The sequence below is a fragment of the Patella vulgata genome, chromosome 8 (genome assembly GCF_932274485.2).
Source record: "Patella vulgata chromosome 8, xgPatVulg1.2, whole genome shotgun sequence".
Taxonomy (NCBI): domain Eukaryota; kingdom Metazoa; phylum Mollusca; class Gastropoda; family Patellidae; genus Patella; species Patella vulgata.
This window is the reverse complement of record NC_065886.2, coordinates 54045613-54189791: the sequence shown is the minus strand read 5'-3', so window position 1 is coordinate 54189791 and position 144179 is coordinate 54045613. Positions and strand designations below refer to the sequence as shown.

Genomic DNA, 144179 nt, shown 5'->3' with positions numbered 1-144179 from the left:
ACTGGGCATACGCCATACAGTTTGCTATGAGGGAAATTTGGCCAGGACAGCGGCACACCAATGTGTACACGGTTTTTCGTCTCATCCGAATGACTAGAAAAATCTGCGTGAACTTTCTCGGCCAATGCAGGGATCGAACACCCGACCTCCAGGCTAGCGAGCCAGCGTCTTACCCACCTAGCCACCGTGACCTCAAATTATATGATAGATATTTTATATTTTATATCAGTGCAAAAAATACACGTGTATTTTAAGCGTGGATTAAACAACGGTGTTTTTTCCTTTCGGGAATTCTTTTAAACTGCCCTATCAGGAAATATGTATATCATTATTTCTGTGGATAATAAGACGGACCATAATAGAAACTTCCTTATATAGAGTTTTACATTTCACATTTAGTTTTTTCATATGAATACTTTTCTTCCTGGTTCTTGTCATGTCTTCTTTGTGAAATAACTAAAATATGTTGCCTTTAGGCTGAATTCGAAAATACATTTTTTTACACCAAAACAGCGATACGTAATGATGACAATATACAAGGATTTGTCATTCCTGATAGAAAGACACGTCATATCTCATACTATATTACTATGGAGTGGAATTAATGACATAATTCAAACAACTGTTAAAGATGCATATTGCAAGGTTTTCTTCTAACTTCAAAGGTCAACGGAAAGGCTTCATGAATTCTTTAAATAATGCAAGTAATTACGTCAACATATCCTTTCCATAAGTATCACACGAACTCGAATGTCAATTTTACTTGCAACAGGTAAATTTCAACGTTAGTAATTTCTGTCATTTTCCGTGAGTAGTCGTAACATTCCGTCAATAAATAATACGTGACGTCATACGTACTCTATGACTATTACTACGTTTGCTTTACTGTCATATTTTCTATCTAAAGCCGGTTGCAGTCTGTATTCGTAAATATTTTAACATTCCACAAAAGAAAACGACACAATTCTGACCCCTGCAGGAGGGGAGAGGGGGTTGGGTTGTGATCCAATTTAAGAATAATAAATAAATAATTAAATAAATAAATAAATAAATAAATAAATAAATATTATTTTAGGCTGTTGTTTACTCTCAACATAATGAAATATTTCAGGTACAAAAGTAAATTATTCTTGATATTATTAAAGCCATCTAGAAATACATCTGCAGAACATGTTTATCAGAAGTGGTATATAAAACATACCCTGATTCATGTACGACACGTCACTACTGGGGCGATAGCTTGGTCGGTGTTTGGTTTAAGACCGTAATTCACTGGTTATGAATAATCATTTAGTTGGAAGATTGGTATCACCCTGAAACAGGGTTGCCTCCCCTTGTTCACGAACTTTAACTTTTTACTTGTCCAGATCAACCGGTTTAATGAAGAGGTTAGTGCTAAATGATAAGGCCAGCTCAATTTTTCGTCATAGGTCACGAGATGTAAACAGGGCTAGCGCTAATCCCAACCCTAACCCTGGACCTTGACCTAGTCTCAATGCTTTACCTAACGCTAACCTACAATCTCGCCAACAATCACGTGTCCTAACCTTATTTACATCTCAGCGACCTTGACAAAAATGAAGGTGGCCTTAACAAATAGATTTCGACACGAGGAGGGGTGTACAGCATGCAGTGTTTTATGAGGGCAACATGGGTTTATTGCGACGTTTCCAACCACTTTTGGGAGCCACGGTGGCTAGGTGGTTAAGACGCTGGATCGCTAGCCTGGAGGTCGGGTGTTCGATCCCTGCATTGGCCGAGAAAGTTCATCTGGATTTTCCGACGTGGTTTCCCCTTGTCAGTGGTGCAGAACGGTGGGCCTGACAAGGACAGCTGTCTAGTCCTTCGGATGATACGAGATCCCTTGGCAGTTGGAATTCGATATAAGAGTAGACGATAGTTCCGCTGCCCGGGCAAAATTTCCCTCATAGCACACTGTATGGCGTATGCCTGTCTTCATTAGCAGAACAGTAGGACCTTAAGCCCCATTTCATTTCATTTCATTTCCAACCACTTTTCTTGATAGAGAACTGATGTACCCCTATTTAAAACATTAGCTTCTATCGCATTATCAGAACTCTCAGGCAAAGTAGAGATAGCTCTCGAACGGAATGTCGCGGAACACTTTAATTTTAAAAAAATACTTTAAAACCTGTAGCATCTATCCGGTTAACAAATAATTATCGCAATATCATAATGGTCATTGGATGAAAAGGGTTTACAATCATAGTTTGTTGACGCTGTACGACGGATTGACCGAGACGACGGATTGACCGGAGCGATGATTATATTCGCCCTGGCAGTATTAAAAGGGTTAGTACTTTGATTCTTGACCTAGATTTAGTGAATATATTAAAGATACATTATGGGAGATAAGATAAAGAGATGGCAGTTCTCGCTGTAATAGTTAAAAACTAGATAGTGTAAAGGTAATTTGCTGAAAATTTCAGTCCAATTGATCAGCTATGAGCCGAGAAAGAAGCGGGTGAAATTTTTGCATAGTCTCGGTCATCATTACTAAAATCATTAATATAAACAGCATAGTCTCGATTATCCACTTTTTCTGATTCAATTATCAATGGCCGTTAGCGGCATATAGGAATCTAATCCAGCCAACATCGAAGGCTAGCCCTGACATCGAGAGTTTATTATAGTCTGGATAAGTTATTATAATGTCTAATTGATAATTTAGATAACATTTTTGGCCTAAAGAAAGATTTGTAATAAGCAGATTTTGCTCTTGCATAATGCATGTTTAATCATTACATTTCCACCTTTTTCACCTGAGGTAAGGTAAGTAGATAAATAACATTTCCACCTTTTTTACCTGATATAAAATCTAGAGTCCATTAAATGTTCAGGGATCGAGATATGACATGGTATTGATATAGAAGTCAATCATTGAAACTTTTCTCCATGGAGAATAATATATGCTGTATATTTTAATTTAGATCTATGTTGCTTTGATTTGTCAAGGGTTTGTATATTAAAATTTAGATCTATGTTGCTTTGATTTGTTAAGGGTTTGTATATTATAATTAAGATCTATGTTGCTTTGATTTGTGAAGAAGTTGTATATTATAATTTAGATCTATGTTGCTTTGATTTGTTAAGAAGTTGTATATTATAATTTAGATCTATGATGCTTTGTGAAGAGGTTGCGCCGTTTTTCCTCTCTAATCTCACGGGATTCCTCTTTTAACAAGTTTTCACAAGTCAGCCCCAGCTTCGTGCGGGTAAACGAATTATTGCTTAACAAATTACTGTGTGACTATCACCCACCCACCCACTCTTATTTCTAAATGTACACATTTTCTTTATTAACCAGACAAATATCTGTGATTTGCACACACCCTCAGTTATTCCCTAAGTGACCTGATAAACGAAACTATTCGATATCGCGTGCAATCTTATCAACAAATTGTTTTGGTTTTTTTAAAGCGCAGCAATAACCTGCAAAATCCTAGTCGATAAATTATTAACGAATATTAAAATATCTATCGAGAAGATGGGTTGGGGCATAGGATCTAAACTGTGGGCCTAAGATCATGGCCTCTGTCATTGGCTTCGATTCCCAGCTTGTGCTTTGCAAATAGTTGGAGAGAAGAGAGAGAGAAATGGGGTTTAACGTCCACTCGACACAAACTAGGTCATTTCGGGACTAACATATATCTCAATTTTATTTCAATAATTCTTTGGCGCGTAGGGGTCTTTAGCAGTGGGAGAAAACCCACGAGGATGGACAGGCGGCCCTACGCGTTATCGCGTACGACCGGGGAATCAAACCACGCCAGTTGACTCAATGACAGGCCTTATGATACAGCACGCACGTGCTAACCATTCGGCCATCCACCCCCCCCCCCCCACCCCACGACAAATAGTTGGGTCGCCTGTCCAACCTCGTGGATTTTCTTCGGTTTCCCGCCAATCGAATAACTGATACAGAATTGAATTATATGTAAGTCCCGTATTGTGTCGAGAGGACGTTACCTACCCGCCCCCTCCTCCCAACCCTCTCCCTCTCTCTCTCTCTCTCTCTCTCTCTCCAATGTGCCAGCGTCTGTGTTTAAAGACAGGATTATCCAGGGAAGGGGGAAGGATTCAGTAAGATGTATGTCTTTGTTCTATTCAAAGATTGAACCGGGTTTGTTTTGTGAATCAATATTAAAAGGATTTTGCCATTAGGCATATTCTTACTTTAATTTGTTTTCTTGAATAAGGGGAATTATCCAATCAGTCAAGTCATTAGTCGATATATAAAAGAAAATTGAATTCTAGAGTTATCAATACATATAGTAATCCAGTCTTAAAGCCTGGCTTTGGTTAGCTCATTTTCAATAATATTCCAATTATGTTTACACTAATCTACGCCAATCCTTAAATTAAAGGGGACGTTTATTTATTTTCCGATCACAAGTTATGTACATCGTCTCTCGGTGACACAGGAGTCTTCATATAGTAGTCTTGCTACTAGATTCTGTACATGAGCTTTAACGTCCACTCAACTCAAACCAGGTCGTTTCGAGAAAAACATTTTTTTTCAGTTTTATTTTAATAATTCGCTAGCGCTTGGGGGACTTTAGCAGTGGGATGAAGCCGGTGAACAAGGGGAAAACCCATGAGGCTGGACAGGCGACTGTACACCTTAACCCACAAGGCTATACAGCTGTCCAAAGGCATTGATCACATTTCCCGCCAATTATAGACACTACCCCCCCCCCCCCCTCACACACACCACCCCAAGAAGCAAACCAGTTGACCAAGGCCACCCTATCGAACATGTTATAGATCCGTATTGCTAGAAATTAATGTTTTACTAATCTACATAAGTCGATTATCAAGACAAATTTCGAACCATGTGGCTTTTGTCCCAAAAAGTTTATTTCCGACCCCACTCTCGCGACTAAAAGACTTCACGCCAATTTTCGGCATTGTACCCTTCCAACAATGAAATGAAATGAAAAGGGGTTTAACGTCCTACTGTTCTGCTCCGGACCAGACGAATGAAGACGGGGATACGCCATACAGTGTGCTATGAGGGAAATTTTGCCTGGACAGTGGCACTATGGCCTACTCTTATATCGAATTCCAACTGCCAAGGGATCTTTTACGTGCACGCCAATGAGTACACGGGACCTCGGTTTTTCGTCACATCCACTGTACGTTGTCCCTTGCCAGGCCCTCTGACAAGGGGGGGGGGGGGACGAAGTTGGGAAATCTGGATGAACTTTCTCGGTCCAATGCAGGGACCTCCTGGATAGCGAGCCAACGTCTTATCCGCCTAGCCACCGTGGCTCCCCCTACCCACAAAGCAAAAAAGATTCCCATTGATCATCACAGCTCCCCCCCCCCTTCCGAGTCCATACACAACACAAAACAGTTATCAAACAGGGTCATAATCAACATTTCCACCCAATTTAAGACATTGAAGATTCCCGCCATGCTATATTTGGAGGAAGTGGTGCCTATCAAACCTGAACGATCACTTCCGGAACGTTTACATCTATCTCAGATCTTCTCCTGGACCGCCTGACTAATTAACCACTGGTCCAGTTCTAACGTCAAAGTAGGGAGATTGGTGTGGGGATGGGCGGGTTAGCTAAGTACAACATTTACAAAGGCAAACGGTCCTTTTCCGTGGATGTTTTGACAGTTCTAAGTTCCCGTCCATTATGCAGATGACCATGTCCTAATTTCAGTTGTGTCCTGTGTCAATTGGAAAACTATACACAAAATTATACACAACAAAAAGTTTGGAAATTTTTATTGAAGATATGAATCAGATTATTTTCCTCTATACTGAAAGATAAAATAAAATATATATTATAGAATGAGAACTCTGTAATTTTTATATTGTTATGGTATCAGGTATACACAGGTATTCATCTACCTTTTATGATATTCTAGAAAATTAAAATTATCTGGTCCAAACTCCCTCACTGTGATACTTTCCACAACAATTTAAACACTAGTATAATGGTTGGGATACATCAAATAGTTATTTTTTTTATGTCTTCAAAAAGGTTTTTTAACCCTTAAGTGTCATTCCACGAGACAACCATGCAAGGGGTGATAACGTGGGGGTCAGCCGATCGGATTCATATTCACAGGGATTAATCAGTCCGACTAGACTACTCGTTGACCAAAAGGGCCGATCTCAAAAATTAACCATTCGGGAGATATGGCCCTATAACGATTTTCAGCCTATTTTCACCGATTTTGAGTCAAAATTTAAGCATATTTAGAGTCATTTTTCCAGGCCAAAATAGGGACAGCGTGATATACTGATGGTAGGTGATGATAGTATATGTTTTCGACTATTCAAGCATCATGACCAATTTATGTTGCTCCATGTCTCTGAGACATAGTATGGAAACCACTGATAGGTGTCGCCCATCACCTTGGATGACCGCACTTTTGCTGGGCAGCCAATCTCGAGAAATAACTGTTCACTTGTTTAGTAGTGAGCCAGTCCTCCTTTGAAAACTGAGATTTCATTAATTTCACAACATTGGAAGGCAAAAAGTCCTTTACTTTGTCGGAGAACCGTTTACGACTGGCCGTAGTTTTCAGAGCCCACCCAGGTTTCATAGCCAGTGCAGGTTCACCGCCTTCTTCAATAGAATGAACAGTTCTTTGAACACCAACAGAAGCGATTTCAGTAAATTTTGTGGCCCACTTTCTTTTGATTTTATCCAATTTAGTCTCACGTACTGGTTTTAGAACATGTTTTCCTCCAGCTATATGGCGAGTAAGTTCTTCTTGAGTGGTAAAAACTTTTACACAATTTACGTCTGTACAGTTTATATTCGCTGAAGAAGATCCTGCCCTACGAAGTGACCCAGTCTCCACAGCAGGAACACTGTAGGGGCCAGTGACAGAATTGTCAGTTTTTTTTCAGATATCACTCATTCACCGTTTCTGAAATTTTCGCATATTGACTATAAATCTTCATGATACGATTTCATAGGTTTGGTGACCAAAAGTACTTACTCGCCATATAGTTGGAGGAAAACATGTTCTAAAACCAGTACGTGAGACTAAATTGGATAAAATCAAAAGAAAGTGGGCCACAAAATTTACTGAAATCGCTTCTGTTGGTGTTCAAAGAACTGTTCATTCTATTGAAGAAGGCGGTGAACCTGTACTGGCTATGAAACCTGGGTGGGCTCTGAAAACTACAGCCAGTCGTAAACGGTTCTCCGACAAAGTAAAGGACTTTTTGCTACAAAGGTTCATGATAGGGGTCGAGACTGGCAAAAAGGAGGTGCCTTCCAATGTTGTGAAATTAATGAAATCTCAGTTTTCAAAGGAGGACTGGCTCGCTACTAAACAAGTGAACAGTTATTTCTCGAGATTGGCGGCTGCCCAGCAAAAGTGCGGTCATCCACTCGGGCAGGTTGACACAATTGATGAAGAACCTGCCTTAGATCTAGTTTCGAGAAGGAAACTTCGATCTCGAATTATTGAACAGTGTGAACTATAAGAATCACAGCTCTTCGAGGATCGTATCGGATCAACTCTTCGAGGATAATATCTTGCAACAAAACTTCATATGAAGGCTAAACATTAAATTTGCCTATCTGATATAAATCGTATGTTTCAGAAATTTATTGATGTCTTGTCCAGAGTCTACGCAGAATAGATATCGCAAAAATATTTATATTGTACAAGAAACCCATTTTTATGTTATTTTAAAGTCATTCATTATACATTATAAGAAATGCCGGACGCTTTGAAAAGATGGGCACTGTATTGTAAATAGCCGAGTCAATCCATCTATAAACAATACTGTAAATTGTTACGTTCGTGTATAATTACTGATTCCCTTACTTAATTGTTACGTTCGTGTATAATTACTGATTCACTTACTTAATTTTTTTGATAAAATTTCGTCTATTGGTCTGATCATTATAAAGCTTCCGCCGCTTTAGGCCTAGGTAGAGACAGGGGGTATCCGTCAAAATAATTTTCGATAATGCATAAAGGTACTTTTGGTCACCAAACCTATGAAATCGTATCATGAAGATTTATAGTCAATATGCGAAAATTTCAGAAACGGTGAATGAGTGATATCTGAAAAAAAATTGACAGTTCCCCCTGATACAGGAGTCATTCTATCAAACATTTCTAGTTCACTCGAGCAGATTCAAGCAAATTTATGGTCGATATGGCGATTAAACTATGCGCATATATAGTGAACAACCGATTCACTATCGGTCAAAATTTCGAAAAAGGGGTAACTTTAAAAATTATTTCTGATAATGGGACAAGAGTGGGCAAAATTTTTATTGTTGATTTTGGTAGCACTAGTACCCCTCTACATAATTACCGTTTACCCATCTTGCCCATACCCGTACCATCGGCTATATTTAATTTCAAAGATAGGGTACTTTCAAGGTGATGGGCGACACCTATCAGTGGTTTCCATACTATGTCTCAGAGTCATGGAGCAACATAAATTGGTCATGATGCTTGAATAGTCGAAGACATATACTATCATCACCTACCATCAGTATATCACGCAGTCCCTATTTTGGCCTGGAAAAATGACTCTAAATATGCCTAAATTTTGACTCAAAATCGGTGAAAATAGGCTGAAAATCGTTATAGGGTCTAGTCGGACTGATTAATCCCTGTGAATATGAATCGGATCGGCTGACCCCCACCTTATCACCCCCTGCATGGTTTTCTCGTGAAATGACACTTAAAATCAATTCGATATTTAACAGGTAACCAGTGTAAATTATATTAAACCGTGTTACCACGTTCGCGTTGTGTTCGCCATGAAATGAGTGTACCACTTCTGTCGGAACTGAACACGTCACTTCCAATCAAGGGACAATCTGTTTTATTTTCCTTCGAATTCCGGTTGCAGTTACTTCCGGTGCGGGTGTTCAATTTTGACGTCCTCTTGATTCCGCTACGGTCACTTCTTATAAACCGTTTCGATATCCTCGTCTGTGAGTTTGGATTTCGTCTTTTCATTCCTGACAACACAAAGAACAATTGTCAAGAAAGCATTCAGTTGCAGTCAGATTAAAAAAAATACAGGTTTAAATTCAGGTTTGTTGCTTTATACAGTAGATGGCCTATAAATCTGTTCAACCCTCTACAATAATCAAATCATTGGCCCAAATTGACAATAAACCAAACATAAATTATGTTACTTTGTCAACTACTAATCTCATGTTTTAAACTTAGGTATCCATTATTCATACGTTTATCATCTAGTTAAAATTCATGACTTTAGACTTAAACATTATTAAAATATTTCTCTTAAGCTACAGACATCAGTGTTCTTGGATAAGAACTAGGTCATTTCAGGACTAACATATGGTTCAATTTCAATTCGCTTGCGCGTAGGGGTCTTTAGCTGTGGGAGGAAACCACGAGGTCGGACAGGCGACTCTACTCCTTGTCACGTACAAGTGGGGATTCGAAACCACGCTACTTGACTCAATGACAGACCTTATGGCGCAACACACACGCGTTAACCATTCGCCCCGCCCACCTCCACTCCCACCATTGAGAAACGAAATAGGGTCAATATACCAGTCATTAAAATAAGATATTACTTTCGTTCGTTTTAATCCTAGGGCCTGTTTCACGAAATTTTAACTAAGATAAAATCCAAATTTTAGTAATTTGATTGGATAATATTAGATTGATTTTAGTGCTTAGCCAATCAAAATTGAAGTATCTACTAAAATTTGGATTTTATCTTTAGTTAAAATTTCGTGAAACAGGCCCAGGTCAGGATTCAACCAATACTAACACGCCTTTTAAAGAAATGTGAACAGAAAGCGGAGAAGACTAATAATAACGGAATGAAATGTTGGTATAATTTTAATATACACGAGTTATTACTTACTAGTTTCCCAAACTTTCAGACATTTAAAAATCAAGAATATTAGCACAATGCTGATCAAAACAAGGATAATAACAAAAGTGACAGATGTCGGGATTGAAAACACCGTAGCAACAGCTTTATCTGAAAAAAAAAAAAGTTTTTTTGAAAAAAAAGTACTGTTCCGCATTTTTATAATCTGATTAAAACACTGATCCTATTTCGTTTCGTTTTTTATAGTACAAAATTTCGTTTTACTTGTCTTTACTACACTAGGATCTGGAAGAGTTGTTATATAACCCGTGTTCTAGTTGATGTGAGGAATTAGCCAATGAAACGGTATGTTACGGCGACGTCTTGGCGTATCTAGTGTAGGCCATCGAAAGTATAAAAAACCGAAAAGATATATAGATCTGTATTTTAATCCGATTTTCAGTATAACGCCAACTATTTTCAGTATTTGAGATAACGCCAACTATTTTGACCCGCTAGTGTGTATAGATCCCTTGCAGAATACTAAAAATAGAAATACTATTTAAGATCTATTAGTTTCACAGGGATCGAATGCTGTGCTGCCGAGCCGTTCAATCCATGTCACCATGTATTGTTAAGTCGTCTTGCAAATGTAACCTTATCATATAGAAAAACAATTCAAGCTAGGCACACCATATCAGGGGTGGATCCAGAGGGAGGGGGGTTCCCCCCCCCCCCTGCTCAGCTACATATTTTTTTTTTGTAAATCAACACTTTTTATGAGAAACGTTTTTCGGCCGTGTGCTTTATCCTTTATCGTCAGATGTGGGACAGGATGGGATAATGATATAGATAATGATATAGACATTATGTGATATCACAATTAATGCTTTGCATCCATGAAATTGAATCACAATGTCATTGTATTAATTCATAATAAAAATTGACGTCAAACGAGATGTTGAATTTCTCTGTTTAAAAAGCTCAATGTGTATTATATACACCAAAATGACGATAGAGACCGTGCGGGAAGGGGGGGGGGATACATTGCCTCAGGAACCTGGCAAACACCCTCCTGCAAAAATTCCTGGATCCGCCCCTGCATATCTAGATACAGCTTATTCTTAACAGTATTTCTAGTGATGATTTACTGTTAGTACAACTTCGAGCCAGACTAGCATCCTATGGCGAGAGTGTCTTTACATTTTATGCACCGTTACTTGGGAACAAATTACTTTATCTTATTCGGAAATCGTTCTTGAAAACTCATTTATTCAAACACGCTGTTTACTGATTTTACAGATTTGACTGTTTTATCTGTAGTTAAATTTTTTTATATCATTTCTACACTGTCTTTCTCTTTTTACTGTTTTTAGGAGCTGGTTTTTTTGTTATTTTTTATAAATTGTCTTTTTTATCATACATTGTATTTTTTTCTGGAAAAATGTGCTATCTAAATGTATTAAATAATAATAATAATTAGAAGTGCGATGCAGTAATGACGGGTTTCACCGGTGCCACGTTACTCTTGAACTTAAGTCACTTCCGGTGCCACTTTACCCTTGAACCGGTGTCACTTCCGGTACCTATGAAACCGCTAAACAGATTTCCACATAAGCATTGCACACGTGTTATAAAATTGGCACAGAATCAAACAAATCCAGCTACATCAATTCCATTTATACATTTGTTACCATGTGTTACATATGTCAAAAAAGTGAACCTGACAAAATTTGTTACTAACTTACTGACAAAATTGGCAATTTCTCGACAAGGGAAGATGCTAGAAGTAATTGTCGTCGCCCCTGTCCGTCCACAATTTGTTTGTGGACACTCTACAAGTCACAATTCTTATCCGATTTTGACGAAATTTGAAATATAGGTTTATCTCCAAACGATCTCGGTTCCTTTCGATATTGCCATGGATCGGATCGAAACTTCATGGATTATGGCCCCTGATTGTACGAAAAATCACGTTTTTAGCTTGTGGACACTCTAGAGGTCACAATTTTTATCTGATTTTGTTGAAATTTAAAATGTAACTTTATAACCCAAAGATCTTGGTTCCTTTCGATATTCGCGCATATCGGACCGTAACTTCCTGAATTATGGCCCCTGATTGTACGAAAAAATCGCGTTTTTTAGCTTGTGCATGGGCCCTATAGAGGTCACAATTTTATTCAGATTTTAAAAAAAAAACGTTTGAATATATCACCGTTACACCTTAATGATGGTTGAGTTCGAATATCGTGAAAATCGGACCAAAACTGCCGGACAAAATGGCCGCCCCTCGAACACAATACCAAGGTTGTGAACCCTCTAGAACTCCTAATTTTGATCCGATTTTGATGAAACTTGAAATACATGTTTATAACCGAAAGATCTTGGTTCTTTTCGATATTTGCGCATATCGGATCGTAACTTCCTGAATTATGACCCTTGACTGTACGAAAAATTTCGTTTTTAGCCTGTGGTCCCTCTAGAGGTCACAAGTATTATCTGATTTTTAAAAAAAAACGTGTGAATATATCACCATTACACCGTAATGGTGGTTGAGTTCAAATTTCGTGACAATCGGACCAAAACTGACGTACAAAATGGCCGCCCTCGTATAACGCATATGGTGTAAATATGTGGTATATCAAGGTTGTAGACCCTCTAGAGGCCACAATATTTTTCCGATTTTGATGCAACATTAAATTTTATGCTTATATCACGAAGGTCTTGGTTCCTTTCGATATTCGCGTTTAACTTCCCGAATTATGGCCCTTAGTCGTATGAAAAATTGCGTTTTAAGCTTGTGGTCCCTCTAGAGTTAACAATTTTTATCCAATTTAAGTTGAGTTTGAATTTCGTGAAAATCGGACCAAAACTGCCGGACAAAATGGCCGCACCTCGTACGCTTATGGTGTAAAAATAATTATGGTATATCAAGGTTGTGCATGACTCTCTAGAGGTCACAATTTTCACCCGATTTTGATGAAACTTGAAATGCGTGTTTATAACCCGATGATTTTGGTGCATTCCGATATTCGCGCATATCGGATTATAACTTCCTGATTGTACGAAAAATAACGTTTTTAGCTTGTGGTCCCACAAGAGGTCATAATTATTATCTGATTTTAAAAAAAAAAAAAAACATTTGAATATGTCACTGTAACACCGTATTGTTGGTTGAGTTCGAATTTCATGAATATCGAACCAAAACTGCCAGACAAAATGCCCCCCCTCCCCCCGTACGCAAATAGTGTAAACATCTGGTATATCAAGGTTGTGGACCTGTAGAGGTCACAGTTTTAATCCGATTTTGATGACACTTGAAATGCATTATTATAACCCAAAGATCTTGGTTGCTGTCGATATTCGCGCATATCAGATCGTAACTTCCTGAATTATGTCCCCTGAGTGTACGAAAAATCGTGTTTTTAGCTTGTGGTCCCTCAAGAGGTCACAATTATTATCTGGTTTATATAAACGTTCAAATACATCACCGTTACACTGTAATGTTGGTTGAGTTCGAATTACGAGAAAATGGGACGAAAAATGCCAGACAAAATGGCCGCCCCTCAACGCAAATAGTGTAAACATCTGGTATATTAAGGTGGTGGGCCCTCCGGAGGTCATAATTGTGATCCGATTTTAATGAAACTTGAAATGCATGTTTATATCTCAAAGATCTTGGTTCCTGTCGAAATTCGCACATATCTGATCGTACCTTCCTGAATTGGGGCCCTTGATGTTACGAAAAATCGCTTTTTGTTTAGCTTGTTCTCTATCCATCTCTTGAAAAATTTGGTTGGACATCTATATGATCGTATTGATCAAATATATATGTCCATGTGAATCAAATATCATAATGTTAAACGAATAATCAATTTAACTCACTTCAAAACATGTTTTTAAGACTAAAAATGTTCTTGCCAAAATGAAATATTGGCTTTTATTTTATACAAATCAGACAATAAATAATTAACCTAGAATTCATAAACTATAATTAAAATGCGAAATGAACTGAAATAGGGTTTAACGTCCTCCTGTTCTGCTCCGAACTGGAAATTAAAAAGCGAGAAAATCTTAAAAAAGTGATCCTGACAAAATTGGTTATTTCTCAGCAATGATTCATTCTATTTGTCCACTGGCATAAAAAAAAAAATCATAACTTTATACGAATAATGAATATCACTTACTTATATACAGCCTAAAAATACAGTTTTTGCCAAAAGGCCATTACTTCCGGTGATAATGAAAATGTTAAATTATCACATGATGAAAATTTTATAATAATTGACACTTTTATGGACCAAAAACCTTGAAAAGTGACCTGTTGAAACCATCTATATGATCGTATTGTATTAGTTGATTGGAAACAAATATCAAAATTTTAAACAAATAACAAATACGATTTATTATTTGTTTCGAAGGCTATAAATACAGTTTTTGTCCAAATTAGGTCATTTCCGGTGACATTAGAAAACGTTAAATTGGTTTGACCTAGTTAAAATTGACATTACGCATTAAAGGGCGCCACTTTTATGAAAATTCAATAATAATTGACTCTTTTAACTAGCGTAAAAAGTGACTCATGCAAAATTGGCCATTTCTCGGCAACTGCTCATATTACAAACTAAATTTCACATACATTCTCCTCGTATGGATTATTGCTACAAGTTTATGAAAGTTTCACCTTTAAATCGAAATGACACGAAAACGAAATCGAAATTAAGTCTGATGTTTTCTGCGCCTTAAACAGGGCAAACTCATTCAGCCATACCAGATTTGAAAAAAATAATATTTGCTTTCAAAAAGTGGTACCGAACTGTAAAAATTGTAGTTTTTGCCAAATTTACGTCACTTCCGTTGCCGAAAGGCAACTTTACCGGTAACAAAAAAAATGACATTTTGGACAACGGAGCATATAAACTTTTTTTTCAAATTGAACAATAAATAATTACTCCAGGACTGACAAACTGAATTAGCCAATGGCGGCCAAGCTAAAATACAGCGACGCGCGAAAGACAGCGTTGCTTTTTGAAGGGCGACGTCATGTTAAAAAGTCGATGTCGCTTTTTTTTTCTCTACAGCTTAACATTGAAAAAAGCGACGCACGCTGCGTAGCGCGTCGCCCATCAAAGAGTGGCCGAAATAAAACACCATACTACATAGTGACTAAATAGTTAAACGTCGTCTCACAGTAATATTTAATGTTTACATCCGAAATGACATTGCGGTCTGTTATGACGAATTATAGAAACAATGCATAAAGAGCAAGATTTTTCCTCAACAGATTCGTTCCGTGTTTTAGCAACACCCGTTTGTATACAAATACAAATTATTTATAATCGCCTACTTATGAAAGATACTCTTAATGAATATCCACCTCTCCAATCTTCATTAGTCTCGGAGCAAAACAGTGGGACGTTAAACCCGATAGAATAGAATATAATTTTTTATTGTATGGAAACGCCCTTTGATGAAAACATACAAATACAAATTTATGGACAGGTACACAAATATGGACGGGCATAAATTCAGCGCATTCAAGTAAATAGAGAGTATAAAACCTGCTGCATACCGGGTACATAGTCAATAACAAACATGTTAATACATAATACTTGTATTATATTTGTGTTAATTCATGACATTATACAATCTATAATATAAAGTTACCCAGTAGAGCAGGTTTATCTAAGAATACAAATAGTGATATCCTTAGCTGTTCTCGGTGACAGTGTGCATTGTAATGGGTCGTTTTCAAACATAATGGCGTAGAGAGGTCATATTATCGTCGCTGTGATTTTACTAAGTTTTTTTTTTCAATTGGAAATAGACATAAATAAGACACCAGTGTCTAGTTTATTGAAGTGAATTTATCAGTTAATGTAAAACTCCAGAAAGCGGTAATCGGTTTACATTTGATGTTGTTTGAATGTATGATAGCTGTACTTCCACCAGCTTAAACAATGGCGACACAGACCAAAACAACACCAGAACTATGTGAACAAGATATTCTAAAAGGTGATGGTAGTCAATCGTGGCAGGAATTCTTAAACGGTACACCGCAACCCTGTCCTCAACACAAAGATGATGTGAAGAATTATTATTGCAAAGAATGTTCGGTAGCGATTTGCTCGCATTGTTTCATTGCTGACCATAATGGGCATTCAAACGTGAACAGAGCGGATATTCTACAGATAGTGAAAGATAATCTAAATCTGTTAAATCAGAATTTAGAAGAAGAAATAATGAAATTAGAGACTTATTGTGGTTTATTAGAAGATAAATTATCCCATGTGGATAGTGTGATTAAACAAATCAGTGATAATATTAATCAACAGGTACAAAATATATGTCGAGAAGTTCAGATTGAGGGTGATGAAATGAAGGCGAGAATGTTGGACATTTTGGCTAAATGTAAACTAAACAAACGGTTAGAAGATACAACCGCAATAATTGTGGATTTGAAATCTACTGTTAATGGTAATAGTGATGCTATAGCAGATAAATATGTTGTACCAGTTTTAGATCAAACAACGATATCCCGAGAACAGAAAGAAAAATGTCGATCTAGAAAGTTGGATTTGTTATGTTTAAATAAAGTTATGTTTAAGGAAGGGCAGATAGATTCAAGAATAATATCAGAACAGATAGGTAGATTAGATATTACAGATAGTGAGGAGAGTGCTATTATAAATAATATCAGAACAGATAGGTAGATTAGATATTACAGATAGTGAGGTGTGTAGTGCTATTGTAAATAATATCAGAACAGATAGGTAGATTAAATATTACAGATAGTGAGGTGTGTAGTGCTATTATAAATAATATCAGAACAGATAGGTAGATTAGATATTACAGATAGTGATGTGTAGTGCTATTATAAATAATATCAGAACAGATAGGTAGATTAGATATTACAGATAGTGATGTGTAGTGCTATTGTAAATAATATCAGAACAGATAGGTAGATTAGATATAACAGATAGTGACGAGAGTGCTATTATAAATAATATCAGAACAGATAGGTAGATTAAATATTACAGATAGTGAGGTGTAGTGCTATTGTAAATAATATCAGAACAGATAGGTAGATTAGATATAACAGATAGTGACGAGAGTGCTATTATAAATAATATCAGAACAGATAGGTAGATTAGATATAACAGATAGTGACGAGAGTGCTATTATAAATAATATCAGAACAGATAGGTAGATTAGATGTGTAGGATAAAGCATGAGACCGAGGTTATGCTGGGGAAAGAAAGACTGAAGAAAATAACGCGAGAAAAAGAAAAACCGAGGCCGGTTTATAGGCACCGTATGTTAAAGGACAATATTGGTGTCAGTCATTATCACATATTTGATAGAACCGGTTAAACACATTCCAAATATATAATTTTAACACGGAGATCATTGCTACGACAGGCGCGTAACTAAGATTTGAAGACACGGAAGTGACGCAAAAATGGAAAACAAGAGATAGAAAGGACCCTCACATTCCCTTGTTTTTATTCATTCTATACTTAATAAAAAAAAAGGTGGCAATGCACGGGCTTTTCTACTTATAATTTCGTGACAGTCAATTTTATCTGATTTTTTAAAAAAAAAGTGTGAATATATCACCATTACACCGTAATGGTGGTTGAGTTCAAATTTCGTACAAAACGGCCGCCCTCGTATAACGCAAATGGTGTAAATATGTGGTATATCAAGGTTGTAGACCCTCTAGAGGCCACAATATTTTTCCGATTTTGATGCAACATTAAATTTTATGCTTATATCACGAAGGTCTTGGTTCCTTTCGATATTCGCGTTTAACTTCCCGAATTATGGCCCTTAGTCGTATGAAAAATTGCGTTTTAAGCTTGTGGTCCCTCTAGAGTTAACAATTTTTATCCAACGCTTATGGTGTAAAAATAATTATAGTATATCAAGGTTGTGCATGACTCTCTAGAGGTCACAATTTTCACCCGATAAAAAAAATAAAGGTGGCAATGCACGGGCTTTTCTACTTATAATTTCGTGACAGTCAATTTTAGTGACAGTCAATTCATTTTATGAATTGTCAGATATCCTCTCACAGCCTCCCGTCTTCATTAGCCCAGTTTAGGAGCAGAACAGTAGAACGTTAAACCCCATTTCATTTCATTTCCTCTCATAGGCTCGCATAACAAATTTTGGTCTTCGAAGGAATTGTTAGTGAGAAGTAATTCGATCGTATATCTGTTATCACCGGTTACTCACCGGTTACTTCAGTCAGTTATATAGAAGGATAACTCTTGTGTTCCATTGTTTATATCACTTCCGTTTCTTCAAATCTTCGTTACGCACCATCGTAACAGATCGCTGTGTTCAAATTATATTTGGAACGTGTTTAACGAGTTCTATCACATATGTGATAATGGCCGACATTAGTATTGTCCTTTAAGTCTTGTTTAGATAATTTAGCATTTTACAAGGAGTAACATAAGTAACTATCTTTCCGCAAACTTGATGTAAAAATTTATAAAGAAGTTTGTCTTTATAAGAATTAAAAGTTTAGTTTATCCAGGGAATCATATACATGAAATATAAATGAAAAACTCGTGGAAACATATTTGTCGGGGCTTAGATGTTGTTGTCACAAACTAGTATTGAAACAGGCATGTGTCGGAATCTTGACAGACACGAAGGACTATGTTTATATTGTAGTATGTGCTGTTATAGTAGGTCCACTTTATTCTAGACTTAGAGATATGAAACAGAAGCCCCATGATTATATTAAAAGATATATGGACCTAATAAATATCACAACTATTCATTTAGCTCAGTGGTTCTCAACCTTTTTTTTGCCAACGGCACTCCTTGGAACATATGAAAAAATAGCGGCACACCTGGCTAAATATATATATGAGAAATATTTGAATTTTGCACACAAAAAAAATAGTCATAGACACATAGAATGACTCAAACTAAAAAAAGAAAAACACAGCTATAACGTACCAGTAGATACCAGTGAATACTCAGTTGGGATCACGTGGGTTATCACATTTTCTTAGTGTGCGTTTCAAAATTTCGCGGCACACTTAGGAAGATCTCGCAGCACACCTGTGTGCCGCGGCACACTGGTTGAGAATCGCTGATTTAGCTCAATATGTTGACGAATGTATGAGATCGAAGAAAAATTAAATTTAACTATTTATGTAGGGGTATAGCATAGTTTATATATTTAAATGATTCACTAATTATTTTTAATATGTTACAGTATATATATACATATATAAGATTTACTAATTATTTTAAATATGTTCCAGTCTATATTTATAAGATTTACTAATTATTTTAAATATGTTACAGTCTATATTTATAAGATTTACTAATTATTTTAAATATGTTACAGTCTATATTTATAAGATTTACTAATTATTTTAAATATGTTACAGTCTATATTTATAAGATTTACTAATTATTTTAAATATGTTACAGTCTATAATATACATATATAAGATTTACTAATTACTGTATACATGTATATGCTATAGTTTATAATTTTATATCAATTGAAATGAAATGAAATGAAATGGGGTTTAACGTCCTACTGTTCTGCTCCAACTGGGCTAATGAACACGGACATACGCCATACAGTGTGCTATGAGGGAAATGTTACAGTATATATATACATATATAGGATTTACTAATTATTTTAAATATGTTACAGTATATATTTATAAGATTTACTAATTATTTTAAATATGTTACAGTATATATTTATAAGATTTACTAATTATTTTAAATATGTTACAGTATATATTTATAAGATTTACTAATTATTTTAATTTAATTAAAATCCCGATAAACTTTCTCGGCTAATGCAGGGATCGATATCATTTATTAATTACTGTAATGTTATAGTTTACGTTTATATGCCTACTAATGTTAGATTTTTAGACTTTTAAATGTTTACCGCAAAATTTATAATTGTAGCATGTTGAAACAAAATTTCAGTTTTAACAATAACATAAGAATAAAATATTAAGCTAGACATTTTAGTCATCTGTTCACTTTTCACAATAGAAGCTGTCCTCACTTCCACCTGTTACGTGTCATGGCATATCTGAGATTTTACAAGCGAGGACACGTAAGTTTGCCCACGGTCCATGCCCCTTGTGGGAATCTTAATCCTTAAAAAATGTGTATTGATAATGTGCTGATATCCCAGCCAAGACGAGGCGTGTGAAAACGTCCGAGTATTACTGGACTCGTCACCAGGACACACTGAAAGCCTAGGGTAGATCATCTCCAATAGAAGGCTTGATCTCGCTTTAACTCCGTACATCTTATCAAGCCCTGTACGTAATACCCTGCATATTCCGACACTGTTTTCGATTGGCTACTGACCTACCAGATTCCTTGATCATCCGGAATAATCGAGTGATAATCGAGTTGCAAAGTTCAAGGTTCGTTCAATGTCAAGGTTTAAGTGGTGGTCGCCATGTTTGACTTGAGTGTATTTGTATCACAACGTCTGGGCGCTATCGTTTACGTGTCTACGTTAAAGGGCGATAATGTAGCTATAACTTAGGGAATTGCAGACCACCTAGCAACGTCTAAATCATATAAAACTCGCGGTCGTTGCTTCAGTAATATATATGTTACTCTGAATAGATGCATTGCATAAAACTTGCCAGATGTTTTCATTGTATATTTTTTGTGACCAGATCTCCAACATTACCTGAGCAATAAGGTTCCTTCGAAAACACAGAATTGAACCCAAGAAATGATCTCGAAAATGCAACCTGACTTCTGAGATGGTAATGTGTTCTCCGTGATTTTCATGTAACTCATGCTGCACGTGCTGTTCACCGGTACCAGCCCTATAAAATGCACCCCCATACCTGGTTGAATCATTCACACTACAACGTCAGCAGCATGCCACGAATTACGACATCTCAGAGGAACCAAGCGGCGCTTGGAAGACTCGACGCTGGCCACACTGCCAATGCCGTTGTCAATCACTTCCAGGTCAATGTTCATACCAAGGGTTACCACAAGGCGACAAAATCGCCATGTTGTGCAACAGCACCTGCAGAATCCCTTCACACAGGCACGGGAGGCAGCACGTCAGACAGTGGGAACACACGGATGACCCATCAGTACGTCTCACCAGAGAGAACCTCAATTGCCATCGACGTGAACGTCTACAGTTTGCCCAACAACACCAGAACTGTCGACACAGGCAACGGAGAACTGTTCTGTTCACAGATTACAGTCGGTATTGCGTATAAACTGCAGGACCAGAATATGGCTTTGACATGGCCAGCGTTACTATGACCAATGTGTCATGGAACGAGACTCATAGGGAGGTCTAAGCATAATGGTTTGGGGTAGAATCGGCCTGAACCAGAGAGTGGGTCCTGTGGTGTTCCAAAATCTTGGTCCAGTGAGATGAGGTACTCGGGACTTTCTACAGTAGAACGGTGTCAACGTTATACACTGGTCAGCCTTTAGTCCGGACTTAAACGTGATTGAACATCTTTGGAATGAAATTCAGAGAAAAGGGTCCAATTGTAGAGGGCTAATTTAGGAGAACGTTTTGACAATCACTTAAAACGAAAGAAAATTTTGAACATTAGCCAAATTGGACAAGTTCCTCGTCTCATACAGGTTAGTAATCTTTAACTTTCTTTTTACAATTTTATTCAGATAGAGACAATTAAAAGCCATATCCGATGGAAGAAAATGACGATTAATTAAAATTCCACAATTTTTTTATTCAATTTTGGCAGCCATTTTGAATTTCTGCCATCATAGATTGCAGTAATGGCGGGTTTGACCGGTGCCACGTAACCTTTGAACTTATGTCACTTCCGGTGCCACGTTACCTTTGAACTTATGTCACTTCCGGTACCAATGAAACCGTTAAACAGATTTCCAAATAAGGATTGCACACGTGTTATAAAATGGACGCAGAATCAACCAAAACCAGCAATTCTATTTATACATTTGTTCCCATGTGTTTAGTGTTACATATGTCAAAAAAGTGATCCTGACAAAATTTGTTACTAACTTACCGCTAAGTGAGCTGATTTTCTAATGGGAAATTTTTTGGACATTTATATGATCGTATTGATCCAATTGGAATCAAATATCATAATGTTAATCAAATAATAATATAACTCACCCCAAAAAATTAATTATGCACAAATATTTTATTTTAGATATTTAATTTTTATGTATTTTAAAGAATGTATAGTTTATAGATTATATAGTTTATTGTTAATGTATATATGTTTGTTAAAGACGTTGAATGAATAATACCCTAATAAGCATAAATCAACCTTGCCGCTGATTGGGTGTCAATAGATCTTAAACAATATTATATAATTGTATACCTGTATCAAAGAGCTTTAATAGAGGGTCCTTTATTGATTGTTTAGCTAAAGGTAATTAAGGAAGATTGATGGTGACAGCTTAAACTTTTAAAACAATACGCTAGGATTAAACTAACGCTATTACTCAGAATGTCGTTACCTGACATATTAAACCAAGCGATTGTAGATTCTAGCTAACCAGACTTCGTATCGAGAAATGGTCTTCCGCCAATCAAAAATGAGTTTAATCCTACACGTGGCATGTTCATTAGTTGCCGGGACTTTTGGAAGACATAAATAATCTTGCTCAAATTCACCATTATCTTCACTTAATAAATTACTAAGAAACAACAATATGGACTTCTCTTATATTCAAGATAACAAACCAACCAAAGAAACCACTTTTGCCATATTTGGAACGTGTTAAACCAGTTCTGTCACATATGTTATAAAATTTGACACCAATACCGCCCTTAAAAGGGATCAGAAATAAAAGTCCGAAATATAGAGGAATGGTTTGTATTTACCTTGTCTCAAAATTTCAGCTCAAAATACTGAGTCGGTTGGACGTGAATGTCAAAACCGCTTATCTGGACACCTAACTCTTTTAAGATTTCGGGTCAGTTTTTTCGTTGGATGACCTGATAATCTATTGCCGTTCCCCTAGAGGTATATACAGTGCATGACCCACGTTTTGTACTTGATAACGAAAGGTACATTTCACCTAAACGTTATTTTTTAAAAATATAAGTCTGGTTTTATCCAGACATCGTATAATACACCTTGGAACACAGGTCTCCACACTGAAAAAAAACTTGTGTTGAAAAAACACAAACTTGTGTTGTTTTCAACACAAGTAAGGTGTCTCTATTTAACAACACAAACTTGTGTTGAAACAACACAAAACTTGTGTTAAATGTTGAAACAACACAAAACTTGTGTTAAAATTTATCAAACAACACAAACTTGTGTTGAAACTTGTGTGAAAATCTACACAATACTTGTGTTGAAATTTTTGAAACTTGTGTTGAAATTTTTGAAACTTGTGTTGAAATTTCTGAAACTTGTGTTGAAATTTCTGAAACTTGTGTTGAAATTTCTGAAACTTGTGTTAAAATTTCTGAAACTTGTGTTGAAATTTCTGAAACTTGTGTGGTTTCATACAAACTTGTGTATAACCATCCACAAAAACTTGTGTTGTGTTTTTCCCCAATTTATATACAGTATAGCAACCTTTTTATGCAGGACCCATCTCTTTGCTCTGTTAGACCTGTAAAGTTTGATAAAAGAAGGAAACAAAATTTGTTTTTGTTTTTGTAAGATTATTATTTATTCATAAAATCATAGGAAAAGGTAAATTAATACATCAAAACTAAATAGATACTTGAAATGTTAACAGAAAAACAGAGAATTCTAATAGTAATTATATTGTGTTATATATAATGACCCCCCCCCCCCCCCCACACACACACACACACACACACACCCCACTTTACCCATCACAAAATATAACATAGCTATTTAAATTGTTCTTAACCCCACACACTTTACCTATCACAAAATATAAAATAGCTATATAAATTGTTCTTTACCCCAAAACAAGAACTGAGAATATAAAGATATGTACACAGTATCCCTACCCCATACTCCAAAATATATAATTCAAATAATATCTAAATTTAATAACATCCAAACCAAGCACTAAGATTAATTATGCACTAAATTGAAACAATTTCAAAAACTGAAAAGTGCTACAAAATCACACTACAAGTGATTTGTGAGACATATAGAAATAACTAATATACACAGAGAACTAACAAAAGAAAAATGCACTATTTTGCAGGAGTAATAAAATGATGTAAAACCTTTTCCTCATTAAAAAAACCCAAACAAAATGAATATTTTGTAAATAAAAGAAGCAAAGCATCAAGATTACAGGATTGAAATAAAAAAATATCATATGTACAAAAAATTTATATACAATCACAAGTCATAAGCCACAGTGGTTCAGTGAGTATAAGGTGTTGGCCGAGAAATTTCAACTGGATTTTCCGGCATAGTTCCCACTTGTCAGTAGTCTTGGATATGGCAAGGGATAATTGGGTACAAGCCCGGAATCGAAAGAGAGAGAGAGAGAAATGGGGTTTAACGTCCACTTGACACAAACTAGGTCATTTCGGGATTAACATATGGTTTAATTTTATTTCAATAATTCGTTGCGCATAGGGGTCTTTAGCAGTGGGATGAAACCGTAGGTCCCGTAGAAAACCCACAAGATTGGACAGGCGACCCTACTCCTTGTCACGTACAACCGGGGATTCGAAACCACGCCAGTTGACTCAATGACAGGCCGTATGATACCGCACGCACATGCTTACCATTCGGCCATCCACCACCCCCTCCCCTATTCCCGGAATCGAAACCATCCCCACTGCGTTCACTTAGAAGAAGCCTTGACAATTGAATTATTTGACTCAATGACAGACTTCCTGATCAAATGTGTGCGTGTTAATCATTGCCCCCCCCCCCCGGGTTCCCGTTAAAGAACCCTGACAGTTGAAATATTTGATATAAGAGTAGGGTGTAGGGCAGAATCACTCTAAGAACACAGAAAAGTAGGATACTAAACCGTATTTCATTTCATTAGCAAGGGAAAGTCACCTTTATGTAGGTCAAGGTTTTTTGTAATTCTGGGTGTATTTGATCTACATTTGGTTTCTAGTAATGCCTATTAAATACTTTATGATTTCTGACCAAATTCTAAGTGATTTATATGCCACTTTACTTGCTATATAATACATACATTTCTGAAGAGAATTAAAATCTAATTGTGTTTTGGAAGAAAATTTAACATTAATAACAAAAAATAAATATTTAAAAATTGGGTCAAATGCATTCTTTCCCAGAAGTATAAAATAAATTGATGCTTGGGTTTTCTTGTTGTTAACATACAGCAAATACTCTTTCAATGGTGTTCCAGCCTAAAAAATAAAAAGTAGGAGATAAGAATACTTTCTATGGTTCACAACGTTTAAATAAACAATTTATTTTGCCACATCGAGACCGAGTCTCTATTTGGTTTCAACTTTGCGTAATGTCTAATTATTTTTGGACCCATTCTTATTTTATTTCCATTGACAACAAATTGGATATTACCCTTTAAAATCTACTGAAATCTATTTGAAAGTAAAATACTGTCCATCATTATTTTACTGCTATTTACTGTAAAAATACACATACATGTAGGGCCTATCGCAACTTGAAGGAAATCAATGGATGTGATTGGCAAAAATCAAGCATGCCAAGTACTTGAAACAGCAGAGTCCTAGGCATTGCCCCAAGAAGAATAACTAGATTACCAAGCAAGTGTATAGAAGTACTTTCTGATTAAAAATACAAATATATATGTTACTTACATTTTGCGTGTTTTCCCCTTGTCAGTGATACAGGACGGAGGACCTGACAAGGACAGCTGTCTAGTCGTTCGGATGGGACGAAAAACCGAGGTCCCGTGTACACATTGGCGTGCACATAAAAGATTCCTTGACAATTGGAATTCGATATAAGAGTAGGCTGTAGCGCCGCTGCCCGGGCAAAATTCCCTTCATAGCACACTGTATGGCGTATGCCCGTCTTCATTAGCTCAATTTATGAGCAAAACAGTAGGATGTTAAACCCCATTTCATTTCATTTTCAAAATTATAAAATAATTTGATGGCTTAATATTCAAAAGGTACAGTCCTTCATGTTTATAAAATTGTACGGGAGCCATAAAAAGCTCCTGATACCTTGAATATATGCAGTTTAAAAGTAAACAAAAATCTCAATATTTAGGAGAGAGAGAGAGAAATGGGGTTTAACGTCCATCCAACCCCCCCACCAAGTGTATAGAACCAGTTCCTGATTTAAAAAGCAAATATGCATGGTACTTACATAGTCTTTGTCTGATAAGCAAGATCTGTGAGAAAACGTTTCACAATATCAATAGCCCTTTCCAACTTGATCTTCCGAGGTGGGTAACTGAAAAAAAAATGGCAATGTATTAGTTGGCTTAAATTGACTAGACAGTTTTGATTAATTAAAAAAATGTTACTTTAATTACATTTGTTTTGTTTCATGTGTTGGTTTGCTTTACCACAGATGAGACAGTGATATCTACATATAACTAAGATTCTGTCTCTGCTCATACATGATGTGTACAGTTTTACTATACTAAACTGAATTTTAGATTTCAAAATAGCATAACAATCTTTTCTATTAGAATTGAATAGTTACCCACCAAGAAAAAGCTGCTCTATCATCATTTTTTCCAGCCATTACTTCTTCCTTTTTTTCTTTTATAATTTCTTTTGTTATTACATGATCTTTTTCTGGGTGATTTGCATATACATCCAATATTGAAACTGAAAAAATAAATACATGACATGTAATTTACGATTAAAGCTACCTTACCATATATACAAACTGTGTGATATGAAATTGAAACTAATGTATCTATATGTATCAAAAGTGTTAATCCCAAGGAACTACCAAGCCGTAAAAGTCTATCTTAATAATCCTTGTTTGTCACATGGTTTCACTGTCGCAGTAATTAGAAGACGGCCATGGTGACTGAGTAAATTAGGTGCTGGCACACTAGCATGGAGGCCAAAGGTTATCTCTTGGGGTTGACCGAGAAAGCTCATCTTGATTTTGCAGAGTGGTTTCCCCTGAGATCCAATGTACACATTGGCGTACACATAAAAGTTCTCTTGGCAGTTTGAATTCGGTATGAGAGTAGGCCATAGTGTCGCTGCCCAGACAAACATTTTCACTTAGCACAATGCATTAGACCAGTCGGAGCTGACCAGTAGGACGTTGTCTTTAAACCCCATTTCATTTCAGGTAATCTAGTATTTTTCTAGTAAGATTGAAGTCTCTCTACTTTCTTTATATGTAAATATCATATTTGAAATAAGTCATACTTTTATTCGATATGGGGTGGGGCTGGGGGGAATGGTCTAGTAGGTAATGCATGCGCATGAAATCACAGGGTCTGTCATTGTGTTAAGTGGCATGGTTTCAATTTCAAGGAGTAGAGTCGCATGTCCAATCTCTTGAGTTTTTTCGCTGGGTCATTCGGTTTCCTCCGTTTTCTAAATACAATTCAATATAAATCAAACACGAAAATACTTTAAAACAGTACTCATGATGCAATATTAGACTTTTTAACACTTTCATCGAAAACCACACAGTTTTTCTCTGTTAACGTAGTTTCAAGTGCCAAATTGTGGTCAAATCTAAAATGTTGAAACATGCAGTGCCTATCAATTTTAAAATATCTCCTATATAGCTGTATTTCCATAGGATAAGTAAGTTGAAATAATCTGATTATGTAACACTACAACAGCTTTTTCATCCCTACCCCCCAGTTTGGAATCTGATAATTTAAAAGCACATGAATTTTGAATTCCACAGAACATTTTTATTTTTGAACATAAATGCATTCTTCAAAAAGATGAGATGAATTCAATATAAATCAAACACGAAAATACTTTAAAACAGTAATCATGATGCAATATTAGACTTTTAACACTTTCATCGAAAACCACACAGTTTTTCTCTTTTAACATAGTTTCAAGTGCCAGATTGTGGTCAAATCTAAAATGTTGAAACATGCAGTGCCTATGAATTTCAAAATATCTCCTATATAGCTGTATTTCCACAGGATAAGTAAGTTGAAATAATCTGATTATGTAACACTACAACAGTTTTTTCATCCCCACCCCCCGGTATGGAATCTGATACATTACTGACCAATCATAGGTCGCCCCGTTCACTCGGGCCTGTCAAATGATTTACAATGGCGATGGTGCCTACAACTTTCCTGACCAAGAGATATGCACATCCGTCGATCAACACACAAGCCATTAATGTTATCTTCCAATATGAGAGGCCATGATAAACACACAAGCGTCCTTTTCAAGCTCGGAAATTAAGTCATCACCAAAAAGCAAAGTTTACAGAGGTCCTCAGGTGTCATAGAGATCAGGGATGAAATTGATATGCATCATCGTTCTCCTAAAGCCAGTCCAGGAAGAGATCAGGTTTTGAGATGTAGACCTGAAATGTTAAATTTGGATGAGAATGAGAATTCTGGGGCGAATGCTATCCAGGGAAATGGTCATTGACATCCAGAAAATGGTCAAAATGTGGAATTCTGTCATTCAGTTAAATGTCAAGGGGAGAAGACAGGCCTGTGCAGTACCAAATTTCCAGCCCATTACTATTCGTCAGCAGAAGTGGGGATGAGGTTGGATGTACTTCTTAAAGTGTATGAAATGCACATTTATCTCACCTGTTTTGCTTCTTTTTTTTTAATACTTGTGTTGAGGTCAATCATTCCACTCTATGAAACATTGCTCTGGCACCTGAAATGATAGGAGGCTGGGGATAAATATGCAATAAAAAACAGTGAGAAAATAAGAAAAAAATATGGTTTCAACTGGAAATAGAAATAAACCTCTTTATTTCTCGCGAACAGCCCGTCACTGGCCCTCCAAAAAGAAACCAGTTAACAATCAGTAAAAAAGTAAACCTTGAGTGTCACATAAGTCTAAGCCAATCTCAAAGGTAGATGCCATGTTTTGAGGTTCGGTCTAAATATTAAGGCCAACTGCATGTTTGGTCAAAAGTCACACAGGTGTGAATTTTGGAGTGTACATGTTAACATTTCATTGTATGATGTCAAAAACATGTTAGGTCTAAATGTTAAGGCCAACTGCAGACTTGGTTCAAGGTCACAACATGTAAATAGGGTTAGGGCACATGATTTTTTGACACAATTGTGGGTTTGGGCTAGGGTCAGAACTAGGTCTTGGCTTAGGCCTAGGCTACATGCTTTTTGACAAGATTGTGGGTTAGGGTTAGGGTAAAAACTGGGTCTTGGGTTAGGGTCAGTCTTGTTTACATCTCGTGACTTTAGACCAAATCTGGAGTTGAGTTGGCCTTAATATTTAGACCTAACCATGTTTTGATATCATTGTGAACAAAATGTTACACATTTACAACCCAAAATTCACACTCAACCAACGGATACCCCCAATCATGGCTATTTTGATACAAAATAGTCAAAAAAATTACTGCTGGGCAATAAAAAAGCAGTATTCTTACCATTTCTGACACTTTCCATTCAAAACTTCAGGAAATAAGCCGTTGAAAAAATATCAACATCCCGAGTCGGCCATGCTTCTTTTTTTCATCAGGAGTCAGACTAGCAATTATTTGCCCATTGACTTCAATGTTAAATGACTGTAACATCACAGGCTGTAGCTTTTTGCTCAACATTCCGTTGGTTCCAATCTTTATAGGCACAATGGGGACAACATTTGGCAATCTCCTCATCATAATTTTGTAGGGGGTTGACCGTTTAGATTTTTTGCTACACGGATTTGAAGTTGACAGGGGTGAAAATCTCACTTCCGACACAATGATTGCTCTGCAGAAAGACACTTTACACCCCCTATCCCTCCGCTGTAATATCATCAGTATTAGCCAAAACTGCTATGAAATTGCAAATTTGATCCCTTTTCTCCAATTCTAGACCAAAAAGTCAACCCAAAAATGCAGGAAGAGGGGAGAAAAAAATTAAGGGAAAAATTGTCTATTTATAACTCGCACTACATTCGACAATCATGAAATAAGGGGAAATAATTACTAGTCTTAGTCCTGACTCCTTTATTAGGGTTGTCTTTCTTGCTTTTATCTTCCATTTATTTACGTTTTTGTTGTCTCAGAGATGGACTATTATTTAAAAAAAAAGTTAAAAATCGTAAAGTTTAGGAAATGTTAATCATATAATGATGAAAAAAAAATAAGAGCATATGATAATAAAAATGTGTTTGAAATTGAAGGCTCTATAATTAGCCTATAATTAAGGTATCAAGACACAGATCACCAAATATTCCTACGCCGTCACCCACAAAACAAGGGCCAAAGCTATTTTTAGTCTTCCTCTCCCTTTTTCCCCCTTTTGCATGGCGATTTTTGTTGACTTTTTGGTGTAGAATTGAGGAAAAGGGTTTGAAAATACATTTTCTGCCAGGTTTTGGTGAATATTCATAATTTTGATGCGGAAGGATACAAGAGTTAAGAGGTTGGTTATGTTGAAAAGTAGGGCCTGAAATTGCATGTTTACTTGTCTCTACTTCCAGCTTGTGTATCTCAAGTTTTTCATGAAGAACCTCATACGTGCTTTTGGGCAAGTGGTTGCCACATGTTGCTCCATCTGTGGTAGAAAGCGTTCTACCCAACGAAAATTTGGGAAAAAGTTAGAGCCGGTCTAAGATACGAGAATTAACATTGGAGTCAATGGGGAAATCTTTAGTGATCTGTGTCCTGTCTGTGTGTGATAAGGCTGTCACTGATATGCCTTAGTTTTGAAAATATGAAGATTAAATTCTCAGAAAATATGAATAAAATAGTTTGGCTACAGAAAAACTAAAAAAAGTTAATTAAAAAAAAAAAAATCAAAGTTTTGAAGAAAAATTGTGATTTTACTGCAAATTTCTCAATTTTCAATTTTTATTGAATTTTTAACAGTAAGTAAAATATTCTAATGCCCAATGTTGGCTTATTCAGTCTCAGAAAGCACAGATAAAATGAACAGTATTGAAATTTCACCAAATTTTGTCTAAAAATCAGGAATATTCACAAAAAATCTTGAGATTCCCCCCATTTGGATGTAGAAATTAATATTTTCATGACTACTAAAATGAGTCAAAATGTCTAAAAATGCCCATATTTTCTTTGCTAATATAACTTAGATGGGATCTACATGTTTGTCAGGTTTAGAAATAGTTCCAGCTTTTCTACAGAAAATTGAAAATTGGTAACACTGAGTTAATAATGTACAGCAGATGGGTTTGTACAAAATGTTCAAAACAGGGGTTGGCTCAATTTTGCCACTATTTTACCCAGAATAAGCATTTTTTTCTTCTTTGAAACATTAAATTCTTGCATTTCCTTCATGTAGGAAGCAATATCCCAGCCTTTCTAGACATTTTTTACTCCATCATTCTGTTTAGAGAGGCAATAAATGCCCCACCCCACCCTTTTCTATTAATGTGTTTTGAGGGATTTAAATGCACCTGTGTTGACATGTAAATGATCTTAATTGGAATTTGTGGTTGAATTACAGCTAAGAATGTTATTTTTCACCCAAAAATATTTTTTTTGTGCATTTCAAGGATTTCTAACCCGTATTTGTTCAGAGTCAAAAGTAGAACCCTGAGGCATTTCAGGCCAATGAGACCAGACCCAGATATAAAACTGGTGTAGATGTGTAAATGTCAGTTTAATGTTCAATATTTTCTTATCAAAATCCAGCATTTGTGGTGTTTGCTGCATTTATTTTGCCTATAAAACAATAAAATGTTAATTTTTCTCCTTTTCAGGCCTCTTTTTATGTTGTCAAGTCTGTCATGACTACTTTTTTGACTTCATTTTTTCAGGAAATTAATGTAAAGTTCCAGACATCTTGTTAGAGAGGGGTGATCATAGACCAAATATGGCATTTTTTTCATTCATCAAGGCCTATTTTTAACCATAATTCATATTTATTGCACCTATTTTAGTTTATATGTGCATATGTTAGCCAGGGATGGTAAAACATAACTGTTAGACAGATTCCTTTGGTAATGTAAGTTCTGCAACCATAGATTAGATTAATTCAATCAGTGGCATGTTCAGGGGGTAGGCATACATGTTTCAGTATAGATCTCTAATATTACAATCATTGCAACTGGTTTGCATTTTTTCTGTTTGCATATTGTCCACAGATTCTAAAAATATATTTCTTGTCCGTCCGGATATTTAAAAAAGTGGAAAATTATTGGTATTTTGAGAGATGCTACATGTAAATTTTGTACATTTTTCATCACATGGCAGTAAAAAATTATATTTTTGAAAAAAATTCCAAATTATGAGTGTTTTCTATGTAGTTTCATTGTTACTTGTCTAATTTTTTCACAGAACTCAGATACTGCCTTTAATAAGAAAGATTTTTAAATTTTAGCACAAAAGGCCTATGGACCTGAGATGTACCAGTGTACATAAAGCAGCATGTGTACTTAAAGGGCCATCATTTTTACAGTTATTCTTTGATTTTGATTTTCTTTCACCGGTATGTTGCCAGAACACATGGGAAGGAAATAAAAAAGGCCTTTTGGTGATTCCTGAAGTTTCACCCCTATATAGGACACAGCTAGATCACCAAATATTCCTACGCCGTCACCCACGAAACAAGGGCCAAAGCTATTTTTAGTCTTCCTCTCCCTTTTCCTTTTTCCCCCTTTTGCATGGCGATTTTTGTTGACTTTTTGGTGTAGAATTGAGGAAAAGGGTTTGAAAATACATTTTCTGCCAGGTTTTGGTGAATATTCATAATTTTGATGCGGAAGGATACAAGAGTTGAGAGGTTGGTTACGTTGAAATGTAGGGCCTGAAATTGCATGTTTACTTGTCTCTACTTCCAGCTTGTGTATCTCAAGTTTTTCATGAAGAACCTCATACGTGCTTTTGTGCAAGTGGTTGCCACATGTTGCTCCATCTGTGGTAGAAAGCGTTCTACCCAACGAAAATTTGGGAAAAAGTTAGAGCCGGTCTAAGATACGAGAATTAACATTGGAGTCAATGGGGAAATCTTTAGTGATCTGTGTCCATCAGTATGGAACGGATCGTAATCGTACGGTATTCACTACGGTCAGACTGATATTTAGGAACGTAAAGTTATCAGTCTGGAACGGATCGTAATCGTGCGGTATTCACTAAGGTCATACTGATATTTAGGAACGTAAAGAAGACCATTTTACTAACCGTCTCTATTTTAAGAAAGAGCAGATATAAATATATGATTATATCGACAGAATCTCCACACGAATCTTTAATTTAGTAGAAGAAGAGCAAGTTGAGCATTGTCGCCATATTTGACCTATTTCTCTATTGGTTGTATATGCATTAAGGCGTGGATCTAACCAACCCGAGTAGCTCATTATTGAGCCGAGAGATTTATGAAATGAAATTGGGGTTTAATGACCCGCATTCCTTCACTATTCAGGCTAATGAACACGAGGCGTTCAAGCCAGCTCTTTATTCACAGAGCCGCCTGGCTCCCCTGAGAGACTTTCACTGACAACTAGTCATTGTCGAGACTAATGATTTTTATCGCCGCTGTTGATCAATATATATATTAAATAATAGCCCGAATTTAAGTATACCAAAAGTTAAAGAAATATAAACCAGTTTTTGAGCCATTCAGATATGACTGCCAAAATTGTAATCAGCGCGCATGTTTTTTGGGCTAAAGTCTAACCATAAAACTTAGTGTCCATACATAATAAATATTTTATTCCATTAATCAATTCCATTCCGCCATTGGTTTGTCTTAAACTCGTCATTTGTGTTCATGGGCATCAGGGTCGAGATGGCAACGTTATATGTTTTATTCGTCTAATTTACTATAAAACATCATTCGGTTTGCCTCACGGGTTAACGGCATATTAATAGCTTTATTCACTGAGATGGTTCCTTTACTTATAGTTTATTTTTCGAATTGCTTTTTGTATTTATTTAAATGGAAATATTTAGCACCTTCTTGTTAAACCGTTGAAAGATTTAAAATTTGGATTAATGTTAAGAGAGTGTGGGTCAAAGATGCCGCTGGCAGAGTGTGTATAGGGTGTTAAAGTTTAAAAGTTATTCCCTACAAGGTGGTTCTACGGTTCTTACCATAGAATTCAGCTGTGAAATAACACAGTTTCTTTCATTATGTGTACAACAATAAAACTAGTTCAATTGCAAGTTGTCTAAACCACGGTGCTGTGATGTATGCATCTAAATGTTTCGACGACCCACCAATCAGTAGTTGCATGATGATTAAATTTATCGGACATGGAATGTGAAAATGCTTTGGAACTTTTAACTGTAACACGTTGCAATAATTACTCAATATAAGCCAAAAGGATCCGCCTTGTTCATTTATAGTCCGGCCCTGTCTTCAGTATTAAAATATAAAATTGAACACAAAGTATATTTAGTAATCCGTATTGTAGTAATGGCAATCACGGCTTGTGTTTTTTTGTTTTGTTTTTTGTTGTTTGTTTTTTTTTGCAAAATATAAAATAATTACGATGTCGTTTAACACTCACAATAACATATTTGGTTACCGGCCATTCAGCCATTCAGGTCGTACATGTGTCAAGTATACAGTCATATATACAAACGCCTAACTATAGAAGCCTACCATTCTTAATTTCTACTTTTCGCCCTCCAAAACACGAAAGTCGAAAAGTAGCAGTTACGACAAAATGTGAGGCGACAGCAACGCTATACAAGCCAAAATCGACTCGAAAATAGGAAATCAAGAAATAATACACTGCGATAATAGCGCCCCTCGTTTTTTTTCCTAATTTCTTATTTTCGACTTGCATTTTGGCTTGTATACCGTCTTGTTGACTTTCGACTTAGTCATATTTTTGTATTTATTGATGTCAGTAAGATGTTACTATGGAGAACGTAAATTTCAGATTATACATTCCAGACTTCGTAATTGTAAAAGTGCTCTAAACTTCCATAGATTTTTAATGCATATTTCACATAACCCGACATGCAGTTGTGGTCATACTCAAGAAGACAGCGACCATTATTTTCTGCACTGCCCAAATTATTCGTCTCAGCGTATCTCAACATTAAATACCCTCCCATTTAAATCCATAAATACAAAAGCGTTCCTATATGGCGATACCAACGAAAGTAACCCGTTCAACAAAGTGAGTTTTAGTAAAGTTCACAAGTATTTAAAACTAAACAAGCGCTTTGAATAGATAAGGTAATTGTCAGGCGACGATGATTGGTGTTAAATAGTGATGATGACGATGATGATGACGATGATGATGACCATGAAGATGATTTATTTATATATTTATTTATATACTAGAAGAATGCCCGGCTTCGCTCGGGGGTCATAACTCCGAAACCGGAAGTGGTAGACTAACGCCACCTGGCCTATGTTACTCCCCGGTCCGAGCTACCCCTATACCCCAAATTTCAGACTCGGAAATTACAACGTGAATGATGGATCAGTCGAACGACAGAGTGAATGCCAGGAGTTTTCCAGTCGAATAATAAAGATAATGGCAACTCTGGTCATAGCATATCTGTTTATAATATATTTCATATAAATGTTTATACACGTATTTGAAAATACATTTAGGTCTACGTGTAATGTTGAATGTATAAATTCGGAAATGTTTTGATCTCTTGAACTGTATTATTTAAAATACACGATTAACGTATTAAATTGTAAATAATGAATCAAGCCAAGACATGTATTAAATGTTTTAAATGTTTTATTGAATTGGAATAGAAACTGAAAACAGATTAACACCCTGTGTGAGATATTTCATTCAAATATTGTGAAAGGGTTGGTAATAAAATTAAAATTGTCATTGTGGCATTTTAATAACATTGAATCGTCCTATTCTGTTACGTAGTCGTCTCAACATATTGTTGTCATGGGTTACTTCTGCTAAACAACTCAATAGAAACGAGTAAAGTATTATAAACGAAATTATGTCTAAAGAGTTCTTCATGACATGTATTGACTGTAAGACACAAAGCGTACAGGATCTAAGTGTGATGTTAAAGGTCAACACGCAAATATTGAAATTGGGTATGTTCGTGGATTGACTTATAGAATGTTGTTAATATTTCCATTTAAATAAATACAAAAAGCAATTCGAAAAATAAACTATAAGTAAAGGAACCATCTCAGTGAATAAAGCTATTAATATGCCGTTAACCCGTGAGGCAAACCGAATGCTGTTTTATAGTAAATTAGACGAATAAAACATATAACGTAGCCATCTCGACCCTGATGCCCATGAACACAAATGACGAGTTTAAGACAAACCAATTGCGGAATGGAATTGATTAATGCAATATATATTTTATTATGTATAGGCATACGGGCTTGATCAATGCTGGGTTGGGGGAAGAACCTGAAATGCCCGAAACATTTTTCGGGTTACAGACGGCGTGGGAGTCGAGCTTACAGTGTAGGATCCCCCCCCCCCCCACGCAAAGAAAATTTGGAAAATTTGACGGCCGCAAACGCGTTTTCATGCTATTCTAACGTACAGCAAGTTCAAATTTGTCCAATATAGCCTACCTTAGGTGACTTACCAGAATCCAAAGTCCCAAAACAAGCAATCAATCAAACTATCCAATCAGACAGTTGCAGCTGCATTCACAAATAATAAACGGTGTCCTAAAAATGTCGCCCAAAGTAAGGTGACTCCAGACAACATGTTTTAATTCAGTACAAATTTGTAAAAATCGTTTACTCTTGTTGTATATATTATGGAAACTATAAGGTCACTTGTCTTTAACAGAATACACTAAAAGCCTTTCCTTGATCACACACTAATTTCAGATCTCCCATGACCTTTCCCCTTAATCTTGGAATCACGGTGGTTCAGTGAGTAGGGCGCTGGCTCACACATCAAAAAATCTCGGTATTGCCTAAGAATGTGCATGTTGATTTTACAGCGTGGTTTCATCAGAGGTCCGATGTACACGTTGGCGTGCACGAAACGGAACCCTTGGCAGCTGGAATTTGAAATAAGAGTAGACCGCTATATCGCTGTTAGGGCGAAAGTTCCCCCATATCTCTGCACACGACTCCATTGATGCAGAAAAGTAGCTTGCTTGATAAACTATGTCTTAGATTAAATAACCTAGGCCTGTCCCCAAAACAGATTGTCACCAGGAACATTCAAATAACGACATATAATAATAATAATTTTAAAATGTGATTTAAGTTTGAATATTAGTAGATTAATGTGGATTTGGGTAGATTTGTGTGTGTTTGGGTAAATTGGGCTATTAGTGCTAGTCGGTGAACATGCGTTTGAATTGAAGTGAGAAGTCAACTCAACGAGAAGCTGAGGGCGAGAAGTCGAGCGAACGAGGGCGAGAAGTCGTGGGAAATAATCTCGTCTTGAAGTGGTGAGATCCTCGCCCTGTTTCATCGCGTTTTCGCCCTCTCGATATCGACGTCTCGAGATTATAATATGGTTACGTGCCATCTCTGTGCAACAAGAACAATATATGGTTAGTCACGTGTCATCTCTATGCAACAGGAACAATATAATGTTACCCGCCCAAACCGGTTAATCTAGTTAGGAATATTCTAGTGGGTCTGGCTTTGAAGTGAATCTATCAGTTAATGTATAACTCTAGAATACGATGACAGGTCAAAACTGTTTGGATGTAATATTGCTAAGTGAATAGGTTATATTGCTATATACGATTTCAACAGTTAATGTGAAGCTCCAGATAAAACTGATAGGTTAAAATTTCAATACTGGCAACTGTGTAAGTTACATTTATTGCTAAATATGAACTAGCATGTCATAATAGTTTGCGTAACGACCTATAATGAACATATAGACTGATATGTATCGAGTGCGTTCATCTGAATTGATATATTCTAGTTTGTAAAACAGATCAACAAATTGCTGTGGATAAGTTTGTACACTTTTAATAAATAACTGTGATATATAGCAGTGTATATTTATAATGTCACACTATGGTCGGACCAGGTGATGTGATAGTTATATGGATTGTTACATTATATAATATTACCTGATTAACAAACATTACGGAACTATTGGTCGTGCTGAGGCGTAATGTCTAACATTGATAGTCCAATTTCAAGGGTATATTAACAAAATGGCTGAAGAAAGAAATCAAGATTGCGTTTTTTGTTTAGACGACTTTGTTGACCCCAAAATACTTGACTGTCAACATTCGTTCTGTTTGAAATGTCTAGACGATTATATCACAAGTTCTTCTGAAAACAACCAATTTCAATGTCCAGTGTGTCGTCGTCTTGTTCAAATTCCCGCAGGTGGAGTCAACGATTTTCCCTCACCAAAAGTTTCTCCGACAGAAATTACAACTCATATGTGCCCTGCCCACAACGACAAGCCAGTTGGTTGTTTCTGTCAGGACTGTTTTCAATCGGTGTGTTATGTTTGTGCTTCTACCACCCATAGAGGGCACATATTCTTAGACTTAGAGGATACATCAGAACCCGGACCTGAAGGACTAGACATTAATAAGGATAGGTGTCCTAAACACAAACATACCATAAAGAATTATTATTGCAAACAATGCTCGGCACTGGTCTGTGCTGATTGTTTTATTGCTGACCATAATGGACATCCATTTGTAAATCAAAAGGAACTAAGAGACAATCTAAGATGTTTAAATGAAGATTTAAAAAATGAAGTAAGTAAATTAGAAACTTACTATGAGTCATTAACGACCGGGGTTTCACAAACTGAAAAACTGGCTAAAGAAACCAGTGATAGTATTGATCAACAGGTTAAAGAAATATGCCGCGAAGTTGAGAGACTGGGCGAGGCAATGAAGACCAGGATGTTGAAAGGTTTGGATGAGGGTAAAACAAAAGTAGATACACAAAAGAAGGACACTTCAGACTTTGTTGAACGTTTGAAATTGAATGTTATCGATAATGATAGGGTTTTACAGGATAAATATGTTGGACCACTTTTAGTGCAAACCAACAAATCTAGAACACAAAAGAAAGAATGTAGTTCTAGAAAGTTGGACGTTTTATCTTTACCTGGAGTCCTGTTTGAGGCTGGAAATATAAATAAAGTCCAATTATCTAAAGCGATAGGTAGATTATATATTATAAATACTGTAAGTGGTAGTTTTAATGTAAATAAGGTTCCAATATGGGGATGGTTGAGTCCTAAGTGGTGTTATAGTCCTGAGCAGACTATTAATGGTTTAAAATCGTTTATTAGAGTTTGTAGAGATAGCTCAATGTTATATGTTGAGTGGCATATAAATCGCTATCCCACAGGTAATATTCGTCAAGTATCATTTAAATTGATTAATCATAAAGACGAAAAAGCGACTAAGATAGAAAAGAACAAACCTTTAGAAAAGAACAAACCTTTGAAAAACACCGAAGACTGGCGCATATTGACAAATCCCAACAATGGATTCCTGATTGAACAAAATAACTTCATCGTGCAGTATGAAATTGAACTGGATACAGAATAAACTTATCTTACTCCATTATATTACGTGTATTGTTGCGCGTGTTGTATATAGTCGCTCATATGTTTATAGGCACCGTATGTTAAAGGACAATATTGGTGTCAGTCATTATCACATATTTGATAGAACCGGTTAAACACATTCCAAATATATAATTTTAACACGGAGATCATTGCTACGACAGGCGCGTAACGAAGATTTGAAGACACGGAAGTGACGCAAAAATGGAAAACAAGAGATAGAAAGGACCCTCACATTCCCTTGTTTTTATTCATTCTATACTTAATAAAAAAAGGTGGCAATGCACGGGCTTTTCTACTTATAATTTCGTTTTTTCTTAATTAGTGACAGTCAATTCCTTTTATGAATTGTCAGATATCCTCTCACAGCCTCCCGTCTTCATAAGCCCAGTAGGACGTTAAACCCCATTTCATTTCATTTCCTCTCACAGCCTCGCATAACAAATTTTGGTCTTCGAAGGAATTGTTAGTGAGAAGAAATTCGATCGTATATCTGTTATCACCGGTTACTTCAGTCAGTTATATAGAAGAATAACTCTTGTTTTCCATTGTTTATATCACTTCCGTTTCTTCAAATCTTCGTTACGCACCATCGTAACAGATCGCTGTGTTCAAATTATATTTGGAACGTGTTTAACGAGTTCTATCACATATGTGATAATGGCCGACATTAGTATTGTCCTTTAAGTCTTGTTTAGATAATTTAGCATTTTACAAGGAGTAACATAAGTAACTATCTTTCCGCAAACTTGATGTAAAAATTTATAAAGAAGTTTGTCTTTATAAGAATTAAAAGTTAAGTTTATCCAGGGAATCATATACATGAAATATAAATGAAAAACTCGTGGAAACATATTTGTCGGGGCTTAGATGTTGTTGTCACAAACTAGTATTGAAACAGGCATGTGTCGGAATCTTGACAGACACGAAGGACTATGTTTATATTGTAGTATGTGCTGTTATAGTAGGTCCACTTTATTCTAGACTTAGAGATATGAAACAGAAGCCCCATGATTATATTAAAACATATATGGACCTAATAAATGTCACAACTATTCATTTAGCTCAGTGGTTCTCTACATTTTTTTTGCCAACGGCACTCCTTGGAGCACATGAAAAAATAGCGGCACACCTGGCTAAATATATATATGAGAAATATTTGAATTTTGCACACAAAAAAACAACAAACAAACATGGTAAGTCAGACGGAATACAACCGAACACAAAGACTAGTCATACACACATAGAATGACTCAAACTAAAAAAAGAAAAACACAGCTATGAACGTACCAGTAGATACCAGTGAATACTCAATTGGGATCACGTGGGTTATCACATTTTCTTAGTGTGCGTTTCAAAATTTCGCGGCACACTTAGGAAGATCTCGCAGCACACTTGTGTGCCGCGGCACACTGGTTGAGAATCGCTGATTTAGCTCAATATGTTGACGAATGTATGAGATCGAAGAAAAATTAAATTTAACTATTTATGTAGGGGTATAGCATAGTTTATATATTTAAATGATTCACTAATTATTTTTAATATGTTACAGTATATATATACATATATAAGATTTACTAATTATTTTAAATATGTTCCAGTCTATATTTATAAGATTTACTAATTATTTTAAATATGTTACAGTCTATTTATAAGATTTACTAATTATTTTAAATATTTTACAGTCTATATTTATAAGATTTACTAATTATTTTAAATATGTTACAGTCTATATTTATAAGATTTACTAATTATTTTAAATATGTTACAGTCTATAATATACATATATAAGATTACTAATTACTGTATACATGTATATGTTATAGTTTATAATTTTATATCAATTGAAATGAAATGAAATGAAATGGGGTTTAACGTCCTACTGTTCTGCTCCAACTGGCCTAATGAACACGGACATACGCCATACAGTGTACTATGAGGGAAATGTTACAGTATATATATACATATATAGGATTTACTAATTATTTTAAATATGTTACAGTATATATTTATAAGATTTACTAATTATTTTAAATATGTTACATTATATATTTATAAGATTTACTAATTATTTTAAATATGTTACAGTATATATTTATAAGATTTACTAATTATTTTAAATATGTTACAGTATATATTTATAAGATTTACTAATTATTTTAAATATGTTACAGTATATATTTATAAGATTTACTAATTATTTTAAATATGTTACAGTATATATTTATAAGATTTACTAATTATTTTAATTTAATTAAAATCCCGATAAACTTTCTCGGCTAATGCAGGGATCGATATCATTTATTAATTACTGTAATGTTATAGTTTACGTTTATATGCCTACTAATGTTAGATTTTTAGACTTTTAAATGTTTACCGCAAAATTTATAATTGTAGCATGTTGAAACAAAATTTCAGTTTTAACAATAACATAAGAATAAAATATTAAGCTAGACATTTTAGTCATCTGTTCACTTTTCACAATAGAAGCTGTCCTCACTTCCACCTGTTACGTGTCATGGCATATCTGAGATTTTACAAGCGAGGACACGTAAGTTTGCCCACGGTCCATGCCCCTTGTGGGAATCTTAATCCTTAAAAAATGTGTATTGATAATGTGCTGATATCCCAGCCAAGACGAGGCGTGTGTAAACGTCCGAGTATTACTGGACTCGTCACCAGGACACACTGAAAGCCTAGGGTAGATCATCTCCAATAGAAGGTTTGATCTCGTCTTAATTCCGTACATCTTATTAAGCCCTGTACGTAATACCCTGCATATTCTGACGCTGTTTTCGATTGGCTGCTGACCTACCAGATTCCTTGATCATCCCGAATACCAAGTCTTGCGCTTTCCAGCAAAAATGTCTACCTGTGATAATCGAGTTGCAAAGTTCAAGGTTCGTTCAATGTCAAGGTTTAAGTGGAGGTCGCCATGTTTGACTTGTGTGTATTTGTGCCACAACGTATGTGCGCTATCGTTTATGTGTCTACGTTAAAGGGCGATATCGACGTCTCGAGATTATAATATGGTTACGTGCCATCTCTGTGCAACAAGAACAATATATGGTTAGTCACGTGTCATCTCTATGCAACAGGAACAATATAATGTTACCCGCCCAAACCGGTTAATCTAGTTAGGAATATTCTAGTGGGTCTGGCTTTGAAGTGAATCTATCAGTTAATGTATAACTCTAGAATACGATGACAGGTCAAAACTGTTTGGATGTAATATTGCTAAGTGAATAGGTTATATTGCTATATACGATTTCAACAGTTAATGTGAAGCTCCAGATAAAACTGATAGGTTAAAATTTCAATACTGGCAACTGTGTAAGTTACATTTATTGCTAAATATGAACTAGCATGTCATAATAGTTTGCGTAACGACCTATAATGAACATATAGACTGATATGTATCGAGTGCGTTCATCTGAATTGATATATTCTAGTTTGTAAAACAGATCAACAAATTGCTGTGGATAAGTTTGTACACTTTTAATAAATAACTGTGATATATAGCAGTGTATATTTATAATGTCACACTATGGTCGGACCAGGTGATGTGATAGTTATATGGATTGTTACATTATATAATATTACCTGATTAACAAACATTACGGAACTATTGGTCGTGCTGAGGCGTAATGTCTAACATTGATAGTCCAATTTCAAGGGTATATTAACAAAATGGCTGAAGAAAGAAATCAAGATTGCGTTTTTTGTTTAGACGACTTTGTTGACCCCAAAATACTTGACTGTCAACATTCGTTCTGTTTGAAATGTCTAGACGATTATATCACAAGTTCTTCTGAAAACAACCAATTTCAATGTCCAGTGTGTCGTCGTCTTGTTCAAATTCCCGCAGGTGGAGTCAACGATTTTCCCTCACCAAAAGTTTCTCCGACAGAAATTACAACTCATATGTGCCCTGCCCACAACGACAAGCCAGTTGGTTGTTTCTGTCAGGACTGTTTTCAATCGGTGTGTTATGTTTGTGCTTCTACCACCCATAGAGGGCACATATTCTTAGACTTAGAGGATACATCAGAACCCGGACCTGAAGGACTAGACATTAATAAGGATAGGTGTCCTAAACACAAACATACCATAAAGAATTATTATTGCAAACAATGCTCGGCACTGGTCTGTGCTGATTGTTTTATTGCTGACCATAATGGACATCCATTTGTAAATCAAAAGGAACTAAGAGACAATCTAAGATGTTTAAATGAAGATTTAAAAAATGAAGTAAGTAAATTAGAAACTTACTATGAGTCATTAACGACCGGGGTTTCACAAACTGAAAAACTGGCTAAAGAAACCAGTGATAGTATTGATCAACAGGTTAAAGAAATATGCCGCGAAGTTGAGAGACTGGGCGAGGCAATGAAGACCAGGATGTTGAAAGGTTTGGATGAGGGTAAAACAAAAGTAGATACACAAAAGAAGGACACTTCAGACTTTGTTGAACGTTTGAAATTGAATGTTATCGATAATGATAGGGTTTTTACAGGATAAATATGTTGGACCACTTTTAGTGCAAACCAACAAATCTAGAACACAAAAGAAAGAATGTAGTTCTAGAAAGTTGGACGTTTTATCTTTACCTGGAGTCCTGTTTGAGGCTGGAAATATAAATAAAGTCCAATTATCTAAAGCGATAGGTAGATTATATATTATAAATACTGTAAGTGGTAGTTTTAATGTAAATAAGGTTCCAATATGGGGATGGTTGAGTCCTAAGTGGTGTTATAGTCCTGAGCAGACTATTAATGGTTTAAAATCGTTTATTAGAGTTTGTAGAGATAGCTCAATGTTATATGTTGAGTGGCATATAAATCGCTATCCCACAGGTAATATTCGTCAAGTATCATTTAAATTGATTAATCATAAAGACGAAAAAGCGACTAAGATAGAAAAGAACAAACCTTTAGAAAAGAACAAACCTTTGAAAAACACCGAAGACTGGCGCATATTGACAAATCCCAACAATGGATTCCTGATTGAACAAAATAACTTCATCGTGCAGTATGAAATTGAACTGGATACAGAATAAACTTATCTTACTCCATTATATTACGTGTATTGTTGCGCGTGTTGTATATAGTCGCTCATATGTTTATAGGCACCGTATGTTAAAGGACAATATTGGTGTCAGTCATTATCACATATTTGATAGAACCGGTTAAACACATTCCAAATATATAATTTTAACACGGAGATCATTGCTACGACAGGCGCGTAACGAAGATTTGAAGACACGGAAGTGACGCAAAAATGGAAAACAAGAGATAGAAAGGACCCTCACATTCCCTTGTTTTTATTCATTCTATACTTAATAAAAAAAGGTGGCAATGCACGGGCTTTTCTACTTATAATTTCGTTTTTTCTTAATTAGTGACAGTCAATTCCTTTTATGAATTGTCAGATATCCTCTCACAGCCTCCCGTCTTCATAAGCCCAGTAGGACGTTAAACCCCATTTCATTTCATTTCCTCTCACAGCCTCGCATAACAAATTTTGGTCTTCGAAGGAATTGTTAGTGAGAAGAAATTCGATCGTATATCTGTTATCACCGGTTACTTCAGTCAGTTATATAGAAGAATAACTCTTGTTTTCCATTGTTTATATCACTTCCGTTTCTTCAAATCTTCGTTACGCACCATCGTAACAGATCGCTGTGTTCAAATTATATTTGGAACGTGTTTAACGAGTTCTATCACATATGTGATAATGGCCGACATTAGTATTGTCCTTTAAGTCTTGTTTAGATAATTTAGCATTTTACAAGGAGTAACATAAGTAACTATCTTTCCGCAAACTTGATGTAAAAATTTATAAAGAAGTTTGTCTTTATAAGAATTAAAAGTTAAGTTTATCCAGGGAATCATATACATGAAATATAAATGAAAAACTCGTGGAAACATATTTGTCGGGGCTTAGATGTTGTTGTCACAAACTAGTATTGAAACAGGCATGTGTCGGAATCTTGACAGACACGAAGGACTATGTTTATATTGTAGTATGTGCTGTTATAGTAGGTCCACTTTATTCTAGACTTAGAGATATGAAACAGAAGCCCCATGATTATATTAAAACATATATGGACCTAATAAATGTCACAACTATTCATTTAGCTCAGTGGTTCTCTACATTTTTTTTGCCAACGGCACTCCTTGGAGCACATGAAAAAATAGCGGCACACCTGGCTAAATATATATATGAGAAATATTTGAATTTTGCACACAAAAAAACAACAAACAAACATGGTAAGTCAGACGGAATACAACCGAACACAAAGACTAGTCATACACACATAGAATGACTCAAACTAAAAAAAGAAAAACACAGCTATGAACGTACCAGTAGATACCAGTGAATACTCAATTGGGATCACGTGGGTTATCACATTTTCTTAGTGTGCGTTTCAAAATTTCGCGGCACACTTAGGAAGATCTCGCAGCACACTTGTGTGCCGCGGCACACTGGTTGAGAATCGCTGATTTAGCTCAATATGTTGACGAATGTATGAGATCGAAGAAAAATTAAATTTAACTATTTATGTAGGGGTATAGCATAGTTTATATATTTAAATGATTCACTAATTATTTTTAATATGTTACAGTATATATATACATATATAAGATTTACTAATTATTTTAAATATGTTCCAGTCTATATTTATAAGATTTACTAATTATTTTAAATATGTTACAGTCTATTTATAAGATTTACTAATTATTTTAAATATGTTACAGTCTATATTTATAAGATTTACTAATTATTTTAAATATGTTACAGTCTATATTTATAAGATTTACTAATTATTTTAAATATGTTACAGTCTATAATATACATATATAAGATTACTAATTACTGTATACATGTATATGTTATAGTTTATAATTTTATATCAATTGAAATGAAATGAAATGAAATGGGGTTTAACGTCCTACTGTTCTGCTCCAACTGGCCTAATGAACACGGACATACGCCATACAGTGTACTATGAGGGAAATGTTACAGTATATATATACATATATAGGATTTACTAATTATTTTAAATATGTTACAGTATATATTTATAAGATTTACTAATTATTTTAAATATGTTACATTATATATTTATAAGATTTACTAATTATTTTAAATATGTTACAGTATATATTTATAAGATTTACTAATTATTTTAAATATGTTACAGTATATATTTATAAGATTTACTAATTATTTTAAATATGTTACAGTATATATTTATAAGATTTACTAATTATTTTAAATATGTTACAGTATATATTTATAAGATTTACTAATTATTTTAATTTAATTAAAATCCCGATAAACTTTCTCGGCTAATGCAGGGATCGATATCATTTATTAATTACTGTAATGTTATAGTTTACGTTTATATGCCTACTAATGTTAGATTTTTAGACTTTTAAATGTTTACCGCAAAATTTATAATTGTAGCATGTTGAAACAAAATTTCAGTTTTAACAATAACATAAGAATAAAATATTAAGCTAGACATTTTAGTCATCTGTTCACTTTTCACAATAGAAGCTGTCCTCACTTCCACCTGTTACGTGTCATGGCATATCTGAGATTTTACAAGCGAGGACACGTAAGTTTGCCCACGGTCCATGCCCCTTGTGGGAATCTTAATCCTTAAAAAATGTGTATTGATAATGTGCTGATATCCCAGCCAAGACGAGGCGTGTGTAAACGTCCGAGTATTACTGGACTCGTCACCAGGACACACTGAAAGCCTAGGGTAGATCATCTCCAATAGAAGGTTTGATCTCGTCTTAATTCCGTACATCTTATTAAGCCCTGTACGTAATACCCTGCATATTCTGACGCTGTTTTCGATTGGCTGCTGACCTACCAGATTCCTTGATCATCCCGAATACCAAGTCTTGCGCTTTCCAGCAAAAATGTCTACCTGTGATAATCGAGTTGCAAAGTTCAAGGTTCGTTCAATGTCAAGGTTTAAGTGGAGGTCGCCATGTTTGACTTGTGTGTATTTGTGCCACAACGTATGTGCGCTATCGTTTATGTGTCTACGTTAAAGGGCGATAATGTAGCTATAACTTAGGGAATTGCAGACCATCTAGCAACGTCTAAATCATATAAAACTCGCGGTCGTTGCTTCAATAACATGATGTTACTCTGAATAGATGCATTGCATAAAACTTGCCAAATGTTTTTATTGTATATTTTTGACCACATCTCCAACATTACCTGAGCAATAAGGCTCCTTCCCAAACACAGAATTGAACCCAAAAAATGATCTCAAAAACACAACCTGACTTCTGAGATGGTAAAATGCACCCCCATACCTGGTTAAATCATTCACACTACAACGACAGCAGCATGCCAGCATTATTCTGACCAAACTGTCATGGAACGAAACTCATAGGGAGGTCCAAACATAATGGCTTGGGGTGGAATCGGCCTGAACCAGAGAGTGGGTCATGTGGTGTTCCTAAATCTTGGTCCAGGGAGATGAGGCGGCAGGACAACGCCCGTGCCCACACCGCCGGAGATAGTCGGGACTTTCTACAGTAGAACAGTGTCAACGTTATGCACTGGTCGGCCTTTAGTCCGGACTTAAACGTGATTGAATATCTTTGAAATGAAATTCAGAGAAAAGGGTCCAATTGTAGAGGGCTAATTTAGGAGAACGTTTTGACAATCACTTGTCAAAGCAAATTTTGAACTGCCCTTCAGTTTTAAGGCTTCTCTTCACATTAGCCAAATTGGACAAATCACTCGTCTCAAACAGGTTAGTAATCTTTAGCTTTCTTTTTAAAATTTTATTCAGATAGAGACAATTAAAAGCCATATCCGATGGAAGAAAATGACGATTAATTAAAATTCCACAATTTTTTTATTCAATTTTGGTAGCCATTTTGAATTTCTGCCATCATAGATTGCAGTAATGGCGGGTTTAACCGGTGCCACGTAACCCTTGAACTTATGTCACTTCCGGTGCCACGTTACCTTTGAACTTATGTCACGTCCGGTACCAATGAAACCGTTAAACAGATTTCCAAATAAGGATTGCACACGTGTTATAAAATGGACGCAGAATCAACCAAATCCAGCAATATCAATTCTATTTATACATTTGTTCCCATGTGTTACATATGTCAAAAAGCGGACTTTCTAATGGGAAATTAAAATCCGAAAAAAATCTTAAAAAGTTATCCTGACAAAATTGGTTATTTCTCGACAAGGGGAGGTGCTAGAAGCAATTTTTGGAATCAAATATAATGTTAATCAAATAATATTATAAAACACTCCAAAAAATTAATTATTTTGAAGTCTAAAAATACAGTTTTTGCCAAAATAACATTACTTTCCGTGATAATGAAAATGTTAAATTAGTTTTATGAAATCGGAAATAGCATAAGGCATAACATGTTGAAAATTTTATGAAAATCGAATAATAATTGTCACTTTTATAGACCAAAAATCTTGAAAAGTGACCTGTAGAAAATCGTCTATTTCTCTGCAAAATTCGGAGATTTCGGATTCGTAAAACGTTTTGAAAATATATTTTATGAAATCAGAAATGGCATAAGGCATCACATGTTAAAAATGTTATGGAAATTGAATAATAATTGCCACTTTTATAGGCCAAAAATCTTGAAAAGTGACTTGTAGAAAATCGTCTATTTCTCTGCAAAATTCGGAGATTTCGGATTCGTAAAACGTTTTGAAAATATATTCATTCCAAAGCCACCACCCATTCTTGGGGGGGGGGGGGCAGGTAAAATTTTCAGAAAGATCCTATGCTTAGATTCTGAGATATAAGATTTGCCGAAAAAAAAAAATAATAATAATAATAATAATCTTAACAGAAACAATAAGCTTTCATATGAAATATGAAAGCTTAATAATAATCGGAACAAATACAATAGTGTTTCACACTGGCTACGCAGTGTAAAACCCTAATAATAATAATCGGAACAAAAACAATAGTGTTTCACACAAGCTACGCAGTGTGAAACCCTAATAATACGAATTTCTGCATTCGGTCAATTGAATCAAAGTCACTATGGAATTAGTTATAAATGGAATTAGTTATACCTGGAATTAGTTATAAATGGAATTAGTTATACCTGGAATTATTAAATATATCTCTTTACTTGACACCCCGTGTTTATTTTTACATCGCCATGGTCCATTAAGATTTTCATCCAAATTCTTTAATTCTAGATATACACCATAAAGGAACTCTTTACAAACATAGCCATCAGTCATCGAATTCTGTAACGACCCAGGCCCTCGACAAACAGTTTTTCCACTGAGGTCGAATTGGATCACTGGACGGTTAATTTGAAAGTGTCGAACAAAACAACAAAGACACATATGTTCTGTGGATCCAAGATTTGACCCGAGGGTTTCAATGTGGTATGATGTTCTCTCTAAAACAAAATAGGATAGAATGTAATCAAAGACAACTAGTGTAATCGTGTGCATAACCCAAAGACATTGTAAAGGGTATCAACAATGACAACCGGTGTAGATGCGTGAATTAACCAAAGACACTGTAAAGGGTTTCAACCATGACAACCGGTGTAGATGTGTAAATTAACCAAAGACACTGTAAAGGGTTTCAACATTGACAACCGATGTAGATGTGTGAATTACCCAAAGACACTGTAAAGGTATTAACAATGACAACTACGTGTTTTATTACCTAGAGACGCTAGAAATACTATCGGCAAATTAATATAATATAAGACAATATTAAAACTCCCACAACTATCAAAATTCTCAATATTTATTATTCGGAACTGAAGACAGAAACAATTCTGAAGAATTTTTTTCTGCAGTACATAACTTCGTCGACATCTCCCAAAGATTTTGAAAATTCTGTATGAAAATGTATGAATTATAAACATTCTGATTGTGGTTTGTACATATCGTGTATATCGCCATCTTATAATTTAACCGTTCCTTTACTTTACTTTACTTTTCATTACATATTTATGTTTGTACTTTCATGGAGAGGGGGTCTATAGGCTTCTCTCTTTTCTCCAATCCAGTTTCTCTGAATAAATATTGTTTAGAAAAAAAATCATATGAAATCAACCAAGGTTTTAAACAGATTCATGTTCCATTTCACCCAAACCCGAACCAAAAATAGATAACCCCTCCTATCGATCCTATTTTCCCGCTTAAGTAGCAGGAACATAGAAATTTTTCTCTCTTTTTTGTCTGCTTTACCGTACAGACTAAAAGTCAACTGTATTTATGAGATATTTGGCTATGTATTGACATGATGGGGCTGAATAGATGATTTTGTTATCGTATAAATAATAACACGTATCTTTCTCTGGGAATTTATAATATAAACTATATCGGCCATATCACTTTATGACTCATCTAAATATAGGAGTAATCCTACTTACCAACATGGCGCCAGATTTCTTCACATTTGTACTGATTAGTATGAAAAAAAAACAAGGAAATATTTGTAACAAGAAAATATCCAAAACACATTTAGTGGAGTACAGAGTGAAGTTTGATTTCAAATTTCTTCCTGTATAGTTTATCTGGTTATTTGTATAAGTAAAGCAATGTAGCTGCGAGGCCAGGCTAAAGAGGTAGGCCTATATGCGCTGTAGAGCGTGATGGTGTGTAAGCCTTTGTGTCAAACTGTTTTACAATGGTAATGTGAAAGCCGTTTTTCACCACCACGGTGTAAGATAAAACAACCAGGCACCGAGTACAGAAAGCATTCTCAGACTTAAGTTAAGAATTTACTCAACTTTCAATCACTGTTTATGAGAAATATCTTTGATCCAGAACCACAAAACTTTGCACATAATTTCTTATTGATGTATTTGATACAATAAAACAACAAAAGTTTTATGAGTAAATTCTTAACTTAAGTCTGAGAATGCTTTGTGAACTTGGGGCCTGAGGCCCTCACAAGCCTGTGTGGCGCCCCAGGGAAAAGTTTCACCCCCTCCTGCTCCCTTGTATGTTGTAACTACTTTGTTCAGTGCCTGCGCTCAATTGATTTTTTATGATTAAAGAAATTTTTAAAATACAATTTTTATAATTTTAAAATTTTATCTAAATAACTCTTTATTAAATCAACTTATACGTAAAATTATGTTTATTTCATCTCTATTTGCTGAAATATGAACGGGTTTACACATGTTTAGGGGAAGCGAAGGCCCGTGGTCTGCTATTTAGCCTCCCAAGGCTAGTCCATATTCAACGGGCCCCCCTTTGAATATTTTTGGTTTACACTTAGATACTTTGCCCCCCCCCCCCGCGGAAAGAAGTGTCGCCCCCGGACGTATGGCCCTTCAGCCCCCACCCCCACTATGTGAGGGCTCTGGGCACGATCTTTCAGGTGACATCCACTATCTACGTGTGACCTCAAATAATATTTACAAACAACGTAAGATTTCTTCTGTTGTAAGTTTTATTTGTTTTAAACCAGGTCGCGTAGATTGTAATATGATAAAATACATTCTTGATAGAATTTAGAGTAAATTGTAACAAAGGCAAATCAACCATCAAATTGATCATCATCGTACTTTGTTTACATGGCAAGATAATACCAGCTAATCCGGACAGAATAAATGTAATTTGGTTGAAATTTTTAATATATTCATTTATCATTATCTATTTTTGAACTGTCATCACCTTGCTGTGTTTACACCACAAGATAATACAAGCTAGTCCAGGCAGAATAATTATCATTATTTTTCTTATTTTACGCCTCCATGTTCTATTGTATTATATGCACCCTCGATGTAAATGGGTTGAAATTTTTAATATGTTTATTTCTCATTATCTATTTTGAACTATTATACTATTATACGATTCAACTATGGTTAAACATACATTATGACGTCACATTAATAATGACGTCATTGTATTAATCATATTAAACATACATTATACAAGAGCTAAATCTGCCTATTGCAGGTATTTCTTTAGGCCTGAAATGTTATCTAAATTATTAATTAAACATTAATTAACTTATCCAGACCATAATCAACTCTCGATGTCATCGCTAGCCTGCGATATTTACTGGATTAGAATCCGATCTGCTGCTCAACGCTCATTGATGATTAATTAAAAAATGGATAATCGAGGCTATTTTGTTTTTGGTGTGGGGGAGTTTAAAATTCTATCGCTAAATTCTCGGTTCAGAGTGGATCAATTTGTCTGAAATTTTCAGCAAATTCCCTTTACATTATCTAGTTTTTAACTATTATAGTGAGAACTGCCAGCTCTTTATCGAATCTCCCATAATGTATCTTTAATTTGAGGTCGGTTTGTTTACAAATTGTGTATCCATTTTTTGGTTTCTCTGTCGGGACACGGCAACCTATGATAGTAATAATTTAAACAAAAACTGACTCGTATCCCACAAAACAAATCGACACATAAAATCCAATGAAATCAATAATTTTATTTCTGACCCAGATCAAAGGGGATTAGTCATCTTGTATAGGGTAGAATTTTAAACAAAATTATGATTTACCTTGCAACTTTGTGTCCAACCAAAATCTAGAACCAGAAGCATTGAGAGGTACCATAAAACGTTGCGACTTCCGGTGGCATCATACTTTAAATACATGTCTCGTTTCCACGTGTTTTAGCGGATCAACCATTACTTTTAAAATCTTAAAGCGATTACTCACTAACTGAAGTTTGATGCGAAACCGGACATATTTATAATTCAAGATTCATACGGAAGATTTTCATGACTGGACGCCATTCAATAAATGAATATTTACATAATAAAAGTCATACTTTATATTGGTTCACATAAGATAGAATTAAGAGAGATCACATTCCGTATCATATTGTATGTTATATTAGGTTATTGTTTTTTCGGTTTTATACTTGTCCACATTAAAATAAAGTCTGATCATTTTTTTACAAATTGATACGCATTAATTGTGTTAATGAAACGGAGAGGCCTATTTTTTTTTAAAAGTACCCCACGGCATCGTTTGTAAATTACCCGAAGAGGCCTATTTTTTTTTTTTTAAAAGTACCCCACGTCATCGTTTGTAAATTACCCCCATCCCTCATGGCAACAGTTATTAGCTGATCTATTTATATTGTATGCAATATTTAGATCATTGATGTCTGATAGCTGATACAAGAGTTAACGTTCCTGGTCAAATTTCAATACTTTATTTAAGTAAGTTAAACTTGGTCATGTTTTAGCATCTTGTAAAGACGAGATGAACTTTAAACTATTGGGTTTCTAAAAAATGAATATTGGGCAGGTGTAGTCATTGCTTAGATTGGTATATGTTTTATATAAATTGAAAAACAGTATCGGGTGTGGAGGTGTTCCCTGTCTCGTGCAAGACATCGGCCACTACTTGAAGAAGCCAAAGCTTGTCTCGGGTCATAAGCCATAATTGGTTAATGACAAAATGGTATTAGCTATATGAATTCCCCAAATGAGAGGTGGTGTCCTGTGTTTTGAAAGAGTCTGGACTTGGATTTCAAAAACCGGATAAAAGCTGAGTAGAAGATAATATCCACAAAATATCACTCAAAGAATGCTTCATACAACCGCCTTCAACAATATTAGCCCCAGTTCTTATAAATTATAAAGCAGGGTCGACAAAGTATTGTTACATTGTATAGTAGATTGTTTTCACTAAAGCATCAGTCAGATGTCAGTACGTAACAACTCCAAAATATGTTAGCTAATGAACCATATCCTTTAATTTGCTGTGGTTGTGCGTGTAAATTATATAATGGATGGACCATATCTTTGAATTCGTTGTGGTAGTGCGTGCAAATTATATAATAGATGGGCCATATCCTTTAATTCGTTGAGGTAGTGCGTGTAAATCATATAATAGATGGACCATATCTTTAAATTTGCTGTGGAAGTGCGTATAAATTATATATATTAGATGAGCCATATCCTTTAATTCTGTGTGGTTGTGCGTGTAAATTATATAATAGAGGGATCATATCCTTTAATTTGCTGTGGTAGTGCGTGCAAATTATATAATAGATGGGCCATATCCTTTAATTCTTTGTGGTCGTGCATTTAAATGATATAATAGATGGACTATATCCTTTAATTTGCTATGGTAGTGCGTGTAAATTATATAATAGATGGGCCGTAGCCTTTAATTCTCTATGGTTGTGCGTGTAAATTATATAATAAATGAAATAAAATGGTGTTTGACATCCCACTGTTTTGCTCCGAACTGGGCACACGCCATACAGTTTGCTATGAGGGAAATTTGGCCAGGACAGCGGCACACCAATGTGTACACGGTTTTTCGTCTCATCCGAATGACTAGAAAAATCTGCGTGAACTTTCTCGGCCAATGCAGGGATCGAACACCCGACCTCCAGGCTAGCGAGCCAGCGTCTTACCCACCTAGCCACCGTGACCTCAAATTATATGATAGATATTTTATATTTTATATCAGTGCAAAAAATACACGTGTATGTTAAGCGTGGATTAAACAACGGTGTTTTTTCCTTTCGGGAATTCTTTTAAACTGCCCTATCAGGAAATATGTATATCATTATTTCTGTGGATAATAAGACGGACCATAATAGAAACTTTCTTATATAGAGTTTTACATTTCATATTTAGTTTTTTCATATGAATACTTTTCTTCCTGGTTTTTGTCATGTCTTCTTTGTGAAATAACTAAAATATGTTGCCTTTAGGCTGAATTTGAAAATACATTTTTTTACACCAAAACAGCAATACGTAATGATGACAATATACAAGGATTTGTCATTCCTGATAGAAAGACACGTCATATCTCATACTATATTACTATGGAGTGGAATTAATGACATAATTCAAACAACTGTTAAAGATGCATATTGCAAGGTTTTCTTCTAACTTCAAAGGTCAACGGAAAGGCTTCATGAATTCTTTAAATAATGCAAGTAATTACGTCAACATATCCTTTCCATAAGTATCACACGAACTCGAATGTCAATTTTACTTGCAACAGGTAAATTTCAACGTTAGTAATTTCTGTCATTTTCCGTGAGTAGTCGTAACATTCCGTCAATAAAAAATACGTGACGTCATACGTACTCTATGACTATTACTACGTTTGCTTTACTGTCATATTTTCTATCTCAAGCCGGTTGCAGTCTGTATTCGTAAATATTTTAACATTTCACAAAAGAAAACGACACAATTCTGACCCCTGCAGGAGGGGGGAGGGGGTTGGGTTGTGATCCAATTTAAGAATAATAAATAAATAATTAAATAAATAAATAAATATTATTTTAGGCTGTTGTTTACTCTCAACATAATGAAATATTTCAGGTACAAAAGTAAATTATTCTTGATATTATTAAAGCCATCTAGAAATACATCTGCAGAACATGTTTATCAGAAGTGGTATATAAAACATACCCTGATTCATGTACGACACGTCACTACTGGGGCGATAGCTTGGTCGGTGTTTGGTTTAAGACCGTAATTCACTGGTTATGAATAATCATTTAGTTGGAAGATTGGTATCACCCTGAAACAGGGTTGCCTCCCCTTGTTCAAGAACTTTAACTTTTTACTTGTCTAGATCAACCGGTTTAATGAAGAGGTTAGTGCTAAATGATAAGGCCAGCTCAATTTTTCGTCATAGGTCACGAGATGTAAACAGGGCTAGCGCTAATCCCAACCCTAACCCTGGACCTTGACCTAGTCTCAATGCTTTACCTAACGCTAACCTACAATCTCGCCAACAATCACGTGTCCTAACCTTATTTACATCTCAGCGACCTTGACAAAAATGAAGGTGGCCTTAACAAATAGATTTCGCCACGAGGAGGGGTGTACAGCATGCAGTGTTTTATGAGGGCAACATGGGTTTCTTGCGACGTTTCCAACCACTTTTGGGAGCCACGGTGGCTAGGTGGTTAAGACGCTGGATCGCTAGCCTGGAGGTCGGGTGTTCGATCCCTGCATTGGCCGAGAAAGTTCATCTGGATTTTCCGACGTGGTTTCCCCTTGTCAGTGGTGCAGAACGGTGGGCCTGACAAGGACAGCTGTCTAGTCCTTCGGATGATACGAGATCCCTTGGCAGTTGGAATTCGATATAAGAGTAGACGATAGTTCCGCTGCCCGGGCAAAATTTCCCTCATAGCACACTGTATGGCGTATGCCTGTCTTCATTAGCAGAACAGTAGGACCTTAAGCCCCATTTCATTTCATTTCATTTCCAACCACTTTTCTTGATAGACAACTGACAATGGCTACTGTTCCTGCACGCCAATGTTTACACAGGCATAGAATTTTGGTTGAAGATTGTTTGGCTGTGCAATGTCCAATGCTAGCTGACAGTTCTCGTCTCGCTATAATATTATTTAAAAGTAGATAGTGGAAAGGGAATATGTTGAAATTACTCCATTCTGAGGGAAGTTATGTCTGATCGGGAATTGCGAAGTCTCGATTGTCATTACTATCGTTGTTGCGATCGTAAACAATGATTCGATCTTTCATGTCAATCGCATTTAAATCCGCTGAAAATTAAAACCATCCAATGGTCTCGAGAGTTGATTCGTGTCTTGGTTTGTTAATTAATGTCTAATTAATAATTTATATAACACATAAGGCCTAAAGAAAGACCCGCAATTGGCAGATTTAACTCTTGCATAAAGCTGAAAATTAAAACCATCCAATGACCTAGAGAGTTGATTATGGTCTGGATAAGTTAATTAATATCTAATTAATAATTTAGATAACATTTAAGGCCTAAAGAAAATCCTGCAATAGGCAAATTTAGCTCTTGCATAATGTATGTTTAATCATAGAACTAGAATACTAGTAGTATTCTAGTTCTATGGTTTAATATGATTAATACAATGACGTCATTATTAATGTGACGTCATAATGTATGTTTAAAAATTGAATTACCAACAATATAGATAGATAGGTTGATCATCCAATTAAAAAGTGGAATATCCGATGTACCCCTATTTAAAACATTAGCTTCTATCGCATTATCAGAACTCTCAGGCAAAGTAGAGATAGCTCTGGAACGGAATGTCGCGGAACACTTTAATTTTAAAAAAATACTTTAAAACCTGTAGCATCTATCCGGTTAACAAATAATTATCGCAATATCATAATGGTCATTGGATGGAAAGGGTTTACAATCATAGTTTGTTGACGCTGTACGACGGATTGACCGGGACGACGGATTGACCGGAGCGAAGATTATATTCGCCCTGACAGTATTAAAAGGGTTAGTACTTTGATTCTTTACCTAGATTTAGTGAATATATTAAACATTACATTTCCACCTTTTTCACCTGAGGTAAGGTGAGTAGATAATAAAATTTCCACCTTTTTCACCTGATATAAAATCTAGATTCCATTAAATGTTCAGGGATCGAGATATGACATGGTATTGATATAGAAGTCAATCATTGAAACTTTTCTCCATGGAGAATAATATATGCTGTATATTATAATTTAGATCTATGTTGCTTTGATTTGTTAAGAGGTTGTATATTATAATTTAGATCTATGTTGCTTTGATTTGTTAAAGGTTTGTATATTATAATTTAGATCTATGTTGCTTTGTGAAGAGGTTGTATATTATAATTTAGATCTATGTTGCTTTGATTTGTGAAGAGGTTGTATATTATAATTTAGATCTATGTTGCTTTGTGAAGATGTTGCGCCGCTTTTCCTCTCTAATCTCACGGGATTCCTCTTATTTAAAGTTTCAATTTCATATTTTTAAAATTTATTAAAATAAAGCCTTAAAATAGATGGTATCTATAAACAGTCCTACCTAGTTAAAGAATAATCCTATTAATCCTATAATTCACTATTGCCAGTTGAGAAATTGGCAAAAATATCATTTTCATCTTCAAATTCCAACGTTTGAAGATAGCTACTCCATGGTGGAGAATAGAAAACAAGGGAGGTAATGGAGGGGTAATTGTGTTATTATTTCCTGTGTAAATGAGTTTTAAGTGTGAGAATGACACCTATGATCGTAAAATAGTGAGTTGACAACCTATTGAGCAAAAGACAGAGAAATAATTGTTTTGACTTTCTTAGAAAATATGAAATTGTAACTTTAACAAGTTTTCACAAGTCAGCCCCAGCTTCGTGCGGGTAAACGAATTACTGTCTTTTATATAATAATTAAATTTGTTGTGTGACTTTCACCCACCCACCCACTCTTATTCCTAAATGTACACATTTTCTTTATTAACCAGACAAATATCTGTGATTTGCACCCACCCTCAGTTATTCCCTAAGTGACCTGATAAACGAGACTATTCGATATCGCATGCAATCTTGTCAACAAATTGTTTTTTTGTTTTTTTTTTAAAGCGCAGCAATAACCTGCAAAATCCTAGTCGATAAATTATTAACGAATATTAAAATATGTATCGAGAAGATGGGTTGGGGCATAGGATCTAAACTGTGGGCCTAAGATCATGGCCTCTGTCATTGGCTTCGATTCCCCGCTTGTGCTTTGCAAATAGTTGGAGAGAAGAGAGAGAGAAATGGGGTTTAACGTCCACTCGACACAAACTAGGTCATTTCGGGACTAACATATATCTCAATTTTATTTCAATAATTCTTTGGCGCGTAGGGGTCTTTAGCAGTGGGAGAAAACCCACGAGGATGGACAGGCGGCCCTACGCGTTATCGCGTACGACCGGGGAATCAAACCACGCCAGTTGACTCAATGACAGGCCTTATGATACAGCACGCACGTGCTAACCATTCGGCCATCCACACCCCCCCCCCCACCCCACGACAAATAGTTGGGTCGCCTGTCCAACCTCGTGGATTTTCTTCGGTTTCCCGCCAATCGAATAACTGATACAGAATTGAATTATATGTAAGTCCCGTATTGTGTCGAGAGGACGTTACCTACCCGCCCCCTCCTCCCAACCCTCTCCCTCTCTCTCTCTCTCTCTCTCTCTCTCCAATGTGCCAGCGTCTGTGTTTAAAGACAGGATTATCCAGGGAAGGGGGAAGGATTCAGTAAGATGTATGTCTTTGTTCTATTCAAAGATTGAACCGGCTTTGTTTTGTGAATCAATATTAAAAGGATTTTGCCATTAGGCATATTCTTACTTTAATTTGTTTTCTTGAATAAGGGGAATTATCCAATCAGTCAAGTCATTAGTCGATATTTAAAAGAAAATTGAATTCTAGTGTTATCAATACATATAGTAATCCCGTCTTAAAGCCTGGCTTTGGTTACCTCATTTTCAATAATATTCCTAATCTAAGAATCGTCAATCCTTAAATTAAAGGGGGCGTTTATTTATTTTCCGATCACAAGTTATGTACATCGTCTCTCGGTGACCCAGGAGTCTTCATATAGTAGTCTTGCTACTAGATTCTGTACATGAGCTTTAACGTCCACTCAACTCAAACCAGGTCGTTTCGAGAATAACATTTTTTTTCAGTTTTATTTTAATAATTCGCTAGCGCTTGGGGGACTTTAGCAGTGGGATGAAGCCGGAGAACAAGGGGAAAACCCATGAGGCTGGACAGGCGACTGTACTCCTTAACCCACAAGGCTATACAGCTGTCCAAAGGCATTGATCACATTTCCCGCCAATTATAGACACTACCCCCCCCCCTCACACACACCACCCCAAGAAGCAAACCAGTTGACCAAGGCCACCCTATCGAACATGTTATAGATCCGTATTGCTAGAAATTAATGTTTTACTAATCTACATAAGTCGATTATCAAGACAAATTTCGAACCATGTGGCTTTTGTCCCAAAAAGTTTATTTCCGACCCCACTCTCGCGACTAAAAGACTTCACGCCAATTTTCGGCATTGTACCCTTCCAACAATGAAATGAAATGAAAAGGGGTTTAAAGTCCTACTGTTCTGCTCCGGACCAGACGAATGAAGACGGGGATACGCCATACAGTGTGCTATGAGGGAAATTTTGCACGGACAGTGGCACTATGGCCTACTCTTATATCGAATTCCAACTGCCAAGGGATCTTTTACGTGCACGCCAATGAGTACACGGGACCTCGGTTTTTCGTCACATCCACTGTACGTTGTCCCTTGCCAGGCCCTCTGACAAGGGGGGGGGGGGACGAAGTTGGGAAATCTGGATGAACTTTCTCGGTCCAATGCAGGGACCTCCTGGATAGCGAGCCAACGTCTTATCCGCCTAGCCACCGTGGCTCCCCCTACCCACAAAGCAAAAAAGATTCCCATTGATCATCACAGCTCCCCCCCCCCCCCCTTCCGAGTCCATACACAACACAAAACAGTTATCAAACAGGGTCATAATCAACATTTCCACCCAATTTAAGACATTGAAGATTCCCGCCATGCTATATTTGGAGGAAGTGGTGCCTATCAAACCTGAACGATCACTTCCGGAACGTTTACATCTATCTCAGATCTGCTCCTGGACCGCCTGACTAATTAACCACTGGTCCAGTTCTAACGTCAAAGTAGGGAGATTGGCGTGGGGATGGGCGGGTTAGCTAAGTACAACATTTACAAAGGCAAACGGTCCTTTTCCGTGGATGTTTTGACAGTTCTAAGTTCCCGTCCATTATGCAGATGACCATGTCCTAATTTCAGTTGTGTCCTGTGTCAATTGGAAAACTATACACAAAATTATACACAACAAAAAGTTTGGAAATTTTTATTGAAGATGTGAATCAGATTATTTTCCTCTATACTGAAAGATAAAATAAAATATATATCATAGAATAAGAACTCTGTAATTTTTATATTGTTATGGTATCAGGTATACACAGGTATTCATCTACCTTTTATGATATTCTAGAAAATCAAAATTATCTGGTCCAAACTCCCTCACTGTGATACTTTCAACAACAATTTAAACACTAGTATAATGGTTGGGATACATCAAATAGTTATTCTTTTTATGTCTTCAAAAAGGTTTTTTAACCCTTAAAACGATAACAGTAAGGAGGGGGAGGGGTTATTTGACCATCAAAAAAATCGATATTACTGGTATTACTGGAATTGTTATAATGCGCAGGGTTAGGGTTAGGGGAACAATTTTCCTGTGAGCTAAAAGAGTATGATGGAAAGTAGACGAATTCTGAGATATAAAAATGCTATAACATTTAAATATTTTTTACAAAATGAGTTGATAAAACAATTGTAATAAAAATCTAATATCTATTTCTTACGTCTGTAAACACTGCCTTGTATTCGGCTTTGGTTACTGATCCATTGCCTGTAATTAAATACAGATCATATCAAAATGAAGTTTCTAGATATCACTAATTTAAAGCGAGACTTCCGGTATAAAACTAAATTAAAATACAATTATTAAAATAATATATGGATTTACTAGATTTGTTCGTGATTCCAATCGAACAGCCGTCAAATGAAGTAAAATGGCAATTTCTGGCCATTCCTGCTTCTATTCCTACTTGATCCTTGAACGGGAAGATATCGACTCATCTATTATATTATAAATTGAAAACAAGTATAGCGACTGTTTAGAGCGTTAACTTTTTAATATTTAATTATTTCTGTAGGTAATGTTTCTGATTATTAGACTGAAGATTAGAAGTAGGTATGGTTAGATACCACTGGACCTCTGTTATTATTGAAGTAACAAACTTACCATTGCCATCCAATTCATCGAACTTGCTTCGTAATTCAGCCGCATCCACTTTTCCATCCCCATTTGAATCGTATTTTTTTATTATAGCTTTGGCGTCAGCTGTGCTACCTTAAGAAAGAGCATCGAGAGTATCTTGAGACACATAGTTTAGCGGATAGATTGTAGGCTCGGGTGGTTGAGTGTGCTTTAGGACATAAGATCTACCACTGACACAAATGGCGTGGTTTCGATTCTAATCTTGAACGCGACACACAGTAGTGTCGCCTGTTAAAGCTCATATGTTATTGCCGAAATGACCTAGTTTGTGTCGACTGGACGTTAGACCACCCTCTCTATGTTAGTCCCGAAATGACCTAGTTAATTCATATATTTACAGTAGGCCAACATGACGTGCTGGTACATGGAAATGGTTTCAGGAACAGTAACTATGAACATGATGTTGATATATTTCTGAGGTAACGACTCTAATCTATCACGTGGGATGATAAACTCCATTTTGTGCGTCATTAAAGTCACAATTATTTCAAGTAGAAATAGTACATACCATCCAAATTATTGAAAAAAGCTTCAAATTCTTCGTATACCAATTTCTTGTTACTATTTGTGTCAACATCTGAGAATTCCTGGCCAAAACTGCAACTATATACAGAAAATGTACTCATATTATCATCTTGGTAAAAAAAAAAAGCACCATTTATTAAATTTTCATCTATTTTTAATATTATTAGAGATTACTAATGGTTGTAGAATAAACTAAATAGGGTGTCGCAATAATATCTTGTTGTAAAGTAAAGGTGACGTCGCAATAATATCTTGTTGTAAAGTAAACTAAAGGTGACGTCGCAATCAAATATTGTTTTGCAGTAGTAAACATAAAACACGTTACCTGACAAGAACCAGAGAAAACACAATAACTGTAATTATGGTACTCATCTTGATCTTTAACTGAAAATATAAAATATATAATGATATGAACTAAGGAGAATTCATTCAAATCATGACAAATACACAATGAATACAATAAATTAAACCCGGCATTGTTTAAATATCCGATAATGTCAAAACGTCCGATTGTTCTAAACAAACATTTTGTACAAAAACCGAATTGTTCGGTTCGAAGATTTACTGAAACTAACCGAATCCGTCCCACGATGCTTTTAAAACTACTTCTTACTGACGTCATAAAAAATAAATGTGTAGAATTATTAAGAAGACGGAGCTTGGCTAGAATAGATTGTTATTTATGGTTGGTCAGACAGAAGAATCATACAGCTACAGGATTAGCTAATATAGAAATAATTGATGTACAATTTTTTTAGAAACTACTTAGATTAATTATTTATTAGTAAAGTGATTAAATCTATTATATATGATACATAATCGTATAAATAAACAACTTTAAAATTGGGGGGTATTGGACCAAAACACATTACGGTCATGCTCGTATGATCGACTTTACGGCTTTCTGTTCTATAATTACCCACCCTGATCTGAAAACCTTGTGAACGCAACAGTGACAACAGTTTAAAGTAAGGGGGTAGGATTAGATGCATCCTACAGATATTCACCATTTTAGCTGATGTGTGGGCGTATTTCCTGCACGACCTACATATTCACACATGTTATAAAACGCATATTACCCCAAAGGTATCAGTTCTTTAATGTTAATTGATTAATTAATAACTGAAAAATTCACCCAATTTTTTGCGAGATAAAGCAGCCCTTATCGTTTATGCTGATGAAAGTAATCTTCAGTACAAAATAGATCTCTGCCTTATACATATTCCACAAACGCAGGAATGTATGATCCATTTCATTATAATCAAAACGGTACTTTACCAGATTGCTGTACCCATCCCACCCCACCCCGACCAAACAATAAATATAGCTTACCTATGAAGTATCTGTTTACAATCTGCCTTGAATCAGTGATTTGAATAGCATAGCGATGGTACCTTCTTTATATAGGCTACAAGAGATGAGTCACGGGTAGTAATAATTGAACACGTATTTTATCATATCATGGTCTACTGGATAAAGTCATTAGTCACAGGCAGTAACAGGTGAACACGTATTTGGGTTTTTTTTTAAAAAAAAACTTTATTAACAATAACCTTTCGTATTAAACACGGTTCAGCAGGAATATATGCTGAAAGTTTATAAAATATGTCAGCAGATCAATACATCACGTGCAGACGTTTTAATTCTATTACATATATTAATCAATAATTTTAGTAATACGTAGTTTGGAGACAATCATATAAGCATTATAATATTCTATTAATAAAACTATTTTCTTTTTTTTCAGAAAATTATCCCGTAGTTTAATTCTTCGGTAAGGGTTTTAAGAAATCAATTATTTTTTTTTTAGTTTTTTGATCAGATATGTAATAAATTTTGTAAATGAAACAATGATTAACAAGTAATTTAATTCAAAGTAATTTGTATCGTATTCTTTGAAACCCAACACAAGATCTTTTATATGGAAGCCCGAACAGCTCTTTATTTAGTGTTCTTAGTTCTTAATTCTTAATTCATAGTTCTTAATTCTTATTTCTTCATTTGTTGTCGTATTTCGACATTTGTACACTTAAATTAACATTTGTATCTTAAAATAACATGTTCCGGCTCGATGAATTTCGAGAAATGATTTTGAAGAAATGTTTTTGAAGAAATGTTTTGCATGATTTGTATTTGGGAATTTGTTTTTCGAGATTTGTTTTTCGTTGTATGTCTGTGATGAAATGTAAATGTAGATTATTTATTTTGATTTACTAAAATAAATTTTATCTTTATAATAAAATACAATTAAATTAAACAAAAATGCATTTTACAACACAAATTTCTGATTTGTAAAACAAATATTGATTTCAAGATACAAATGTTAATTTAAGTGAAAAAATTTCGAAATACGACAACAAATGAAGAAATACGAATTAAGGACTATGAATTAAGAATTAAGAAAACTGAATAAAGAGCTGTTTTGTCTTCCATACTTTTCAATGTTAGTGGTTTATCGGTGTGTAGTTTTGATAGGAGATGACATATTTTTTCCCATAATAGTTTAAGATATTTACAATTTACAAAATAACGATCATAGTTTTCTTCTACTGAACAGAAGTTGCAAAGGATGCCATCGCTAATCTTCCATTTGCATAATAAATTTTGATTTGGAATAATACATTGAAGGAGTTTCCATCTAAATATTTTTAAGTCATTGTCTGCTAAAAACTTAAATATAAAAGTATATATATAGGATAGGTACAGACTGTTTTTCTTTTTGAAGTATCGCAAGCAATAATTTATTCCAGTTGGTTTTATAAATTTATAATCAACCAGTGAATTGTATAATTTCCTTGAAGTTATTTCCATATGTTCCACTTCCTTTCCCTTCCAAGTTTTAGACGAGTTTTATGTATACATAATTTACTTTTATAAGCGCATTCAATGGAGATAATTTCTAGCCATTTTGGGGGTAAATAGAAAATCTCCTACGAGTCTTTTTTGATATCAAAAAATATCAACACAAGTCGATAAAGTAAAAAACGAGGCTATGTTACAACCCCTATTGTAATAACAATCCCTATTGTAATAATAACCCATATTGTAATAAATGTAATAATTGTAATAAAATTTCAATTAACCCCTATTGTAATATCAACCCCTATTGTAATAAATGTAATAATTGTAATAAAATTTTACTTAATCCCAATTGTAATATCAACCCCTATTGTAATAATTGTAATTAATGTATTTTACCACACAATAAATTTAAAAGTCTATGGATTTTGATAACCATTTGAATATCAATATATAAGAGAGAGAGAGAGAGAGAGAAAAATAGGGTTTAACGTCCACTCGACACAAACTAGGTCATTTCGGGACTAACACATGGTTCAACTTTATTTCAATAATTCGCTTGCGCGTAGGGGTCTTTAGCAGTGGGAGGAAACCGGAGGACCCGGAGAAAACCCACGAGGTTGGACAGGCGACCCTACTCCTTGTCACGTACAACCGGGGAATCGAAACCCCGCCAGTTGACTCAATGACAGACCGTATGATACAGCGTGCTAACCATTCGGCCATCCACCCCCCCTCCCCCAATATATAAAAGTACTGGTATGAATTTATACTGTATAGACTATTATGAAATAAAACCTCATCGAAATCATGTCTCAAAGCCTTTTGGGGAATTAATAAAATGGAAAGTCAACCCCTATTGTAATCAATGGTATTTTAAATAAAAACGTGAAGTAGGTTCTCTGAAAGATCGGTCGTCTGGTGATTTTGAACATATTTTCCGTATGCATATCGGATAAAATAATCGCCCTGATTGCATTATTTATTACAATAGGGGTTAATATTACAATAGGGGTTACACGGTACAACCCCTATTGACATAACATTTCTGTCAACCCCTATTGTAATAATTGTAATAAATGTGTTTTGCCATGTCAATAAAATCGACACCTAACTTTAAATGTCTATGGATTTTGATCACTATATCCGTATCAATATATGTGACAATCAATGTCTACAATCAGGCAATGTGTACAATGCCTGAAATATACCAGTCAATGTGTACATTGCCGGGTTAGGGTTAGGGTTACAAAGGCATTGTACACATTGCCGGATTGTAGACATTGACTGTACATATATAAGATAATGGTATGCCTTTATACCGTATAGAATATTATGATACAAAACCACTGAAAACATGTCTCAAAACCGTATGGAGAATTATTAAAATTAAATGTCAACCCCTATTGTAATCAATGAAATTTAAATAAATGTAAAGAATGTTCTCTGAAAATTTTGTCGTCTGAGGATTTTGAACATCTTTTCCATATGCATATCAGATAAAATAATCCCCCTGATGTTTAAATCCTCCTCTACAGTTAGACACATTTATTAATTACAATTTAATTTTAGTAATTCTCCAAATGTAATAAATGTGTCTAAGTGTAGTGAAGGATTTTTAAAAAAAATGCTATCAGGAGGAAGATATTTTATCTGATATGCACACGGCAAAGATGTTCAAAATCCTCAGACGACAGATAGTTTAGAGAACATACTTTACGTTTATTTAAATATCATTGATTACAATAGGGGTTGACATTCCATTTTAATAATTTCTCAAAACTCATTAACGGCTTTTAATCATGTTTTCGGTTGCGTTGTTTCATAATATTCTATGCAGTATACCATTACTCCTATATATTGATATTCAAAGTCCATAGTTTTTTAAATTTAGATGTCGAATTTATTGTATGGTAAAATATATTAATTACAATAGGAGTTGATATTACATGAGGCGGAGATTTTATTTATCACCCAATCCTATCTTACATGCACAAATATAATTATTTGCTATAGATTTCACGTTTACTGAACCTGAATACATTACGGCGTAGTGATACATCATTTTTTGACAGCAATTCAACCATTGCAAAGTCCTTTATTTTGATCCAGTGTTTCCATCAAGGTCAAATAAATAAAAATAGTTCATTTTTAATAAAAAAAAAAAGTTACTTTTAATAAAAAAAAAAAGAATGTTCTTTGAAAATAAAAAAAGTAGTTCTTTTCAACTGACCAATATCGCAGTAGATTATTAAATTTATCACATAAGCGATATCTACTGTAGAATGTATTATTGGGGGATAAACATGTTGGGGGGTGGATGGCTGAATGGTTAGCGTGCGCGCGCTGTATCATAAAGTCTGTCATTGAGTCGACTGGCGTGGTTTCGAATCCCCGGTTGTACGTGGCAATGAGTAGGGTCGCCTGTCCAACCTCGTGGGTTTTCTCCGGGGCCTCCGGTTTCCTCCCACTGCTAAAGACCCCTACACGCAAGCGAATTATATAAATGACCTAGTTTGTGTCGAGTGGACGTTAAACCCCATTTCTCACCTCTTTCCGATAAACATGTTTTAATCGTATTGAATTCTGGTATCCAGTTGGATTTGTTCTGTTGTTTGTTCATAATAATTTCTAGTGAAATTTGGTTTTTATCATCAAGAATATCATTTAGATGAATTATTTTACTATTGATCCAATTTTCGTAAATTAGACTTTCCAAGTTTATTATAAAATTTTAATGATATAATCTTCCAATTAGCGCAATTTCGATCTAACCATTCAGCCCCCCCCCCCCTCGTAAATTAGTCTTTCCAAGTTTATTATGATATTTTAATGATATAATCTTCCAATTAGCGCAATTTCGATCTAATAATCTTTTGGCCCATATTGCCTTTAATGAATTAAAGTAACTTTCAATGTCAATCATATTTATTTCACCATTTTCATATTTACCAATTAATGTAGCTCTCTTTATTTTCTAATTTTTACTATTCAACAAAACCTCAAAGCAAGATATTTCTATTTCTTTTAGATCATCTTTGGGTGCAACACAGGCGCATGCCAAAAACGTGAATATTGGCATTATAATAGTCTTGATAATAAAAATTCTCGCTATCATAGTTAATTTTCGTTTCTGCCAATCGCAATCTGGTTAAAACAACAGATCCTATTTCGTTTCGTTTTTTATAGCTCAAAATTTCCCTTTACTTGTCTTTACTATACTAGGATCTAGAAGAGTTGTTATCATAGACGTAATCCACTAGAAACATCAATGCTGATTGGTTAATCAAATGGCTGACGTCATCGGTTTAAAAGCCGTTCGTACGACCCCCTGACGCCACCTCCCAAAACAACTGGTCAGATCTTCGTGTAGTGTAGGCCATCGAAAGTATAAAAAACGAAACGAAATATAGATTTTTATTTTAACCAGATTCTGCCAATCGTTAATTATTTTTTTTTTTTTTTCATTCTTTCTATTTTGTTTTCCCAATTTAGCATCTGACATGCAAGTTTGTCTTGTCCACAATATAAACCCAACACGTTGGTTGGTTTATTGATTCAGTTTATTCCACTAATTTTATCTTTACAGTTTTTTTTTTTAGTTTACCTATCAATTTACCTTACCTTTTAATCCTGAATATGATCCAAATATTTCTATTTCATTCATTGCTAAGGATATCTCTTCCTTCGACCCCAGAAAAAGAGTTTGTCTAATTTTTATACTGTGTGTTTGGTTATCTAGTTTTATCTGTATCCCTTTTATATTTTTGTTTCCCCTTAATAGCGGAGATGACGAATAAGGGAGCCGACAAGGGACATCCTTGTCTGATACCTCTTGAAATTCTAAACTTTCAGAGATCCAAACATTATTTAAAACGCTTGTTATCGTTATTGTCCCCTTGTCTGATACCTCTTGAAATTTTAAACCTTTCAGAGATCGTTGTTGTCCACTTTTGGATAGGACTTGTAACATGTATTTCTCATGATTTCAGATGTTAATTGGTTGAATTCTGATCCCCAAAAAATTAATTTCGAAATCCAAAATGGCCGTTCAAAATTAAATTTAAGAATTCCAAACATCTGTTTAGCGTTCCTTTTTCAAGTGCAATTTTCTTCATTTGGTATTTGATATCACTAGGGTTAAAAGTTGTTTCGATATATCTAGTTATTAAGAATTTGCCCCCTAATATTAGGTCAGGAATGGTTATGCGATCCGTGTTTACAGTCCTTGTGGTATCAAATCCAGGGATGGACTGAAAAGGATTATGTTAATTTCAAGGGTCTCTGAACTGGTTCATGTTCTTGTGTACTTTAGGGTCCCCTGTTAGTCATGAATTTACGTTGCTTTTTATGAATTGTTAAGAATGCCACACGTTAAATATATGCATAAGCTAGAAACACAATAATATACCATAGAAAGTACCATTTACATACAGTTTTTCAAAAACATTTCGCGGCCGGTTGGAGAGAAACCCACTCCCCACATAGTGTGGGGACCTTTAACGGAGCAAGGATCGAGACCCCTAGTCCGCCCCTGGTATCGTATAGACCGATAGTAACCACGGGTTCATTTAAGAAAATACACATTTAAAGGATGTAAATCGCTATTCTTTGGAACCTAGAAATTGACACAAATGGGTCGCAACGCATAATATTAATGTAATATGAGTGTAGATAAACTGATTTACATTCAATCGTTTCTGTTTTTACTGTAATTTCAAATCAGTTATGTTCGGCAAAAAATACGCTAAGAGTCCGAATTGAATGGTAGTCTTTGGCGTCTGGTTTTCCAGCCTACATCGGCAGTATTCTCCTACATAGGATATGTTTAGCCTCATTCATGGAGTCACTTCATTGTGTGCCAATTTTAAAATGTTCATTTTGTCTTAAATATTGGATACCAGACTCATATACCAGTTGTTAATTTGTAACACGTTTAATATCATATCTTTCTACAAGGCTTAACAATAAATTGTTCATTAGATAAAACGGAAACATTTTCATATCTGTAAATAATATACCAATTGTTTATATGATAAGTTAAGCTCTACCGTCTAATATGGCAATTTGCAACACGTTTTAACACCATATCTTTCTACACGGCATAACAATGAATTGTTCATTGGATAAAACGGAAACATTTTTTTTTATATAACTGTACAATAATATACGAATTATCATTTTATACGGGGTATTTTTACTGATAATCAAGTAATCAAGTAATGCCTGAAATTGCAACATGTGTTGATGGCCTATCATTCCCCTCCGATTTCATGGATGGATTGAAAAGGAGTATGCGTGTTTGCGTAGTCATGAATTTACGTCGTTTTTGATGAATTGTTAAGATATAACCTAAAAACACCAGAGCATACTTTAGAAAGCACCCAGGGGCGTACATAACGATTTTGTATGGGGGGGGGGGGTAGCCAAACTGCGACCGACTGATGCACATACCCCTAAGCTGGGAATAGGGGTGGGGATGGGGGCGGTTCCAAATCTAGGGCGCCATCCACAATCCCACCCCACGATGAATGTCAACAAAATACTGATAGAACATACATATAGATAGTATTGTATAATTATATAGTTGTTCGCCGATTGTTGTCTCGAAGGAAAACAGTTTTATTTATTTATGTTGACATAAAGTTTATGTCATATATGATGATTGTGCCTATAACACCGAGCAGCTTGAGAAAATTTTGAAAAATTGAGTCAATGTTCTGGCATTTGTGGTTATTGGTGGGAGAAATTCTTGTGACGAGAGGACCAGAAATGTGAGTCAATGGGACAGAATCTCGAGATCTGCCCCTGTCAATTCCGCCTGTTTTGCAAGAGTTGACATAACATTTGTACAGTCTGACGCCCCACGACCCACACACCAGTGGTACTACTAATATAACTAGGCAGTTCACTATAACCATGAATATGATAGTGAGGAGACTGTATAAGACAACAGAGGAGTGGAAGAATGATGTTATAATGGAATCGAGAGTCGCCAGCGCGAAAAAATTTCAAATATGTAACCGATCTTTTAATATTTTGGGACTGGGTCTGAAAATTTTAGTCAGTGTCATGGCAAATGGAACCAAATTCTCGTTAACGAGAGGATAAGAAATGGCCAGAATCTCGAGGCATATCTGTCAATTTCGCCTGTTTTGTGAGAATAGAAATAACAATTCTACAGTCTGTCGACCCACGACCCACTCACTACTGGTACATGGTGATTTACTGTAACTGTGAATATGTTAGTGATGAGATAGTATAAGAAAGATGAGTTGAAGAATGATGACATAATGGAATTGAGCGCCGATATGTAACTGAGCTTTTAATTTTTGAGGGCACTTTATCTCAATGCTGTGCTTCCTTGGTCTCTGAAATGCCCTGGACTTTGGGAAGAGATTTTGCAGAATTCTGATGGTCAGAAAACACTTACAACATGAGTAAAATATGTTTCAATTTCTCCTGGGATTGAATACGCAACAAGTAAAAATTCTTAAGTGCAATAGATCGCCTTAAAATTTCATAATTTAAAGATTTTTTTACGTATTTCGGAAACAAGCTATACTTCCGATAACTTCTTACCAACTGTTCGACTAATATTATTCGTATGACAATCAAGAATATATTTTGAAATATCAAAATCTTCGTAACAAGCTCTCTCAATTTCTTAGACCAACATACCCATAACAGGGATTTTTTTTTCAAACATGACAAGTTAGCTAGGTTATCTTATACTATACCGTTGCAATTTAGGTGCACGGATTCACACAAAATTATTCCCTTCTATTTTGGCATTGTTTGTTTACCTCATTAATTCATTTAGTCTGAGACCGACTGCGGTGAGCACTTTGTTTGAGATCGACTATTTTTTTACCATGGGGGAAAATATTTCTTAGAACAACATCCTCACAACCGAATAAGCAGACATGACAAGCAGACATGGTTATTTTATACTATAGTTTTATGTTACGTATGCATAATTTTGAGACTGCACTTGTTTTGACACCGACTATTTTTCTCCCTGGGGGAAATTTTGTTCTTAGACCAACATACTCACAACAGAATCAGAGTGAAACACAACATTTTTTCAAACATGATAAGTTGACAAGGTTATTTTATACTAAAGTTTTGCGTGAGTCGCGTGACGTATGTAGTGAGCACTTATTTTGATACCGACTGCTCTTATTTTGCGACCGACTGCACCATTTACATTTGGAAAAGAAATTTTGAGCCTGGAGGGTACCCCCTCGTTTCCCTAGTATTACCGTGGCAATTGCACGAACTTGTGAAATGAATAACATACAGAAACGAACCTGTGTTTACTACCGGTATATAGATTATACCAGATACGGACCGGAGACCGAAAGGTACCTGAACCTAGCCTCGCGAGGGGTTCCCACTCTATGGGGGTCTGGTGTGGTCCTCTCCTCCCCGGCGTGAAATTTCTTTTGAAAAACTGACTGTAAATTTATGTTTTCTATAGTTTGCCCTGGTGTTTCTAGCTTACGCCAGATTTGATGTGTGACAATTTTATCGGAAATTAACTTTTGAACCCAATATTGAATTCAGTAATCCCGAAAAAGTTATTTTATGAGCAACATCTACACGAACAAAAATCGCAATTTGGATTCTATTTGGATGTCGTTTTAAATTTACACCATGTTGGCTGAGTGTTTGGGTAGAAACTGAACTCAGCGACCTCAAAACCCTTACATAAGATACATTACAAGCCATATCCAACGGAAACAAATGACGATTAAATAAAATTCCTCCATTTTGGATTTCATTTTTAATTTCTGCCATCATAGATTCTCGAAATTGATATTTGAGATAAAAATTGAACCCAGCGTCATCGACAACCACATAAATAACATGCTACAAGTCATATCCATTATTAAAATCCGCCATTTTTGAGTCAATTTTGAATTACTGCCATGCTGGATTTTCGAAATTTATCTTTAAATTCAGAGACATCAAAAACCATATAAGGCACAGTAAAGGTCATATCTTACGATATTTTAATACGAATAATTAAACTTCCGCCGTTTTGGATTTATTTTTGCGGCTGTTTTAGGTAGTATAGATTTTAGTTAATCTAGCCTAGCTGTGGTCTTGAGATTAGATAATTCTTGTCAGGGATACTCTGGCAATTACATAGCTCGGTCAGGGGTACTCCACCACTAGAAATGTCTGTTAGAGTGTTTTTTAATACCGGAAGATGTACGGTACATTGCTGTCCGATTTTCATGTGCTACATTGCTGTACGATTTTTTCATGTGATACAATTTTGAGCTATCTAGTCTAGTTGGGGGGCATGGCGTTTTGGGCATGGAATACCACACCCACCACCATAAACCCGACAGACTTACATTCTGATGATACCAGATATAAATGCATTGATACCATATAGGCGACAATTGGTACACCTGTCAGCCGGGTTCACCACCCTGGGCTTCTTGTCTATATTCTCCTGCCACTAAAACACACTGGTTACGAGATATCGCTCTCCGAAACTTCCCGAAGACCGCCATATTGCGTTATGTTAATTACGTTATTTCGCCTTGGGGAGCCATGGTGGCTAAGCGAGTAAGGCGTTGGATCGCTAGTCTAGGGGTCACTTGTTCGATCCCTGCATTGGCCGAGAAAGTTCATTGGGATTTTCAATCGTGGTATCCCCTTGTCAGTGATGCAGAACGTAGGGCCTGATAAGAACAATTGTCTAGTCGTTCGGATAGTACGCAAAACTGAGGTACCGTGTGTACACTGGCATGCACGTAAAAGAGTATGATGTTGTCTGACATGTATCACTGAACCAAACTACATTGGTTTCTTTTGCAATTTGCTTTGGGTAAAAGGTTATCCCTCCCCGGCTATATATATGTGTTTATAATTGTCTGAAATGATGCAACAAAGATATTTAACCAGACAGTTTAATTTTCATTTCATTTCCTATTCCAATATTTCTATCACCAGCCATGTAGATCAACATTTATTAACAAATTTACTACCTGACGAGTATCATCGACGAGTGTTATCATCACTGTCATTTTCATCTGAATCTAGGGCATATTCACTTTCAAAATCACTTTCATTACCATAATTCGACCCATCAATATCATCGCCATTATCGCTCGCTATAAGAGCTAGCACAGCCGTTGTATTTAATCATATAGAACACACCATTAATCGAAAACTATGCCAACATTGAAATGTAAACAGGGGCGGATTCAGAGGGGGGGGGGACATCACCTGATCAGCCACATAAAAAAAGTGTAAAACAACTCATTTTATGAGAAAAGTGTCACTGCCGTGTATTTCTATCATTTACCATCAGATGGTGGGATGGGGTGGGCAATCAAGGCACGAGATAACCATAAAGACATAAGTTTTACATTCATCAATCAACATCCATGCCGCTTATCCTATCCATTACATTTGGAGTCATAATTGTGCAAAACTCTATTTTAGGTTCTTGTCTAGTTATCCGTGCCTGTGTCTGCGATATCACCTCGGTGGAAGCAGGCGTAAAATACAACTAACTCACACTTTATCTGTGCCCCGGCGTATTGGGGAAAAAACGAATAGTTTATGTCCAATCTCCTTTAAACACAGATCCTATTTCGTTTCTTTTTTTTAAAACATACATTGTTTCAGGAACCTGGCAAACCACCTCCTATAAAAATTCCTGGATCCGCTCCTAGTAAACAAGTGGAAGGAAGTCGCTTTTACAACAGACCCGGAGCAAACGTTAAACGGCATTTTGATTGGCTATTTTGTTATGGTTACGTAAGCATATCAGAAACACAAGCTGCAAAACCGTTATTTCGGGAGTATGCGCTATCACGTCAAAGCCGGTTTTGCGGCATTTCGGGTTCTAAGCGTTAAGGACAACATTGTTTGAAAAGTCACAATTTCGATGTATAGTTAAAGGGTATCGCCCAGCTTCAAAATAGTTCTTTTCAGAATGTACAGATGTCATAATTGGATATCGTTGGCACAATGGAAACCCCATACTTCTCCTATCATTATTTTACTCCTAATAATTAATCCAAGCGGTCATTATTTGGTCTTAAGACATAAAATGAAATAATTGGTTCCGTAGAAAATTAAATATTTTAATAGTTGAATTTCGTTTACTGTGGCTTGGCTTCCTACCGCTTGTAAATTGCCTAACTGGATATTATTATTTCAAATTGCATTATGAACGTGGGTCTGAAACGTAAGTACGAGTCGAAAGGCGACAATTCTCAAGTGGAATCACGCTACGCCCTTTGTTTCCTTACAGCCGCCATAATGCGCTACATTATGCGCTAACGAGTCTGACTGTGAGCATCTCTTACAAATGAAATTTCTATCGCTGATTCAGATTCTGACACGACTCGGTAGGCCTATTGTACACGCAAAACGTAAATTTAAAATGGAAAATTGGCAATCCCTGGAGTATGGTGGCTGATTGGTGGCATGTCGTGATGCCGTGGTGTCGCCCTTCATAAGGCGACAACCCGATATCATGACATTAAAAATGTCGTAATGTCGCGTATAAATGTCGTAGTGTCGGGTTAAAATGTCGTGATGTTGTGTTGTCGGGTTATCGGCCATATTCCTCTCAATACTATGAATATGTACCCCCACCCCCGCCTTTTATCTGTTTTATTGTATGTACATTTACCAAACCAATAGAATCATTTAAATTAAACTAGCGCAGTGGTTCCCAACCTTCTGTTGGTTGCGACCTCATTCCAGAAACCATCATCTGATCTCGACCCCTCTAAGAACAAAGTCACCTTTACTATGAAACATCATCATTATTTACAGATCAAAATGTTGTAATGAGAGACCGAGGAAACAAATCGTGAGCGTGAGCGAGGAAAGACGAGTGGCAAGAGGTGTATTGATCAGAGATTTACGAGAGCCGACTGAAAAGTTCTACGCATATCTGTGAAAGACCTGCACAAAGTTGATAGTTGCCATTTTTTCTACATAGTCCCCGTCGACGTGTACACACTTTTGCCGATGATGTTGCAAGGCTTGGATTCCGGTCAAAAAATCGTTCATCATTACTAGGAAAATGAAAACCGACTAGTTCCTTTTTCATTTTATGAGGCAGGTTTCATCCGTGGTTACAGATCTAACCAAAAATATTATCAGGATGTTCTTCAAAATGGCGCAGATTGTCACGGGACGTCAGGAATCTGATACGCTTCTGATCCGCAGCCAAGGGCTTTAGTACACATCTTGCAGAAACTTTTATCAGTGCTAACTCGTTGGTGATAATGTACTCAACCCTCTCATGAGAGTACCCACACTACTGACAATATGTTGAGTAGTCAATCGTTGATCAGGGAATCACGTGGCTAAGCGGGTAAGGCGCTAGCTCGCTAGCCTGGAGGTCAGGCGTTCGATCCCTGCATTGGCCGAGAAAGTTCATCCAGATTTTCCGGCGTGGTTCTCCCTTGTCAGTGATGCAGGACGGAGGGGCTGACAAGGAAAGCTGTCTAGTCGTTCAGATGGGACGAAAAACCGAGGTCTCGTGTACACATTGGCGTGCACGTAAAAGATCCCTTGGCAGTTGGAATTCGATATAAGAGTAGGCCGTAGTGCCGCTTTCCGGGCAAAATTTCCCTCATAGCACACTGTATGGCGTATGCCCGTCTTCATTAGCCCAGGTTAGGAGCAGAACAGTGGGACGTTAAACTCCATTTCATTTCATTTCATTTCAATCGTTGATCAGATATAACCATGTCATGCATCCAGGTTATGTTTTCTTCAATGGTTGCTGTTGATGGCCTTCCAGGACGTGGGTAATCGTCAAGACTCTCTCTGTTGATGGCCTTCCAGGACACGGGTAATAGTCAAGACTCTCTCTATTGATGGCCTTCCAGGACGTGGGTAATCGTCAAGACTCTCTCTGTTGATGGCCTTCCAGGACACGGGTCATAGTCAAGACTCTCTCTGTCAAGCTTAAACTCCGCAGCTCACTTCTTTCCTGTGCACAAGTGGAGGGCATGTACCTGTGTAGGGATTAGTCCTTTTAGTTACAGGTACTTGATGACTGTGCTAAAGCCAGGTTTATCCATTTCTGGTGATTTTTGGGGTAGGTTCACAAGATGGTCTGGTACGAAGGCAATAATAACACAGCAGTTGCAGTCTATGATTCATTCAACTGTAAGTGCAGGGGGACTGAACCACACATAATTACACAAAACAAATGTACGGACACTACGCAGAAATCACAAATGTACATATCAGATTAAATGAATGAATCCGGGGGAGGGCGGGGGGGGGGGGGCTAGCCGTATGTGTCAACTGCGCTGTACAGTCCTGGGTCTGTATGATTGTACTTTTTATTGTTGGTGGCAAAAGTTTGTTTCAACCAAATCAATCTATCATTTTCAGGTTTAGAATTTTTCAGTCAGCCCTCGTAGTATAGTACAACAAATCGCTATAGAATCAATGTAAAGGCCCCAGAATGGCCACGAGGTCTTATGAGGCGTCAATTGAGACTTTTATTGTCAACTCAAAATAGCTAAACTATATATATATATATATATATATATATATATATCAACTCAAATTGCGTTCATATTTTCTAGATGACAAACTATTATGCGGAACTTTCTAAATACATGCGAAGTTTGCTTTGCTTGCGTATTGTTATATGAGTCTATGAGTCGTTTCGTCCCAAAACTAGGCTTAGCACCAAGTTTAAGTCTGCATATCATATATTTGGAGTTTAGCATCAATTTTAATTTTACCCAAGAAATAAAAACTTCATATTAACCAAGTTTGTCATATTTATAAAGTTTAGCATATATATTTGGAGTTGACAATAAAGTCTAAATCGGCGCCTCATAAGAACTGGTCCTATCCATGCAACAAGTTGTCCATCCAAACATTTGTCAGATGAGTTGGTCGGATGCGACCGTTGTATCCGACGGTTGTATGGATTGGTTATATCGTGTAAACGCCACTTTAAAGTAGCAATGTTTAGTTCGTGTTGATTTTGACAAATGAGATGAACTATGTTTTTTTTTATTTTTTTTTTTTTATTTTATTTTATTATCATTATTCAAATGATTGTAACGGGTAATATGACTGCTTCAGCCTATAATATCTTTTCCTGGTTTTCCTGTTACTAAAAAAGAGAAATGCAGTTTTTACGAAACTAAAGGGGTAGATTCAATAAAAGATATAGTAAAGTGATACGTTATATAATATTTTCCATGCCAATTCTGCAGCCTTTTGAACGATACCGTGGTTCCATGGTTACGGCATTACACTTGAATTCGTACCCGAGCATGAAGCGAAAACAAACTTCCATGTCGTTTCTCCATCCACGTTCCATCTGTGTAGTCGACATGGGTGTGTGATGAAAATCTGGGGATTCATTTAAATTCTCCATTTTTACAAACGGTGTTGGGTTTTATAAGTGCCCACAAGCACTACAGTTTTTCTTCTTAATCTCGGCTAAATAAAGATCATCTGTCCCACGTTCGTTTGGAACAGTTGTGATTTGCATTATTAGCCTAACTTCTATAATAATACTACAGCGTTTGCATATCGACAATACATTGAGTGCTAACATAAATTCTTATCGGGAGAATTCACCGAAGAATTCATAGAAACGAGATTACGTTTGTATATAGACAACACATAGAGTGATATCATAGTTTGTATGTCTATAACGAATGAAATGAAATGGTGTTTAACGTCTTTCTGTTCTGCTTCTAAACTGGGCTAATGAAGATGGAGTTATGTATTGAAGGTGTATATTACAGTTATAAGTAGTTAATGCTTTCAATATCGTTATGTATTGAAGGTGTATATTACAGTTATAAGTAGTTGTTAATGCTTTCAGTATGGTTATGTATTGAAATGAGATGAAATGGTGTTTAACGTCCTACTGTTCTGCTTCTAAACTGGGCTAATGAAGACGGGGTATGTCTGTAACATAATTTCTTATCGGTAAAATTCTCCGAAGAAATCACAGAAACGAAATTACGTTAGCCCGAAAAGGTGTTCAAGACATGGCCAAATAGTTTCTCGCTGGTTGCAGAAGTTGTGGGGGTTAGTATTTGATATCTTCAATTACGACAATATTCAAACAGGTCTTACCTGTCATCTTGACGGTTGTCGGTTTAGGGGTCGTGGGTGCATGTGTCGCCATCTTGACGGTTGTCGGTTTCGGGGTCGTGGGTGCATGTGTTACCTTCTTGACGGTTGTTGGTTTAGGGGTCGTGGGTGCATGTGTCGCCATCTTGACGGTTGTCGGTTTAGGGGTCGTGGGTGCATGTGTTACATTCTTGACGGTTGTTGGTTTAGGGGTCGTGGGTGCATGTGTCGCCATCTTGACGGTTGTCGGTTTAGGGGTCGTGGGTGCATGTGTTACCTTCTTGACAGTTGTCGGTTTAGAGGTCGTGGTTGCTTGTGTTAATTTTTTGACAGTTGAATGTGTCGCCATTTTAATTGTTGTCGGTATTGCTTTAGTGGTCGTTGTTGTAGCTGGCTGTAATGCTATGAAATACAAGAATATAATAAACTATAAACATACTTATGGAAAACAGCTACTGATTTAGCTGTTTTCCATTAGTATGTTTATAGTTGATTTATCTGCTCAGTTACTAAATGTCACTTAAAGAATAAGAATATATAGTTACTGTAAAGCATATCTAAGAAAAGTATTAAGGATTTCATCAATGCTGACCATCCATCTATTGTACTGTATTGTTCCATTGTCTAATAATATGTATTTTCAACTACTGGCTATGAGTTAAAAATTGTTTTGGTTTACTAACTAAAAATTATGAACTATGTTACCGATTTAAGATGGTAGTTTCTATTGCATTTCGCACCAAGTATTTGTCATGTATTCAATTATTTTATTTTTAATTGAAGTGCATACCTGGCTGAACGATAAATCCAAAATTCCCGGCGGGACGATTTACCCAATATTACCCAATACTACCCAATACCACCGAATACCACCCCAATACCACCTCTATATCATCACATACTACCCCATACTGCAGCATAATGATGCATAATGGACATATCATTTGACTTTTTTCAAATATAGTATGTGGTGATATTGGGGTGGTATTGGGTAGTATTGGGAAAATCGTTCCACCCCAAAATTCCAACACAAAATATTGGTTAGTTATTATGTGGCCGTTAACTTACCGTATTCACATACCCAAGGGTAGGAATCGAGGGGAAGTTCACACGGAGCGTCTAACCACCGTCCAGCGTCCATCTTTAAAACGACACAGTCTTCAAAGTTGTGAAGGAAAAGAGAAGGTTCCCCTGGTGACCAATTGTAATAGGATGAAACCTCGCCTGAAAATCGAACAATAATTAATTAAAGACGCAACAAATCGAACAATAATTAATTAAAGACACAACAGACCATTTTTATTATAAGAGATATCAAGATGGCGGTGTGTAATTAACATTCATTCATTTGAATAATTCTAATAAAGTGTAGCGAGAATATTTTAACTATAAAAACAATTTGATCTGTGTTTTAAAGAGATTCTTCTGATTGTGTATGGCTTTACTTTCTATATTCAACATTACTCAGCATGTTGTCGCTTTAAGATAAAGCCAGTATATGACCTTACTGCCTATATTCAACATTTACTCAGCATGTTGTCGCTTTAAGACAAAGGCAGCGTATGACCTTACTGCCTATATTCAACATTTACTCAGCATGTTGTCGCTTTAAGACAAAGCCAGTATATGACCTTACTGCCTATATTCAACATTTACTCAGCATGTTGTCGCTTTAAGACAAAGGCAGCGTATGACCTTACTGCCTATATTCAACATTTACTCAGCATGTTGTCGCTTTAAGACAAAGCCAGTATATGACCTTACTGCCTATATTCAACATTTACTCAGCATGTTGTCGCTTTAAGACAAAGGCAGCGTAAGCAATACACGTTATCTCTGTTTTTAATTTGAAGAGTGCCGCTGCCCGGGCAAAATTTCCCTCATAGCACATTGTATGGAGTATGCCAGTCTTCATTAGCCCAGCATAGGAGCAGAACAGTAGGACGTTAAACCCCATTTCATTTCGACTCTACTGTTTTTTAATATCTACCACAGATAGAGCAAAAGGTTGTCAAAAGCGTGTATGGGGTTGATCTGTACGCATGTTTACCTCTTCGCCTCAAAATCATGAATGTAAATTTAATTCGATCGATTCTAGACAGATTACACCATACAAAAGGGGCAATGGGGGAGTGGGGGATATATTATTAGGTGGTCTCTTGCCATCAATATAACTTGTTCATTGTTCAGAATTCCGAGAACAATGCATCGTGACATCACTGTTCTCTGATGTGGCAATCTGATTAAAACACAGATCCTATTTCGTTTCGTTTTTTACAGTTCAAAATTTTGTTTTACTTGTCTTTACTACACTAGGATCTGGAAGAGTGGTTATATAACCCGCGTTCTGGATGATGTGGGGAATTAGTCAATGAAACGGTCTGTTACGACGACTTCTTGGGATGCGATGCACGCAACTGTGGGTAAACCACTAGAAAGGTCAACGCTGATTACAGATTAACCAAATGTATGACTTCATAGGTCAAAAGCCGCATGTATAAGTATAAAAAAACGTAAGGAAATATAGATTTGTATTTTAATCCGATTGATATATCATATAACAGCTTTAAGATAGAATTTGTTATCTAGAGTTAGTTGCTCGAACTTTGGTAATTAAAGTCAGTCCCTGGCTAAACAAGATTAATCTTTAAAATCTCTACAAGGTAGCTTGAGCGACGCATGCTCGCTGTTCCGAGTAACATTTTCTTGATATACAGCTAGCCGTTTATGTAGGCTAACAAATAAATAAATTTAATCTTACCAGTGACCCAGCGATATTCGCCCTCTTTCTGTACATCCGTCAAACCGATCCAAACTCCACTATAGAAATTTAGAGACCGCAAGACGCCAACAATAAATTCTTCAACGACATCATCTTTAACAGTCAGTAGATCGCCACCATTATTTTGACAATAGGCTCTAGCTTCTTGCCAGTGATTTTTACGAGTTGTAACGAATTCGTAACATTTGTCTCCGTGAGTGTGAAGATACTGACCTCGTTGAATATTAACAGGACACCGGTACAATTCTTCTTGAGTGCTTCCTGATGACAATTCATATATTACATCAAAATTAAAATATTAAGGATTATGTGGCTGGCGCTTTCAGTTCCATCGGAACATCTTCAGGCATTAAAATGAAATGGAATGGGGTTTCACGTCCTACTGTTCTGCTCCTATACTGGGCTAATGAAGACGGGCATACGCCATACAGTGTACTATTAGGGAAACTGTGCCCGGGTGGCTGCACTATGACTTACTCTTATATCGAATTCCAACTTTCAGGCATTTAATAAATATTTTTATTGTTTATATAATTGTTAATGGAGAATATGTAATGGAATATATTCTGATGGAACTGAAAGCACTAGCCGCATAATACTGTGTTTCATTCCTGAATATTGTAATTTTCATATATACAAGCTAAGATGAATATATCAAATATTGACAAAAAAAGAATGTAAGCCTTAAAAGACATAACTTCAAGACTGACTGTTAACAAAATGTGCTAAACGGTCCAGAATTGGTGTTTGGTTGGTGGTGGGGGGGGGGGGGGGCAATGTGTTGTTTGCTAGGTTTTTTTTATTGTTATTAAAATTGTGATTAAAAGGTTAGTCGTGACAATTCCTGTGAGTGTCTACGAAACTGAGTTTAAATAGGAAGAAAAAGAATCCTGTATTTAGTTTGATTACATGTTTTTTTTTTATCAATCTAATTAATTTTAAATCTTTATTTCATTCTAAAATTAATTTTACTTGGCCTACATTACATAAAGGCCTAACTATTTGTCAAATTTACCTATTTATCTTTCATATTTCATCAGATTTGACATTGGACCAACCAATTTAATGTTCACGTCCATCCGTTCGGGGATTTGGTAAATAAATAGCTATACTTGAATTTTCAAAAACTTAAAAAAATTTAACAAAAAGCTTCTGAGGACAGTGTGCTAGCATGTGTTAGTTAAGAGAGAGAGAGAGAGAGAGAGAGAGAGAGAGAGAGAGTTAATGTCCACTCGATTGACACAAACTAAGTCAGTTTTATTTCAATAATTCGCTTGCGCGTAGGAATCTTTAGCAGAGGGAGGAAACCAAAGGACTCAGAGAAAACCCACGAGGTTGGACAGACGACCCTACTCCGTGTCACGTACAACCGGGGAGTCGAAACCACGACAGTTGACTCAATGACAGGCTTTATTATACAACGCACACGTGCTAACCATTCGGCCATCCCCTCCCCCTCATGTCCTATATATAAAACCCCTTATAACCGCCTTTAGTATAAAATGTGCCAAGTATGATATAATCACTGATATCAATACTAATTTTCTTTGATCAGCAGACAATAATTTCCGGCGATAATTTCCTCCAATTTCCCTAGTTTATGCTCAGAATTTATTAAATCTTTAGCTGAATTGAGTAACGGGGTGGTCTGTGGTGGCGTAGCTAAAATTTGTGTCGAAAACACAACACAATACCCCAACTTTTAAACGATAAGAATGAATGAAATGTGGTTTTTATGGTACGTCAACACCAACCGGGTTATATTCCGCCGATTAAACGATAAGTAAAGTTAGAGAGAGAAATGGGGTTTAACGTCCACTCGGCACAAACTATATGTCATTTCGGGACTAACATATGGTTCCGTTTTATTTCATTAATTCTCTTCCTCGTATAATAGGGGTCTTTAGCAGTGGGAGGAAACCGGAGAACCCGGAGAAAACCCACGACACGCGACCCTAATCGAAACCCCGCCACTTGACTCACTGACAGACCTCCTGATCTAACACGCACGTGTTAAAACATTCGGCCACCCAACCGCAAGAAATGTAAAAACGACATATAGTGGACGCTTACGGCTAGCCCCCGGATCCTTTCACTTTTTTTTAATTGTTTGTCTGTGTTTTCCTAAGTATGATGTCGTGTCCATAGATTTGTTTTTGTGTAAATTTTGTGTGGTGCAGTCCCCCTGCACTTACTATATAGAGGCAAATCTATAAACATGTGGCCTGAAATGTTATCTAAATTGTTAATTAGTCATTAATTAACTTATCTAGATCATAATCAACTCTCGATGTCATCGTTAGCCTGCGATAATTACTGGATTTGAATACATTTTTTGATGGATAATTTAACGTAAAAATGGATAATCGAGACTTTGTTTATTATAGTACCAATGTTAGTAATGACGACCGAGACTTGCCTAAAATTGAATCGCTAATATCTCGGTTCAGAGTGAAACAATCTGGCTGAAATTTTCAGCCTATTTTGTTTTCATTATCTATTTTATAGCGGAAACTGTCAGCCCTTTATCTACTTTTACCTAAAGCCCCTTTAAAAAATTGAAACTTAAAGCTTTCAAACAGTGCTATCAAGTACTTTTTGTTCTGAAATTAAGTCTTTTTCCGGGAGAGAGAGAGAGAGAGAGAGAGAAGGGGGGGTTGAGGTCCACTCGACACAAACTAGGTCAATTCGGGACTAACACATGGTTCAAATTTATTTCAATAGTTAGCTTGCGCCTAGGTATCTTTAGCAGTGGGAGGAAACCGGAGGATGTGGAGAAACCCCACGAGGTTGGAGACAGGCGACCCTACGACTCAATGACAGACCTTATGATACTGCGCGCACGTTTTTTTCGGAGAGGTAAAAAGGGAAATTTAAACCGGTATTCCCGAAAACCAGTTTTTAAAATGGGCGTGGCCCTAAAAGAGTGTTTTGTAACAGGATAAATCCATGTCCGCGATTGGTGTTAATAATTTAATATAATAATAATATTTTAATCAATTAATGTTTTAATCAGTTATTTTTTTAATATCATAATAAATTAGTCAATCAAAGCAATCAGTATAGTTCAAGATAGTCCTCTTATTCAAATTAACACCAAATTTTAGAATTTATTGTGCAGCTTTACGAATCAAAGAAGCTTACAGGAATGGATTAAACGAATTCGTGCTGATTTCCAGTTCACAGAATCGTGATGAGAAGATAAAACAAAAATGTTAAAAGATAATTAAATAAATATATATGATTGGTGGCTTATTGTATTTATTACAATATGTTTAATATCTTTCTTATGTGGTTTTCCTTTTTTAAAAAAACGAATCGTGTTGCGCATATTGAAAATATATATGTCGAGTTGATCCGAGACATGATGGCGCCGGGTTCAATAGTGTAATAGATGTGTTTATTGTGCAGTTGTATCTTTCTTTGTGCCATTCTTATCCTTATTACAAATGGAGATGATATATTTAAAGTTTAAGAATGGAACAGTTGTAAATTAAATCCCAGGTGTAGATGAACTGATTTGTTTTTAAACAATCGTTGTTGATCCCCATGTACGCGAGATCGTGTGAAATCATGAACAGGTTATTAGAATTATCTAACTCACCCTTTACTTATCATAGAGACTTTACTGATTGCTAACCATTGTGGTGGGGTGGGGTGGGGTCAGAGTGGGTAGCACGTGTGCGTTGAATCATAAGGTCTGCCATTGAGTCAACTGGCGTAGTTTCCATTCCCGGGTTGTACGTCACAAGGGGGGTTATGGTTTTCTCCGGGTCCTCCGGTTTCCTCCCAGTGCTAAAGATCCCTACGCGCAAGCGAATTATTGAAATAAAATTGAACCATAGTGGACAGTAGATAACGTTGGAAGGAGAGGGGGAGAGGGAAAAGAGGGCCCTTGTGGATTGAGAAAGAAAATGGATTATATAAGATATAAAATAAAAGAACCAGGATGTTCGAGACTACAGGGTTTAACTATAATATAATATTAAATTTAATTTCAGTTGAACAGTCTAGTTCATCACCACCATAAACAAAATTGGATTATTTATCCATACAACAACCAATGTTCAACACATGTGTATTAGATTGTTCTATGGATAAAATAACAGATCTGTAGAAACGGCTGATACTGTAACATCGAAATTTTGATAAAGCCCCCTTCACACATAATGCCCCCGTCAGACTGGGATGGCGTCCTTACTGCTCTGCTGCGACCGTTCGGCGACCAGAAAATATGCAAGCTCGCCGAAAAACGTGAACACAACGCGAGAAACTGTCCCAAAAAATTAGAAACTTGAAAAAAGCCGTGTTCTCGCAGCTTTCCGGGTCAGATCGCAAAACCTTGGTGTTTGTTTTGAGCATGTGTAGTGAGAGCGTAACGCTATCTGCTTGCTCGCAGACAGGGAGTGGCAAGGTCTTTGTCAACATATTATGAGCGAGACCATGGGCGTTCTGCCCGCTCTCGGTACGCTATCGCCACGCTTCCGTTACCACAACAACGTCGCTACGCTACGCGGATAGGGCTCATGTTCCATACTCGCGTAAGGAGGTCGTGGTTAATCTTAATCTCCCACGATCCTAACCATGACACCACCAGAAAGAACTCAACACGTCAATGCCGCTCTTAGCCACGATCTGAGTTTTTAAGTCGTAGGGAGGTTATGGTGTATGTGTGAAGGGGATAACAGCTATGAATTGAATTGACAATCAAATTAGACCATACCTGAAGTCAGTGATACTAAAGCGCCACCAAGTATGCACAGAGTTAATGCCCACGTCATATTGCACTGATCTCCTATGGTAAAAAGAGAGAGAAAAAAAATATATTATTCTTTAAACATATATTATGCAAGAGCTAAATCTGCCTATTTCAGGCCTTTCTTTAGGCCTGAAATGTTATCTAAATTATTAATTAGACATTAATTAACCTATCCAGGCCATAATGAACTCTAGATGGCTGCGCTAGCCTGCGATCTTTAGTGGATTGTAAGCCGATTTACTGCATAACTTTCCTTCTCGACTAAACGATTAAATGGATAATCGAGACTATGCTTTTTATCGTACTGACTTTAGTAATGATGACCGGGGCTTATGGGAATTTCAGTCGCTTAGTTCTCGGTTCATAGTTGATCAATTTGAATGAAATTTTCACCAAATTGCCTTCTACATTATCTAGTTTTTAACTATTATAGTGAGAACTGCCAACTCGTTACCGAATCTCCCATAATGTATCTTTAATTAAAACACTTTTCCAATTGTGCCGAAGTATAAAGCAAACAAGTCACATACGATATTATTGTATTGTGTATATTTTGGAAATTTTGACAGTTCTCTAACATTTATCTGATTAAAAATGCTTTATAAGTCACAAAATTGCAAAAGTATCCATTTTTAAAAATTTTGTCATTTACGACATATTTGCTTTAATCCGGCATAATCCAATGAAGTGGACATTTTGTTTTGGACACAATTCAAGTAGTCATTTATACAAAAACTAGTAGTGGTTGGATGGCCGAATGGTTAACTTGTGCGCGTTGAATCATAAGGTCTGTCATTGAGTCAACTGGCGTGGTTTCGATTCCCCGGTTGTACGTGACAAGGAGTAGGGTCGCCTGTCAAACCACTGCTAAAGACCCCTACGCGCAAGCGAATTATTGAAATAAAATTGAACCATATGTTGGTTCCGAAATGACCTAGTTTGTGTCGAGTGGACGTTAAACCCCATTTCCCCTCTCTCTCTCTCTCTCTCCCTCTCTCTCTCTCTCTCTCAAAACTAGTTGGTCATGTCCATCAGTAATATATCAAATGTTGAATTATCGCATCGTCTATATAAGCTAGGGAAATAGCCTTTGACGTAAATCGTATGGAACATTGAAAAACATAATGGAAAAAAGGTGTGATCCCATGAACTATATAATATATATTCACTAATGGAATGGGGATTTGAGTATAATTTGATCGGAAGCTTTATTCTCGTCCATCATCGCTTCTACTTGAGAAATTGTGATGTCGGGTTCCCTAGACCCGGTGATACCGATAACCTACTTCATTTAATAAGATTAGTAAATAAAAGATCCGCGCATCATTGAATGGACATATTTTACTTGGTGCTATGCAATCAATCAAAATTTCCAGATTCTCCTTTAAAGGGACAATAACACTCTTGCTGGCTTGACAGCTCCAGAAAATAAAAAATAGCCTTATTCTAAGTACTAGATGTGTTAGTGTCCTACCTGTTGTATAAATTATCCATTAAATACTATTTTACTTGTCCAGAGGGTTCAAAAATATTTTAAAATCAAAGTCACATTTGAAAAGGCTTACGTTAGGCTTTTCAAATCATTTAGTTGAATTTTTCCAATTTTTTAAATTAGGTGTGTTAAGATGAAATTTGTATCATCAATTAATTGGAATATTGTAAAATAGTACAATTTGTTGACCAGAATAAAGATTGGGACATATTATTCAGTTACAACAAGAGTGGTATTGAGCCTTTAATACGTTAGCGAGCAAATCGCATCAAGCGGAAGTCGACGTACCCTTTCAATTCATATTAACCTAATTACATCTAATAAAATAGCTTGCATGTGAGAGAGAGAGAGAGAGATGGGATTTAACGTCCACTCGATACAAACTAGGTAATTTCGGGACTAACACATGGTTCACTTTTATTTCAATAATTTAGCAATGGGAGGAAACCGGAGGACCCGGGGAAAACCCACGAGGTTGGGCAGGCGACCCTACTCCTTGTCACGTACCGTATAATACAGCGCGCACGTGCTAACCATTCGGCCATCCAACGCCCCACCTGCATGTTAGAGGAATATTGCAATAGGTCTTAGTAATCGTGGTATCTCAGAGAGTAAGACGCTGGATCGCTAACTAGGAGGTCGAAAACGTTTCTCTAAAATTTCCCTTCATCAATGGTGCAGAACCGAGGGCTGGTCCGTCAGTGAAATGGGGTTTAACGTTCTACTGTTCTGCACCGACTGGGCTAATGAAAACGGAGGGTGAAAATGTAAACATTAATGAAACCATCAGAAATAAAAATTTCGGCTTTTACGAAACGAAATGGTTTCAAGTATTAATCGTATAAATTTAGATCATCGACATTTTTCTTTGTTGGAACTTACGTAATGCACAACACACAAAGGACATCTTCATATTACCTCTAGGTAAAGTGACAAAAATTGTCACAAAACCTGAAATGTCGGGTCCTCAAAGAGACATTCACAACAGCTTTAGAGCCTGTATTTTGGTATCTAAATGTGCTTGATGTGATACTGAACAATAAAAAATGAATTTAGAATTTGTAACTTTGATAAATATGATGTAAGTATACCAGTCAACACTGCGCAGCTATAGGGTAAGCAACACAACATGGGAAATCGCAGAGATGTCTGAATATATACACTACAAGACTTCAAAGTTTGAAAACTATCTTTGTTTTAGCACACCAAGTCAATATAATCAAAATATTTGTTTTTTTTCTAATATCCTCCATTTTTTCAAGGCACTACTTTTAGATTTTGTGTATTCACCTGGAATAAATATTTAGGATCTATATGGAAAATAGTAAATACAGCATCAAAATTGCATTGAAACTGCCTTTTTGTTGAGCTATTTTTGCAATGAATACACATTGTTAACATTTTTATGACTCATTAATTAACCCTTCGAAACATTCTGCATGAAAGCATAAATATATCTTACAATTAAACATTGACCTTACGTATTAAGTTTTACAGTAAAAAAAATTCCAAAAATAAATGTTATTCCGTAGTTCAAATTTGTATTTTAGAAATAACACTTTGTTCATTGATATTAAGGCTGGCCCCCGGATCCATTCACTTGATTTGATATTTGTTTATTTTTTACAATGTCTATATTCTGTGTTGTCCGCAAGTTTATCTTTTAGATTTTGTTTTGCGTGTAGTGTGGCCCTCCAGCATTTACTATAAGAGTAAGGTCGAGGATGTTTGAAATTTTAGGAGGAAGCTACGTTATAGAAAAAGATACTCACTTTTAAAAAACCGTGAAATGTTTTATCACTAAAGGGAATACAACATAATTGTGTGTATGGTGAGTCATTTGTTTTTTAAAAAAAAAATGGCGGACCCCCAACCATGTGGTAGCAAGGGCGCGGAAATCTCACACTACATGGAAACAGGAAAGCAACTCAAAAATCTAAGACTCGATTACTGTACTACACTGATCAGAGTAGCAATAGAGAGATAATAGCTGTCCCCAACGTTTATCGTTTTGTCTGTAGGTGTAACCGCGAATGGGCAAGAAGGTGGTGAAATTGTAATTTTCGTTTACGTAATAACCGGGGTATTGACAGTGAAATAGTGTATTGTGAGTAATAGAGTTTATTTTGAACTTTTGTATCCAAGTTCCACTATTCTGTATTGGAAAATATTATGTTCAGTCGTGTTGATATCGAGACTAGTTTGTCCTAAAGATTGTTGATTTGGTAATCAAGTTTAGTTTCTAGATCGTCAAATTAGCCGCCACAGCTGTATGGTTGTTCTGTAGTCTTCGTCAAACGACTGAATTAAAATAAGTTCATCTGACTTTAGTTATAATAAAATAACGGCCTGGAGAATGACAAGAGGACCACAGAATATATAGATTTAATTCCCATGTCATACTTGATGTGATCCGTATGTTTACTCTGGTTTCAATCTATAATCTATAATCTATAAGAATGGAAGATGAGAAATATTTTAATCTATATAATGGCTGTTTATTTGTGGTTTATTAGGTAATGATTAGTCTTAAGTTCAGTGGCCTTGTATGGGTGTTTATTTGTGGTTTATTAGATAATGATTAGTCTTAAGTTTAATAGCCTTATTAATTAAACTCTACTGTCAATAAACATGCGTGGGCTGGTTACCAGGACTCACGAGGGGGCCATGAATATCAAAGTTCAAAATTCAAAAAGGGCAGTTATGCATGAATTTTTTTATTTTTCCTTTAAAGCTTATATAAGTTTGTACGAAAGTTTTCACTTTATCGCAATCTGCTAGTGAATCATCTAGATATGACATGTGTTGGAAGGTGGGGGGGGGGGCAAAAAAGGTCTTGCCCCAGCACAATTTTTCCTCTCAAGGGCCCTGCTGGTTATGTATACATAGTGCAGCCCTTGTGACGTCATTTACCAATCAACTCCATTATGACTGCAATCGAAAAATTATATATTTCGAATAAAATTATATATTTCGAATTTAAAAAATTATATATCGAATATAAATTATATATTTCGAATACAAATTATATATTTCGAATAAAAGTTATATATTTCGAATAAATTTAATCAAATTGGTGTGAGATATACTCTGGCTTCAACAACAAGCTACTTTTATTTGATCTTTTTATTTCTTCTTTAAACTTCATTTCATTTTCATATTTTACATAAATAAGACTTAAATAGACATTATGGTTGATTCGAGAAAGAGTTGACTTCTTGCTATAATAGTTAAGAGAATAGGCTGAAAATTTCAGTCAAATTGCTCCACTCTGAACCGAGATATTAGTGATTGAAGTTTGGGCCTAGTCTCGATCATCATTACTAAAGTCGGTACAATAAAAAAAAACCTGATTATCCATTTTTACGTTTAATTATTTTTTAAAAAATATATTCCAATCCGCTAAATATCACAGCTAGCGATGGCGTCGAGAGTTGATTATGGTCTGGATAAGTTAATTAATGTCTAATTAATAGTGGGGGTGGGGTGGCCGAATGGTTAGCACGCGCGCGCTGTATCATACCGCCTGTCATTGAGTCAACTGGTGGGGTTTGGATACCCCAGTTGGACGTGGCAAGGAGTAGGGTCGCCTGTCCAACCTCGTGGGTTTTCTATGGGTCCTCCGGTTTCCTCCCCAGCTAAAGACTCCTACGCGCAAGAGAATTGAACCATATGTTAGTCCCAAAATGACCTGGTTTGTGCTGATTGCACGTTAAACCCCATTTCTCTCTCTCTCTCTCTCTCTCTCTCTCTCTCTCTCTCTCTCTCATTAATAGCTTACATATCATAAAGACAGACCTGCAATAGGCAGATTTAACTATTGTATAATGTATGGTTAAATAATTATTACAATGTGACGTCATTATTAATGTGACGTCATAATGTATGTTTAATAAAGAGAATATGCTGAGGGGGATATCTAGATAATCTGTGAAATATACGCTAAATATACCCCTGTAAACTAGTGAACTTATCATCTCAAATACCCCACCCCACCATCACCCCATTATTGTTGCAATTCCAGCTATGTTAATTAAACATGTCAATATGAGAGTATTAAACCCTGATCTTTAGAATAATCATATTATTTTATATTAAATGGTGTTATTAATTAATGAACACCTGAAGTGTTTAAATCATAAAAAAAGCGTGAGACAGTTCTTCAGTTAATAAGTCTGGTAATAAGTTATTGATCTCTTCAATTAATTTAATTATCTAATTTATGTAACATTAAACATCTTAAGACTTTATAACTGTTTATCAAGTAAATTTGGTGATATTTTCTACAAATCTTATTAGAAATTCCAATCGTGTAATATTTCATGTTGTTAAGATATATTTAATACGATCAGTTTAAAGGCACTCTGTTGGGATGAAACCCTGTCGACGGTTTTGAATAAATGGCACAGCAAAGGTTAATTACCGTGAAGACATCACCTCTGATGGCCTAGAAATGCGCGTTTCTTACCGTGAGTTCCCTTTTAAATATATTTTCGAGAAACGTAAAACATTAAGATCACGATGCGATTGTCCTGCTATAATAGAACTCATTAAAGATACATTATGGGAGTTTAGATAAAGAGATGGCAGTTCTCGCTATAATATTTATAAACTAGATAGTGTAAAGGTAATTTGCTGAAAATTTCAGTCAAATTGATCCACTATGAGCCGAGAAAGAAGCGGGTGAAATTTTTGCATAGTCTCGGTCATCATTACTAAAATCATTAATATAAACAGCATAGTCTCGATTATCCACTTTTTAAAAATTTAATTATCAATGGCCGTTAGCGGCATATAGAAATCCAATCAAGCCAACATCGAAGGCTAGCCTTGACATCGAGAGTTTATTATGGTCTGAATAAGTTAATTAATGTCTAATTGATAATTTAGATAACATTTCAGGCCTAAAGAAAGACTTGTAATAAGCAGATTTTGCTCTTGCATAATGCATGTTTAAAATTGTATATTATTTCGTTTCGTTTTTGTGGCTCAGATTTTTTACACTTAATAATGAGATCTATCGTGAGAGAGAGGGAGAGAGAGAGAGAGAGAGAGAGAGAGAGACAGAGTTGACTCAATGGCAGGCCTTATGATACAGCGCACACATTCGGCAAACCTCGACAGATTCTACACATCTAATCTCGGCTGTATGACGAATTCCGCCATATTGGAACTATTTTAAAGGTCCCGGATGAAAAATGGCTGCGCCCATGGAGATTTCTGTAGAGAGTGTATTATATCAACAAACGTCAAGTTTGGCATTGGGTTTGGGGAATTACCAGGGAATTATATCAAACCAGCAGTCTTGAGACAATATCTCTGCTCGTTTAGTTATATACACTCGACAAAAAACGCCATTTTGGGACTTTTTTGTAAAAGCGGCACGTTTTCCTGTTAAAGTAAACCGGTAGCCGCATCGCAAATGTATGGGCGTAGGTACATATAAATTACTATCATACAGCCGAGGTTAGATGTAGGGTACCGGAATCTGCCGAGGTTTGCCGAGTGACAGCGCACACACCCCTTTGACGACTGGTGTTCGGACTGCTCACGTGGACTATTTTATGCACGGGACTGAAATCAGTGACACGACTGGAACAGCTGCACGTGCATTGGTTGTTTACAGTTCTCGATTAGAACGCTGATAAAATGACTAATATGTTAAACATACATTATGCAAGAGCTAAATCTGCCTATTGCAGGTCTTTCTTTAGGCCTGAAATGTTATCTTAATTATTAATTAGATATTTATTAACAAAACAAGACCATAATCGACTCTCGGTGGCATCGGATACTCGAGATTTTAACTAGATTAAAACGGTTGGCCATTTAAAAATTTAATTTAAAAATGGGAAAGCGAGGCTAAGTCCAGATTATACCAGTGCACTGGTAACCACTGTGCACACATCTTGTCAAAACTACAAACAATGATAACTTGGCTGAGAATGAAGTAATTTGAATGGAATTTTCAATATTTTCTTTTTTTTATCATCTATTTTTGAATTATTATAGCAAGAATGACCAACTCTTTATTAAACTCTTAACTAATGTATCTTTAAGTAAAAACTGAGTCCGGTCAAATTTATAACACTGAAAATAAAAGGAACGAAAACGAATTGAAAACAGAACCCTGAGTTTGATCAAATGCTATTACAAGTCGACATGACTCCTTTGTAAAGCCCCCATGACCCCATGAAAAAATGTTCTTGATCGAAAATGGGGGATAAAGGATTTCAATGGATTCCTAACTGACCGTGTCTGCTAGACATGACTGTTCATAATATATCACAAGAAACCACTAGCCGAGTCCCTTTAAAACAATAAATAATATAATCGTATTACATTTAAAGAAAATATTGCTGTATGAACCACCTGGTAGGGTGCCCCACCATAAATAAATATCTCAAAATATCTCCACAATTACACCACAATATTTATATATATATATACTAAGCCTTACATCAGTTTCAAACATTTATAGTCACTAAGTAAACGGTCATGTTGTACTTAATAACCTCAATCTGATTAAAATATAGATCTATATTTCGTTTCGGTTTTTTTATACTTTCGATGGCCTCTACTACATGAAGATCTCACAAGTTATAGCGATAGGTCACCTCAGGGGTCAAAAGACCGACTTATGACCCTATGATGTCAGACATTTGATTAACCAATCAACATTGATGTTATTAGTGGATTACCCAGTTCCGTAAAAAAAACACGCCTAAAGCTCGCCGTAACAGACCGTTTCATTGGTGTAGTAAAGACAAGTAAAACGAAATTTTGAACTATAAAAACGAAATGAAATAGGATCTGTGTTTTAACCAGATTGTAATAAGCTATGACCATTTAACCATCCATAAATAATACACTGAAAATGGTTACGAGTGTCGGCCATAACATCGGGAACTTTTGAGTAAAAAATAGGTTACGTGCCCTTGTCTTGAAATTAGTCTCGCTTAACCAGTCTACCGACCATTCTTCATCTGATTGGCAGGTCGGGATAATCAAGACTACATTTTTACGAAACATAACAGAAAGCTGGATTTAGACAAACATGCACGTTAGGCAACTTAACACATGTTTTAACAACCTTCATTTCATTTCCGTTAATAGCCTATGATCTTAATACTTGTCTTCTAATATGGAGACCACGGTAATTGTGTCGACTTTGTACTCACCTCATATTATTAAAACATCCAAGGAATGGCCTTTTTTACTCTTTTAAAATGCATGAAAGCCATTAAAATATTTGCTGGATTCGTAAAATGAAAGTTTTAAAAGCTGTATGGGAGATTTGTTTCATGTCTAATGTGAAGATGTCCGGTGTAAATACATCTAATGATAATGTCATGTAGAAGAATGGGTTGAAATGCAGTGTGGATATCCGTTCATATTAATGACCCTTTTCAACAGAAATTCAGTGGAAACTATTCTTAGCCTTGTGCGGACCCGTCGCACAAAAAACATTATCGGCACCAAGGGTTAATCTAAGACCCCACATATAAATTCGTTTTTGTAGGCAAAATTTTATTCAAATACGATCAAACTACAGCTTCATATAAATACTGAATAATAATCAATCAGAGTAAAAAAAAAAAATTGAGGTATTAACAGTGACGATATGAATTATAAGGTATTTTTGAAAGCATACAAATCTACAAATAACGTAATTGTCATCCCCATGTAGAACCGTCTTTTGATGGGGGTTGGTAGAGTACCTAGATTTGCTTTCAGATCTAGATTACTAGAATGATCAACACAATATCATCAGTAAGAATGATTCTACAAACAAAGCTAGCACTGAGCGCAGAAGAAATTAGACACTTATAACCAGCAAAATGTTGAAAGGAAACGGGAGGTGGGGTCCAGAAGACCCCTTGGGTACCGACAATGTGATACTCGTGGTTTCTTGTCAAATGATGAATGTTGCCACTGCCTGACTTCCGATCTGTTTGCAGCATTATATTAAGTAGCTGACACTGTATTAAATTCTCGCTAGACAATTATGAACCAGTTCCTCACAAAGGTGAAGGATATGGTCATGGGGTCCCGAAATACCCTTTGTATACGCACAATGGTTAATGTTACAGGGTGAAAGAGGTCACGTTAGACAACCAGAGAAGGGTCTCTCTATTTTCTAATATAGTAATACTGTTGCTAGAATAAATTAATGTCCAATCCAGATAGTTTTCTACTTGAAATTATGTTATATTAAGACCAATCTATTTTAATATTACATCTGCAGTTAATGCATGTAATTTGTCATCGAGAAAATAGTTTAGGTTGTGAGCTGTCAGTGACCTAATTATTTCCCGTCTTGTTTTTCATCCTCTTCTCAACCGAACTATATTTTAGGGGATTGTTCAATACGAAACGTCTGTATAATTGTGTATATAAAGTTTAATGAACGATTTCATATCTGACGTCATTCCTTTCATAAATGTCCCTTGCCAGCACCATCCCTACCCCTTGTCCCGTGCCACCACCACCCTTACCCCTACGGAGGAAAATAATAAATACTTACTAGGTTGAATAGGTGTATCTATATTAACAGATTATTAAATGTGTAGTTATATTTGAAGAATATCTGTGGTCTGGGAGTAGAACAGCTGTAAGATAACGAACTATGTACCGTATATTACAGTTCTATGCTTATCATGATCCTTAAATGATTCATAAAATTCGCGAGGAATCAATTCAGTGTTGTAGATTTTTCCGATTCAAAACAATTACTGATTAGCTTTTTCAAAAACGCATTTTTAGCTCCATAAAACGTTTTTTGCCGAAAAAATCAATTTCTTGCAACCGCAGTTTATCGTCTCTTCCATACGTGCTAGGTATTAGTATTCTACGCATCCTGGCAAATTTTTTTATTTCTTATTTAGAACACGGGTACAGTGCCCGCCAAACTAGTCTGCTTAGGGGCGTGTCATGACTAATATCAGTTGTCATGGAAACGGGATCAATGTCAGGTGGGGCGACCGAGATTATGCACAAGAAATGTTAGATTTAAGGTCGGTCTAGTCGGAAGTCCCGGGTTCCATCCTGGTGTTGGGTGTTAACGATGTTACTTCTTCTTGTTTGTGCTGCATGACAGAGGGGCTGGCAAGGAACAGCGTCTGGTCTTTCGGTTGGGCGAAAATCAGAGATCCCGCGGATCTAGAAGTCGTGAATAGGGCGGGGGTCCAAATCTAGGGCGCCACCCGTAATCCCACCCCACAATGAATGTCAACAAAATACTGAGCGCCCCGCTAAAACATAGATGGTATTGCCTCAATAGTTGTTCGCCGATCGCCGAAAAGCAGTTTTATTCAATAAAGTTCATGTCATATGATGATTGCTGTTGATTTTGTTATTGATTTTTGTCAACCTTAGAGAAATGACTATAACACTGACCAATCTGAGAGGGGCGGGTTCTTCCTCTGAGAAAATTTTGAAAAGTCAATGTCCTGGCTATAGAGGTCATTGCTGGGAGCAAATTCTTGTGAACAAGAGGATCAGAAATGGGAGCCAATGGGACAGAATCTTGATATCTGTCTGCCAATGCCGCCTGGGCATAACCGTGAGTGGAAGAATGCTGATATAATGGAATCGAGCTCCGTAGGCGCGAAAACATTTCAGATAAACTGCGTATAATGTTTATGTAACTGAGTTTTTAGCACCGTCGTAGGCGCAAAACAATTTCAAATAATATGTAATTTGGGATTGGGTCTGAGGGGGCGTTTACTTCTTGGTCATTCGCACCAATCACAGTATGAATATGATGAATACGTTTAAGCTAATGCAGTCAATATATGTCATGATACCTTGGTATTTTCATAAATAAAAAGTAAAAGATTTTTAATAAATTTATTTTTAATAACATTGATCAGTGATATTTTATATATAACGTATAACAACAACAATTAGTCTTAAAGACGATAACATCACATATTTATTACACAATCGGTATTCATCGATATATTCCGGTAATTCTCGGGATGTTTGAATCTATCAGTATGGCTGTACATGTATATATTTATAGAGAGAGAGAGAGAGAAAGAGAGAGAGAAATGGGGTTTAAGGTCCACTCGACACAAACTAGGTCATTTCGGGACTAACATATGGTTTATTTTTATTTCAATAATTCGCTTGCGCGTAGGGGTCTTTAGCAGTGGGAGGAAACCGGAGGACCCGGAGAAAACCCACGAGATTGGACAGGCGACCCTAAGCCTTGTCACGTACAACCGGGGATTCGAAACCACGCCAGTCGACTCAATGACAGACTTTATGATACAGCGCGCGCACGCTAACCATTCAGCCATCCAACCCCCCTCGGGATGTTTGAATCTTACATGTATATATTTATATGTCCAAGAGGAAAAGTAACATATCATATTCTATCATATAGTGTTTTTGAGAGCATTCTTTGTGCTAGAGTTTTCTAAGCAGAGGAAGTCTGATGTCATCGCCAACCATTCTCTTTAGCGTCGATGGTACTATAGTTCACGAGGCAGGGCATGCTTAATACTTTTCATTTGAGGAGTTCATATAGTTAAAACACATTTAAAGTAATGCTGTATCACCACCACTTTCTGCCTTGCAACGTTCAAATTTACTTTCATAAGATATCTAACCGATAGAATAATTGCGTCCTAAGGGATTCTCGTAGCTTTCGGAACTCCATTCAAATCTCCATTAAATGACGTCATTTCCGGAAATTAACATGCAGGCTAGCTTGCTCAACTTCCGGTTATGCTAGCTCTTTGTACCTTTCATAATAAATATATTTACAGATTTAAAATACAGTCTAAATATAAGTTCATCTTTAAGGTTTACTTTGAAAAGTCAAAATATTATTATGTTATGTATTTAATTTGTAGAAAAAAACACACCATGAATTCATGCAATTGAATTTACAATGTATACTATCGGCGTTTGTTTAAAATCTGTATTACCATGACGTTATTTCTGGAAATTAAGTAAGATATATGTCCTGGGAATGATTTTGACATTTATTTGTAACATGACATTGTGTGATTTCAGAATGGCTCTTTTGTGATATGCGCACTGAAGGTTGTAAGATCGATTTCAGAATCAATTTGTAAGGTTGTAGGGGGGATGGTGTTATTGTATGTAACATTAAATTCAAAATTGATTCTAGATGCCTACATCGTTCCTATGCTATAATTCTAAACCTTTCACAATTTGATTGGCGCGATCTTATGACTGTGCTGCAAGTGTGAATTGATCTGGTGCAATTGCCATTCTAATTTAATGGCAGCTGGTGGAACATTGACAATATGGCGTCATACAGTATACGTTAGACCATTAGTTCAAAAAAATTATATACCCTATAATCAGTTAATAAGTTAAAAGGTCATTGTTTATTTACGCTAAAATATTCTTGAAAGCAAGAATCATTAACGTATTTTCCCTAACATCCAGCATTACCACAATACCCTCATTGATGATGGATGGTATTTGTATTTTGTGGAATTTGTAAAATAATTGAAAGAAACCTACTGTTCGGTGCTATTATTGAATTACTTATAGTTTATTAAACTAATTGTGTATGGTGTACGGTACACCGACTAAAAGCTTTCACACCACGAACTTAGATATTTTTTTTTTTATAAAACTTCACATCACTGCCAAACTTAACGGTATTGTTGTTTATACTTCATTTAGCGGCTGGGAAGTGAGAGTGACAGAGAGAAAGAGAGAGGGAGGGGGGATAGGGAGAAGGGGGGAGGGGGTAATGTCCACTCTACACAAACTAGGTCATTTAGGGACTAACATATGGTTCAATTTTATTTCTATAATTCGCTTGCGCGTAGGGGTCTTTAGCAGTGCGAGGAAACTGGAGTATCCGGGGAAAACTCACGAAGTTGAACAAGCGACCTTACTCCTTGTCACGAACTTTAGCCTGTAATGTACACATTATTTTAGATACACTGCAAATATTTTTGGACATTGAATATCACGTTTTATTACACATTAATCTACAGGTGATATCGATATTAAGCGATATTAATCGAAGCGGTTATTGTATGTATGATATTAAACGATATACACCGACATATATTTGGCAATATCGTTTCAACATATATTTCAATTTTGTTTAAAAATTATTTTTGGTAATACATGTATATGAATTAACATATTCGTTATTTGTTGATATCAAGTAATTCGATATTCGTCGAGCATGAATGTAGTTTCATCGACTTGGTATCACAAAAGACTCGTATGTAATTTTGTACACAGCTAAATGTTTTATTCGTATTTTCACTTTGTCCACAAGGCCTAATGTTCAATCACACAGTGGCTTAATGTTTGATATACAAATTTAAGAGCCGCCGAGCTTCTGGACGATCTTGATTCATTAAGAGAGACCATAAGAACGAGTAGTCCATATCTACCAGAAACCGTTTACGGATCTGTCTTTTGGGTTTGCCATCGTCGGAATTGTCCGGAAGATTGGAACTTTTGGGTGTTTGAGACGCGGCCACCGATGAGTCGCGTTTGTTCCAGTTCATGTTCCAGTGACGTCTCATGATGTTTGATAAGTTATCAGCGCCTCCTTTCACCCGAGACCAAATGTAATTGGAGTTCTTCCATCGACCAATGAAACGCTTTGCTCGGGAATTGGCTTTATCCGTGACGACATTGTCCGTGTTATCCCGTTTAGACCACGTGATGCCTCGATGTTTATTAATAATGTCTGATTTGTCGTTCTTGTTTGCACTTGCCAATAACTTCATCATATGATCTGAATTACGCCATCGTCCGTAAAATCTTTTAGCCATGTCTTCGGGTTCCTCTTCTGGGAAGCGTTTTGTCCACACTAATCCACGCTGTTGATCTATAACAGAATTCTGGTCAGATTTGCTTAATCCCTTTAATGATTTCCACAACTGATTTGAATTCCGCCATCTTCCAAAATGGCGCTTAGCATTATTCAGATAGTCATTTTCAGATTTTTCGTTCGCTTGAAGATTGTTTAAAAGATATGCAAAGTTGTCCTGTGCACCGTGTTCATTTGTGAAACGCTTCGGTCCGGTTGTGGGGCTTTTATCGTCCAATTCCAGCTTAACCCCATCATTTAGTTGATTTTGATGTTTCCATATGTGGTTGGAACTTTTCCATCGACCAAGGAAGCGCTTTACTTCGTGCAGGTCAGTCTTGTCTTCTTCTTGCATTAAATCAGCGGTACTCTCTGACACATCCTGAAAAATTAAAGAGGCAATTTCATTAATATGTTGAGCGATTTATTGCCGATTCACAAGACTGGACCCAGGTTGGTAGAAATAAAGATTTCAGTGACCCTGGGTCAGCATACTCTGTAGCCACATATGTTAAGGAAATAAAATTATTTATGTAAATATTTGATTAAATTATAACATGAGACGTGTAAAGGGTGAAGTTTTATTTACTCTTTCTTGATAATCTGATTAAAATAAAGATCTTATTGCGTTTCGTTTTTTATATTTCAAAATTTCGTTTTATTTGTCTGTACTACTCTAGACTGTAGGATCTGGAAGAGTTGTTATATAACTTGCGTGAAGGATTAGCCAATGAAACCATCCGTTACGGCGACTTCTTGGCGTGCGATGCACGGAACTGTGGGTAAACCACTAGAAACGTCAACGCTGATTGATCAATTAATGTCTGTCGTCATTGGGTCAAAAGGCACCCGGTCAGATCTTCATGTAGTGTGAGCCATCGAAAGTATAAAAAAAACGAAACGAAATATAGAGCTGTACTTTAATCAGATTGCCTTTCTCCACCCTAAACCGAATCAATGAACTGTCGCCCCTAATGATCCTCGGAGTTATCATAAAGATGCAGGCTAATACTACATTCTATTTAAGGGATTTCTGATCCTCTCGCCTTTATAGCCGCGCTTATTGATGAACTAATTCCCGGCGGTTTCCCTTGGTCCATAAAAGAGGTTGTATTAACCAACTTTCTTTCACCAAAGGCTCCCCGATAACTAAAAGAATTCCTTAATTACTACACGTATTAAAATATTAATTAGAGATCCACCCCATCTGTACACGCATACTTAACTTCAAAGAAAAGATGAGACTAATGATGAATTTTCTCCTTTGAATTAAGTTCAATGTTTTGATTTCTGTTTCATTGTCTAAGAACTTACACGAAACGACTAACCATTAATTCCTTAAACATCCAGACAATAACTTTGTATGCCAACAAGGAAATATTTTTGCCAGATCAGAGTTAGACTAATTAATGTCTATTTGGAACGTGGAATCCTGATAATAAACAACAGATCTGAAGTTAATTTTAACTGTGATGACTGTTCCTTATCTCTATCGTGATAATAACCACGGAAGTTCCAGATGTTAAGAAACTCTTCGAGACAATCAAATATATTTTGATTAGTCTCTTTAGTTAAAATGTCCTGCTGTACATGGTATTTATAACAGTATACAGAAAAACAAGCCAAGTCTCTCAACAGAAATTACGGCAAGCATAAGAGACGAATTCATCAAGTTTTTGTTAGAGTTATAACCATTGATGAACAATACATAAAAGTCAAAATTTGTAGGTAACATTTCTTTGGCTAGGTTCATCGCTTTAGTTCGGGTGTGGGCGATGGGTATTCAACTAAAACGAACTTAATTCTATAGCAGAAAATAATAGTTATAAACGATTATTTTCAGATCACAAATTTCAATTAACAAACGATTATCCGTAACAATGCAAGACAATTCATCCACACAATGGGCGAAGTTACATCGTTAATTGTAACAGTTTGTCAGATCGGCTTGCTTGTAATTATGTGGGGTATTTTCTCTTTGAAGTAAATGAATGCACTGACTTGTTCAATTACACACCCACGGGTATCCAATACACTATTATTCAACACGATACGCACTTAGTCATTATAAAGCAAACCTTTTATTAACGGGACATTAGGCTCATATCCATATAACTTGGTATTTGGTAACATTAATTCTTTGGAATATTTTGACAGAAAAAACAAAATATGATAATCCGCGGGATAGTCTGACCGAACTTAATGAGATCACAGAAATAAGTAAGAGGAAGTAGGTCTCGGTAATGGACGACAAAAATCCATTTATTAAATCTACATTATGGTGCGATCGACGGTTTTTTAAAAAAATCTTCCTTAATAAATATGTGACAATTCACGCAAAATCGCCCGTGAATGATATATGGATGATGCGATATTTTCATGACTGTAATGGTTTAATCAGCACTCAGGGGGTATTTCTGTTAATGTTATAGATGCATGTAAAATGTAAATTAAAATTGTTGATTATAGAGCACGTTATAAATCTTTAGAAGGAAGTCTTCTGACTTCATCCTCTTGGAGTCAGATGGTAAGAGAAGGAGAGCCGTGCCACACATAAATAATCAAAAACACAGCAGACAACCCGTTGAACAAAACACATTACAAATACGTTTTATCAAGTAAAGTGAAGGGATGAGGAAGTTCCAGAAAGCGTCCACTGTGCTTTGCTGTCGCGGGTGCTTAAGGACATTTTGCTAGTAATCGAGTTCAATAAATACATTACCGTCACAAACGTGTGTGGGTGTGTGTGTGTGTGGGGGGGGGGGGGTGTCTGCTTGGCAATCGCGTACCACCCAAGCCATACCCTGTCCATTTCTTCGTGCTCTATCCGACTTTCACTTTTTTACATAGAAATGCTCCTGGACACGGCTCATCTAAATTAGGCCATATGGTTATTATTAAAACGACGCTGTGATTTGTCGAAAATATCATACTTCGACGAGCAAACAACGAATCCTGAAATTGTAGCGTCCCGTGGTAATGGGAGCCGCGGTGGCTAAGTGGGTAAGATGCTGGCTCGCTAGTCTGGAGGTCGCCTTTTCGATCCCTGCATTGGCCAAGATAGTTCATCGGGATTTTCCGATGTGGTTTCCCCTTGTCAGTGGCGCAGGACCGAGGGCCTGACAAGAACAACTGTCTTTCTAGTCGTTCGGATGGGACGAAAAAACCGAGGTCCCGTGTTCACATTGACGTGCACGTAAAAGACCCCTTGGCAGTAGACATTTGATATAAGAGTTGGTAGTAGTGCCGCTGTCCGGACAATATTTCCCTCATGGTATATGCCCGTCTTCATTGGCCCAATCGGAGCCAAGCAGTAGGACGTTAAAACCCATTTCATTCATTCATACCAAGATATTAATAGTAACCTGAATTTCACTGATGTTAGCTTTGTATCTAATGCTTTTAATGGATGGATGTCCCAATTTGATTAAAACACAGATCCTATTTCGTTTCGTTTTTATAGTTCAAAATTTCGTATTACTTGTCTTTACGACACTAGCATCTGGAAGAGTTGTTATCATTGTCGCGTTCTGGAGGGCTTTTGGCGTTAGCTGCACAGAACTGTGGGTAATCCACTAGAAACATCAATGCCGATTGGTTAATAAAATATCTGACGTCATAGGGTCAAAAGCCGCTCGTATGACCTCTGACGCTACCCCCCCCCCCCCCAAAAAAAACCCAAAACAACTGGTCAGATCTTCAAAAGTATAAATATAACGAAACGAAATATAGATTTGTATTTTAATCAGATTGATGGAGAGAGAGAACGTGAGAGAGAGAGAAGAGAGAGGGAGAGAGAGGGAGGGAGAGAGAGAGAGAAGAGAGAGGGAGGGAGAGAGAGAGAAGAGAGAGAGAGAGAGAGAGATGGGGTTTAACGTCCACTCGACACAAACTAGGTCATTTCGGGACTAACATATGGTTTTATTTTATTTCAATAATTCGCTTGCGCGTAGGGGTCTTTAGCAGTGGGAGGAAACCGGAGGACCCGGAGAAAACCCACGAGGTTGGAGAGGCGACCCTACTCCTTCTCACGTACAACCGGGGATTCGAAACCACGCCAGTCGACTCAATGACAGACTTTATGATACAGCGCGCGCACGCTAACCATTCAGCCATCCAACCCCCCTCATATTGATGGGTGTCCATCATGTGTTTAGTTATGGTGCCTATGTCAAGCATAATAAGAAATATCTTGGGTCCAATAAATTACAGGCCTAATAAAACCTAAAAGATGAAAGATTGAATTGCGCCACATAAAATATAGAACTTCACTCTCAAACATTTAAACATTGATCTAGGGAATCATTAAAAACGCCTGTACCTCGATAACGTTTTTTTTTTATGTCTTGGGAAGATCGTATTCAATAACTGTCATAATAGACGACAACTTGACATCCATATATCTGTCTTTACATTCCCCTCAATTTATCGCATGATTCGCTCAAGGTACCTAGAAGAAATGTTAGAGTATGGCGTCTAGCTAATTTGATCATGATATTGATCTAACAGTCAAATTTCTTCTCTCTGCATGGATAATAGATTGATGTAAAGATTTGTGAACATGGACAATAAATAGAAAGCCTAAAGCTGTAAATTCTAATACTCTATATTGAATATTTCTTTAACGTTTCTGTGTAAACTAATTTTGTGGGCTAAAATCATTTATTAGTACGCTATGAGGGTTGGGTGTCTTGGGGATATCAATAGGTCAGGGCTCAGGTATTTTAATCTCTTTTAGGCTACAGGGCACTAGGTTTAATATCCGTCCGTAGAGTCGTCACGACTTCTTGTATCAAAGTTTTAAGAAGAAATGGACGGTGTTGAAAAAAGCAACGAAAGCAACAGAACACGGGCAACTATAGCTTAGATTAAGCACCAATATAAAATTACAAGCTAAGATGGTTATCTTTAGCTATATGGCCTTCTTAATTGAGTAGCTTGTGTTCGAGGAAGAGTATACATATCCTGCCTATTGACGACAAGTCGTAGTCGTAGTCGTAGTCATCTCTTAACCCCCACGTTAATCAAGTTGAACAAGGAAACGCATCTAGGTGTTCGCGAAGGACGTTGGAAATTATGTAGGACAGCTGTTAGGGTGGGACGTGTCGCAACTGTTAGGGTGGGACGTGTCTCAGCTGTTTGGGTGGAACGTGTCGCAGCTGTTAGGCCGGAGCGTATCGCAGCTGTTAGGGTGGGGCGTATCGCAGCTGTAAGGGGGGAGGGGGGTTATCGTCCACACGACAGACCTTATGATCTTCCTGATGAATCTCATCTATCAATAGCCACCCTGTTATTTAACCCCGTATAGAAAAAGGTAAATCCCTTAATGATGAATCTCAATCTATCAATAGTCACCCCGTTAATTCATTATATTCATTCTACTTGTTTAAATATATGATAATGACACGGTGTACAATCAGAGAACTACTTAAATCTATGAAATCCTGGTCCATTGTTAAAGTGTAGATCAAAACATAGGTTATTAATGAGCTGAAGATTTTAACACGTCAACAGCACAATTCCAAGGATGGCAATTACTGCCTATTACTGGGCATTTCTAGATAATGACTAGAGAAGCCTAGTCGAAACGTCGCACAATAACAAGCATTAATTGTATTCCATAGAATTATCACCTGTATATTCCAGTTCAATTACTTAATGTCAATTTAACAGGGTGTGTTAACGACCAAGATTTTGTATGGTGAACTGAAACTAAACAAGGCTTCCTATTTCATTGATAATTTTCCCTCTGTTATTGACAGTAGTACTATAAGTAGCGTGATCAATTTCAGTTTTATATATGTATCTATATTTTATAGTTTAATTGCGAGTCATGGTGTTGAAACTATCGGTTTGAAGGGTAATTTGTTGAAAATTAGTTGGTTGTTTTATGTCGTGGTTCTGGCAACAGTTATACATATTAAAACTATGCAAACCGTTAAAATACTACCCATAATAATCACTAATCATTGAGTTTCTTTATTTAGCATTTGGATATAATGATATTAGTGACGTTCCACAGGCAGTAACAACTCCGAACTACCAAGTCTTGTTGTGCTGACGTCATCACTCCGTGTGCTGCCATTGTCATAAGCGGCGTTCGTTTCGTCCATTTTCTACGAAGATATCGGGAAAAGTTCGTGGTTAAAAAACAAGGTACGAAGTCGTGATTTTCTCGCTGATACGTACTTCGTACTGGTTGCGATACCTCTCTATTAGTGACGTTTCACACTAATGTCTATTGCTAGAGAACTAATAAGTTACAAATGGGTATTTCGTAAGCACATTCTACACCTGGTGTGCATCTTAGATAATCAATTAGTGACATTAATTCCTATTAGTGAAAGGTTAATGTTCACTGTTAATAAATATTGAAATTATAGTGTCTGGTGTTTTATCTGACCTTTAATCGGTGTTGAGAGGAGACGTCCTACTTAAAGTTTCATTTTAATGAATACATTACAATTTTACAATAAACTGCAAATAACATACTTTTAAAATATACACAATAAAACGTTGTCTAACTAGAAAGAATATTGTTCTAAAAAATTAGAAAGTTGGGTCATTTAAAGTTCAAGTCAGTACATTTAATTTCTAGTTATCGTCTTTCGACGTCTGAACAATAAATCATTTCTATCCACTATTATCGCCATTTTTTTGTTTTAATAATTCAAATTACTGCTTAAAGAATTATAAGTTCAAACCTAAATTAAGAAAACGGTAATGGGTCTTCTGCAATATTGAGATTTTATATGACAATATTCTACGACTTGCAGGTCGAATCTTTACGACCAACGGTTGTAGGTTCTCGTGTTTCTGTTGAGGTTATACTTGTGATTTTACCTGAGGAAGGGTGTTTACCTGAGGAAGGGTATTTACCTGAGGTAGGGTATTTACCTGTAATACTCTTCGGAGAAATCCTAAGCCTCTGATAATTCATGTACAATCGACATGAAATTGGGCATGCGTGTTCCTTACACAAATGTGCATCGATTGACGGATTTAATTTTTGATGTGAGGTGGATGGAATGACGTCATGGACGGTTCCTGGTCCAGAGACGCTCGTGGTAGTTACTTTCAAATTTGAGACTCAAAATAACTTTAGAGGTTGCAAATAGAAAATATAGTTTGTAACGTGACGTGGATGTTATTATCCAGTCGTATACGACATGATTCGAAAACATATCAATATTCGGTCAAATTATATTATTAAATTTCGATTTGTTCCATTTTGTAATTTTCTTTGCCGGTATAAATGTCTTTCAATTCTAGATAAATAAGCTTCTTAGTATCGCATTCCCCGCAGAGAAATTGATTAACTTTATTTAAAAGGGAAGACAAACGCTAATGACATTTTAACCGATTAAATACCGCTACATAACAATGAAACGAAGCGAAAGATGCCAGGAGAAAGTAAAACTAGGATTAATGGTTATTTAAACTAATATGAAACTGTGACAACTAGTTTAAGGTGTTGGCTAAAGAAGTGTGTAGAATTTCAAACTCGGAAATGTCTTTAAGAGCGTGGATCTGTGAATTATACTACACAGTTTGATGGACGGTGACAAGATGGATGGGAACACTCTAAAAACCCACTTTATTCTCTAGAAAATTTCAATAAATAATTATTCAACCGACTTCTCAGAAAATAAATGATTTTAAACACCAAAGTTGGGATCTGTGTCAAAGGACTTTTAACTAACTTTTAAATTATATGGAAAGAACTTGCACGAACATTTTTATATGTAAATACTCCACGGGTCCAGCTATGTAGTTTTTACTACGAGAGCTTCGCTTTTCCACATTAAATAGCGGATTCTTTGGCCCACAGGGTTTTTTCAATCCGCTGCGATGGCATCATTCAGCTGAACCTCCTGTTTTAACGTGTTTTCATTTTGACAACGTGAGAAGATGACCCTCCCTCTCTTCTCACGACAGCGATTTTAAAACTGCGTTTTAAAGTGACTTTTTGATATACAAGAACTTTTTATTTTTAGTATTTTTACCTATCCTCTATATATTAGTCCTTCATATGTAAATAACGGGCCTGTTTCACGAAATTTTAACTAAGATAAAATCCAGATTTTAGTAATTTGATTGGATAATATAAGATTGATTTTAGTGCGTAGCCAATCAAAATTGAAGTAACTATTAAAATTTGGATTTTATCTTTAGTTGAGATTTCGAGAAACAGGGTCCTGTCCATAATATCATGCATTATGTATTGGACGTTAAATCTATTCTACCTCGGATTCGCCCATAACTTAGTGTATTTCCCAAACATTAAAGAAATTGTGTAAATAAACAGTTCTTCCACAGACTCCAAAAATGGAATTCAGTATAGGAGGTGTGTGTGTGTGTGGGGGGGGGGGGGGTATGGGAAAACCAGTTCGCGCGCCATTAACATTTTATATAACACCTTTTAAAAAGTCAAACATTAAGAAATACAGATTAATAACTAACGGGACTCAAATTATTCAGGTTAAAACAAATTAAAGGAATAAATGACAAACCTTAGCGTGAGTTGCAATTAAACCTACGCCCTTAAATACTGATTACTTTAGGTACGCACTTAAATATATATATATATATACTGATTACTTTACGTATACTGTTCCGTGCCATGTCTTAATAAATAAATCTTCTCATAGATCAGTGACTTTATAATATAAATATATGGAAAGGTTAGCAATGTGTTGGTGTGATTTTTATTGGCTGTCTATAGTACACAAGTATGAAAACCACATGGTTCACTCCCATTTCAATTACAAATTTTATTACTCCCAAAATCCTGGCCCCAACTAATCAGCATAAAACTGTTAATGTACTGATTATTGTTAAAATAGATCATTCATTATATATTATAGCTTATCTTTAACATCAAAGAAAAATTTGTGTTTTGACAAATATTTGTAATATTTGGAGATTACTTTGAGTTTAATACTTGCTTAACTTTATGAGAAGAATTGTTTCAAATTTTGTACATTCCCTCTTTGAGTTCACTATCATTCAACCAAAACTGTATTTATCTTTTTAGAATTCCTTTATAATAAATATTGTGTTTATTTTCAATTTCTGGACTTCGGAAGTAAAAATATTATTTATATTTATTCAATTATTGACGATGTTTTATGCATAAGCCGCAAGTCTTACTGGGTGGATATTTGTATAGAAAATATGAGCGCGGTGAATATATTCATTGGAAGTGTCTAACGGAAACTTAAACTGGAAAATGTACCACAATTGATATATACATTCGAAATGTTTTAATCCACATCCCTTACAAACTTGCCATATCCAATAAAATATATTTTACGAGTTTTAATTCGAAAGAATACGGAAAACTAACTAAAAAGCAAATGCTCTATAACCGATTTAAACATAAACAACTGACAGAAAAATATAAACTATTAGTTTTAGAACCCATCTAACGTGAAGACGTTTCTCCGTGCACCGTCCTGTAATTCTGACAAGGGGAAACCAGGATTACAAATCACGAGGAACGTTTTCCGCCAACACCTGGATCGTGGCCCGGTAACTCCTGGTCAGTAAGCCGGTCGACCCCCCACCCCCACCGCATTCCCCCTGTCCAAGCCAAATACGTTATGAAGATCGTCATGTAATAAGGAAATCACAGAGTTGGCCATTTTGGTCACTTTTCAAATTATTAATAAAGCAATAAAACAAAAACCTACCTTTCCATAGCAAACTAAGGTGCAAACGAATAATACAACCAAGGCAGCGGCAGTGAGCATGATGACTTGTTTTTACAAACTAGGCCTAACTCCTGAAGTAAAGTACATATAAAGACGACTGTTAGAGTGGACACAGAACTCCAGTTTCAAACGGTTTAACAAGACCCACCACGGTGCTTCTATACTGTGACGCAAGCTAGCTTAACGTCTCTTGTCAAACTGAAGAGATGGTTTGTGTACAGTGTTTAAAAACCTTTATCTCTCTGCCCACGGTTTTCTTTCTATCCTGGCACATGAGTTACAATTGGTCAGTCCGTATGATTAGTGCTTAATCTTCCTGTAATACAGTATTCACTCGTCTACAAAGGAAGCTGTCAGATATTATTTAATACAGTAACCTGCGAGCTAGTCATGAAAGTGATATATGTATTAAACACTAAGCCATAATCCAATTACTTTGAAACGAAAGTCCCATTTAATCTGTTAAAGGGAAATCAATAAATTAATCAGTTTCAGAAAAGCCCTCTCCTAATAACTTAATAATTTTTGACAAGGCATTTGTGCACGCGTGACAAAAAAACAATCTTTTCATTGTTTGTTTAATGGAAGAAGGCTAAAACCACTGATCACCTTCTGGGAGTGCTATTTTTCATTACGGCTAAAATGTACACAAATTGATATTTTCTAAGTTAAACAAACATTATGCAAGAGCTAAATCTGACTATTGCAGGTCTTTCTTTAGGCCTGAAATGTTATCTAAATTATTAATTAGACCATAATTAACTTATCCAGATCATAATCAACTCTTGATGCTATCGCTAGCCTGCGATATTAACTGGATGATTTCACGTCGAACTGGATAATCGAGCCTTTGTTATTTATTGTACCGACTTTAGTAATGATGATCGAAGCAAGGCCTAAAAATTCAATCGCTAATATCTCGGTTCAGAGTGGAGCAATTTGACCGAAATTTTCAGTATATTCTCATTACGTTGTCTAATTTTTGTTTAAACTATTATATCGATAACTGTTAACTCTTTATCTAATCTCCTATAATGCCTCCTTAAGAAAATAAAATGAAAATATTAACAGTGTAGATATTTGAATTAAAGGAGGTCAACACTTATAGGGTGACAAAGAAATTTTTTTGCGAGTGTTACACTACTCTGGGTGTAATGTAAAATTGTAGATGTTTTTGGTTCGTTGGAGAAAGTCATACTGTCCATTAATTTGTTTGTGGTGATTCACGTTTACGGTAAGCTTCAAAATGTTTACAGATTCCGTGTCTGTGGAAATCTATTCTTTTTTTGTGAATTCAAATGGTTTACAGCGAGATGAAATTAAAAAAAAAACTCTTGATGAAATACCAGAATACACCGAATGTCAACACCCACACAAACGTGTGCGCAGGAATCTTTACCAGGGGCTGGAAACTGAAGACCTGGTAGAGACCCCAATTCTAGAAGTGTTCATCTGATTAAAACACAGAACCTATTTCGTTTCGTTTTTTATAGTTTAAAATTTCGTTTTATTTGTCTGTACTACACTAGGATCTGGAAGAGTTGTTATAACCTGCGTTCTGGATGATGTGAGGAATTAGCCAATGAAACGGTCTGTTACGGCGATTTATTGGCGTGACATGCACGGAACTGTGGGTAAACCACTAGAAACGTCAACGCTGATTGATTAATCAACGTCTGACGTCCTAGGGTTAAAAGCCACTCATATGACCCCTGACACGACCTTCCAGTAAAATTGGTCAGACCTTCATGTAGTTTAGGCTATCGAAGGATATAAAAAAACGAAATGAAATATAGATCTGCATTTTAATTAGATTGTAGACGTATGGAATCAAAACTGAAAACTTTGATGACAAACCTTGTGATCTGAAGTGTTGAAACCTTCGATGCTTCCCCGCCCCAAATCCACGTGTAAATACGCTGTTGCTTTCCGGTTTTATATTAGTAATTTTCCAGGTATTGTTAATCATATTTGTCGTTCCTCTTTTAACTTTAGTATCGGTTATATTTTACTAAACCCGAAACACGTGTCATTAAATAATAATCGACTCGTATCTCACTCCAAAGATTTAGTTTTACTTTGCCCTACATTAAATATAATACATTATCCTGGTTGATTCCATGGTGCTGGTGGGCTTTATTATGGAAAACAACCTGTTTATCCTGTTACAAGCCAGTCAGGAAGGAAAATCGACCCACCACAAATATGTGATAATGGATATTTCATTTGTGGATTTTTTTTAAAAAAAAGGATTCTTCGATAATGTCACTTCCTAGCTATAGTGCAAAAGGTTGAACAATGTCAAATCAGATCTGGCATCCATCATTACTCCCATACATTGGTTCATCACACACTAAAGTGCTAATATTTAATTTCTATCCTATCTTTTTTCTAAAACTGTTGAAATGTCAGTGGAAAGGGGAGTAGGATGTAATATTCTTTAGAAGAAAATACTAATATCATTATGCAATAAATCAATAGTTTCGAACAATTACATGCAATGAAACTGATAATCAAGTAGACACTTATGATGGACTTGATAACTATTGACAATATCATCCAGGATTATTCCGTAGTGGTGAGAGATAACAGAAATTTGACATTGATAGACATTACGGTGACATATAATATTAGAACATGCTTTTAAAAAATTAATTACTGTAATATAAGTGCGCTTAAATTAGACTTGCTATGTTTTATTAATAAGATTATATATAGTTCAGGCCCGATAATATTACGAGAGAGATAACAGTGATAGCCATTAGTATGACATATAATATTAGAACATGCTATTAAAAACAATTAATTAAATTAATTACTGTGGTGTTATAATAAGTACAAGGACGAATGTATATTATCAAAAAACTGGTAGGGCCTTTTGACAGCCACAGCGTCATCTATCGTCATAATATTCAAGCTAGATGAATTTAGAGAAATGTTTGTTGACAATAGTTTCGCAAAATTGGTATTTGGAACTTTGTTGTTGGGGATTTGTTTTTCGTTGTATGATTCTGGTGAACTGTAATTTTTTATATTTCTAAATTTTATCATTATATTAAATACAATTAAATCAAACAAAGATACAATTTACAAATCAGATAATCATGATAAATATTGATGTTAATAGTTTAGACAGTAAACTAAAGGAGAAGGAACCCTCTAGACACCCCAACCCCTTCCCCGTATGTTTCTGTAATCATTCCCTTCTACGGTGGTTAAATCCTACATTCCCACTGTCATATACTTGAATACTTACCGAACCCATCCTGCTGTAAACCTACTATAAACAATAACACGTGAACCACTATAGAAGTGCTTTATACGATCCTGATCTGATGTTAAGCTAATGATAAGATGGTAGACGGTATTTTGTGACAAGCATCTCCTCAATTTGGCTGATATACCTTTTAGACGGGAAAAGTTGGACTTGGACAATGTACCCTAATTCAAGAAATCTCCTCCTATGAATTTGGGAATGATTTAGCAATAGTTTATATCAAAATCGTTATTTTGGCGATATTCTGATAGCAGCCTGCGCTTTATTGTTGAATTATTGCATTTCGGCCCGGTTTTTTATAATTTTTTTTACTGTTTTTGAGTAAAAAACAGATCTATTTATCTCGATGGTACCTGCCTGAAATACTCCCAGACCGCGTTTCCGGCAGTTATTTTTCAAAATTTTCTTTTCGCCCCCTCCCCTTCAATTTGGAACCTCGCTCCAGCATTGCACCTCCACCCCACCCCACCCCACCCACCCCCACCCCCGGCGGCTGGTGCCGCCGCTGAGTACAAAATGTCAAGAATTTTCGAAATTATCGCCAAAACACCTACGGCTACGATTAATGAAAGATTTGTTCGGCATATTATATTGGGCTCTAGAGAACATATGGATACAGGGTCTTTGATTGGGTTAAATGACGTAGTTTCTCTTCCCAGCTAATAGGGTTGTCTCCGTGTCCTCTAGTTTCTCTTCCCAGCTAATAGGGTTGTCTCCGTGTCCTCTAGTTTCTCTTCACCGCTAATAGGGTTGTCTCCGTGTTCTCTGGTATCTCTTCACAGCTAGTAGAGTTGTCTCCGTGTTCTCTGGTATCTCTTCACATCTAGTAGGGTTGTCTCCGTGTCCTCTAGTTTCTCTTCACAGCTAGTAGGGTTGTCTCCGTGTCCTCTAGTTTCTCTTCCCAGCTAATAGGGTTGTCTCCGTGTCCTCTGGTATCTCTTCACAGCTAATAGGGTTGTCGCCGTGTCCTCTAGTTTCTCTTCCCAGCTAGTAGGGTTGTCTCCGTGTCCTCTAGTTTCTCTTCATAGCTAGTAGGGTTGTCGCCATGTCCTCTGGTATCTCTTCCCAGCTAATAGGGTTGTCTCCGTGTCCTCTAGTTTCTCTTCCCAGCTAGTAGGGTTGTCGCCATGTCCTCTAGTTTCTCTTCACAGCTAGTAGGGTTGTCTCCGTGTCCTCTGGTATCTCTTCCCAGCTAGTAGGGTTGTCTCCGTGTCATCTGGTATCTCTTCCCAGCTAGTAGGGTTGTCTCCGTGTCCTCTAGTTTCTCTTCACAGCTAGTAGGGTTGTCTCCGTGTCCTCTGGTATCTCTTCCCAGCTAGTAGGGTTGTCTCCGTGTCATCTGGTATCTCTTCACAGCTAGTAGGGTTGTCTCCGTGTCCTCTAGTTTCTCTTCACAGCTAGTAGGGTTGTCTCCGTGTCCTCTGGTATCTCTTCACAGTTAGTAGGGATGTCTCCGTGTCCTCTGGTTTCCTCCCATTACAAAACAACCTTACGCAAGTTTGTCGAGTGTACGTTAAACGCCATCGACACCTACGGAGTTGGGGAACAGTGATTGCAAATTATGACTTTTGGTTTTCATATATCGATCAGAGGACGTACGATGTTAAATCATATTTCATTTGATTATATAAACTGCTTTTAATGATATATGGTATTCATCACAGTTTGAAAGACAGCTAGAATCTAATAGCTTCCAGACCTGTTATTACAGAATATCTAGTTTATATCGGTTCGCCCGTGTTTATACCGTCCCAGTTATCGACGATAAGTCATTGTTCAAAATACAGTCATAACCATCTGTGTTGCCAATTATTGTTATTCAGACACAAGATATTGAATTATACGTTACAGCAGTTTGATGTCTGTGTCATCCGAGAGAGATATGGAGAGTGGGGGGTCAACGTCCACTCGACACAAACTATAATAAAGTCATTTCAGTTTTATTTCAATAATCCGCGGGAGAAAACCCACGAAGTACTCCTTGTCATGTACAATCGGGGAATCTAATAGCGGGCGACAAAAAAAACTCAATTCAACATACATTATGCAAGAGCTAAATCTGCCTATTGCAGGTCTTTCTTTAGGCCTGAAATGTTATCTAAATTATTAATTAGACATTAATTAACTTATCCAGACCATAATCAACTCTAGATGTCATCCGATGCTTCCGAATTTTATTGGATTTGAATCCGATCTACCGTTCAACAGCAAATGATTAACCGGAAATATGGATACTCGAGACTTTATTATCGGTACAACGGTAACAACGACAATCGCGGGTACAATGTTATTGAAATGAGTATTTCTCGGCCTAGAGTTAAGTAATTTACTGAAACTTTCAGCATATTCCCGTTACAATATCTATTATTTAACTATTATAGCGAGAACTGCCAGCCTTTTTTTTTATGTTATCTTCCATAATGTATCTTTAATTAACCTGGGTTCACACTATCACCATCAAAACATTTGGCAAGTAAGGTAAATTTGGATATACACTCTGTTGAAAATGGTCAGGTCAATTTTTCCCGCATCAGGAAAGAAGAGGGGAACCCTCTAGCTCAAACATTTGTACTATTGAATTTGACCTAGTAAATTGGGTTTAAGGTTACACCTGTTACTGGGCTCATGAAGACAGTGGTCCAACACATTTATAGAATGGAAATGAAATGGCGTTTAACATGCTACTGTTCTGCTCCGACGCGGTTAATGAAGACGGGCATACGCCATACAAATGTTGCCCGGACAGCAGCGCTTCGGCCTACTCTTATATCCAATTCCAACTACCATGGCACCACTGATAAGGAGAAACCAGGTCGGAAAATCCTGATGAACTTCCTCGGCCACACCGGGAGCGAACCCACGACCAGTGAACATAGAATAAAAAGACTATCAGTTACAACATCGTTATCCGCGTTATCTGTATTTGCCGACGATTGGCCATTTTAATGATGTTTTGACCGATGTGCATATTAATAAACTTAAACGAAAAATAATCGCCACGAATAGGCTTTATATTTCCTTTTTCGATTATTTTACTGGACGTGAAATATTGACGAAACCAATTCAGTATGGCGGCTGTGTCAAAGGCATTTATTCAGATAGTTTTTAGTGATTTAATCCTCCGTAGTTTTACCAGTAACATGCATCGGCTCTTTCCCAGACCTCCAAAAACATTAAAAAAAACACAATAAAATAAAAATTTAAAAGATACATCTTTATTTTTCTTACAATACAAATTATTATTTTTTTTTGTTAAAAAACAAACAAATTAATGTCAGCAAGAGAAAGAAGGGAGAGAACTCGCTCTCAGTGAGTCTAATTTTATCACAGCACTCATTATTACCTATCAACAATGGTTAGAACATGGGCCTAGTTTAATCTTTATTATCCCAGTGATGTCGTATTTACATTATCTGTGAATTTAATATACATTTCAAGTAGTATTCTCAAATACAACAAACATTGGAAACTTGTTTTTTTTCATAACCAACTTTATGTCACATAATATTTAATTACAAAAGAACAAATTAAATGTTGTTTTAGAATCATTGACATCATTTTCAAAATTTTGTTTTGGGTATTTTCATAGAAAATTAACCATTTTTATCCTTAGATGATGACAAATGAATATCTACAAGAAACAAATTTAGCACTCAAAATGCACACTTTTAAGACAGGGAAAGCAACCAACATGATGAAGTAAAAGTAATAAGAAAAAAGCTGAAGCAAGTATTTTTTTAAAAATTTAACAAAGAGATAAGAGAAAAAAAATATGGGAACATTTCACAAATGGCTTCCATTTTCATCCTATCAGGAGACAGGCTACAAACAAATGTATTGTATGTTCTGTGGGGTCAAATATCTGGTTTTGAGAAGAGATGTAAATATGAAAACATATTAAAATCATTAATTTGTTCCTTGAATCTAATCTCAAATAAAAGAACCCACATGCAATATACCCATAGTTATAAATATACACAGAGTATGTTTTTGACATTTTTTTAAGGAAAAGCATTTTTACCGAAAATCTTAAATGAATATAGCATTTCGAAAGAGACGGAAGTGGAGCTTAATATCTGTGGACACGAAACAATAATTTCCTTGCATGCAGGATATTTTTAGAAGTGGGAGGAAACCAGAGTACCGAGAGAAAATCCTGAAGGTGTGGCCAACAACTGACCCAACTTTGTCACTTCTATTAATGGCATCTTGGTGTTTACAAGGTGTGGCCAACAACTGACCCAACTTTGTCACTTCTATTAATGGGATCTTGGTGTTTACTATGGATATTTAAGATGATCTAGCTAATACAAGTTTACCTTTCATGTCTTGTGATAACATTCCCATTTAACACAATCTCATTAAAATACACATTTATATTTTGTTTTTTTATACTTTCGATGGCCTACACTACATGAAGATCTGTCCGGTTGTAGTGGGAGGTCGCACCAGGGGTCATACGAGTGTGTTTTAACCCTATGACGTCAGACATTGATTAATCAATCAGCGTTGACATTTCTAGTGGTTTACCCATTGTTCTGTGTATCGTACGCTAAGAACCCGCCGTAACAGACCATTTCATTGGCTAATCCCTCACATCAACCAAAACACCTGTTATATATATATAACAACTCTTCCAGATCCTAGTGTATAAAGACAATAAATCGAAATTTTGAACTATAAAAAATGAAACAAAATAGGATGTGTGTTTTAATCAGATTGTATTGAACAGGAATAAATAGTGATTATCCTGAATGGATAAATAACTATATAAATTATATGGTGTAACAAATATTAGTATAACCCTAGAAGGTAAGTATTATCATTTTTATCACAGAGTTTCTATTCATCATTGTTTTAAGATTTTTTTTCCACCGTGCTGTTTGTTTCACCATTAGTTGTTGTTGATTTCGGTGTATTTCTGAATGATTTCTGTAACACGTAAGCATCCGTCGGTTCTATTCTTTTATAATAATTCTTTTTCTCTTCCACGATTTCAAATCCAAACTTTTCATAAAAGCTGATCGCTCCTTCATTATTAACCTGGACATGTCTGTAATTTAAAACAAAGTCACATTATGTTTAGAAAAAAAACTCACAAAAATCATTCCACACGACAATCGTTAATTAATCTTTTACAGACTAATGTTTTCACATTCTACTGGTTGATTTGGGTGGGGGGTGGGGGGGGGGGGGAGAGTTTAAACTCCACTGACACAAACTAAGTCATTTTGGAACTAACATATGGTTCAATTTTACTTCAATAATTTACTTGCACATAGGGGTCTTTAGCAGTGGAAGGGAACCGGAGGACCTGGAGAAAACCCATGAGGATGGACAGGCGACCCTACTCCTTGTCACGTACAACTGGGGAATCGAAACCACGCCAGTTGACTCAATGACAGACCTTATGATACAACACGCACGTGCTAACCCTTCGGCCATCCAACCCACCTCATGGATTCGAACTGGGGAGGAGAGACTAAAACACAATAGACTGAGTCTTCAAGCCATTAACTTCTGTCAATTAGCATGTGACTAAGGTGCCTGTTATTCTTTAAAGACAAAATGCTGGAACAAAATTCAGGGCTGAAAAGTGAGTGTTTGTATTTACAAGATTAGAAATGAATGGATATCCTTCACATGTTTTACATGAAATTAAATAACACCAACGGCCATGATGTATGTTAAGATTTATTGTTTCCAACAAGCTATATTTACAGTCTTTAATGCCATTCCTGTTTATGTATTTCTGTTTAACATGATTTGGAGTAAATTTGTTTGTAAAATCAATGAGTACTTACAGGAAAACATTATCAAAGTTTCCATCTTTTTCACAGATATTAAGAACATGTTTCACCATGACACTACCTGAAGTTATACAGAAATATAATATCATAGTTAGCTATAACTGTAACACTACCTGAAGTTATACAGAAATATAATATCATAGTTAGCTATAACTGTAACACTACCTGATGTTACACAGAAATATAATGTCATAGTTAGCTATAACTGGAACACTACCTGATGTTACACAGAAATATAATGTCATAGTTAGCTATAACTGGAACACTACCTGATGTTACACAGAAATATAGTATCATATTTCAATTAGAATTCTCCCAGTTTACAATTTTCTGTATTTTAGATGCAAATTTTAAAAGGTCGGAATATAGCTAGAGCCAATTTAATATGACATCTGGGTTGATGACATATGGGATATTTATAGTAGACTCTTGTCATCCATTCCTATCATACATGTATATCTGATGAATGTTGGGACTGGACCAGTCTTAAGGATATTGGTCTGTTGGATCAGGACAATAAAAAAAACTGATTTTTGAATCATTTGCACCAATCATTGATTCAAGATGAAGTTTTATTTGATTGGTGTCAATCAGATGTTGTATCTATCATGTTTTTTTTTGTTTTATTTTTTTTGGGGGGGGGGGGGGATTTTTGTATCTTAGAAATTATAAATATTTGTAAGATTGTTTTTTAAGTAAGTACAAATATAATCTATTCTATTACTTTAGTGTACTACTGTATCAAGGGAAGTAACTCCAAAAAACCCAATGGGAAAATATTAAACCAGAGAGAGGGAAATAGACTTTAACTTCAAAATGAAATGAAATGGAGTTTAACGTCCTACTGTTCTGCTCCTAACCTGGGCTAATGAAGACGGGCATACGCCATACAGTGTGCTATGAGGGAAATTTTGCCCGGGCAGCGGCACTACGGCCTACTACTGCCAAGGGATCTTTTACGTGCACGCCAATGTGTACACGGGACCTTGGTTTTTCGTCCCATCCGAACGACTAGACAGCTTTTCTTGTCAGCCCCTCCGTCCTGCATCACTGACAAGGGAGAACCACGCCGGAAAATCTGGATGAACTTTCTCGGCCAATGCAGGGATCGAACACCCGACCTCCAGGCTAGCGAGCTAGCGTCTTACCCACTTAGCCACGTGATCCCCCAGACTTTAACTTCAACTTAACATACTAGGTCATTTCAGGACTAAAATATAGTACAATTTAATTTCAATGGTTTGCTTGTATATGGGGGATTTTTAGCAGGGAACCTTACATGGTTAAGCAGCCCCCTAGTCGTGTACGGAACTGGGATTGAAACCCTGTCAATTGACACGTACGATGTAAGGCAGATATTTTGATCTAAAGCTCATCTTCCTCATTAACATTAAATTTTCTCCAACTGCTATAATTTACCTATATGTAATCTTCTATATGAAGCCAAACAACCCAATGTCATTATATATAATCTTCTCTGATTATCTGATGTATCTACTCTACAACACACAGCTCCAACAACAATATCATTATAATATGCTGAAATATATCAACAATAACATCAACAACAATATCATTATAATATATCAACAACAATATCATCAACAACAATATCATCAACAACAATATCATTATAATATATCAACAATAATATCATTATAATATATCAACAATAATATCATTATAATATATCAACAATAATATCATTATAATATATCAACAATAATATCATTATAATATATCAACAATAATATCATTATAATATATCAACAATATGCTGAAATATATCAACCAGAATATAATTAAAGGGTACAAAATTATCTTTTGTGTAGTCAGCAACCTGAAACATTAGTTCAAGTTTTTATGCAAATAATTAGGCATAACAAAATAATGATAACAGTAACATTCTGGTATTCAACTTTGTCAACGTCGCCGTCTTTATTAGCCCAGTTCGGAGCAGAACAGTAGCACATTAAACCCCATTTCATTTCATTTCATTTGTCCAAGTGAATTAATTAATGAAATGAGGTTTAAGGGGAGGCAAGGGTCGACAAATGTCAATTTTGACTCAAATTATCGATTTTTTATATTTGCATATTTGTGATGTTCATTCATTTTTATTTCACTTGTAATTAAAGAAAATACATATAAAGTGGTTTATGATAGAAAAAATGCACTTTTGAACACTCTTGCAATTCAAATTTTGCTGTTTTACCTCTTTATGTCTTAATTTCTCAAAAAGTAAAATATCAACAGTCGACAAACCTTACAAAAAATCGTTCTTGAAAAGTTTACAACAGATATGTCTGAAACTTACACACATACTTAAGTAATGTTAGTTCCATGCAAATAAGGATTTCAGTACTCTAAATGAATTTTTAGTGTAGTAAATTGGCATTTGAAATCTCTCATTGAAAACAACATTTTTCATAATTTTTGTTTTGTTGACATAGAATGACATGTAAGGACACAATAACAACACTATATTGATAATTGCACAGAGAAATGTCCTAGGAACATTTTAAAAAAAGTTCCAGGCTTCTACCTTTGATACTTTCAGAGAACGATTTTTTTTAAGCAGTAAAAATGATTTTTTTTGTTTCCATGGTAACCAGTAAAGCAGATTCCCCCAAAACTGCCGATTAGCCTATTTTGTCGATGTGAACAATTCCTGGAAATTTCAAGTTGATAGCATTATTAGAAGCCAGTTATTTTAAAATTCATATTTGTCAAGCAGTGCCTCCCCTTAACATCCTACTGTTCTGCTCCAACTGCACTAATGAAGATGAGCATTCACCATGTGTGTATTGCTTGAAGTTTGGCCCAGACAGCAAGTAAATTCCAACTGTTAAGGGTTCTTTTATCTGTACGCTGGACCTTAGGGTTTTCTTCGTCGCATCCGAATGACCATTGACGAGGGAAAAGGCCATGCTGGAATATCGTGGGGAACTTTCTCGGCCAACATTGGGATCGAACACCCAGAATTCCTGGTTAATGAGCAAGTGATATGTGAATAAATATCAGAATCAGACCATCACTGACATAATACACATTTACAGCCCAGAAAGCTAAGGGATGGTTGCATTAGGAAAACATTGCTATAACCATAATACACATTACTGCCCAGAAAGCTGAGGGATTGTTGCATTAAGAAAACATTGTGAACCAGGAATGGTTTGGTAGAAAGATTATGAAATATCTCCATTTAGTTAAATACTTAACAGAAACAATGTTATTGGCAGAAGAACAGAACATCTATCAACTCTATAAAACATATCTTGGAATATTTGAGTCTTTATTTGTCTAAACTCTTGCAATATATTGAAACCGATCATTATTTTATTCAGGTAGAAATTATGTCTTTCAATCATCCTTTTTAACAGGTAGAGATTGTCTTTTTACTTACCTAATTTAGCTAATTCTCCTACTTCTAGAACATCTTTATAGAATTTATCATTATATGTAACAGGAAAAACAACCTGATTTAAGCGTTTCAGTTGTTTGATGTTGTGTTGTGTAATATCTCCTAATTCTATTCTTCCTCTGAAAACAAAAAAACACAAAACTTGAATTCTACAAAATAATGACTGAATTGGTTTGATACAATTAAAAATATTTATACAAGAGCTAAATCTGCAGGTCTTTCTTTTGGCCTGAAATGTTATATAAATTATTAACAAGACATTAATTAACTTATCCAGATCATATCAACTCCGGATGCCAACGCTAGCCTGCGATATTTACTGGATTTGAATACATTTTGTGATGGATGATTTAACGTCAAAATGGATTATTGAGACATTGTGTTTTTATCATACCAACTTTAGTAATGATGTTCGAGGCTAGGCCTACAATTCAATTGCTAATATCTCGATTCATAAATATTGGTATCACAACATTTCGGTCCCGTGGCCTATCATACTCAACATAAACCATGATTCAGACTAAATCTGATTATGGTTGAGGCTTACTTAACTGTTTTTAAAATACAGATGTGACGTCATCCTTTGATGTTGGAGTACCATTATTTCAAATAATCGTACGGCCAATGTGCCAAGCATAACTTGGTAAAATATTGAACTCGAGTGACGTATTTCATTGCAAAGCATGTGCAAGTGTCTGTATTTTAAGTTGTTTAATGGTCTCGAGCTTAAGACATATAAATCATTCTTTTAGTAAACAATCAACATGAGAAATATTACAGTTCCTCTGTAGGCCTAAACAACATGTCATATACATGCTATATTTGATGACTAACAGTAAATTTTACCTGCATGTTTTTGTTTTATAAAATGTTATTTAGGGTTACTTGAGTCCCAAGTCGTTCACCTACACCAAAGCGTCAAGGCCATATGTTTGTTGAGTTAGAAATGTTACGGGATCGAAACATCATGTAATCATCTGATTGCAATTGACATGAAATGGGGTTTTAACGTCCGACTGGGCTATGAGGGAAATTTTTGCCCGGGCAGCGGCACTACGGCCCATTCTTATATTGCATTCCAACTGACAAGGGATCTTTTACGTGCACACCACTGTGTACACTGGACCTCGGTTTTTCATGACATCCGAATGACTAGACTGCTGTCCTTGTAATGTCAAGGAGAAACCACATCGGAAAGCCAAGGTTTCATATTCATTATCTTTGTTGAGTTAATAATATCATCACATTTTGTGTTAGAGATATAGTCTGACTAATACAGCTTGAATCAAGGAAATAAATTTGATTCTTTTATTTTGTTAACTCTCAGAACCTAGCAACTCGATGGAGGGACTTTCCCAAAATAATGACAAATCGTACACCTCCTCACATAATTTCAGTCTAAATTAACATAAATATAATAGTTATTGATGGACTCAAAAGGTCAATATAACTTGATAAGAAAACAAACAGCCATAATACTTTGTCATTTTGGTAAGTTGCCCTTTTTGTTGTCGTCAATAAACCAAAATAAATCGAGTTGTATCTCCAACGTGCAACTTCCCGCCCTCAAACCGGAAGCTAATTAATATATTAAATACGCATGCGTTGAATTGTACACAAGTCACATGATTTTAAGACATCAAAATGGTGAGTTGTAACATCTTCACTGTTTCCTAAATATTATCAATTTTCACATACTTTATTGTAGAACTGACAGCTGTTCGTTCTTAATTTTTTATTTTCAGTGAATTTTAGATGTGCTGAACCATTTTTAGAAATTTATTTGCATCGTAATCAGTAAATGAATTGACTAATTAGCCAGATTATGTATGTCTCAATGTCACTTGACTCGCGTGTGACTTATGATTCTAGTTTGGTGTTATAACCGAATTTTTTGTATACACATGTACGGCTGCTTCTATTCGTGTTTAGGTGTCCATATTTTGGATAAGGTCCCCAAAAAACATCTCATATTACAGTAATTTCTTTACATTCAGCGCGAGTGTAGGCCCTTTGCCTTTAGTAAAAATTATCCTTCCACCGTTGAAGTTAATTATAGCTATGTCCACATGACAAATAATAATATTGTACATAATATTTGGTATTTATTTATATGCTTCAATCAACATTTTATTGTATTTGTAATGATTATTCAAGTTTCAAATTATTCATCCAGAACTATTAACATATAAATATAAATAATTGATTTATGCTTCCTCAGATGGCAAGATTCATTTGTAATTATTATTCGATATTATCAAATATTATAAAAAACCTTTTGCATTATTTTATTATAATTAAATCTACCCCAAACATTTCATTATTTCTTAAATAATAACAAGAATAATATTGTAGGTCACCTTCAGTTGATAATCACTATATTACCGGGAAAAGATTGGAGTTTTTGCACTGTCAATAAATAGTTCACGTACCAGGATACGCAGTTATTTAAATAGACTTGAGAGCTAAAAACCAAACAGACATGAATAGACCCACATGATTAAATAAGCAAACTACATCTACAATATATGATATCGCACATTTCTCAGCCCTTTTCTTATTTATTATTGGGATAAACTTTTATATTACATGTACATGTATTTATATGTATTTAATTTAAAAATGTCTGGAAAAACTTTTGGGAGGGTAAAGGAATATTGGTAATAAATAACTTTTGGGAGAGTAAAGGAATATGGGTAATATATAACTTTTGGGAGGGTAAAGGAATATCGGTAATAAATAAATTGTGGGAGGGTAGAGGAATATCAGTAATAAATAAGTTTTGAGAGGGTAAAGGAATATCGGTAATAAATAACTTTTGGGAGGGTAAAGGAATATCGGTAATAAATAACTTTTGGGAAGATAAATTTTGGGAGGGTAAAGGAATATTGGTAATAAATGCTCAAAGGAATTCTTTTTAAATTACTGATATGTATGCATGTATTGTGCAATGTAGAATGAAACTTCGAAATAGCATTAATAAAATTAATATTTCAATACGATAAATTAGAATTTTTACTGTAAGATACCCGAAGTCTTTTTATACGCCCACATTTTATACCCACTAGAGGTCACAATTTTTGTCTGATTTTAATGAAACTTAAAATACATGTTTATATCCCAAAGATCTTTTCGATAATCGTGCATTTCAGACCATAACTTCCTGGATTATCACCTGTGATTGTGCGATAAATCGCTTTTTCTTTAATGTTCTCTGTCCATCGCTTGAAAAATGTGTGCTTATCTTGCATGTCTTGTTTTAAATTGTGTGTAAGCATTTCAAAACCAGCAAAAAACATACAAAAAATTGGTTGCCTTAACATTGCCTTAAAAAAATTTAACCATTATATAATAAGATTTCTTCTTTGATTGGCATTTAGTAATTGGCATTAATTGTGTATCCATAAAATTGTACCTTGTGTTTAATAAGATTTCTATTTGGGTAAACAGTTTCCTAGTAACATATCAGATCTATTTTCATTTTCAACTCATTTTAAATTTCATGTACCTTTAAAGAGGCATTAGTCCATTTTTAAAAATTTTAATTTTATTTGTTTGGCTGTTAAAATTTGGAATAAATTGTTGAATCATTGGTCTCTCCGTCGCCAAAATGTTCATGTTTTTTTTTTTTGCTTTCAAATTAAATATTTTTGGAAGCCATGGTAGCTCGGAGGGTATATAGTACTGGTGCACTAGCCAGGAGATCCCTAATTCCACCCCAGGGGTTGGCAGAGAAAGTTTCTTGTTATTTGCTAGCATGGTTCCCATTGTGGTGTGTGACATACATGTAGGGTCTCTGCTAGTTGTAAAATCGAAGTATGAGTAGGCAGTAATACCACTGTCAGGACACAATCTGACTCATAAATCAGTGCATGGCGTGTAGGGTCTCTGCTAGTTGTAAAATCGAAGTATGAGTAGGCAGTAATACCACTGTCAGGACACAATCTGCCTCATAAATCAGTGCATGGCGTATACCCTTCTTCATTAGACAGTTGTACGGTTTGGACATTACTTACTTGGATATACACTGTACAGATGATGTCAGGGCATGTATATTTTGAAGAGATAGGAAAACTTGAAAACAATCAGAAATTGTAAACATTTCACCTTTTCTAACATTTAGCCTGTGGACAAAATCATGAAACTGCTGAAAGTTTGACGACAAGCCTGAAAATAAGGCACCTGTCACAGACAATGTCAGGCACAGATTCAGGCTTTGTCAGGCACTCAACCTCTGGTCCTGTCATTTTGTCTGGCACTGATTTGTCTTTTTTATTGATATTATTAATACATGGTCTGCACTAAGTTGAAAATGTCAGGAACTATTTCATTAGTGCCTGACATTTTGTCAGGTTCATCTAAAGCCGTTATTTCCAGGCCTGTTTGACGGCCATGACAGTTATTTTATCAGATTTACTGTATAATACATATAGTGTTATACATGCACTAAAATGCATTGTCACCCATTAGGTTATATGTAAGAGTGATAAACAAGTTACTATACAATATCTCTGTCCAGGTTATGATGTAAAGTATAGATAACAGTTTGATAAAATAGTTTACAACTAGATACAGCCATGTTCACATGCCCAATCTTTTCTTCAATACAAGAACATTAGCTTGTCTCTTTATCTACATGTATCTCATAAATCTTTTATACATGGGAAAATATAGCGAAATGGGGTTTAACGTCCTACTGTTCTGCTCCGACTGAGTTAATGAAGACGGGCATACGCCATACAGTATGCTATGAGAGAAATGTTGCCTGGACAGCAGTACTATGGCCTACTTTTATGTCGAATTCCAACTGCCAAGGGATCTTTTACGTGTACGCCAATGTATACACAGGTCCTCGAGTTTTCATCCCATCCGAACGACTGGACAGCTGTCCTTGTCAGGCCCTCCATCCTGCACCAACAAGCAGAAACCACATCTGAAAATCCTGATGAACTTTCTCGGCCAATGCAGGGATCGAACCCTTTAAACCCTTAAAATGCAGGGATTGAACACGCAGCCTACAAGCGTGAAAGTATAACACTAGAGTAAGAGGAGTAACAGAATGAAATGTTAGCACTGATTTTAATAAGTCCATATATTCAGTGATAGGATATTTATGTTATTATTTATCTTTAATGTAGGTTTGTCCATCTTGTAATATTAGTATCAAGTTTATATAATTGTATTTTATAGGCTGGAGGAATGGATAGAACTCGTGGTCTTCCTAAGATAAGGGATGAAGAAAGAGAATCTAAATATGGTTATGTCTATGGTGTCTCAGGTCCTGGTGAGTATTTTATGTCCACTGTTTAAACTAGTGGCAGAAACTGGAAATAATGATTCTTTCTTACACCTAACAACAAACTTGCTATAGAACCTACATTAAAGATACAATTAAAACTATTTTCTACCTGATATTCTGAAATTCGGTTAAATATTATCACCGATAAATCACATGATACTATAAAGCATATAAATTGTAATGCTAAATTCCCACTGCCATGCAACGTGCTACGATAGGATTGTCCATAGTGAGTCCACGATCTGGTACGTGCAGATGCGTTCAGATACGTTTCGACAAGATTGCCACGAATGACCTCAATATATGATAAGTCCCGATAGGATCACCATGATTAAAACCACGATTTCAATCGCTGCACGAATCGTGATATTGGCAACCTGGCATAAGCTCTATTAGCAGGAAAACAAAGTGAGGAAAGCTTGTGCACATGCTGCATTTTGCATCGAAAGGTTGATGTTATATTTCTCCGCATGTATTTAATTTAAATTCTTTTATTTAATTAGTTGTGGTGGCCCAGAATATGTCTGGAGCTGCTATGTACGAGTTGGTACGTGTCGGTCATTTTGAACTGGTAGGTGAAATTATTCGTCTTGAAGGTGATATGGCCACGATTCAGGTCTATGAAGAAACTTGTATCTTTTTATTATACTTATATTTATCAGGGCTGCTCCTGACAAATTTATTTATTAATTTTGTTATTAATATATTTAGTGTGTTAGTGTGTCTGATCCTAGCTGTTTAGTACTGACTAAGTTGTGCTGTAGAGCGTTGTGATTCTAGTTATGATTGAGTACTGCATGCTCGCCAAGTTGTGCTGGAGAGTGTTGTGTGTCTGATCCTGCTGCATACTGACCTAGTTGAGCTGGGGAGTGTTGTGTGTCTGATCCTACTGCATACTGACCTAGTTGAGCTGGGGAGTGTTGTGTGTAATTCTATGATTGAGTACTGCATACTCGCCAAGTTGAGCTGGAGAGTGTTGTGTGTCTGATCCTACTGCATACTGACCTAATTCTATGATTGAGTGCTGCATACTCGCCAAGTTGAGCTAGGGAGTGTTGTGTGTCTGATCCTACTGCATACTGACCTAGTTGAGCTGGGGAGTGTTGTGTGTAATTCTATGATTGAGTGCTGCATACTCGCCAAGTTGAGCTAGGGAGTGTTGTGTGTCTGATCCTACTGCATACTGACCTAATTCTATGATTGAGTGCTGCATACTCGCCAAGTTGAGCTGGAGAGTGTTGTGTGTCTGATCCTCCTGCATACTGACCTAATTCTATGATTGAGTACTGCATGCTCGCCAAGTTGAGCTGGAGAGTGTTGTGTGTCTGATCCTACTGCATACTGACCTAATTCTATGATTGAGTGCTGCATACTCGCCAAGTTGAGCTAGGGAGTGTTGTGTGTCTGATCCTACTGCATACTGACCTAGTTGAGTTGGGGAGTGTTGTGTGTAATTCTATGATTGAGTACTGCATACTCGCCAAGTTGAGCTAGGGAGCGTGCTGACCAAGTTGAAGAAAAGTAGGAGAAAATTATTGCTCAGAAAAAATTTGTTGGCCGTTCTGCATTACACACATGATAGGATAATAAAGTAATGAAGAAAATACTCGGCATTTTTTGGTTATGAAGAGACAATACCTGTTTTTATTATTTGACCAGAGAAAGTTTGTCCAGCATTCAGGTTACCTTTTCTAATGTTTTCTGTGACATAATGTACATATATATGATATTTTTCCCTAACCACCTGTTTAGCTGGTGTTACGGTAGGTGATCCTGTTTTACGAACAGGTAAACCACTGTCTGTTGAACTTGGTCCTGGTATTATGGGTAGTATTTTTGATGGTAAGTACAGTATAACTTTTATTGTTTATACAACCATATCTTAATGGAGTCTGCAATTAACTGACATCGACACTCTGATGCCTTTAGAAAATGTTGTGAAATGTCTGTTAACCATGTTGTTTGGAGTTGGTTGGATCCTAAGAGTCCATAAAGTTTTAGAACAAAATATATTAATTATATGTATTAATCACATTGAGAAGAAGTCTATTGGTTAATGATTTCCCAAATTGGCGTGACTTTTACGTACATTCTGGTTAGCGATACAGTAAGACTTTTCCCTAATAGGCCCGTGTCCATCAAATGGTATAGATTTTAAATGGTATCGTATTCTACGTGAAATATTACTATAGAAAAGTTGGGTCTGATTTTGTGCCCATTTGATGGATACCCCTCCGCACTGAGCCTTCAGACTATAAAGTATTATGTTGTAACAAGCACATGTCATTATAGTTGTCCCCCTTGCCATTTTATTTGAAACAATCTGTTGTTCTAACAAATATCATTAATCAAAGACTTTAAAGATACATTATATAAGATTTGGATAAAGAGCTGTCATTTCTCGCTATAATAGCTCAATATAGATAATGTAAAATGAATATATTGAAAATTTCATTCAAATTACTTTATTCTGAGCAAAGTTATCAATGGTTGTAGTTTTGACAAGATGTGTTAATTGATCGTAACTACTGTACTGGTCATTCGAGTCTTAGCCTCGCTTCCCCATTTTTAAATTTAATCATTAAATTGCCGAACCGTTCTAATCGACTTAAAATCAGAGGCATCAGAAGACATCGAGAGTTAATTATGGTCTTGTCATGTTAACAAATGTCTAAATCATAATTTATAGAACATTAAAGGCCCAGATAGGCAGATTTAGCTGTTATATAATACCAGTTTCATTTCTATTCTCTACCAGGTATCCAGCGACCATTAGAAGATATTTGTGATCTCACTCAAAGTATTTACATTCCTAAGGGTGTTAATACACCAGCTTTAAATAGAAACAAGAAATGGGATTTTGAGCCCCTGAATGTCCGTGTCGGTAGTCATATTACTGGAGGTGATATATATGGTGTGGTCTACGAGAATATTTTAATTAAACATAAAGTAATGCTACCACCTAAAGCTAAAGGAACAGTAACGTATATAGCCGAACCAGGAAACTATGATATTAATGTAAGTAGTACAATTATTTTGTAAAATATTTAATTAATTGTATAAGAATTTACGCTGTATTTGCTATTGTAGGGGTGGGCAATTGATATCCCACGTGATGAGTATTTTCTAAAGGCCATTTTGGCTGCTGAATCTGAATTCGATGAGATTATTAGTATGTGACCTCATTTTAGGTTTGTTCAGTGACTATTTTCAATATGGGTGTCAAAAATGTTTTTTGGAAACAAATAGCAAAAAGAACAATTTTAGTATAACCATCATTCCTCTGTATCAACCTATGAAAATATACATTAGAACATATTAGGCAAATAGTTTCAGTATTTCCTTATTTTTATGAGGAAAAAAGACAATTTTGAAAATGGCTGCATACCAAAAATCTCATCGGATTCGCATTCAGCAGCCAAAATGGCCTTAGATAACACTTGTCACCTAGATCGCCCACCCCTACCTATAGTTAAACATGATTAGCATAGATTTATTGTCGTTAATCTATAAACAGCAACTTATTACTGTAGACTTTACCAAGCAAAGCATAAACAAATCCTTTTGAAATCTTTACAGTTTGAGGATTCCTAGTTCAAATTCCATTTCAATTTGAACTAAGATTTCATCTGACACTGTTTGTTATTCAAATTCTAGTCATTTAATGGATAACCAGAATTTGATTGAGTCGGCAAAATTTCAACGTGTAACAAAAAGCCCATCTACTTTATTTTAATTTTTACCTGTAGAATATTAACTCTAATACCACAGCTCAGGTGAGGTTTCTCAACTGTACAGGTAATATATCCAACAATACAGGTAACATAGTCTATATTTATATTAATATTGTATTTAAGGATGTAATCTTGGAAACTGAATTTGACGGACAGAAGAGTAAATTTACCATGTTACAAGTATGGCCTGTACGTCAGATGAGACCGGTTAATGAAAAACTAGCTGCTAACTATCCTCTACTAACTGGTCAAAGAGTACTCGATGCTCTCTTTCCGTAAGTATATTAATACTTTGAAAAAATTCTGTCCAGCATATTAAGTGATACAAGAGCAAGGATTTGTTAGCTGTGTAAACGTCTTAAATGAGAAGTGGCATCAAGTGTTCTAGAGAAGGGTAAGCATGCCCTGCTCATGTACAGCACTCATCATTATTTGTATCTAACTAGAGCAGGAGGTTGGATGGCCGTCACACTATTTCATCAGGTCTGTCATTGAGTCAACTGGCGTTGTTTCGATTCTCCAGTTGTAAACATAAAGGAGTGGGGTTGCATATCAAACCTCGTGGGTTTTCTCCTTGTCCTCTGGTTTCCTCCCACTGCTAAAGACCCCTACGCGCAAGTGAATTATTGAAATAAAATTGAACCATATGTTAGTCACGAAATGACGTAATTTGTGTCGAGCGGACGTTAAACTTCATATCTCTGTCTCTTATAAAAGTGTTTAACCATAGGGTAATTAGATAAATGTTCTATTACTATTTCTAGATGTGTACAAGGAGGAACTACAGCCATCCCTGGAGCTTTTGGTTGTGGTAAAACTGTTATTTCTCAATCTTTATCCAAATATTCCAACAGTGATGTTATTATTTATGTTGGTTGTGGAGAACGAGGTAATGAGATGTCTGAAGTATTGAGAGATTTCCCTCAGGTTAGTTAATTCATAATAATCATTGCTCACCATCCGGTTAGTTAATTCATAATAATAATAATATTGTGTCATTTAAACATACATTCTGTAAGATTTAGATAAAGAGCTGACCATTCTTATTATAATAGTTCGAAAATAGATAATGCAAAATGAAAATACTGAAAATTTAAATACTGAGCCAAGTTATCACTGTTTGTAGTTTTGACAAGATGTGTGAATTGTGGTAACCAAGACATTGGTATATTCGAGACTTAGCCTTGCTTTCCCATTTTTAAATTAATTTTTTAATTGGCGGACCGTTCTAATCTAGTTAAAATCTTGAGTATCCAATGCCATCGAGAGTTGATTATTTTCTTATTTTGTTAATAAATGTCTAATTAATAGTTTAGATAACATTTCAGGCCTAAAGAAAAACCTATAATAGGCAGATTTAGCATTTGCATAACTCATGTTTGATCAAAATAAAAACACAAAAATAAATACTGTATCAGACAATATGTCACTAAAATTGTGTAAAACTAATTTAACCCATACTGCATGAAGTTGAGTTGTTATGATGTAAGTTAAGCCAAGTTTATTGTCTTGTCTGACTACTGATTACAGATGAATGCCTCTGGGAAAACTATTGATGTTCTCTTTACCATACTAAACATAACAAGCACACATGCTGTTAATTATCTTCATATATCATATCGTTTATTATATAAATCATAACATACCTTATAATCTTGTATCGATTTTACATCATTACAATTAATACACATATTCAGTGTAACCTGTAATAGAGCAGAAAAAAAACCTTGTCATTTTTTAAGTCCAGTTGTTGTGTTTGTTTTCTTAGTGATCGTAATAACACTACAGAATAAAATGATCCTTACAACTTTATTGTTAAGCTGGAATTGCTTTGAAGGTTCCTTGGAATATCTGTGTGAGCTCTGACCAGTCTCTCTCAACACCCTCCTTTATAACCCCCTAATTTCTGCACGTCTTAGATTGACCTTGACATTAATTTCCATCCCAAATATGGAATAAACCTCTTTATTTCACAAGACCAGAGGAGGAAACATGACCTTATTCGGTCTACCAACCATAGGTCAATAAACAGATAGAATTTGATGGATATTTTGACAGTGATTATGATTTTACCAAAATATCACTGTTTTTTATGTATAGTTATATATTTCCGTTCATTAAGTACGTTTAATTTGACTCTATAGACAGAGTGAAACAACAATTTTTCAAAGAACCAATATTGTCTTAAGGACCAAAGTGTTACACAGTTTCCACTGTTGAACTAACAAGGAATTTGTTTGCAAGTCATTCGAAATCCATGAAAGTTGAAATTCAGTGAGAAATAGTTAGAATTGCCACTGTCACAACATGATTCTCCTCGCAAGTCTTGAGCCCACTTGTCAGGGGTAGTGCCTATTATGGGATTAACAAGGAAAGCGTTGACTAGTCATTCAGTTGGTGTGCACGTTAAAGATCCCATGACAGTTGGTGTGCATGTTAAAGATCCCATGACAGTTGAAATTCAGTGATAAGTAGGTGAAGACACGACTATCCTGTCAAAATTCTCCTCTCTAGCCTTACACAATTGGGGGGTTGGATGGCCGAATGGTTAGCATGTGTGTGCTGTATCATAAGGCCTGTCAATGATTCAACTGGCGTGGTTTTGAATCCCTGGTTGTACGTGACAAGGAGTAGGGTTGCCTGTCCAACCTCGTGGGTTTTCTCCGGGTCTTCCGGTTTCCTCCCACTGCTAAAGATCCCTACGTGCAAGCGAATTATTGAAATAAAATTAAACCATATGTTAGTCCCGAAATAACCTAGTTTGTGTAGAGTGGACATTAAACCCCATTTCCTCTCTCTATCTCTAGCCTTTCACAATTGAAAATTATATTGATATATGTAATAAATTTTGTAGCTAACTATGGAAGTTGAAGGTAAACCTGAGAGTATTATGAAGAGAACAGCTCTAGTAGCCAATACATCTAACATGCCTGTAGCTGCTCGTGAAGCTTCTATTTATACAGGTAAGTTTACTTATGGGCGTGTACTCGTCATTATTTCAGGGAGTTTGAATCCCTTGCCAGCTGCAGTATTGTGAAAGGCATATCAGTATTTACAGAACGGTTAGCGTGTGGGTGCTGCATCACAAAGTCTGTCATTGAGTCAACTGACGAGGTTTCGATTTCCCTGTCCAACTTTATGGGTTTCCTCCCACTGTTAAAGACCCCTACGAGCAAGGGAATTATTGAAATAAATTATCTACCTTAGCTATTTTGGTTTTTAGTGACAGGGAGCCACAGTGAGTAAGTGAGTAAGATGCTGGCTCGCTAGTTCAGAGGTCATGTGTTCGCTGCCAGTATTGGCCGTGAAAGTACCTCGGGTTTTCCAGCGTGATTCCCCTTGTCAGTGATTAAGGACGGAATAACTTTAGTGAATGTACCAGAATGACTGAGGATGAGTCCTTTTTTGAATAAAAATGCAGCCCTTTTTCAGTGATATCTAAGAATTACAATTTTTTTACAACCTGATTTACGATATTTTTCTTGTTAAGGTATTACACTATCTGAATATTTCTATCTCTGATTAAATATAAATATTTTTCTTGTTAAGGTATTACGCTATCTGAATATTTCTATCTCTGTCTCTGATTAAATATAAACATTTTTCTTGTTAAGGTATTACACTATCTGAATATTTCCGTGATATGGGTTACAATGTATCTATGATGGCTGATTCTACATCACGATGGGCCGAAGCTTTGAGAGAAATTTCTGGTCGTTTGGCCGAGATGCCGGCTGATTCTGGTTATCCTGCATATCTTGGAGCGCGTTTAGCTTCTTTCTATGAACGAGCCGGACGAGTAAAATGTTTGGGTAATCCAGAACGACTGGGTTCTGTCAGTATTGTAGGAGCGTAAGTTTTCTTATTTTATCTTTATGTTCATTTGATTGTAAAATACAGCATTATGACGTTAATAAGGAAATTTACTGACACATTTGAGCACATTATATATAGTAATGTTATATTTATTTTATCAATCATCAAGCTCCATGTATTCATTTCTCAATTTGTTTAAACAAACATTATACAAGAGCTAAATCTGCCAATTGCAGGTCTTTCTTTAGGCCTGAAGTGTTATCTAAATTATTAATTAGACATTAATTAACTTATCCAGACCATAATCAACTCTTAATGCCATCACAGCCGACAATGTTTACTGGATTTGAATACATTTTGTGATGGATAATTTAACTTCAAAATCGATAATCAAGACTTTGTTTTTTATCGTACCAACTTTAGTAATGATGATGAAGGCTAGCCTAAAGTTCAAAAGCTAATATCTCGGTTTAGAGTCGAGCAATTTGACTGAAATTATCAGCATATTCTGTTTACGTTATCTGTTTTTTAACTATCTTAGCGAGAACAGTCAACTCTTTTATCTAATCTCACATAATGTATGTTTAATTTAATAAGTTCATATTTATTGGTATTTATTTCAGTGTGTCTCCACCTGGTGGTGATTTCTCTGATCCTGTAACATCTGCTACACTAGGTATTGTACAGGTCTTCTGGGGATTGGATAAAAAATTAGCTCAACGTAAACATTTCCCCTCTATTAATTGGTTGATTAGTTACAGTAAATATATGAGAGCTTTAGATGAATTCTATGATAAAACATACCCTGATTTCGTACCACTCAGAACTAAGGTAAATTTCTAAATCATTCTTTTATCTTTTTAATTGTGCCATCAAAGTTGTTTGTTTTTGGAGGATGTGTGTTAGCTTAATATGTTTTGATAGAATTTGTCCCGTGTACACATTAAAATTTCACTCATAACACACTATATATATATCTGTCTTCATTTTCCGGCGTGGTTCCCCCTTGTCAGTGATGCAGGACGGAGGGCCTGACAAGGAAAGCTGTCTAGTCCTTCGGATGAGACGAAAAACCGAGGTCCCGTGTATACATTGGAATGCACGTAAAAGATCCTTGGCAGTTGGAATTCAATATAAGAGTAGGCGATAGTGCCGCTGCCCGGGCAAAATTTCCCTCATAGCACACTGTATGGCGTATGCCCGTCTTCATTAGCCCAGTATAGGAGCAGAACAGTAGGACATTAAACCTCATTTCATTTCATTTATATCTGTCTTCATTAGCCGAGTTTCTGTATAAAATTAAACCCTATTTCATTTTATATCCCTGATTTGAAAAATGACAAAATCAAATGAGTGAAATGAGTGGGTAAAATGTTGATCAAGTGAAACGTTTATATCATGTTATATTCTACACTCACTGTCCAACCTCATGGGTTTTCTCTGGGTCCTCCGGTTTCCTCCCACTGCTGAAGACCCCTACGCGCAAGCAAATTATTGAAATAAAATTTAAACCATGTTAGTCCCAAAATGACCTAGTTTGTGTCGAGTGGACTTTAAACTTTCTCTCTCTCTCTCTCTCTCTCTCCACTCACTGTTTAAATCTCAATTTCCTTTTGCCATCATAAAAAAAAAACATTTTTTGTTTGTCATTACAGTGTAAAGAAATTTTACAAGAAGAAGAAGATTTATCGGAAATTGTACAGTTGGTCGGAAAAGTAAGATAATTTGGTTTATAATAGCAGGAATGGAACAGTATGGCTGTTATTCAGCTGGATCTGTTTCACGTTCTGTCCTTAAAGTTATCTTGTGAATCCCTGTGTCTCGTTAATTAGATCTTTTATGTTATCTGGAGCTCCCCCATTATGCCCCGTTATCTCCCGTTATATGGACCCCCCCCCCGTTAACTGTAATCGGTCACTGGTAGGATATTGTTTGGTAAAATCAATGTAGCACAAAACAACGTCTGTATCACTTAAAGAATAATAATAATATATGTTTTATTCCTGTTGTGTAACAATAATTATCAACACTGTTAATAAATCCCACTACTTTAAACGGATTCCTAGTGTTGGTAATGATCTATATATCATTCAATATCAATATCACTACACTTATTATTTTAGCGTTTTCCGAGATTTTATCTGGATTTTCGCCCTTATTGTTAAAATTGTTTGACGTTCTACTAACTCGTGACGTCAACTGGCAGACTATCGCCATTGAGGAGACGACCACTTTCAAGATTGGTCACATTATTTCTGTTACGTCTTTTTTGTTTTTTGATTGTTTTCAAATTTGAGTGAAGTCTGTGTCACTACAGGCCTGGTACTGTACAGCGCAGTGGACGCTTACGGCTAGCCCCCGGATCCATTCACTTGATTTGATATTTGTTTATTTGGTGCAATGTCTATTTTCTGTCTTGTCCACAGGTTTATCTTGTAGATTTTTGTTTTGTGTGTAGTGCGGTCCTCCTGCACTTACTTATAGAGATGTTACATCTAATCTAACCAGTAACACTCGACTAAAACGTCATTTATTTATTTCTCTACTTGTATATTTTTGTATTGCAGGGGTCTTTAGCTGAATCTGATAAAATCACTCTTGAAGTCGCTAAACTGATTAAAGATGATTTCCTTCAACAAAATGGTTACACACCATATGACAGGTAATCTCATTAATATAGCTAGATACACACCATATGACAGGTAATCTCGTTATAGCTAGGTATACACCATATGACAGGTAATCTCGTTATAGCTAGGTACACACCATATGACAGGTAATCTCTTTATAGCTAGGTACACACCGTATGACAGGTAATCTCGTTATAGCTAGATACACACCTTATGACAGGTAATTTCGTTAATATAGCTAGAAATTTTATAAAAATATCAACATACGATCATGTTTTAAATGAAAATATTCACCAAAACTTGAGATATAAAGATTTTACAAGATTGCTTCCACCTTCTTGTGGCAACCGTAACATTGGGCTGGTAAGGAAAATGTTTTGTTGTCATGATGGTCTCGTGAAGACCAAGTAGAAATGCTGCTGTCTTGGTGAACGTCCGCTTGATAATATGCATCAATACATATGTTATAAATATTCATGAATTTATTTATTTTCAGATTCTGTCCCTTCTATAAAACAACAGGAATGTTAAAAAATATTATATCATTTTATGATATGGCTCGTCATGCTGTTGAAAGTACGGCACAGAGTGAGAATAAAATAACCTACGCAATAATCCGAGATCAAATGAATGATATTCTTTATAAACTTAGTAGTATGAAATTTAAGGTAAGCTTTTTACGAATAAGCCGAAGTGGTAGTGGGGGGCATGGTGGTTAGGGTTAGGAACCATTATGTATAGATTTGTACAATCTGATTAAAATACAGATCTATATTATGTTTCGATTTTTATACTTTTGATGGCCTTTACTACATGAAGATCTGACCAGTTGTAGCGTCAGAGGTCATATGAGCGGCTTTTGACCCTATGACATCAGACATTTGATCAACCAATCATTGTTGATGTTTCTAGTGGGTTACCCACAGTTCCATGCACCTCACTCCAAAAATTCACCGTAACAGACTGTTTCATTGGCTAATCCCTCACATCAACCAGAACACAGGTTATTTAACAACTCTTCCAGATCTTAGTGTAGTAAAGACAAGTACAACAAAATTTTGAACTTTAATAAAGGAAACGAATTAGGATCTGTGTTTTAATCAGATTGCTATTTGTAGAGCAATTGGAAAGAAATGTAGTCAACCCACTTTGTAAAGTTAAATCCCAAGAGGCATAAAACACTAATTAAAGAAGACTAACATCTTCGTTGTCGCCCTATTTACCTCATAGGTATCCTACATGCCTGGAGCCACGGGGGCTCAGTGAGTAGGATGTTGGCTCACTAACCCTGCGTTGGTCGAGAAAGTTCATCGGTATTTGTCGGCATGGTACCCCTTGACAGTGATGTAGGACGGATCGCCTGGCAAGTGACAAAGTCTAGTCGTTCGGATTGAACGGAAAACCAAGGTCCCGTGTACACCTTGGCATGCACGTAACAAAACCAGTTGGAATTCGAAATAAGAGTAGGCTGCAGGCAAAATTTCCCTGATAGCACACTGTATGCCCATCTTCATTAGCCCAGTCGTAGCAGAACAGTAAGACGTAAAACCCATTTCATTTCATTTTTCCTGTCCCAAAATGACCTATTGGTCTGACAGCCCTTGTTCTATTGAGGTTAAAATTAAACATGGTCTCGTATTTCATCAAAAACTTAATTCTTACAGGACCCAGTTAAAGATGGTGAGGCAAAAATCAAATCTGATTACGATGAACTTTATGAAGAAATGCAACAAGCTTTCCGTAACTTAGAGGATTAAATATTAGAATAACTGAACAAATTGTAACAATCTTTGTAAAGCCTGTTTATCTTGTAAACTTTTAAAAAAAATATAACCAGTATTTTCTTACTAAAATTCATATACTTGAATTCACAAATTTAAATTCCCATAAGATATTGCGTATATTCCCATTATATTATTAACGTCTGGCTGAAAATGTTTTAAACATTAGTGTGATCCTCGTGGATATATTTTAAATACAGCATGGACTGCTGGATTGTGAAAAGCTTGGCATAAACTGCTGGATTGTGAAAAGCTTGGCATGATAGAAGATTGAAAGTCATTTGTTTTATTAAGAATATATTAACTACAAAATAATGTATGATATTTATGCTCAATTCAGTAACACATCGGTACGATTTGCTGTATAAAAACACGAAGTTTCAGGGTTTTATTTGTTAAAATGAATCTAAATACAACTGAATACATGGCTAATACAGCTGAACAGGTCAAATACAGGCTTTCATATCGATATTTAATGTAGATAAAAGTAATAGATAGTTTTAGATTTTAGACAAATAAAACATTGTTTCATTTATTATAAATTTGTATAGATAATGTGACTGTTATTGAAGTCATTATTTACATGTAAATTTCTAGATAGAATTAAATATACTAGATGGATTACTGCAATATGTGATGAGCATTTTATTCAAGAATACTTTGTTATTTCTTCTTCTCTGTTGACAATGTCATCTTTATATTAACTCTTGATCGTCTCAGTCAAATTACTTCCATTTCGACTACACCAAATATTGGCCTTGAGTAAATAACATCCAGGTCAAAGGTCATATCGAGATTTAGGTACATCTTATAATTGGTTAAGAGAACAACATTCATCATTTGTTTGAAATATAGAGAATGCATTGCTGATAAATTGAGACAACATTTCCCAGCAAATAGCCACACGGCTAGTTACCATATATACAATGGACGCTATTTTATCCTCACTAGTATTTATCGTAGTTGAATGATAGTTGGGCTGGAGCAATCAAGACTACACAATGGGCGCTGTTTTATCTTTGCTAGTATTTGTCGTTGTTGAATGAAAGTTGGGCTGGGGCAATCAAGACTACACAATGGATGCTGTTTTATCCTCGCTAGTATTTGTCGTTGTTGAATAATAGAGAATTTGGACTGGAGCAATCAAGACTTCTGTATGTTTATTCCTACATATGATTAATATTATTATTATTATTATTTATGTTTATGTATATTGTATATCAAAGAATGTTTTGTGGTATAGTGTAATTTTCACTGCTGGTGACATTTCTCACATTCAAGATTTAAAACAGATTAGAGTTTTGGACAGAGCTGATGTTCGTTCGATATTTGATTTTAAACATGTCCGTAGGTCAGTGCTGGTGTTATTATAGATAACATAAAGAAGGCCTATAATTGAAATCTTGGCAGAATTATGGTAACAATTCCCTCTTTGTGTTAACAAGCATAGATGTCCCAATGGTTAGCGCTGGTTAGCATGTGCGCGTTGGATCATAAGGTCTGTCATTAAATCAACTGACGTGGTTTCGAATCCCCGGAGTAGGAATGGTGGGCTTTCTCCGGTTTCCTCCCACTGCTAAAGACCCCTACGCGCAAGGGAATTATTGAAATAAAATTGAACCATATGTTAGTCCCGAAATGACCTAGTTGAACTCCATTTCTCTCTCTCTCTGTCCATAGATTCTAATCTTTTTAATACATGAATGTGTGAAGTAAATAAAATATTAAACAGTAAATGACTAGTCATTAAGTGTGTGTTTATAATGGGACATAAGGGTTTCATATAATCGTTTTATCATTTCTATATTAATCTTTATATTGATGATTTGAAATCCATCATGAAACAATCTCATTAAGATTAGATCTTTATTTCGTTCCGACTTGATATATCTTTGGTCTTCTCTACATAAGATCCAAGTAGGTCTGGTTATCTGTTCATGATCGTTTTCTGTTTATCTTAATGTTCCGTCTTCATTAGCCCTGTTCGGAGCAGAACAGTAGGACGTTAAACCCCATTTCATTTCAGTTATTTCAATGTATCTGATTCAATGGAATAAAAAATAAAACAATTTTTTTTCATATGGCGAAGTTGAATTAAATGCCTGAATTCTGATCAGTGGAACACAAAATTTCTTGAAGAAATGAAACTATGGTCTAATTTTAATGGAGTGAAGTTTAAAATCCTTTATATCTTGTGTGATTAGATTATCCAGTGTTACGTCTCTTATGTCCAGTTAATAGTGCTAGAAGATAATCTAGGGTCTATAAGCCACCCTATATGATGAAATCATTCCAAAAATAAAGATGTTATATATAATTATTAATGTCAATAAATATTCTGTTTGATAATCATTGGCATTTTGTTTCTGAAGGCCAACAAATAAGGCCGAAGAATTTGTTCGCCATGGATATATCTGAATAATATTACCCTTTGGATTATTAATCTTGAGATAATTACCCATTTAGGAAGTCCACTTGCAATTTACTAAATAGTCTGAAAGAGTTAACCCACCCCAGTAGCGTGGTTGGGCGATCGCAGCAAGAAGTTGGGGGGGGGGGGGTGAGCAAGACTTTTTCAATCGATGGCCTAGAAACCCCCAATCTTCAACCCTTTATGCTGTTAAAATTGTTTAGAATACTATCCCTGGCTGAAGAATCCTTTCGGTGTCTGAGTGGCTTTTTATACGCCCACATTTTCATGTGGACGTATATTGTCGTCGCCCCTGTCCGTCCGTCCGTCCGGACGTCCATCCACAATTGTTTGTGAACAGTCTACAGGTCACAATTTTTATCCGATTTCAATGAAACTTGAAATATAGGTTTATCACCCTAAGATCTCGGTTCCTTGCGATATTGGCATGTATCGGACTGTAACTTCATGGATTATGGCCCCTGATTGTATGAAATATCACAATTTTTATCCGATTTATTTTAAACTTGAAATGTATGATTATAACCCAATGAAATTCGTTCTTTTCGATATTCCCGCATATCAGACTGTGACTTCCTGAATTATGGCCCCTGATTATACGAAAAATCGCATTTTTAGCGTGTAGACCCTATAGAGGTCATAATTTTTATCCGATTTAAAAAACCGTATTATTATATCACCGTTAAATCCTAAGAACGGCTGAGTTCTGACAGACAAAATGGCCGCCGTTCGTTCTAAAATAGCGTAAAAAATATGGTATATCAAGGTTGTGGGCCCTATAGAGGTCACAATTTTTATCTGATTTTGTTGAAACTTGAAATGTAAGTTTATATCCCAAAGATCTCGGTTCCTTTCGATATTCGCGCATATCGGACCGTAACTTCGTGAATTATGGCCCCTGATTGTACAAAAAATTGCGTTTTTAGGTTGTGGACCCTATAGAGGTCATAATTTTTATCCGATTTAAAAAAAACG

The 144179-nt window shown here is 35.9% G+C and overlaps 4 protein-coding genes and 3 long non-coding RNA genes across 9 annotated transcripts; 3 read left to right on the top strand and 4 right to left on the bottom strand.

The window, feature by feature from the left end:
• Positions 1-5749: 5749 nt before the first annotated feature.
• Positions 5750-33434, bottom strand: LOC126829969 (uncharacterized). Of its 3 annotated transcripts, XR_007683619.1 has the most exons (8): positions 33025-33434; positions 29323-29952; positions 28508-28580; positions 26450-26573; positions 26104-26190; positions 9875-9994; positions 8766-8990; positions 5750-5799 (listed from the first exon to the last, which is right to left on the bottom strand). It is a non-coding gene; the product is annotated as an uncharacterized LOC126829969 (long non-coding RNA). The 3 variants fall into 3 exon arrangements; XR_008788936.1 differs by lacking the exons at positions 5750-5799; positions 8766-8990; positions 9875-9994 and adding exons at positions 23638-25151; positions 27135-28272; XR_007683618.2 differs by lacking the exons at positions 5750-5799; positions 8766-8990; positions 9875-9994 and adding an exon at positions 23638-25151.
• On the top strand, positions 15574-19841 carry LOC126829971 (uncharacterized). The gene is made up of 2 exons (XR_008788937.1): positions 15574-16596; positions 16723-19841. It is a non-coding gene; the product is annotated as an uncharacterized LOC126829971 (long non-coding RNA).
• Positions 33435-37182: 3748 nt separating the features above from the next.
• On the top strand, positions 37183-41387 carry LOC126829957 (tripartite motif-containing protein 45-like). The gene has a single exon (XM_050560158.2). The coding sequence runs from the start codon at positions 37942-37944 to the stop codon at positions 39307-39309; it is 1368 nt and encodes a 455-aa protein (XP_050416115.1). The 5' UTR covers positions 37183-37941; the 3' UTR covers positions 39310-41387.
• A 20122-nt stretch (positions 41388-61509) lies between these two features.
• Positions 61510-63903, bottom strand: LOC126829972 (uncharacterized). Its single transcript, XR_007683622.1, has 5 exons — positions 63846-63903; positions 62839-62897; positions 62497-62591; positions 61953-62060; positions 61510-61556 (listed from the first exon to the last, which is right to left on the bottom strand). It is a non-coding gene; the product is annotated as an uncharacterized LOC126829972 (long non-coding RNA).
• A 14493-nt stretch (positions 63904-78396) lies between these two features.
• Positions 78397-97010, bottom strand: LOC126829965 (C-type mannose receptor 2). Its single transcript, XM_050560166.2, has 6 exons — positions 96985-97010; positions 86930-87001; positions 82186-82467; positions 80493-80648; positions 79428-79826; positions 78397-78447 (listed from the first exon to the last, which is right to left on the bottom strand). Exons 2-6 carry the CDS (start codon positions 86985-86987, stop codon positions 78413-78415), a joined length of 930 nt encoding a protein of 309 aa, XP_050416123.1. The 5' UTR covers positions 86988-87001; positions 96985-97010; the 3' UTR covers positions 78397-78412.
• Positions 97011-98295: 1285 nt separating this feature from the next.
• On the bottom strand, positions 98296-111278 carry LOC126829964 (uncharacterized). Its single transcript, XM_050560165.2, has 2 exons — positions 110982-111278; positions 98296-101668 (listed from the first exon to the last, which is right to left on the bottom strand). Exons 1-2 carry the CDS (start codon positions 111039-111041, stop codon positions 100769-100771), a joined length of 960 nt encoding a protein of 319 aa, XP_050416122.1. The 5' UTR covers positions 111042-111278; the 3' UTR covers positions 98296-100768.
• Positions 111279-125094: 13816 nt separating this feature from the next.
• On the top strand, positions 125095-136068 carry LOC126829951 (V-type proton ATPase catalytic subunit A). Its single transcript, XM_056102915.1, has 9 exons — positions 125095-125160; positions 128704-128797; positions 129316-129444; positions 130565-130654; positions 131571-131830; positions 132670-132821; positions 133311-133473; positions 135401-135509; positions 136037-136068. The coding sequence occupies exons 1-9, from the start codon at positions 125158-125160 to the stop codon at positions 136066-136068; spliced, it is 1032 nt and encodes a 343-aa protein (XP_055958890.1). The 5' UTR covers positions 125095-125157.
• Positions 136069-144179: the final 8111 nt, after the last annotated feature.

Coding starts and splice junctions, on each gene's coding strand:
- LOC126829957 (XM_050560158.2), top strand. CDS start 37,942: ATGGCTGAAGAAAGAAATCAAGATTGCGTTTTTTGTTTAGACGACTTT.
- LOC126829965 (XM_050560166.2), bottom strand. CDS start 86,987: ATGACGTGGGCATTAACTCTGTGCATACTTGGTGGCGCTTTAGTATCA. Junction 80,649..82,185: donor CGAATATCGCTGGGTCACTG/GTAAGATTAAAT, acceptor TTCGATTTTCAG/GCGAGGTTTCATCCTATTAC. Junction 79,827..80,492: donor CCCTTGGGTATGTGAATACG/GTAAGTTAACGG, acceptor TGTATTTCATAG/CATTACAGCCAGCTACAACA.
- LOC126829964 (XM_050560165.2), bottom strand. CDS start 111,041: ATGCTCACTGCCGCTGCCTTGGTTGTATTATTCGTTTGCACCTTAGTT. Junction 101,669..110,981: donor CCTTAGTTTGCTATGGAAAG/GTAGGTTTTTGT, acceptor TTAATTTTTCAG/GATGTGTCAGAGAGTACCGC.
- LOC126829951 (XM_056102915.1), top strand. Junction 128,798..129,315: donor CTATGGTGTCTCAGGTCCTG/GTGAGTATTTTA, acceptor TTATTTAATTAG/TTGTGGTGGCCCAGAATATG. Junction 132,822..133,310: donor GTACTCGATGCTCTCTTTCC/GTAAGTATATTA, acceptor TACTATTTCTAG/ATGTGTACAAGGAGGAACTA.